The 126,655-nt window shown below is 45.7% G+C and overlaps 2 long non-coding RNA genes across 2 annotated transcripts; one reads left to right on the forward strand and one right to left on the reverse strand.

Annotated features, from left to right (window-relative positions):
• Positions 1–3,331: 3,331 nt before the first annotated feature.
• LOC134160569 (uncharacterized) lies at positions 3,332–48,966 on the forward strand. The gene is made up of 2 exons (XR_009963602.1): positions 3,332–3,446; positions 48,876–48,966. It is a non-coding gene; the product is annotated as an uncharacterized LOC134160569 (long non-coding RNA).
• A 64,038-nt stretch (positions 48,967–113,004) lies between these two features.
• LOC134160568 (uncharacterized) lies at positions 113,005–115,782 on the reverse strand. Its single transcript, XR_009963601.1, has 2 exons — positions 114,467–115,782; positions 113,005–114,149 (listed from the first exon to the last, which is right to left on the reverse strand). It is a non-coding gene; the product is annotated as an uncharacterized LOC134160568 (long non-coding RNA).
• Between the last annotated feature and the right edge of the window lie 10,873 nt (positions 115,783–126,655).

Raw genomic sequence — 126,655 nt, forward strand, 5'->3', positions numbered from 1 at the left:
GATGCTGGGTGCCAAGAGTGCAAAGGATCTACAGTAACTAACTAGGTCGCTCTTGAAATGTTGTCATATGTTAGGGTTTTGGCCTTTCTCTTTGGTGAGGCTGCAGAAAGTTCTTCGGGTGTAAGCTTTGACTGTACTTAAAGCATGTTATGAATATCTGCCTGCCTGCTTCCTTACTCTGCCTTCTCAGTCTTCCTATTTGTACAAAACACTTGTGTGCTTTCATGGGCTGGCAGTTCCAGTGAGCTAATGGATGGAGGAATTGCTTGTGCAGGGCTTTGACAAATGAGGGCTGCCTGCCTACTGCAGGGTATCACTCTTGTGACGCTCTTGGGGAAACTAAGGAACGTCCAGGCCCTGCTTTACAGCCCTCATCTCCTTGTAAATGCTTCTCTGCCAGTGGTATAGGCTAAAAAACTGAAGGGTGTGCGGTAGTTTAAGATGCAATAACTGAACCTTACGGGCAAGGAGCTGAGGGAGATTGGCTGGTGCAGCAGGAAAGGTCTGTACTGCTTTACTTACCTGTCATGTTCTGCAACTCCCACAGATTTATTAAAACAGGCAAGGCAAAGTTGTTCCAGGAACCAAGTTATGAGTATCTCATGTGGCTTTGTCTTGGCAGCATCTGTCAGGGGTCAGTCAGTGGTGAGAGGCACTGTTTTTGTCACTGCAAGATGCTCTGCAACTGCATCTTCAGGAGTTCATGTCCGCAGTCGTGACCCGCAGGTCTTCCTGTGGCTCTCTGAGCAGAATAACCTTGAAATTAGAAGACTGTGGGCACTGCTTTCAGCTATTGGTTTGGAGAAAAAACATTTTTGAAATGGTTTTCATCATGGTCCATTCCAACCCCAATCAATCACATTTAATTATCTGCCCAGGGCACAGGGTATCCATCAAACTGATCAATACAATGAACATGCAGATTGTATCATCTGTACCGTCTGTTCTTGGCACTCATGCTGTGGGGCTCGACTGTAGATATGTTGATTAGCAGATACGCTGATCACTCATGAAAATTCATTTCCAAAATGAATTTGGATTTGGAATGAATATGGGTTTTTTCCACTTCAGGCAAAGGGAGCCTGAAATCTTGATTACACATAATTATTTATACTCATATTTAGGCCATTTTATATACCCCCAAGGTACTGTAAACTGGTATGAGTTTAAATATGAGGTTAGGTCTGAAATGTTTAAGCATTTCACTCACTTATTGGGTACTTGGAAGAGGAGACAGGATGAGAGTTTTTCTTTCTTTTTTATTAGCTTTAACATATAAGCTGATTTAGATGTCCTTTTCTATTTTATTTTCTCTTTGGAGGTCTGACTTCATCTGAATCAGATATAACCCAGCTGTTTCTCCCAAGCTTTTCCTAGAAGGTGCACTTCTCAGTGGTGGTTAAGGAACATACTCTGAGGGGTGCCTGCTCTCCACAGTTCAAAGTTAATGGGAACTCTGCCTGTTATTTCCCAAAAGTCAGTTGTTGTTCTGTGCTTGAAATCCCAGTATGTGAGGCTGCCTTGTGTCTCAGATTGTGTGGCTGGGAATATCCCTTTCCATCCTTACTGCAGTATGTCAGAGGGAGGCACATCTCTTGTCCCCAGTTGTACTGTTATGTTGGAGGTAACAAGGGTCCTCGCTATGGGCTTTCAAAAGCCTTTGCAACACCAGTCACTTGGCATGCAAAGGACATTTTTGCAATGTTTAGGAATGTCAGACTGTAGCATGTGCCAGTGCAGCTCAGCCAAAACTGTCGCCTGGTGTTTCCACAACAACATGGCCTGCCCAGAGTTCAGTGTCTGCCATCAAAATGCCTTGGGACTACCGATGGCTCAGTGTTCCTTCAAGTCTCAGTTTTTCCATGTAAACCCAGACAGGCCTGGGTGCTAAACCCAGGTTTCTATTAGTGAAATTTAAGCAATAACAGTGTTTTAAACTACATCTTGAAAAACAAACAAACAAAATCCCCAAGCACTTGGCTTTCTACTGAGGCCAAATTTGCAGGATTTTACATACCATAGAAGAGAGATTGATTTATTTTTTTTACCCCCTAATGCATGTCTGGGAACCTCTTTTCCAGAAAATCCTGTTTGAAATTCCTTATATGTGTCTCCAGCTGTCATTCACACTGAATGGCAGCAGGGGCTGGCCTTGCTCCAGTTTTTAAGTGCATTTATTGTAGAGACCAGTAAGTGTTCAAGGGTGTATTGGCAACCTGGAAACATGCTGAGGTCCTGGACCTGATGGTGACCCCACTACAGGTTGACCCACCTGCAATCTCTTGATGTTTACTGTTTGCTTTAGACTGATCCTACCTTATGGTCAGACTCTGCCTCTCCACATACGTGATTCTCAAAGCACTCAAGTTCCAGCCCTGCCTTTAAGTCTGTGGGGAGCAGTGAAACTTGTTTGGGTGCAGCAGAGGCAGAAGGATCTGGCGGTGTGCTACATACTGGTGATAAGGACCTATTCTCCAATAGTCTGTATTCTTCTTTCCTTTTTAACAGATTAGTGTTTATTTGATCTTCCCTTGGGTGTGTTGTCCTCTTTTAATTGCAGGTTTTTTGAGTATTCATACCCCTTTGCTTAGCTCTTAGTTTTGCTAATAAGTTCCTGATGTATGCCAAGATAATGAAGATGATTAATGAAATTGTTACACTCCCAGATTCTTGTTCTAACTCGCTGTCTTTAACTGGTTTCAAACTTGGCTTCTGCACTGTTACCTGCACTCAGCCCTTGGGTTCTAGCCACAGAAGCAGGAAAATGGGAACATGGTTTGTTGTCTTCAGAGACTGTCATGCAAGAATCCCACTGGAAAGTTAAGCAGTGAGGAGGCTGGCAGCGAGCAGCTGGTGATTCAGTCATGAGCTTTACTGGGCCTCCCAGGGAGGTGACACAGGTACTAAGAGCTCACTTGCGCATTTGGCAAAAGGCATGTTCCTCCTGTGCCAGACTGCAGTTATCCCACATGCCATAAAACAGGATGGGCAAAGCTGGTGAAAGAATACATATTAGTACAAAGTGGTTCAGGGGGAATTAATAGATCTCATAATCTGTTATACTGCTTGTTTTTCTAAGTACTTGTACTCTTCCTTCAAGACTAACATACAGCAGTTAAGCTCATTAAAAACACTTTCAGTGGTAAACATTCACCATTTTTCATTTCCTTTGCAAACAGCACTGATCTGATAAGTGTGTTTCCTTTTCCAGAGCTGTGAATATTTCTTTGTAGAAGAAAGTTTGCTATCATAAAAGCAGGCTTAGTAGTGTGTGTGATTCTCTTCCCTCTGACAAGTATTTTGCTTCTCACTATTACTTTTTTTTTTCCAAAGATCTGCCCTGTACAGGAATTTCAGATGTGGAAAGAAAAGAGCTCCTCACGATGATACCATACCCACTGCGTGCCTTGAAAAACAATAAATAGTGCTGGGACACTGCTCAGATAGTATATGTACTGGGGACCACATGCAGTTTGCTTCTACTAGCTTTAACAAAAAAGTATGGCAATGTAAAGCAGATTCATCTTTTTCTGGAAATTTGCATGGATTGCAGTGAGGTTTTAAAATCCTGCCTCGGTTTGAGTTGGCTGTTTTCTCCTTGGGATCCTTTTTCAGGAATGGTCTGAAACAGCATGATGCGAAGCTGGGAATCATCAGAGTTTCACTTCTGTGTTTCCTTTCTGAGTCACTCTTTGCATTCTTTCATGCTTGTGTGGATCCTTCCTTGAGAAGAGCAAAAGACATGGTGAGGAGGAAGGGGCACACAGCAGATGATTTGGCCATAGGACAGTGGTGTCCAGCAGCTCTGGGAGCTGGTTAGTCGATGTAGGTGTAGCACAGTGCTGTGTGTGCCTCTGCCCACCCAGCCTTGTGCTGTCTGCAGTGTGGAGGCTGTTGCAGGATCTTTTCCTTACTGTTTTTCCCTTGGTTGATGCTTCTAGAAGACTTCAGGTGCCCTGGAAGTACAAATCTTAAAGGTTATGTCTCACTGTAAAGCTTGACATATTCCAGCCCCATACAAACTTTTCTTGCACACTGTTCAGTGACCCCACTTATTATCTGCTTTGTAACAGAGCTGGAGAAGAGTCCAGGCACTCAAACTGAAGGAGATTTATGTTTCTCTAGCTTCGAAACGTGCTGAGATCCCTTTGCCAGCAAGGATGTGTTGTGCTGCTGCCTGATCCAGAGCTGTTCCTGGGGCCAAATGCACCCTTAGAAACACCTTGTGTATGAATGATAAAACCAGAATTATTAGTTCTGCTCTTGTTTGAAGAAGCTAACTTTTTCTATAACAAAAACCATGCACTGTAGAGCTAAATGCTACTTTTATTTTCAACTCTGGAATGTTTGAAGCTTGTGATTGGAAATGCAATAAGCTCACCATGGTTTATGGGCGCATCTTGCATACGCATCATCCTTCTACAAACAAATCAGTTGTTATGATAAGGAAAGGATTTTGCAGCCACAGCCGAGACATATTTCCCAGAGTAGCTCTGAAGTACAAACTCTTGACATTGATCTGAAGTGTGAAGAACTTGTGTTCGGTTCCTGCTATTCTGCAGCTTTCTTCTATGACTTTTGGCAAGTCAATTAATCTCTTGATTCCTCCCTTTAATATCTGTAAAATTGCTATGAATGTATTTTCCACCTTACAACAGTATTGTGGGGATCAATGTGTCTGGAGGGTATTGCACCGCACAGTAGTGATTAGATGCTGTGTTAAGCAGGGTCAGGCACGTTGTTCAACTGCGGGCACACAGAGGAGCTCCCTGGATGCATGATCTGAATTCTGCTGTTTCCTCTTGAGAAGGGAGCAGCAGTGTGGGCTCTCTCCGTCTGTCTGCACTAGGTTGAACCTCTGTTTCTAGGACGTGTTATTTCTCAACTACTGTGCACTAAGTCTGCATGTAAGAGGGTATCCTCTCGCCTAATTGCAAAACTGCTTAAAAACACTCCAGACAGCTGGTTTCTAAACCATCCTGCTGGTGTGCTTGCAACATCCTCTTCTCTGTTTCCTCTGGAAACTCACTAACACTCAAATCAAAGAATTAATGCCAGTGATTTACCATTTAGTTATGTAAAGATTGCCCATGTCTGCAGGAGTAGCCTGCAGTTCATTAGCTGGGCCAAGTATATTTAATGCTGCCTCATATCACTGCTGATGTCACAGCTTAGCCTAACTATGTGCAATTTTTTATTTAGATTTTTTTTTTTTCCTAGCTAACATTGCTTTTAGTCCAAAATGTGTTGTTACTAACTCAGCACTAGCATTAGGGCTGAAAACCTCCCATGTATGTAGGGAGGACAAAAGGAGAAAGCTGTTTGTTGGGAAAAGTGGGGGGTGGCTGTTCCGTGGCTTTCCACACAGCTCATGTTTGTGTTAAGTACTGTGGGCAGAAAGAGATTCTGCTGAAAGCCTATAAATCCTGCATGCACAGGTGTTCAGGTGCCTTATCTCCCCCTTGAGGATTTAACCACAGGCTGTTGATGGTCTCCTTAAATGCAGACTCGGATAGGTTCAGTTTCAGCACTAACAGCAGGGATTTCAGCACGTGAAGAAATGTTCAGTATCTGTAGATCTTGCTTTAGAAATGAAATCTTTTGCTTCTTGGAGAAATAGAAACCTTATTGCTTCTGCAGCCAGAGTATGCTCAGACTGGGGAAAGGGTGCCTCATTTGGAGCTGATGGAGATGTGTAAATGAAATGTGAATCCAAATGATTACCAACCAAATTTGTTGGCTAATCCTGCCCTTTAGGGCTGGATAGGATGGGTCCTCTGGTGGGGTTAGTGACTTCCCAAGTGCAGCTCTTGCCTGCATTAGGAGAAAGGTGCCTCTGGTCCTTCTAGGTTTCAGCTAGGAAGGAGGACCAGTTCAGAAGCAGAGCAGGAGACTCCATAAATCTTGTTTGGCAAATTCTGCTTAGAGCATGTTCTGAATCTCCCTCCAAATACTCCTGTGTAAACCTATTGGCTAATTCCCTTCTGCAGCCATATGTAGTCTCTTACTTCTGATTCTAATAATGTATTTACTTTCTCAGTAACCGCGTAGGGATTTGAGAGTTCAAGACTCGTTTTCAGAAGAGATTCTTTAGGCCACATTTGGGTCTCCAAAGTGAGTTTTTTTTCAGTGATGTAGCAGCACTATGATTGCGTGAACACATTCAAGGTGCTCAGGTTGACTGTGACCCTGGTGGATTTGCCATGTTAAACGCTAAAAGTGTTTCTGGCTTTCAGCATGAGTCTCCAGGGAGTTACCTGCCTCTTACTGCACTAGGCACTGAATATGCAATCAAGTGAAGAAGTATGTCCTGTCCTGATGTGAAGGACATGCGGAGAAGGGCACAGGGTGTATGGGGGTGTTTGGAGTTAATGACAAGACTCTTACAGTTGTGAGATGCTCATGGCTGGGACTAACACATAATAGCGATAATTGTTTCTGCCCACATCTGCTGTTTTCTAGGCAGTGAGAAGCACTTCTTGCCATCCTGCCATGGTAATTTCTGGATCCCTAATAAAAAGCCTAAAGGAGCAAATTTGTAGCTTTTGCCAATCAGGAAATAATTGGTTGTGGTAAATAATAAATAATTTTGCATTTGTGAGTTTGGTTGCCAGCCAGGTAGACACACTCTTCCTCTTGCCTTACAGCCAGTCCTATGCTTGTCTTGCTCCTGAAAGGGCTTGGATCACTGGGGCTTGCAAGAGTAGCCTCTCCTTTCAGGCTGAGGCAGAGGGCTCTGGCTGGCTTCTTTCTTTGCATCTAACTGCATGTAAGTGCAAAGAGCTGATGTAAACCATCTTGCAGCCAGCCTTTCCCCTGCTCTTGCAAATGTTTAAATTGTTCTATTTGAATGTTGAAAAAGCTATCATACTGTTTCAGGGGCGCCTGGGCTTTGCTTTGTGTCCCCTGTGGCAGCCAGCTCTAGCTCAGGCTTCAGAACTTTCCTTACTCCAGGGCAAGATTCAAAATTCTTAGAGATGTGTGACCCTGTGTCCAAAGCCAGGAAACTGCAGTTGAGCCAAAACTGTTGGCATCACTGCTGAGAGTTAATAAATACATTCATTCCTGTAGTACATTTTTATTGGCATGAGCGAGGCTTAATACATACCACCTTGTTTTTCTTTTGCCTGAACAAGGAAAGTTGTGCAAGTTGGACTTAGCAGTGATTAAGAGACGTGAGTTGGACTGATAAGATCATAAATATTATGACCACCATGTGTCATTATATCATTGTATCCGAGCTCCTGTGCAGCACAGCCTGTAGAGCTTCATCCTTTATCCTACTTAAGCTAATACATTTTGTTAAGAGTGAGACTTTTCTGGAGACTACCAGTCACTCCTTTCTGGGTTTGAGTTCTTGTGGGCATGCTGCAGAATCACAAGCAGCTGGCCTGTATCAGAGTTTCTAGACAACTTCTGTTTAGTTCCAGAGGTGGTGTTTCTGACACTTCTGCAGAAAACATGCAGAAGTAGTTAAAATTGCCTATGAATTGTCCTGCAGGAATTCCTTGGGGTGTGCTGCTTGTGTATGGATTGCCTCCTTCCAAGAGCTCATCTCCAGCCCCTTATCTCCTCACCTATCTCTCCCTCTGTGTGCCTCCTCTGCCCTCTCTCAAATACGCCTGAGCTGAGCTACTGGGAGCTCTTTGGGTTGATGCTTTGGGGTATTTTGGGCGTTTCCATCAGTTTCACAGATGGCTGGGGCAGTGGCTGTGACCAGCACCTTGCAGAAGCACCACTGCAGCCCCAGCTACCAAAACATGCATGGATGTCCAACACAGTCCTCAAGGTGGGTCAATGGGGTGCTTGTGCACAAACTGACTGGGGCTCACCCATGGAATATTTGAGTCCTGAAGCATAAATTCCCTGGGCATTCATGCATGTACTAATTGGGTGCTCATGCATGAAATACGTCCCTCCAGCATAAGTTATTTGGGTGCTCATACATGAGACACTGGAGTGCTCAAGCATGACCTAATAGGGCATTCCAGCATATACTGGTTAGGCAGCTGTGTATAAACTGATTGGGTGCTCATGCATGTACCAGTTGGGCACCCATGCATGAACTGATCATGTGCTCATACATGAATTAACTATGCACATATGAATACATTAATGAGCAGTTCATGCACAGCCTGATCAGGCACTTGTGTGTTAATGGGGTGCTCATGCATGATGTACTGTAGCATTCCTGCATAAACTGCCTGGATGCGCATGGGTGAAGTCATTTGGCACTCATGCATGAGCTGATGTGTTGCTTGTGTGTATTCTTCTGGCACTCATGCATGAACTAATTGGGTGCTCTTGTGTAAATACTATAAACCCTGCAGTTTATGCCCGATACTCCCATTCTTGTGCCTTCCAAAACCTTCAGCAGTTTGGGTGGTTTGGAATAGAGTTTTAATTGCACAATTTAGCCCTAGAGCTGAGTGGGGCAGTAATTATAAACAGATGGCACAAAAGAAGAGCTCCTTCTCTTGCAGAAATTAATGACCATCAGTTATATATTCTGTGCCATCCTAGAACATCCTCCCAGCTCACACAGTTGCTGTTCCTGTCCTTGCCCTTTGTAAACACTAAATTCCCTAGTTTCAGGTCACTCTGCTGCTCTCCCCAAGCTTCTTTGCTTCCTTGATAGCCTGCAGTTTCAGAGCTCACATTCATTGCTCTCTTTACAGAGAGCAACTTCAATAACTGAGCTGTACCTGTTTCTTTCCCCTTGTGTCCTTGGGTCTTTCCTAGGTAGCGGATGTGCCTCTGTGCTGACTGAAAATTGCTTCTTTTAATCATGAACTGATGTTCAGCTGTTGAGGCCTCATCCCCTAAAGGAATACTCATCTATAAAGGGAATCAACACCCCTGAGACAAGTCAACCCAGCACTTATTTTTAGCATGAAACATCAACAACGAAAAATCGGTGGAATTAGATGATGTTCTTAGCAGTGCCCTGCCTCAGGACCACTGCCACAGCTAGGATGAAGTTGAAGTACTGGTTGCAATACAAGCTGTCACAGTAAATGCGTGCTAAATGTGTCATGTAAGTGCACGCATGCAATACGCATGACTATGGCTCAGGCTGCCATCACCAGATGGCACTGTTACACCCGCCCCGTTCTTCCATCCTTTGTGGTGTTGCTGTAGGATGGGATGCTCTTTAGGGAGAGCTAACGAACAGCAAAAGAGCTGCTGTTCCCTTAATTTCTCTAAGTGGATTCAGTTCATGTGATAGAGAGCTCCCTGGGGACAGGCAGTCGCGCTTGAGGTTTTCTGCAGCCTCTTTGTGATCATTTCTCTCTATAGACTGAGTTGTAGTGTAACCAAAATCAAGTCAGACTAAAAACCCAACCAGCCAGCCCCCCTCCCCAGACGTGATGGCACCACTTTCTTTCCTAAAGACAAACTGATCTGTGGATCACTGGGTGTGAGGGGGAGCTGGTTTGTCTACTTACTCATACAGGCCAGGCATGTGTACGTGCAGGTTGGTTACCAGGTGTATGTTACCTGCACAGCCACGTAACTGTAGTTCTGTTGCTGGACGCAAGGTTTTATTTTTGATTTCCAGGGGCTATAACTGAGGTTTTGCAACCACACATGAATACAATTCCTGCTGAAGTCAATAGGTAGGTTTTGTGTAGAAAACGTTGAAGAAATCAGCTTGGTGGGTGGCATACGTCCAACTTCGTATTTTATTGGCCTTAAACAAGCAGTGCTGCCCTGCTGGTCGCTATTGCCTATTTCCAAGTGGCTGATATTGTGGTTTTGAGGTTTCAGGCAGGAGCCTGTTTGGAAATAAAGCACAAATGAGATACAACAGCCGTCTACAGCCTCTTGTCCTGAGCTCGTGTGGTGCAATTTCAGCAGTCCAGACCTATAAAGGTTTTACAGAGGCATAAAGTAGGAAGTAATAGACCAGCTCCACCCAGGACCTTCCACACCAGAAACACAAGGGTTGGATGCTTCAAGCAGGCTCGTTGCTGCATTTGGAAAGTAGATGGGAAGGTGGCAGCTGCACTATAACTCTGTGCAGCAACTGGGTGAGACCTGGAGCCCAGTTTGGCTTCCTGGGGCTACTGGGGCTTGATACACTGCTGGCTGTGAGGGGCAAACTGCAGGGAGGATCTGGCTGCCTTGGTTAGCACAAGGATGGAGCCTTGGCTGTCCCATGTCTGAGATCTCCCCCTCTCTTTGGTTGTTCATTCTTGCCAGCTGCTTCAGGAAAGGCAGCGTCCATGTGCTGGCCTCTTTTATCAGCCGCATGTTCTTCCAGATTCAAGTGACATGTAATCGTGGCCTCTTAGTCTGTGCGATTCTCCTTGTCAAAATCAAAACCCTTGATTGTGTCCAAGGCAGAGCCTCATTACACTTCATCTTTTGGATGGATGCTGCACTGCAAGTATCAGTACATGACTTGTGTGTACGGTGAAGAACATGGAGTAAAATGTGTCAGGGCAAAGCTTCCTTGCTTTTTGTAAAGGGAATTCATGGAGTCCCTTCCAGGCTTCTGCAGTGACTCATTGGGAAACTTCAGGCAAGTGTGTTGGTTTATGCAGGTATAAACTGAACATGGAAACATGTATTTATGTGATGAACAAACTCTCACTAGAGAAGGACCCCGGCTTCTGTTTCTGACTCTGCCATTGATCACCACGTCATCTCAGCATGTCGGACCTCAGTTTATGGATTGATAAAAGGGAGATAAAAATATTACCCCCCAGCAGGTGCATTTTGGAATTAATTACTAGTTGTAAAGCACCTTTAGACTCATCACTGTGAGATAAGTTACCCTGGCAAGTGGGGTGATTCATTCTGGTCCTCTGCAGTGCCCTAAACTGTGGCCTGGATTCTGCACTGTGGAAGGGACTGTTGATGGAGCTGCAGTGTGAAGGTGGGCAGATGCCTTCACCTTGCCTCTCACCTTGGGAGGTGCTATCCCCTTCTCCAGCTGCATCGCCTGCTGTGTAGGACCAGACTCTTCAGTTATACATGGCATCGTGTGGAGGGGCAAACCTCTGAGCTCATCTGAGCAGCTGGTACCCTAGTACCAACAGAGGGCATCTGTGTGCTCTGCAGGGCTGGAGCCTCGGTGTCTACCAGCTTGCTGTCAGGTAACTGGAGAAATAGTTGAGCAAAGTCGTTGCTTTCATTAGGTAAATATAAAATATGGAGCAGCCCTTCCCACATTTGTTGCTCCCTGCTCAGATTATTCATTTCCACACCATTAAAACGCGAATGTAATTGCTGCCCTTTAAACTAATTCATGTAAAAACTTTTTCTCCAGCCACTGCGTAGTCTTTTAATGAAAGCTGGGGCTGAGCAGGCCAAGGGTGGAAATTAAAGCATTACCGAAGTGCTCCACTCAGAGCTGCATTCCTGAGGTATCTTATCTGATCCTGTACAATTGCCACAGGCCTTTCGGGCTGGATCCTGCTCTGCTCTATGCTGAGCTGAGGCAGCAGCTCCCTGAGCAGAGGTGGTGGCTTTCACCACTGTAAGGCTGGTGCAAGTGAGGAGACAGTTGGACCTGCTGCCTCCTTTCTGGCAGGAATGAACTGCACCACTTGAAGAGCAGCCTTAATTGCTGCTTGAATCAGTTAGGCCATCTTTAATCAAATCCTCCTCCCCCCTGCTTTGACATGTGATTTTTATCTTTTTGCCTGTCAACACTATTTAGTTATATTAATGGCTTTCCTGGCATGAGCCAACAAGGTTTTTAATCTGTTTGATTTTTGGTAATTCTTTCTCTTACACTAGGAATAACCCCATCGTATTTGCATACCAGAACTACCCCAATTTTGCCCCAAGCTTGCACAGTGAAAAGGAGTTATTCACACAAGTTATCCCTGGCGTGCCTGCAGGGACTGATGCTAAGCTTCAGCTGACTTACAGCAGTGTGAACTCTGAAAGCTGTGTCCCCAGGACTTGTCCCTGAGAGGATGTCTTATGGCCAGAGGGAAGTCAAAAGGGCAAGAACTAGTGGGTGGCCCCACTTCCTTCTTCACCGCTGAGCAGCAGGACAGTGATCATCCTTACTCAGAGCGAAGTGTAAAGTTACAACCAAGGCCAGAGTAAGTTATTACTCAGCACAAATAAGCCTATAATGATGTGTCCATCTGCATTTCCAAATAGGAATTTAACATGAAGCTAAACCAATTAAAGTAGCTGGAGCTCTGGAGCTGCTGTTGAGGAGTGACAGTAATGCCGTGTGGGAGCAGATGCTCCCAGGCCACTTGGGCACGAGTGAGAGGAGATAACAGAAACCAGAAGTGAAAAAAGACACAGTGTGGCTGATCCTTCTGCTGATGCGGCGTTGTTTTGCACCGTGTACTTTCTCGTGCTTTATGGAGTTTAATTTTAAGCATCTCGGTTGATGGGGCTTCTATAGTTTCCCTCGGGAACTTGTTCCTTAGCCTACCCTAAATTTCCCTTCATCTTTATCTTAGATCTTCCCTTTTTAAATCACACTAATGAAGTGAAATACTCCTTTCCCTTTTCTCTGTCTTTCTTATGATATTAAAATATATTCTTCCACACCTGGGTTGGCCGGGAAGGATTCAAATTCATCCCACAGCCATGCTGGAGCACTGAAGCAATGCTTAACTATGGGAAAGGCTTTGTAATAAAGCCCCTGCAACTGCGGCCAGTTGTAGACTCAGATATGGACTTGCCTTTGTAGGTCTCATCTTTGCTGTTAGCTTTCCTCTCATCTTTGTGTTTCAGTATATCCTGTGTATAGTAGAAGAGCAGGAAAATACGTATTCTCCAGAATTTAGAAGCATCACAGGAGCACTGAGAGCAGGGTGGGTTCTGCCAGGACTGTGCTGAGAGTGCACAAGCAGATAGGACTTCATAACCAACCAGCACAGGGAACCTCCAGAAATGGGGCTTAGAAAACAACATGCCAGTGGGTGTTAGCCTCTTCTAATGGACATCTGCTTCTCTGTTAGATATTGATTTTACTGGAACTCCACAGAAAAAGGGAGGTTTTCTTCTGATCTTCTGGGCTACCCAAAAAAAACTGAAACAAAAAGAAATCCAATTGATTGAAACCAAAGTGGTTTCTTCTGTGACAGCTTAAAGAGACTTTCCAAGCTTTTTAATATTTTTAGTAAAAATGAACTAAGTATTGACCTGGATAGTTTCTTTTCCTATACTTTCTACCACTCTGGAAATGCCTTATACAAGCATTTGCTGAAAAGTTACACACAGTGTTTCAGAATGAGCTGACCAGATTGAGAAAACAAAAAGCCACACTTCATTTGTCCTTCTCTGATTTTAATAAAAACTTAAATTGAGGTTTTTATTTGCATAGAGATAAAAGACTCAGAGGAATGTTGGTTTTAACATTGCATTTATGCATCTTTCTTTCAAAACATCTCAGAGTGGAAGGGAAACAATGTAGGGAATAAAAGAGAACAAAGGCTCGATGCAGAAATGAGCATGATGACAGTGCAGTGAGGCACTTTATGACCAGAATTGTTCAAACAGCTGGAGATTGTATTACACCGTTTATCATGTTTAAATCTGTGTCAAAATGACATATATTGTGGAAGTTTTTGTGTGAGATTGTGAAGTAGGTATTATATGAAGAAGTCAGCCATATGTTAGAATATCCTTCTGGGGACCAGAAATCTAGCTGAGACTAAAGGGAAGGGTGAGTTCAGTAAAGAAGTCATCTTCTCTTGAGACAGAGGTGGTGATATGGGCTGCATACAAAATACTTGTGTGGTTTCCAGAGCTCCAGGAATCCTATGCTTTATTTGACTTTTTCCCCCCAATTTTCATCTCTTTGTAGAATATCTTTGGGTTTGAGGTATGTTTTCCCTTAATATTTTATTTTATTCTATCTTAGGGGGTGCAAATCAGTTCCTTTTCCCATTTTCTTCAGCCTGTGCCAGTCCCGAGTGCACATTACCTGTGGCTGCCTGCCTGGGCCTCACATGTGGTGGTTCAGTTTTCCCTAACTCAGAGAGACTTAGTCTTGTCACCACGTTCTGCTTGTGAATGCTTCTAAAATCTGCAAGTCAGCAGTAGCGTGGGCCCGGCAGAGCCCCCCAGCAGATGGACAGATTGAGTTTCACCCACTAAATGTGTTTCAAACTGCGAGAATTCAAGCAGCTCTCAGTTTCTGTGGTCATTTGTGCTAATAAAGTTTGACAGACTGAATGGTAATGGAAAGTAAACAGGAGAGGGGGTGCTAACAAGGTCATAATGAAGCTCACATTTAAATTGAATTGAATCGACTATATGAACACTCATGAGAAACACTTTGTCTTTCTCCTCTAGGCTGTTGTGCAGCATGGGGTAGCAAATGGGCAGTTTGTGAGTGGCAGATAAAAGGAAGCTATAGCTATTCTGCAAGGACAAATTATAGCTAGCTTGTAAAGGAAACTGAAGCTAGAAAGGAGGGAAGCAGGGCAGGATGCCTCTTCACAGGAGGCCACCGGTGACAGCAGCTCACTCTTGCCCTCTCGTTGCTGTGACTCCCAGCTAACCACACTTAACGTCTCCAGTGTAATTCCCATTGATTTCAATGGCAGAAGCCTGCAGGGAAACGCTGATCTGGGGTCAGATTTTACCAGATGTGAACACTCTCAAGTCCTCTTAAATCCGATCTTGAGCTCGGGACTGCTTCACTTCTTGCAGGAGGGGGCTCATCCCAGAGCACGTTGACTCCAGATCCTTTAATGAAGTCTGTGAATTGCCGTGGTGGATCTTTTAATTTACTCTATTTTAAATAATGGCTGGGTACAGACAAACGAGTTACTTGCATTCTCCCGCGCGTGCATACAATGACTATGTCATAGCCGAGGAATTGGGCTGACTTATCCAGAGCTGTTGGCTCTTTCTTTCCAGGCGTGCTTTCCTAATTCCAGATGGATAAGAAAACAGTGGTGTGCAAGGAACCATCCCCCTCCTTCCCCTCCTCTCAACTTTGGCATAGTTGTGTTTATTGCCTGTGACTGAGGGAGTTTCAATATCCTTGCAAAGTTCTGTCTGAGGCGAGCAGAGCATTATTGGTGCAAAACCCTCTGTAACCATCAGATGCTTTTCCGTGACTCAAAACCATTTCAGGCTCTTTTGTAATAAATGTAAATGGCAAACCAGAGGTCAGGGATGGTCTCAAGGGCAAAGGCTTGTGTCTAATCTTTGTTTTCTCTTTATGAGCTGCTGTAACAACTTTGAAGGTATGAAAGAAATCAGCAGAAATGTGAGACGAGGCAGTCCTATTAGGAAACTGGTACATAGCTCCTCAGACTGTTCCTTGACCTCCTTTGAAACAGCTATGGGGCCAGGATCCTCAGATGGTGCAGAAGCATGAATGTTGCTGCGGGTTCACTTCAGCAGGGATTTAGTGTTTCTGTTCAGTGATAGCTTCCTTCCCCCTCCACAAGATGTTGCAGCAGACATTTTCAGCCATTTTAATCTTGATTTTAAGATAATGCTTTTCTTTATGTATTTTTCAAATGCCTGTAGAGATGACAAATTGCTTGAGCTTAGTGTTCCTGGATGTCTTCAGGAAATGGAGCCAGTTTGTAAGATAAAGGGTTTGGACTTGCAGGCATCTTTAAAGCCAATCCTCCTAAGTCTCCTTAGGAATCTGTGTAGATAAGGGCAATTTGGGGTTGAACTCTTGGTTTGGATTATGTTCTTACCTTTACAGAAACAGGGTCTTCACCATTTAAAGATGTTTTGATGCTGTTTGCAAGTGTGGAGGGGTAACAGTGCCAGTTTATTGGTCTGAATGCTCAAGTGGTTTTTAATAGTTTGCATATTTCACTAATGCCCCCTATACATGCTTGACTCTCTGGCTTGAAAGCCAAGAAAGGAAAGAAACCAACCTGAATTCCTTCTTTTCCAACAGGATGTTCCCTTTACCGCTCCACCCCACATAAGATGTTGCATTTTGGGGCTGTTACACTTGGGGCAGGAGAAGCAAGATTTGCAAAGCTGCCCAAGGCAGAGGAAGTCTTGGTGCTTGATCTGTTTGTGACTGGGTAGGAGGCTCAGGTATGGTCTGGGAGCCCCAGCTTTGGTCCCTTCCTGTTTAAAAGGCATCCTGATCTCCTCCTACCATACTGGAAGCTCTTTCAAGGTGGTGGACTTGCTTAGGCTCCCTGCAGTGCTCCACTTTGCAGGGATATGAAGAGGAAGGACTCACAGTCTGATGTAATGGCCAACCAAAGATGACTGCTGTCCCTGGTCCCCCAGGGGTCCAAACGAGGCAGCAGATTGATCCTGCAGCCAGATACTGTTTCCCAGCAAACAACGTTACCCAACAAGTTTGCTGTGTACCAGGAAGAGATGTCATCCCATTTCTCACTGAGGCGCTGCATGCCTGCTATAATTGATGCTGTTTCCCAAACCATCCCATGCTGTTCAACCACATTAAATATTGTGCTGAAGCTAGTTAAGATGACAGTTTGAGAATGTTTTCATTAACTTTGCTGAATTTCCTTCCCCTTGGGCTCTGGCTCTTGGAACTTTCAAAAACTGATTTAGAGCATTTTTCCTTTATTATGTTCACACCGGTGTTAGCGTGTAGGTTGACACTGGACTTACTGCATATAAGGGCCATGATGATGCTCTGCAGGCTGGAGCACCTCTCCTGTGAAGGCAGGCTGAGAGAGATGGGCTGGTTCCACCTGGAGAAGAGAAGGCTCTGGGAAGGCCTTATAAATGTCTTCCAATACCTAAAGGGGCTGACAAGAAAGCTGGAGAGGGACTTTTTACAAGGGCCTGTAGGGACAGGACAAGGAGGAATTGCTTTAAACTGACAGAGGGGAGATTTAGATGGGATAATAGGAAGAAGTTCTTCCCTGTGAAGGTGCTGAGGCGCTGGCACAGGGTGCCCAGAGAAGCTATGGCTGCCCCATCCCTGACAGTGTTCAAGGCCAGGCTGGACAGGGCTTGGAGCAAGCTGCTCTAGTGGAAGGTGTCCCTGCCCGTGGCAGGGGGCTGGAACTGGATGAGCTTTAGAGTCTCTTCCAACACAAACCAATCCATTATTCTGTGATATTAGCATAAAGATGAAGCATTTCTTTATTTTAATCCAGAGGGATGTGACTGACAGGCCTTTAGAACACTGAGTATGTGACACATTCAATCCTCCTTTACCTGCGGGTCCGTGCAGTGCTTCTGACACTGCTCAGCATCCCCCAAGCTGCAGTGTCAGAACAGCTGTGGTGGTTCCTGTGCTCTGCAGCTCAGGCCAGTCCCTGTACAGCACCTGAGGAGCCCCTGTGCATGGGGTTGCAGCACAAACATGCAGCCAGGGCAGGTTTTTGACTTGATGGTTTCTGACTTGAAATTTTCATTTGTAGGGTTATTTGATCGGAAAAACATCATTTGAGGAAAAGAGCGCTGCTGTCAGGCTTCAAGCTGCAGGGCTAAGAATTGAATCCTCAGAAACAAGTCAGAGTAGTTCCATAAATACATCTCAGCGACCTGCACCTCCCTTCAGGCTGGTTCCTAAACCAGGAAGAAAAATTGCTACAGGCCTGAAATCTGATGAAATTCTTCCGTTGCTTCTGTGTGAGAAGTGGTTGAAGTGGCAGAATCTGGTCGGTCTGTTCCAGTTGGTGATGAAGGGCCAGTCCTCGTGAAATCACTGAGAATTTTCTCTTTCGGTATGATAAATGGTCAAGTCCCTGAAAGAGATATCCCACCCTTTAAAAAATGCCCTCTGAGCATCAGAGCGAATGCAAGTGAGGGCACAGTGCTGTGAGTCCCCTGGGAGAGCAGAAAGGAGACAAACACATTGGTAAGGGATGGGAAGGGGATCTAAATATGGCATAGTAAGTCCATTTATTTTCTTGTCCCCCCCAGACATATTAAGCACTGGCACCTATAGCTGACAGATAAACAAACTGCACTCTCTTTTAGAAAATATGTGAACAGGGTTGCTCATTGTCAGTCTTGCAGGCAAAAAAATAATAAACACAGATGTATACTGGAGAGGGATGGAAATGCTCTGAATTCTCCCAGCTGAGATCCAGGCGCTGAGGGGAGCCAGAGGAGGGACTCTGGATGTCATCGGTCGAGGCAGCGCCTGGGCTGTGCTCCTCTTATTTAAGGGCTTCAGAAAGTCAGGAGGAGGATGTGGCTTCTTACTTCATTCACAGGCTTTTCTGTCCCATAAATGGTACTGATTTCTTTTCCTCTCTCCTCTTTCCTGATCCTTCTAGGGCTGTGGTAGTAGAGGACGCTGGTGGCGTGAGCTGCCAGCTCTATTTTGCTACCTTCTGTAGTGGTATAGAATTGAATTTGATCAGGAAGCTGGTCTGTGAGCTTGGCTGCTGGGAGACTGTGTGGCTGTTAAAGAAGAATATTGGATATAAATTTAGATTTGGTGAATGCTGTAGATGAAATAACAATTTTTTAAGTGACCAGAGTTTACTAATTATGAATTACTTCATTAAGCAGCAGTTTTAAGAGAACCCATAACACCACTTCAATATGTCTGGTAAAGAATGACCTAATTAGCAAAGCCTGCTGTCTGCGGAAACCCATCACTGGGAAGCGTTAGGGTATTTCAAGTTCAGCTGTTAACTTGGGCTATTTAACTATGTGTGCTCCATACACAGTTCATGGTGCCCCATCACAGTAACAGTGGAGGATCAGTTCTGCCCAGCCAAACGGGAAGGGGAGAGAAGCTGGATTTGGCCTGTTATTTCTGTCTCACAGTGAGCTGTGTCTAGGATGGCCAACACATTCCTTGGCCACAGCAGGACAGCTGGCTCTGGTGCCCTTCTGGGCATGGCCTCAGCCTCCAGTGCCTACTTCCCTTGTCTGTGCCAGAACTCTGTGCCTCCTTGTAGCCCAGCTCAAACCTGCTTACCTCTTCCTCCTCTAATGCCATCATCAGCTCTCCACCTACTGCACTATGCCAGCGAAGCTCTGTTACCTCATTACTGGGTTAATTGCTCTTGTGCTAATACTGAGAGGTCCCCATCACAAGTTAGATCCTATTTTATCTCCACTTTTTTGCCTGAAATGGGGAGAGGCTGTGCAAGAAGAGCCATAAACACCTAGAAAAAGATTTTTGCTTCAAGCATGTTTTTCTAGCTTGTTGCCTGTTAAATCCCAAATGAGAGAGATTGGTTTTGTTTGATCTGTTTGTTTGCAGTGCAAGAATCTTGTTTTGGCTGTTTGCTGATCAATCCCAAACCTCCAGAAAAAGAAAGCTTTTCCAATGAAAATAATCAAATGTGCACAATAACTCCTTGATAGTTCTCATCAGGGGACTTCCACCCAGATACAATTCCCTGCTCACTGGTATTTCTCGGTTTATGTCAATGTTTAGAAGTTTCCAACAGGTTCACTACCCTCATGTGCCAGATGTTGTATAAACAGCAGGGAAAGATTCAGCCCGAGCAAGTTTTCAATCTAAATACAATCTAAACAAACCAGGATTAAACAAATCTTGGGAGAAGTGAAGGATTCCCATTTAGGAGTGGGTGACATGCTCTAGTGTAGGGCATCCCTGCCCATGGTGTGGGTTTGGAGCTAGATGATCTTAAGGTCCTTTCCAACCCAAACCGTTCTGTGGTTCTATGCGTGACTTTTTTAGGTGAGGTATCCGAAGCCCCACATCTAGTTATAATCACACTAATGATTAATGTTGTTATTGTTTACCCTGCAAAAATTAAAGGATCAGTTCTCAGGATCTTACCGTGGGTGCTGCATTAATGAGCGTTATTTGGAAAGTCCCAGCACCTAGAGTTAATGTGTTGCTTAAGACTCAGCTCTCATGCAAAAAAAAACAGTAAGTTTCTGTGTGGTTTTTGAAGGAGCTTGAAAACATGACTGAGATACTGGAAAAATCTCATAATTTGTGATTTTAAGGAGCCCGACTCATGACTTTTTTAATGTCTAGTGACAGAAATAGTGGTAAAATGCTCATGAGAAATCCACCCTAGCACAAGGCTCATGAATCCTTGTTGCATAATATTTTCATTGTTCTGCCTTCGGGTTTATTTTGTACAGGGTCATGCAGAAATGGGAGTCTCCCATTTCAAACCTGGACAGCAGTGAAGTGCCAGCAAACAAAGCTGTACTTCGTTTCAGCTGCTTTGGGTTCTCGAAGCCTTGCTCGTAGAGGAGTGGGACTTCTTGGAGACGTATGTGTTGAGTTTGGAATCTGCTGAGTTCTGAGCCTGGGATGTGGGGAGCTCCTGAACATGGAGCCATGACACCAGAGGGTCAGGCTTTGCTGATCCCGCTGCTCCCATATGGCTCATCCAGCGCTCAGCAGCCGGGTATGTCCCTGCGGGAGGTTCTGACCCCTGGTCCGGACAGGAAGCTGGCAGACAGCTTGCTGCAAGGTGTTGAGGGGAAAATAGATTAGTCTGAGACAGAGCGAGTCTCAGAGCTGTCATGGGGCTTTAAAAACTAAAGCTTGAGGTAAACACAGCAACACGCCTGTTTCCATGCAGTCTGTGGGACCGCCGCCACCAGCCTTTCTGAGGGGCTCAGGAATTCCACCTATTTCCTACCCATCTCCACTCTGCCTCCCAGGGTTGACCAAGACTCCCAGGCACATGGGGCAAGTTAGCTCCTGCCAAGGAAGCAGGCAATGAAGCACGAAGCCTGGCAAAGCCTAGAGGAACACCTGCCACTGGGCCTCTGTCCCCCAGCAAGGCAGTGGCAGAGAGGGACACGGAGCACAGTATCATTAGGGTTGGGAGTGATCTCTGGAGATCGTCTAGTCCAGTCCCCTGTCAAGGCAGAGCTGCCTTGGTTTCTTGCCTTCATACTTGACCATGAATCCTTGGTTTATGCATTTTTAGTACCGTATGTTCTGTATTTCCAGTCCTTATATTCAAATTAATCAAACACCAGATGACTTAATACTTGCCCTGAGATAACCGAATGGCTTTTGTCTGTTTTGTTGGTGCTGAGATGCTGCCCTAGGCAGGACTCTGCTGCTGAGGAACTGGAAACAGCCACAGCTGCAAAAGACTGAGAAACTTCACCAAATGTATGACAAAAGGGAAGGAAAATGCCAAAGCTCCCGGGGAGCACCGGTGTGATCACATCAGTGCTTAGTCAGAGACTTCCATGCAGGATCATTTCCAACAGCGGTCTTTTCCACTTTGCTTTTTGAGTCAATATATAATGGGCACCCCTGGTGTGGAGCATGCGTGCGAGTGGCAGCGGGACTGCCCTGCCTGCCCCTCAGAGGTACTGCAAGGAAAGGAGGGTTTGCTGCCTGCTACTCCAGTTTTGCAGTTCTCCGTGAATTGGATTTGACTCAAGTGAAATGAAATTGGAGCTGCCACTCATCTCCCCGCTAAGCTCTCCAAACAAGGCAGACATGATAGGGATCTAATTTTTTTCACTCCTTTCTTGTTAAAAGGATGGATTTCACCTTGTGTGGCACCCCAAGGCTAATAAAAACCAACCCTCAAGCCTAGTCCTCCCGACAAGTTTTCGGGTTTGTGCCCTGTGCCTCTTGCAGGAAGATGTTCCATCCAGTGCTCACTTCCTCAGGTGGAGGAGAAGCAATTTCTGTCACAAGAACTGTACAAATTAGCATCCTCTTTAATCCCTGGCTCTGATTTCCATCACAAGTGACCATTGGCCATGAAAATACCAGTAAACTTAACTGGTAGTAAAAAAAAATGTGTATTATTTGAAAACCAAAAAAGGTAAGAAAACAATGTAATGGGACCATTAAAGGTCCATGAGGAATGCTCATTTCATGTTTGCTTTGGGAGTTTCAGCTGCTCTGATATGAATGCTGTCTTACTGAATGCCTTGTATGACTTTTTATAGAAGATGAAGCAGTTGCTTCTGGAAAAGTTATTCCTAGAGTCTCTTAAAATACTGTCATTTGGGTGACAGCAGCAATTCAGTAATCATTTTTGCCTTAAAATGGTCATATTCATTTGGTGCTTCTGTTAAAATGATAGGACTTTCTTGCTGGATTTAAGCACTTCATTAGAAGTTGCAGAGCTCCATAGCTAAGGTTATGTTTAAGGGTGAATTTCATGTCTTTAAGGTCACCACTATAAATTAGACTGGCTGGAGAACTTGAGATAAATTAATGAGAGTTTATAAAGGGGAGAGGGTCCATTTCCTGTCCAAACTCTTTTTCCTTTGTTCTTTCTTCTCTTGTTTCCAAAGTGTTTTTTAGAAGTTTGAAGTAATAACAAACACACGAAATAGACTTAATAATGTATTTACTTATATATATATATTTATATATATATATATATATTTCTGTAATATACCTTTTAAAAGGAGCAAAGACAAACTGAAAAATCCATCCATTTCATACACTGGACAACTTTGACAATTTTGATTAAATAGTCTTAGGGTTTTGCCCATCCTGACTGTGGTACATCCTGAGGCAGTTTAGGGAAAACCAGAACATAAAGTATGTAACAGAATGCTCCTTGATTTGTTAATTTAGCTCCAAAAAGATGTACAGTACTTCTGAATTCTTGTTTTTAATTAGCTCACACTGAGGCCTGGTTACTAGGAAAATAAATGACCTGAGCTCCTGCCTGCTTCATTTATGCAGCCAGATTCTTCCTTTGATCCTGAAGCTTTGCTCCAATCACATGTCACCTGCCCGTGTAACCAGAGAGGTAACTTAATACTTCATATTATGCTGTGATGAATCATAAGATGATTCAAAGATCTGTTTTGTTGGTATATACTATGTTTAAGAAGCTCAATTTAGTGCCTGCTTTCCCCTCTTATTACCAATTGATGGAGATGACATTCGCTTCTATTTGTTTCTTTCTTTTAGTACTGACTTGAGACCTGTGTGGGTCATTTTGGTCTTCACTGTTGCACCCACTGATGTTGCAGGGGTTTACATGAGGCACCTCTCTCTGGTTTCAGATGAGAATTCATCTTGGGGGCAAAGGCCAGGGCTGGGGGTGGTGGGAGGTAGTTAGTTTGCATGTGGGACACCACTCCACTTAGGAACCTTGGCAGGGAGCAGTTGCTATCCTCATCTTGAATACCTGTATTTTGTAGCAGCCTGCATCAGTTTTCCTTTGAATTTCCTGTGTGATCACTTTGTCTGATGGGAAGACAGCTGTCTAGACATCCATTGAAAAAAAAGGTCTCTATCCTGCAGTCTGAGAGAGCCCAGAGCACAAGTACAGATGGGTAAATATAGGCATATGAGATTGATCTGAAACCAATAACTGGGAATGTAAGTACTTGCACTCGACTCTGAAAGAGCTGCATCTGTGTGGCAGAGTCCTGCATAGCTTTTAGACCTCACTCCTACTCACCTGCTCACTGTTGATGGGACTGGAGTATTCCACTTCTCCAGAGCCTTAATGGATTTGTTTTCTGTAAACAGGCAGCAGTTCCTGGGAGGGCTGCAATATTTTGTTGATTTGATTTTCTTTTGTACTCATATGAAAGTATCATCTTAGCATCCTACAGTTCATTGCAGTCAGCTTAAGGAGGGAAGTAGAATGTGTATTAAGCTGGCTGTTTGCCTGATTATTTATAGTGTGCCTGGTTTTAGTGTTTCCCCTAAAACTTTATTCTCTTTTCTTCTAGCTTCACATTTCTTCTGCTGTCCTACAGGGCAGTAATCCTGGCTTTCATATCCATGCGTGCAAGAGCTTGTTTTGTCCCTGGAACTTGGTTAGTGTACAGCTGAAATTTCCCATGCTTCTCATGCAGCCCTTCCGTGATGAGAGTTTATTCTTCAAGGTCTCCATCTCCTCTGAAATATTATTCTCTAGCTCAGCAATGAAAAGTAAGTTCTAGGCAACATTTCCCTCTTGTTTTGGACTGAATGCAAACAGCCCCAACCTAATGCTCTGACAGAACATTGAGAGAATGTTAAAAACGTAAAGAGGGCTGTGACAGGGGAGAGGCAATGGTCTGGCTGTGTTACAGGTGAGTAGTGCGCAGGGGGAGGCAGCTTGCCCAAACTCACATGGGAAGTCTGCAGGAAGATTGGGAAATGAGCCCAGATCTGGTGCAGTCCCAAACCACCCTTCCTTTTGGTTATGATTTAGATTCCCCAGTTTCCTACAGTTCTCTTAAATTGAGTTTCAAAAGGACTTTGCCCGTCGAGGAGAGGATGGGGCATTGTGTAGACATTGCAGCATGGAAATATTTTGGTCTTCTTTTCACGGAAAACTCGCTATTTTCTTCAAGTGGATGCTGTTTTAAGAACCCTGAACTTTGAATAAACAAGTTGTTGAGCGGTTTAGGTAGGCAGGAGAAAACCTGTTGACCTTTCTAACGATGATCATTGTTTGGAATTGAGTAGTTCCTTGTGAAAATATCTGCTGTTGACTTATTAACCCTTTTGAGGAGCAGGTTTTGGAATTTTTCCGTTTGGCTTCAGTGGGTCTTGGATTGAGGCTCTGGCAGTGCGCTTTCCAACTGAAGTGGTTGCAGCCTTTTGAAAACCAGCTTACATTAGCAAAAGGGTTTTTCACGTTAAAGGCGTAGTCAGAAGAGTGAAATCAGTGTTTTTCTATTGCTTGGCCTGTACCTTTGAGAAGAATGAGTAAGGTGGAATCAGGGTTTAGATTAACATAAAACATTTTGCTGGAATTGCAGGTATTTTTTAGATACGACAGGAGAAATAATATCTAAAAAAAGAGGTTAGAATGAGTAATTGTTTCCATTAAAGGGACTTCGGTGTGGCTGTTGGGTAGTTCTGAGCTCCTTCCCATTAATGGTAATTTACCAGAAAAGAAAGGTACATTACATAAATATTTCAAAGTAACCTGGGCAGCAATTTGAGGATATTAAGCTTTCAACTTGACAGCCCCAAGCACCTTGATTCATCTTAACATCCAGTAAGATCTTAAATGCAAACAAACATTTCACTTGAATGGGACTGACTTCAGAACCAAAATGAGCTTAATTCTCTGGGACTGAATGAATATTAGTGACCAGTCGATATTTCCTCAGGAATATGAATTGTCTCAATTGGAAGAAGAGCACATAGGGATGGCCACGTGAAGTAAACCAGAGGTGTTTTTCTGGATGCACAGTCTGCACACAGCAAACCTGCATTTCATCTGTGCTGATCTCAGAGCAGCACTGTTTGGATCTGATTCTGCTACCGCAGGAGCTGGTGCGGCAGCAGGACTGCGCTGTGCGACAGGAAGGGTAGTGCCATGGGTGTACAAGCAGAGGCTCAAATAGGTTTCATAAATCATTAAGGCAAAGAGCTGCTTCTCTATGGCATGAACCAAAGCCTCAAAAAGGGAATGAAAGCTTTTTTGGTGACTCCATTGGCCTCTGGATAAGCAGCTGGTGGCTGGGTGTGCTGAAGCACTTGACATCCATAACCAGGGGACAGTTCCTGAGGAGAGGTCAGCTAGTGGCTGTGAGGAACCAAACTTCTTTAAAAACAGGGCTTGCAGTGTCCACAGTGCCACTTCTCCTGGAGAACGTACAGGATGCATACTTCTCAAGCCAGGGTTTTGTTGGTTAGAAAACACGTGTAACTACAGAATTCAGTTATTAATGCAGCTCTAGGACTATGCTAAAGGAATCTGTAGCAGATGAGGGTCTGGGTTTGCCTGGGCTGGGAGATGGTTCACTGCTCATTTCCTTTCCTCTGCATCCATTGACACTTCTTTTTGATGCTGCTGCTCAGAAAGGAAAAGCAAATGGAAGATGCAGCTCTGGGTTTAACAGATGTCAATCAGCAAGTCCCTCCCACTCCTGGCGCCTTGTTCTTTTCCTCCTGCCTTTCCTCCTATCACTTAAAGTCAGCAGCCCAGCCTTGGAGTTCCTGCTTGTACTTCAAAGCCGCCAGTTAAAAGAGGGTTCTGTCTTAGTTCCTCTGAAGTGCTGTTGAATTTCCCTCTGTTTCTGGTTGCAGGGGGGGTTTGTTTAGTTTTGGGATTTTTGGGTTTGGTTGGGTTTTATTGTTTTGGTTTTAATAGGGTATAAAGAGAAGTGACTTCTCTTAATTCTCTGTCAAGTGTGAGTCTGCTGGAGGAAAGACGCAGAGTTCCCAGTCACATGAAGGCTCATTTGCCAGGTCCTCTAGAAAGCAGGTTAAAGCCAAGAATACAGGGATTTGATTCCTAGCTGCATATACTGTACAGAAGCTGGCATGGGGAAATAGTGTAGTGTGTGTCACATACCTTGTAATAAGGAGCCTCTTTTTGAACACCTATTTGACATGCATGTCCTTAGAGGATTCATAAAACAGGGATCCCAGTGATTTGTGGTCATTAAAGATTATTCTAATCATTTCAGTAATCCCTAGGATTGATGCATAAACTCTGGGTAAACAAATACCAAGAGACTGTCTCTGTCTTTAAGATCTTACAATCTAAATAGAGAAAAAAGGCAAACAAAGGATTATTATCACCAGGGTTGGGTGGAGCCAGGAATAAAGCCCAAATCTCTTGCATTGCCTTTGCAACATGTCCCTTCTTGTTCACTCAGATCATCTTGACTTTTTTTTCCCCCAAGTAAAAGGGATTTCATGCCTGAGGTCTGGCTGGGTTCCAGGTTGGATAACTCTGGCTGTTTGCGCTCTGCATTGGAGTAGTGTTTCCTGAGTGATCAGAGGTTACAGCCAGTAAGTCCAGAGGGCACAAACCAGCATTGCTCAGGCCTCCCAGCTCATGCCCAGGGGGCATCTGGCTGCCCTGGCTTTGCCACCACACTGCTACAAGGGTAGCGTAGCTGCTTCCAGGCTCAGCTCCACTCACTTCTGGCCAGCACAATGCAGCAGTTGCAGCGCACCACATAGGTGGTGTTGCATTGTACTTCCACTTTCCAGGCTATGTAGGAAGACTGTGCTTTAGGCTTTAGGTACCCACCTGTGTAAGACATGCCCTGTGTTTCCTGGAGTGGGCTCCTATCCTCTATTTCCTAGGCTAAAATATAAGAAAATACTGCTGTTTGGTGTTACGTGCTTCAGCTCAGAAGTGACTGCAGTCACTGGTGAGCACAGTGAGCCTTTGCAGAGGCTGGGTGTCACTCTGTGTATGAACCAAAGGGTTTGGGGAGTTACAAAATACCAAGTTTGGCTGTTACATTATACTGTGATTATTCCTGAAACATGGAAACCTTCTCCAGTCCATTGTTATGGGGATAACAGGCTGTAGGAAGCCATCCCCTTTCCAAGGCATGCACGGGACTGATGCTGGTGTCTCTCACACCAAGCAAAGGCTTGAGCAGTCACATCGGCTCAGCTCCAGCATGGCTGTTCAGTGGGAGGGCATGTAGCAAAGCTCCCACAGAGAGCATGGGAGGAGGGCAAAGAGGGGGGTTTGCCTTGTAAGCAAAGGCTGTGTGGGGGACTGGTCTGTATTTCTTGCATCCTTCATGCTGTGGTGGGGCTAGACCCTGGTCATCAATCTGTCTTTTCAAATCTGTCTCTGCTAGAACAGGTGCAGGAGTTGGTAACTCCTCATTTGGCGGTGCTGAGCTCACTGGTTGTGTTTGTAAGATGTTGCAGGAAGGCTAGGTGGAACTCTTGAGCTGGATTTTGCCAGTGCTTACCCAAGGTGAAAAGTGCTGTGGAAATCAGTAGAGGCACTGGCTCTTCAGAGCCAGGTACTCTTATGCATGCTGGGAGGTGGCAGAAGGAGCTCTGTTGGCCCTCAGGCTGTGGTCCAGACTCAATCAGGAAAACACTGAAGCACATGGTTAATTTGAGGCATGGCTTATTAGTCTTACTGCCATTCAGTGCTTGTGTGTTTGCTTTGCTGAGTGGGGACAAACCGAACTGCGTGATGGGCTGACCCCAGAGCTGGGCGAGCAGGTCCTGAATTCATGATGTCTGCTCTGGATAAGGCATAAGTGCATTTGATAAAAGGGTTTTCTGTCAGGCTGAGCATCTTGTGCCATCAGTACAACCAGCATTTTTACACTGTGGGTCAGGGGAGCTGCAGAGTGCACAGCATCACCTGCATCGTTGCAAAGGACAAAACCACCTCTAACCCTTGTAGGCAAAGCCCCAGACACAGTACTTCTCCTCTGGGACCTTTCACACCACTGACACTGGTGGTGTCCACAGTCCTCTCAGTCATTCCTTCTTTTAAAAGTGACTTTATAAACAGTCAGTTTTACTGAGCAGCAGCTGGAGAGCAACTGATGGCCGATAGCTGGGACATCAGGGTTGGAGAACATCTAGTGATGATGAGATTCCGCAGCACACGACTCACCTGTAAATGTCCATAGCAGCTGACAAACATGTATAAACCCCTGTTAGCTGCTTATTAGATATCTTTTATTAAAGATAGGACCCTAAGGGAGAGAAAGAGGTTGGTGAGTGAGATTCTGGCAGCCCATTTCAGAGGACTTGGGACCATTGAAGCACAGCACCAGCCCAATGCTGGGAAGCAGAGTTGTCTCACTGAGTGCAGGTATTGGACTGGAGCTGTTTCAGAGGTCTCTGTGCCCTCCTCTCTCAGGCAGTATAAACACAGACTTTGGTTTTTAGCAGCCGAGGTTTGATGGATATATAGCCATGTAGGTTAAAACCTGGAACTGCTCTAAATTTTAGATGCCAATGCAGCTTTACAGTCTGGCCCTAGGTTACTGTTGAGAATGGGATTTAAGCTTCTTTGTCTTTAAAGTGTCCTTAAAAGGTTTACTCCTGGACAAGTTTATGCTCAGATTTAGCAAGTTTGCCATTCATCGTTTATTTGACCATACTAGGTATTTCACCAAGAAGGAATTAATGTAGGGAACAATGGGGGATGATTTTGAGGAGAAACAGCAAATAACATTGTTCGGAGAACAAACTTTTATGCAGTTAAACTGTAAATTTCTAGGAAAATGCTGTTTGTCACAGTGAAATGGAATGTTATAACAATTAAAAGGTATAGCTGAACTGTGCATTTTGCTTTTATTTACCTTGGCTCAGGAAGCATGGGAGCTTTCTTTCCAGATACTGAAGCTGTGTGCTGTAAGCTCCTATGGTCCCTGTTGTAGGTATTCCCAGTGCTGCTGTGGCATGGTGTGTACAGTGCCACAGGCACATCAGTCTAATGTCCTGTGAAAAGCATCACAGATCATTGATAATAGGATTAAGGTATCTGAGCACTTAATTCTGCGTTCATGTGTTTTCAGGTTGTTCCTAAATACAAGAAAATTTCAGTGTAAGAAAGAGTATACTTGAAAGAGTGAACTTCTCAACCCAGCATCAAGAGGGATAAACTGTATTTAAACAATATGTTTAAATAAAGCCTGAATTGATGCTGATTCATTCCAGATGAGAATTTGGGAAGTATAAGATGTGTGGGCTTTCTGTGCTATACTCTAAACGTATTATCAGAAAGAGTCACCCTCTGCACTAAAACAGATATCTGAAGACTTTGACACATGATCTCGATCTCAGCAAACAGTGGAGTCCCTGGCCCCAGCTCCTTATCGGCTTCAGTGACCTGGGTGTTGGCTTGGAAACAATTCCTCCCTCCGGTGCCAGTGCAGAGATCAGTGAGTCAGCCCCACAGGGCACCTTCCCAGAGCTGATACAGCCTTTTGCAAGTCATGTGGCTGTTCTGTGCCTCAGTTTCTCTCTCTGGGAGGTAAGGATACCAGTTTGTCACTGAATATTGGAGTGAGAAACGCATACAGAAGCAGCGTTACATTCCTTTGTACTTATTAGACTATCCAGTATCTCTTTTGTCCCTCGTTTCAGCACAGAGTTTTGTAAATCTCCATGCTCCACAGTCTTCTATCAGTGTGTTTTTTTAGTTTATGTTCACAGCATGACATTACTGTTTAATGATGTCTGGGGGTTTTTGGTCTTCTTTAAAAGACCTGGCAGGAGGACAAGCATATTCCTTTTCTCTTTGGCTCCACAGTATATTTCCAAGTACCCAACATAAGAAAGCTCTCAAGTATGTGCTTAAGACCTTCATTATTCAGGGTGGCATGTAAACACAGGGTAATTTTAAGCATGTTTCTGAGTGCTTTTATGAACAGAGATGTTTTCCCAAATCAGAACAATACTTTACAGGCTGCTGAGCAAAGCTTAATTTCTTTGGTCACTGGGGGTAATGCCCCATTCTGGTTTGAGTTGCTGGCTCATGTAATCCAGCTGATAGAATTCCTTGCCAGTAATCTCTGGAAGAGTCTGGAAGAAGGGATGCAGAATGCTCCCTGAGTCCTGGGTCTCAGTTTACTTGAATGGCAGTTTGTCTTTAGTTGTTACGTGGCTGCGAAGCTGAAGCTCTGACTTGACCATCACCTCAGAGCCTGGTATCAGTAGGTGACTGTGCCGTGGTACAGCTGCAAATGCTCCCCGAGATCTTCTTTATCTCTCTGATCCCTTTTCTCTTGTTTTGCTCCGTGGTGTCACATAAAAGGGGCATACGTATACATGTGTGTGTGTATATTTATATTGCACATATACGTCAGACTCTGCTCTGTCTTCATGCTTAGGTTGCCAAGCAGAACTTCAGAGTAAGAGGTGACCAGCTGCACACAGACTTTCAGCAAAGGAAACCAAAAGTCGTCTCCAATTGTGAGAGTGTTTAATTGCTCTCCTCACAGTTCAGTGATTTCAAGGCCCAAAGGGACCCCTGTGATTCTTTTGCCTGAACACCTGCACATTACAGCCTGTGGCGTTTCATCCAGTGTTTCTGCATTACAGCCATTAACATGGGGCTGAACAGGAACATATCTCTGGGAACACCATCCAGTCTCAGTTTAAGCTTCTTTTATCAAAAGGGGCCTCATAGAGTTAGGAGGAAATGAATTTCTAATATTCCAGATATGCACAGGACCCTTGGAGTACTTCAGCTTCAAAGACGAGGGATCAGCCGCCATGTCCCGCAGCATGCATACGCGATTGTTCGTTAGTGTGAAGAGCTGCTGCATTATTCCATGTCTCAATGGGTTTTGATTCAGTTTGTAATCTCTGAAGTTTTTAATGCCTGTTTCTACTCAATGAAGTAGCAGATTAAGGCACAGTGTAGCTTGTTCCATTTTGGGCCCTTGGATGGTGAACCCTTCCAGCATCATTCCAGCTGGAAGATGACCAGTTCAGGTCATGGGATGCAGAGCTACTTACGGCTTTCTGTGTGTGCATGGGGTGGAGGGTGTTGCTTTTCAGTGCTGTTGTCAAACTCACTCATTTAGACATCTTTCCTGGTTCTTTCAGATCTGGTTTCAGTCCTTCCTCTTGTATCTGGCATCATTCCCAAAAAGCTTATTTACTGTCTGCAGCAGCTGAGAAACTTTTGTATAGAATCTTGCCTTCCTTGCAGTTGAGTGAAGTCCAGGATTGCTGTTGTCTGGTCATGAGCATTGTTCCTGTAATGAGGATCTCAGGTAATGCTCTTATTCATGTGGGCTTTCTTTAGACTACTTTTCCAAGGATTTGCAAGCAAGACATTTCTTGTTTGCCTTTTTTGTTTATCATGTACGGCTTTGTATCTTGTAATCCTCATGTCGAAGTTGTACAAGTTTCAGTCAATTCCAGCACCTCAGGTTCCATCCATAGGTTTCCACGGTTCAGTCATAGTTTCTGATAACATGCTGTCTTGCTTTTTGCTTCCATTTTGTCCTATAGAACAAGTTGCTTGCAAGGTCCTGAGCCTGCCAGGGCCCACGTGCTCTGGCTGGAGCCCCTCAGATGAACAAAAGGTCTGTGGACAGGGCCGGGGGGGGGAACATCAGGGCTGTCTTTTGTATTCATCATGTGTTATGTGTAGTGCACAGGGACAGCAGCAACCATCAGGAGCTTGGTTTTCGTGGGGTAGGTGTGTGCACTATGAGCATTTGTAATGCACGAGTTCGGAAACATGAAAATCTTGTTAACTGTTAAACAGAAACTCTTCTGAACAGCAAAACCCTCCCTTGACTGGGAGGCAAGAGCTTGGGGACTGTGGGTCTGGGGAGCCCTGGGGACAGAGCCCACTGTCAGCATGAGTTTCTGAAAGCAGAAGAGGGAGAAGAACAGAGACCATCTGCTACCAGAGGTACCCAGTCAAGCTGACATTTCGTGGTAGCTGGAGCAAGACATCTCTATCATGTATTTTTCTCTGTATGTGTTTGCAACAGCACCAGTGCCCATTTGTAACTGAACTCATCCCTGTGCTCTCCTGGAATACATTTATTTCCTTCTGTGTTCGTGTCTCCTGTAAGAAAGCCCTTGGCTTGCTGTGACGAGCAAAAGAGTCATTACTTCTCCAGAAATATGAGGCCTTTTCAAAGTACCACAACCTGTGGTTGTTTTGTGAACAGTAGGATTTACATTGTGCTTCCCAATACAGTGAAGGACCACAGAAAGAGAGAAGTCTGTAAGAGACAAATGGCTGAGAGGCAACTCACAGACTTAAAAGCCTGCTGTGTTTTCACAGAGAGAAGAACCAGCTCAGTGTCTTCCCTTCTAGGGTACTATTAGGTCAAACCTTGAAACCTTGGTACCTCTGAGGCGGGCGGGTACATTTTGGGAAGTATCATCCTTTCATGCCCATCTCACAGAGGACCAGTTCAAACCCAAGTAATTGCAGTATAAGGGCTTGTGAAATCTCTGCTTTCCTTTGCAAGCTAAGCAACCTGCCATGCCTCCAGACCTTGCAAATAGTGCATGGACCTGTACTGACTATGTAATACTAGTCTGCTCCTTTGATCTCGCAGCACACTGGAAGCCTCCAAGCCTCAACAAGCCCTGCTGAAGCAGGGGAAATGTTCATATTCCTACACTGGCAGGTTTGAAAACTGAGGCATGGAGGTTTGCCTGCACTGTAGCCGCAGAGCAGTCAATGGCAAGCAGAGGAATTCCAGCGACCTCATGTGTGAGGCCAGGATTTCAGAGTAAATCCTTTGACTCCCAGTAACAAAACTCGCTTTGCTGCCTATGTCCTTATCACTGGAATTTAATGTTGGCCTCCCCACCTCTCTCACTCCTTCATTTTCTTCCATGTCAGAGCAGTAGGTGTTGCAAAGCAGATTTGTTTCTAATCTACAGTTGCGTGCAGCATGGGGTAGGATGCTGTGGCCCTCATCTCCTTTCCTCTTCCTTCTGCACACTGTAGTCACCCTCCTTGGACAGGTCCTTGGTTTATTTTTATGAAGGAAACAGGGAATTCCTCATAACCAAACAGAACAGGCACATGAAACCTGGATAAAGAAGAGGATATGGGCAAGGACATTTTCCACTTGACACTTTCCACTTTCCTGCTCTAGTGGAAGGTGTCCCTGCCCATGGCAGGGGGTTGGAACTGGATGAATTTTAAGGTCTCTTCCAACCCAAACCATTCTGTCATGATGTATTTTTAATCCCTCCCTCCTCTTCCCAATTTCTGGAGTGCCATCCTCCGCTCCAGCCCATATTGTGCTGTGTCCGTACCCATGGGCTGACATGAGCACTGCAGTGCTGTCCTTTGGGCCAGGATGGGGATAAGACACTTGTTGGGTGGTTGAAGGAGAATTTGTCTCCTGTCTGTTCTGTGTGATAACTTGTTTTGTGGCCAGGTGTGTAACTTCACCCAGCACAGTAACCTGACAGCAGAGCCATGCTGAAACAGGCTGTTCTTCCTGTGCATGTGTTCACAGTGGTTGTGAGCATGAAGCAGATTTGTGTTTGCATCACTGGCAGTGAGTGCAGAAAGCTTCAACAGGATTAGCACATGATTTCAGCAGCCCTTGGGAAGCATGAACAAAGGCTGGGTGGGATTTTGCCCTCCCTGTGCAGAGGATCTCTTGCAGTGAGGGTCTTCTGACAAAACTCATCCCATTTCTGCCTTTGGGAAGGTGTTTGCTGCTGGTGGAGCTGCTGCCCTGGCTGCAAGTGCTATTGTGCTGTGCCAGCAGCGCTGGGCTTTGTGGTGTCATATCAGACATGGCTGCCAGGTGCCCCCACTCCTCTCCTGTGCTTGTGGGACACCTTTACGAGGTGCTCTGAGCACTGCATTGTCCTCCAGAAGAGGAGGATTGCTCTTAAAAACTGGAGCAAGGGCCCTTCCACAGGCTGGTGGGTTGTCTTATTGATTTCTTTATTTTATCCCTCAGGTTATACTGGTCTTGGGACAGAACTGCAGCATGTCACCCAGTCCCCATAACTAGGCAGCGATGCTGGGTAGGTGGCAGGAGTCCCTGAGGAGTTTTCAGAGCCCTCTCTATGAAATGAAGATAGTCACCAGGTGATTTTCATAGGGCTGGATGTGAAGGTTGTGCCGATTCTTTGTTGTATAATAGTGACTGGGTCAACTTTTAATGTAATGACAGTGGCAGCTTTGATCTGCAAATGAAGTATGTTCACTGCACAGCTTGGAAATCCTGCTTCAGAAGATGCTACAGAAGAACTTTGATATTATTAGATATGAATCTATAGATTACAAAGATGTAACTGCAGGAACTGTAGATGCCATTTAAAGGGAGGAGACAAAGGACTTGGTAGTTAACTACTGCTTTTCGTGGGACAGGAGGGAAAGAGGACAGTGCAATGGAAGTGTCTCTGTCTGAGACCTGAGCTATATAGCCTAGTATGGGAAGAGGATGTAGAAAATATATTTTAAGATATTCCCTGTCTTCCTCAGCTTTTTGCCCTTCATTCTGTTTAGGAGAAACAAAGTTTGTTTTAGATTGGAAAAGCTCTTCGATTTTTGGAGATGGCTTCGTAGTTTGGTTCTGTGCTATTATTATGATAGATTTAAGAAACTACTCAAGTTCCATATAGGCACTTAGGATAAAATGGCCTGTCTCATTGCATGATCTACTCAAAAATGCACTTTCATCCTAAGATGGTAATTGCACAGATTTCCAAGCAATGGGTAAAAAAGGATAGATAGGCTCTATAAATATGCCATCATTTTTAAGGACAGGGCCAAACAATTCCCTTTTTAATGTAACAAACAAATTATGTCTTTCACAAAGGCACCACAAGGTAGGAGAAAGCTTTTGACTGTAGAGGAGCCCATTGAACATGGAATGCAGGAGCAGGAGGAGGTGGGATGGCAGATGGCATTCCAGTGCCCAGTGGGAAAGGTGTGCAAGGGCAGAGAAACAATACAGGATAAATGGAATTCTCTAAAGTCTCTTGTAATGGCTTCTTCTTCAAGGCACACAACACAAAATAGCTTTAAATAGTTACAGTCCTATTCACTGAAATGAAATTAAAATAGGATTTTGAAGAAATGAACACATTAAAGTTCGCTGATGGCTTCCAAACCAGGAAGCTGAGCGCATGGAGAAGGTCTGTGCAGCAGATTCATAGTCTGAGTATGTCTAGAGAGCAGTTCTCAGCCAAGAAATGCCAGTCTACCTGTATGACTTGTGATGGAAGCTGTCGTGTGAGGCTAGACCCTGTGAGAGGGAGGGTGATACAGATGCCAGGGAGGAAGGGCAGCTTAGCCTGGCACATACTGTGTATGTCAGGAATTCAACATTGCATGTCTGGGGGAGCTCCATACATTGTTGGGCACCTGCAGTGGCTGCTCCTCACTGTACATCTTCACGGAGCCTGAGGTTTGGCTGTGTAACTCACTGCGCAGGCAGTGTCTCAATACAGGATGGCCGCTCAGTGACCCAGCTGAGTATGAGGGTCTGTCCCACTGACGTCTGAAACTGGGGATGGCAGAGAAGGCCTGCAGAGAAACCGAGGGAGTTAGGAGTAAACCTCAGAGTAAGCCCTGTCAGCCTTGGATCTTGCTTTTAATCAGTTGCAATCTCCATTTTGCTTAAGAGCTGGCAAATTGAGAGAGGAAAAAGTGTCTCTAGACTAAAAAGAGTCCTGAGTTTTGTTCCCATTACCCAAGATACGGAGCATCTTCAGCAAGATGTTGGGGTTTGGGGGTTGTTTGCTATATTTTTTCACTGACTGGGTGTTAAATACTGTTCCCAGCTGTGCAAACTCCATGCTTTTGGGAGAGTTGCTGTACCTCTTTTTGTCTCTGTGCTTCCTGCCACACCTCGTGTGGGGGTTCTGGTTGTAAATTCTTCAGGACAGGGATTATCTCTCACTAGGGCAATGATTTGCAGCGTGGAGTTAATTCTCCTCCAGTGCGCTATACAGGGAAGTGATGGAGGGGTGGCTCAGTGATGATTCCACGTTCCTCCTCTGTAGGATAGCTAGCACCCTCCAAAGCTTGTCTGTATGAGTGGTGCTTCCAGTGAGGACAAGACTCAGGGTATTAGCGGAGATAACTCAGTGGTAGAAACAAGTCCTAAGTAACTGCAGCCCCTGACACATTGCATCTCCAGTCTAGTCTTGAAGTGAAAGTAGTGTTAATTTGAAGCTGTTCCCAGTGCTCAGGTCCCCTAAAGAGTGATGTTCTTATCTGAACAAACAGTTCAACTCTCACAATCTACAGCAGGATGTAATGGACCTTCCTGTCTTCTCTGAATTGAACTGAAATAGTATTTGTATATTCTGGGATGGGTTTTGGGGTAGGAGCAGGATAAATCCCTCTGATTGTGCCATTCAGTAGACACAGCTTTGTTTATTTTTTAAGCTGGCACAAAAATGCAGGATAAGCTTAGCTGACCACAGGCCATTAAATGTTATGACTTGAATTGAATACTGAACAGTATTGTTAGAGTATGAAGGGAAACTCTGGAATAAATTAACAGGTCATATAATACCTCACATTCCCAGAAACACAACAGTAGTCACTCATCTCTCTTCAACTACTTTCCCAGCTAAGAGTGAGACATTTCTGCTCAAACTCAGAGCATGCAGAAGTCAGACATTTGTATTTGAGCTGGTCCCAGCTGGAGCCGAGCTCCCTTTGCAGCTGATAAGGAGAAACAGGAACCTCCAGAGGGTGGTGATTCAGCTTATGCTAAGAGAGACATCTAAGATGGATCAGATGATGATGTGAGAAGGTGCCACCTTTTCCTCCCAGGTATGGGTGATTGTAGATAGCTTCACTGACGTAAATGCGTAAATGCTGGTGTGCAGCTCTGTACTGCTGTGACTGCAGCAGGATGCTGCTGATCACCATTTTCTTACACCATCAGGATATTTGGGAGGAAGAGCGTAATTGATACTTAGGGACTTCTGTTGCCATTGGCAGGGCTCATGCTGCACATGTCAGATCTGATTCATCCATGGTCCATTTTGTTAGTTTTCCTTGTGTGCGGAATTCTGCACTTTAAGAGGATTGACATTGTACACTGAGTGAACACAGGTATGTTCCTGTGAGAGGGCACACTCGTGCATCTTTTCTCTCTTAACAGGCTTCAGCAGATCTGAGAACAAAATAGCTGCTGTCTTTGCCCTCAGGGCTGATTATGGGACCTGGCTCCACATTGATGTGCAAAAGCTTGGGAGCTGCCAGAGCTGGCACTGGGGCTGAGCTCAGCCCAGGATACAAATCCAGCTCAAAGTGGAGTCAGCAGCACTTTCAGAGTGCTCGGCAGCATTGCCTCCTTCGTGTCATGTACACCCTTCAAAAGAGGGGTTGTCACTGCACTGGGATATCAGAGCTGCCTTCTGTAGCTGGACTGTCAAGTCGGTTGCTACAGGGCAATGGCCATGTCTTCTCATAGTTGCTATGTTTCTCTGAGGTGGCTTAGGGAAGGGTTTCACACTTGTGTTATGGAGGAGTTGCCTCCCATTTGTATTTCAGCTATTTCTAGGAGGTAGGAAGCAAACTGCATTGAGACTGAAACCTTTTTTTTTTGTCTGGACATTACCTGCTACAAATTCACGTTCACATGTGTGATCCCAGAAACTTTGATTGAAGTCTGGAGCACACTGGAGTAGGAACTTCCAGGATTAGACCCTAAAAATATATGTTGTTACACCAAATAATACATAGTACAGCTTAAAATAGCATAGCTATAAGGCAGTGGCTGGCATCCAAAGCTTGACATCCAGATTTCTGTTGCCAGAATATTTTCCCACTAAAATGAATTAAAAGCATAAAAATCAGTGTCTATTTAGACGGTTCATTATTATTGCTTGGTTAAGTATAAACAATTTGTCAACACATAACAGACACTTGGAGAGGATATTTCCTTGCAGTAACACCAATGTGAAGCTCTCCTGGCTGCTCCCTAACCTGGCACTCGCAACCTTGGATCCAACTGCACAGCTTAGAAGTTTTGAAACTAGCTTTCCAAGCTGGGCTTTGGGTAAGGTTTCTCAGCAGTATGTAATTATTCCCATTATACCTGTCGTCAGTGATTCACTGACCACTGAGGCGTACATACATAGGAGCTATTTTTCGCTTTATGACTTTTCAGGGGGATGATTCACTGGTTATAAGTATACATTATCATATGACTACAGGAGGAAAAAGAAAATACAAATGGAGTGAAGTGCCACTGAGATTTTCCACATTAAAACAAAAAAGAGTTTGTTCAATAAAATAGTGATGTTTCTCCCCCTAAGGACAGCAAACATCTGTAAAGCTTCAAACCAGCCAGAATCCATACAGCTTTACTTTGGTTTTACACTTGTAGAATTCAATACACTGAAATCAGTGGAGTAAAACAAAGTAAATACAGCTGGGGAAAGAGGGGGTGTTTTAGCTTTTCTTCTGAATGGCTTCACCATTCTCTGTTCACATGTTGGTCCTGGGGAGATGCTCTTTCCCCAGCTATGCAAGAGAGGAGAGCAGGATGGGTTGTTCCACATAGCCATGGTGGCAGGGATGCCACAGCTCATCTGTTCTGCTGTGTTTGACTGTAGGAGATTGGAAAGATCCTGGTCACTGACTCCAGGTGAATGACGTAACTCCTGAGAGACATTGGAGCAGCTCTTGGAGAAGAAATAATCAGTGGCAGGTGAAAACCCCAAGCAGTCACAGCACGACCTTGATTCAGTAGCTTCAAGTGAGTTTTGTAGCCTGCAGGTCGACATGAAGGTGGGCAGCAAGTACCATTTAAGTTGCTGACTTAGAAAATCTCTTCCATGTCGAAAGCTGGTCAGCAGTGAGATGGTCTGTTGAGCAACAGGGAAAAACAGATTTATGTGTCACTTAGCTTCTGCAAACAAGCCAGATTGTTCTGGCACAAAACACACAATATTTATTCACAAAAATGTGGAATTAATTGCTGTCATCCACATTTTTAATGGGAACATGTTTTGTTTTTCAGTTACAATGGTCCTGACCTCAGTCATTGTGAGGAGCGGGACGGCCCTGCCGTGTGAAGGGCCTGGCAGGAAGCGGTGGTGGGTCCGGTGGGGCAGGCAGGGAGTGCCATCACAATGTCCGTCCTACCCAGCTTCTCAGTGAAGGGAGTTCACTCACATATTTGTGGAAGTCACATTTATGTCCTAATACAAGGGTCTACTTCCATTAGCTTGTTACCAAGAAAATAGCCTCCCGGCTGTTTTACTTGTTTCACTGTCATTACATTCAGTTGATTTTCCTCTTCTCTGGCTTCTCTTTTAAAAGCAAAGGCAGCAAATTCTCCTCTGGGGTAGCAGGAAACATTCCTGCTCCCACCTGAACTGGGACTTGGGTTTTTTACAGTGCTTATTCGCACTGTTTGTCCACCACCAGCATGAGCTTTAGTTATCCATAGATGGATTATCCCCATCATAATTAACTGCTGGAGACACTGAGCTGGGCTCACTGTGCCATATCCACGTGCTGTGCTGCCTGGTGTAGACCAGCCAGTTTATGTTGATACATGGTCTCATCAGCAGCACTAAACTCTTCCCATTTCCATATTCTAATTGTACATTTTAGGGCGTAATTTACCCATGCTTTGCACTCTTGACAGTTCTGGGTTATCTGCTCCCTCTGTTTCCCTGGTTAATGAAGAATTGACTCTGTCCTCCCAGTGCTTTCCTACATGTGCAGAAGAAAGAGATTTTTATCTACAGAGACACAGATCGCAGATACATGAATTATGCGAGGGGTGAGCAGGTCATCCTGATGTAATTCCATGGAAACAAGCAATTACAGTTACAGGCACAGTTGAGTAAGGTAATTCGGAGCACAGCTGGCCAGTAGCAGGGCTTTTCTACTCTCTAATCATTGCCGTGGACCCACGGGCTGGAGGAAAGCCCAGGTTGAAAGGGTCACTCACAGGCCAATAAAGGAGTATCTGTTGGCTGGGAGCACCAGACTCAACAGTTTCAAAAACATGTTTTTCTTCATCTTGTTGAAACACAAGATTACACTTAGTCATCACTTATATGGTTGGACTCTTATGATCTCACAACTACAAACCTTTTCCTTTCTCCGTGCCTCCCCTTCTTTATTTTCTGTTGGGTTTTTTCCCCTGAAGAACCATTTATTAAACATATGCTTTATTCCTGGCTGGGGATTTCCACTTGGCTTTCTGTGGTTGATATCCCAGCGCCTAGAGAGTTCTTAGAGTAGGGTTGGGGGAGATCTTAGTCAACACAACCGGAAAGAAGTCCTGCCTATTCCCTTACATTAAATAGGTAGGTCAGATTTCCAGCTGGTGTAAATTATCCTGGCCCAGAGATCTGTTTAAATGGTGTTTGCAGCTTCTTTTGGAGATGTGGAGGAGGAAAGCTTTGCTAACAGAGATGCTGAGGGAAGCATTCAGTATTTGTGAGGACGTGTTCACATTGCCAGAGCCGTCTCTTGATGTTGTCTCTGGTTCGGCTCTGTTGGAAGGGATGATGCTCCAGTGCCTTGTCCATTCAAGTGAGTGCTGCATGAAAGTTTGTCAGAAATCTGGATGTGTCTGTCTGTGCTTTCCAAACGTTTTTCACCATCTCCTGGAGCTTTGACTCTTGACTACAATGTCACTGAGCTTTGTACTGCAGCGATTCACTGACTGGGTAAAGCTGTCCTGCATTGCTGCCGTTGTTTCTGGAGGGTTTCCTCAGTTTATCACAGTGGTCCACTTTTCCTCATCCCTTTCCAGGCAGAAAACTCTGTCAGCTTCTCTCTACTTCCCTTGTGCAATACTGCTACAAGTCATAGCTTCACCCTCTCGCCCCAAACTCATGATTTCAACCCATCCTCATTATACAATGTTATTATAACATTTACTGTAGCATCTGAAAGGCTTAAAACTCAGACACACAAAACAGAGTAAAACAATGTGTTCTGCCCCAGTGATCATCTTGGTTGCTAGAGACTACTTTAGCAACCTTCAGCTCCATTTGCTCACCAATTAAACCAAATCCTGTCATTTAATAGCACTATATAAATACTTGTTTGGAAGAAGTTTTGCTATCTGATGTCATACTGTGTTCTACAACTTTAATTGATACAGCTAAAATGCAGCCAAGCTTTGAATGATTTTTTCGTGTGACATGTGCTGTGCTAGGACGTTCAAACTGCTATTGTATAATGATGACTAATTCCTTAACTAAAGTCCATCAGTAAAATCTCAGCTTTATAAGAGCTATAAATATCATTATTTCATCTCCATAATGCTGCCTTTTGTCTCTGCTCAATCCTCCTGCACAATGACTTACCAGCATCTGTAGTATCATGATTTTTTAGTGTATATTTAACCAGAACTGGGCCCTAAGTATTGTAGTTGAATTTGAACTGTCAGCCTGTGGCTTGCCTGGTTACTGTGTCCTCAGCATAGTGCTGCTATAATGTTAAGGAAGAAGGTTTTTTTGATTTCTGGTGGGGAATCTCCCTGCTCTCAAGCTTCATGAACTTGAGAAGGTGGCCAGCAGCTGGCTCAGAGGTGTAGTGGTTGTCTCCCTGCTGTGATTTACACCTATTTAGAGTCCGTGAAGAGCCTGAGTGGCTGCAATGGTCATTCTTCCATGAAGCTATTCTGATCACATCCTTATAGCCCTCTGGTAGCCCTTATAAGTATCCAGTTTTAAAAGTTACCAGAGACAGCTTCTGCATCACAGAAGTGGAAAGGACTACAGAGGATGTATTAGCTGTACCCAGTACTTGTGCCCAGAGGTGGAACCATGCCCACATCAAATGAGACCACTGCAGCAGGGAACATGTCCCCTCCCCTCTCACATAACTGCACCTGGTTACAGTGAAGATTTGGAGCAAGGAAAACCATTGCACTTACAGGAATACTGCTGCGTTCCTAAGGCATTTTTCTAGGCTTGGTTCTCTTCCAGCATTGTTCTTTAGGTGTGACTTTAGCCTTTTGTTTCAGGTCAGCTCAGAAGCAAGCTGGATTCTCCATTTTCAGCTTGTTCTCTGGCTGGAATAATCCTTGTATTTGGTTTTGGCTTTTCATGAGACAGTCTTTACAATTGCTTTTCTCATTTATAATTCAACATACCACAGCACTGCTTCACCTCTGTCTATTGTAGAAGCCTTTTGTTTTTGTTGTCTCTCTGGCCTGAGCTGTGCTCTGTGATGTTCACATATGAGATGCTCATTAAAGGGATACCTTAGAAAAGCTGAACTGCACCTCTGAAGTTGTATATTCAATCTGCCTTTTTACACTTTGCACCACAACAGGTGAATCCATTAGGCTGCTCTGTTTCATTTCACTGGGATTAATTACAGAGTGAGGAGGTATGTGTTATGGCAGGGAAATGGAAGGGAAAAATCTTTGCTTTTAAACTCCCTGGTCTCGTGCTCTATAGGGAGAGCTCTGTCAGGAGAGACAGAGCCTCCTTTAACTTGGAGTGCATTAATTAGAACTTTTAAACTGGGGTCTGACACTTCAAAGGTTATTCAGTAAACAGCCTGTGCTGAAGGGAAACCCCAGGCTAGAACAGACCCTGCTTAACAAGACTGGTACCCCAGATGCCTCCTGGCTAGGACAGCTCATTTCATTAAAGCCATAGCTTGGACAGTGTCAGGAAGTATACAGCCTGGGCAGGAAAGTCAGTAAAAGTAGGATATGTTTTATTAACTTATTATTGATATCTGATGTATAGAAAAGAGCTAAAACATTGTAGCTGCTTCACCAAAGCAGATCATGCCTGAATGATGTGGAAATGGCAGATGCACTTGGTTCCAGTGCCATCACTGAGTACTGGACAGTGTAATATGGACTGTGAAATTGGTGCAGATGTGAAACAACAGGGTTCAGATCAGAGGATGAGGGTAGCAGGGATGGGATAACAATATCCAAGAGTGTGATTTAGGAAATAAACCAGAGAAATTGATAAAGCAAACTTCAGAAGCATACAATAATGATTACAGTGCCTGCAGGAAGCACCACAAAGTGCAGTTGCTGTGATGTACGGGCTTGTGAGCAGGACCTTGTTCAGTGCTGCCTCATTCCTCTGTGCCCCCTGATCCCTTAATCTTGTAATGCCTCTATTGTTCATCTGCAAAGCAAGGATCCAGTATCACCTTTAGAAGGATGTGGATTGTCTTAAATTATTAATGTCTGTAAAGCACTTTGAAATCTTTGGCTGGCTCTTGTTTCAGCAGTACAAGGTATTATCTGCGCTATCATTGCTGTGTTTGCTCAGGAAGTGTACAGTGGGGTTTATTTGCAGCTGTGATCCCAGTGGAACTCTGCAGTTGGATGCTGGGGAATAGGTGTTCCATTAAAACTGCATGTGGAGAGCTTGGCTGTCTCTAAATATGATCGCTGCAGGAGTAATGAGAAAGAAGGCTGCAGGACAGATAGATAAATGCTAGCTGCAGCTTTTGTTTTATTCTTCCCTTTTTCTTTGTCGTTAATCTGGCCAACTAGGAGTAAGAATTTATGTCTGTATCTATTAGAGAAGCATGGCTGGAATGTGAGATTTATTGGCACCAATATGAAGGAGCAATTTCAGAAAGAGCTCTGGAAATAAATTCGTGTGTTGGGGTTTAACTTACTCTGAACTCTTCCTCTACAAGAACTAATGAGCAGAACTGTGCCAATTCATCATCAGCTTTTGCCCTTCTGTGCCACCTTTAGCAAAGATTCTTAAACCTTCTTGAAGGTTGGCACTTGGTGCCAACTTGGCAGGAATCTTAATACTCTGTTCCGAGCTGGACTGGAGGAATGGAGTGATTGATTCCAAGCCTCACAAAGTCACTGAGAGCTTCAGTAAGACACAGGCATGAGTGACAACTCTGCCCACAGGGCTGGGGCTGAGATCCTACAACATGCAGTGCTGTGGAAAGGAGGAGTGGAGGGGTTCCAGGAGAACTCAGGCTGATGCCCGGGGGTGAAACAGGGGATATCAGTGTGTTTCACTTCACTGTGCAGTGGGAGCACACAGGAAGAGCACCCTGAGGTGAGCCTTTCTGTATCACACAGGGCAAGTGTATGTTGGTCTTTTTGACACCTTCCTGTACTGGATGAAGACCAGAACTCAGGTGATCTATTAGTGGTCCAGGAGTACCACATGGACAATGCCTTTGTGGTAGCATCTGCATTGTGGAATCATCCCATGGGATCAGATACAGCTGTGCTGTTGCATCTGGGAAAGGGCTGAGCAGTCTCATCACATGTGTGTATTTCAGCCAGCTGGAACAATCCTTGAGCCTGGGTAGGCAAGGTCTGCAAAAACCCTTCTTCTTTCTATGCTTTCTGATACCAATTCTGTGAGTACCCTTATGGGTTGTCAAGGTAGGATGTGGGAGGCAGAATGATCTGAAATGAGGAGAGAAGCAGCAGGAATCAGCATGGTTTTCACAGTAACCACACCTCGTGCTGTAAATTCCCATTCTGATGTCTGGATTGAGCTTTCTGATCACATTATCAAAATGTGATCTGTAGTGATGAGCAGTGATTTAACCAGGTTGTGAACTGAGGTGATTTTTTACCTCATTTGCTTTTCTTGATCCTCTGAATTTAGCAAACAGCCTGGCAGATGCTGTCCAAAGTTTCTTGCTCCCCACAGACCTGAGCTGCAGCCAGCAAGGCTCAGTCCTTTGTGTGTGAGGAGCCTTCGAGGCTGGACACCTTCTTCCCTAAACCTCCAGGATGCCCAGGAAGTCACAACTTGGAAATCATTATGAATGGATCATTAGATAAACCATGTTGATGTGTGAGATAGTCAACTTGGCACTGGCTTCTAATTCATGCACAGCTGAGGCTTAGCACAGCTCCAAGAGATCAGTGTGTAATGATGCGTTTCCACTTCGGTCCAAGGAATGTTTCTTCTGCCACTCCTGTTCCCTGCCTGTTTTAGCTCTGGTTAACTGCAGTGGCGAACGTTCACCCACAGAGCTTATTCTGCTTTCTTGCAGCTTTGCAGTTGGTTGCCCAAGGAAAGGCAACTCACTCTGGTTTTCAGAGGATTTTTGTAGGCCTGAGTGGAGTGTGAAGCTTAGTGGGGTACGTACAGTGTTACACAGAATGCAGCTCTCGTGCTGTGCACTGAAGATTTACAATTACTTTAATTTAACCCAAATGAAAATGCTGTGAGCCAAGTTATTTTGCAGACATCTTTTCTGGATGGTTATTTGATTCCTTACACTTCATATGGAAGATTTAAGTTGAGGTTTGGCCGCTGTATTCATGTGTCCAAATGTATTTTGGGGGTTGGTTTTTCAAAGCAGGCCTCCTCAGCTTTTTTTTTTTGTTTTTTTTTTGCAGGTGCAGTTTTTTTGTCCTTGCAACTAACTTTTGCCGACAAAGTGGCATTTAGAGGGGGTAAAGTGGGACTCTGCAGCATGCAGAATGGCACCTAGAAACGTGGAGTGGGTTTGAAATGCTCCTCCAAGTCTGTTTTCAGGGATGAGGAGAATCAGGCCAGTTGTGTTCTCTGGCTGAAGGTTTCAGTGTCAGGCGTTGTGGATTGAAGCAGGGAGTTTAGTGACATGGGCCTGAGCTGTAAGGTGGAAACCTATCTGTGCCATGCTTCATCCTCGGCAGCCGGGGACGCCAAAGCTGGTCGTGTGAAAGGCTGCCTTGGGACCACAGGGTGCTCTGGACACAAAAGCAAAGCTCATTTTGTCATTCATGGAGAGAAATAGTTGTTGCTTGGTCCCCCTGAGTGCCTTTGTGAGAGCTAACTGAAATGACCTCTAGAAAGCAAATCCTGAGGCTGTTCGGTGCACACAACATGAAGAAAGTGCTGTCATGTCTTTGGTTGCTCTGTGCTGGCACTCAGCTTCTGCATGGGGTGGCCAGAAAGTCAGTTGGAATCCTGGGTCTGTGTTACAAAGGTGATTACTGGGATACAGGAGAGCAAGAAAGGCCCAGTGGAGATTTTCTGTGTATTTGGTTTGTATTTGGTGTTTGTGTTGGTGTTTGCTTGGCTTTATGTGGAAAGTCTGGGGGATTGTTTGAATGGCCACATCTGCAGAGAGGGAAGGTTTCCAGCAGGCAAATGGGAGACACTTATCCTCCCTTCATTTCTGATGTTAATTGGGAGTTTGGAGCAAGTCACTCATGATTGAGCCAGGCACATTCTTGCTTGGACATGCCTCATTTTCTGTCCTACTCACATGAGCACTCAGGATTAGCACCAGAGAATAAAAGATCTAAAGAGGAGATCACCCTAGTGTGCTGAGGCTTGGAGCTGGACTGGCTGGGTCTAAATCCTGCTTACCTGAAGGGGAGCCTGAAGCAGCTTTGCACAACAGTTACGGAACTGTGGCTGGCGTGATATGGGTCAAAGCCGTATGGCTGCTGTATCAGGGCAGTGGGAGAGGAGAGGAGAGAGCCTTGGCTGGACAGAGAAATCCTGTTTGTTAGGTAACTTTCGGAAGTGTTCTCTCTTCATATTTTATATTCCAGCATCCTTTTGTGGCATTTAACAATGACTTGGAAATGGTCTAATTGCATAGAGCTTTGGTTGAGCTAGGATCAACATTTCCTTAATCCCTGTTAAACCCAACATAACGGTTTTGGTGTTTTGTTTGAGGTCATATTGTTAACATGATGTGCTTGGCTTCACCTCCTATGGAAGTGCTCAAAAGATACTAACACACACAGAATTGAAGGAAAGAATGAAGATGATGATATGAAGCCCAAGAATTTTAAGTCTGTTTAACTGTAAAACCTTGGTTGCTGAACCATCTGCTTTTAATCTTCCTATTGCTGTGCAGTCTTCTGGGGACTTGGCTTGGCAACAGATTTCCAAATCACTAAATTAATCCTGTCAGCTTCAGGAAGCACCAGAAAACTCTTGGGAGTATCCAGACACATTGATCTGCAAACTGAAATCTACCTGGGTTACTTGTCCAAAGCCTTTTGTGGCTAGGCAGTCCTGCAGTATTCAGAACAATGTGCATGATCATCACAGGCAGTCTCAACTATTCATGTGGATAGTGAATAAAAATGCTCAGCAACATTTTGATAGGAAGTCTCTTAGAGCAGTATTTTTCTGGTTGAGCCCCTGGTTTATGTGTGGTTGAGGTGTCCTCACAGCAGCCCCATTCCCTCAGCAAGGGCTGTCACTATGAACGTGGCCTGAGCAAAATAGCCACAGCAAAGCACAGAGTCTTTAAAAAAAACCCCAAAAGTTAAACCTGCTTCAAGTTCCTTACATTTGGATGGGAAGCAGAGCTGGAAGCTGGCTTTGGACACCTGTTAGCTTCAGGAAATAACCATGTAGAAACTATAATTTCTTAATGGGCATGTCCAACAGCATGACAAGTGCTCAGCAGCTGGCGCAGTGGAGACGGCTGTTGCTGCCGGAGGCTTTGCTGGTGTTGTGCTGTAACAAAAGGTGCCACCTCCACTTCTCTTTTAAAGGCCACACTCGGTGGATAGCGTGGAGCAGTGGGAAGAAGCAGTGGTAAAGGTCCAGGGGCTCTTGTGCCTGAGCAGCCGCCTGCTCTGTATTTCTGCTTTGTTTTGCTGCAGAGCATCTCCCCAGAGCATTGTCAGGCTCCACGTGTCTCATTAGATACAGCAGACCTGCACAACTCCCTTGTGCTGGGAATCTCCTGACACTTGCTGCAGGGCTGAGTCCCTTTGGAGCTTTGCCCTGGAGTAGCTGTAGTGGAGCCCCCGCAGCACAAAGGGGGAAGCAGAATATCCACGTTGTTTTTAATTCTCAGTGAAAAGCCTTTAGAAAATTCCTGTCAGTCTCAGTTGTGAAATCTGACGTACAGCCTAAAAATAGCATTTTGGTGAGAGCTGAGAGCATCTACAATGAATTGACGGGAGGAACAGAAGTTGGCAAATCCACACAGCTCAACATTTCCAAAACTAATTTTCCACATCAAGAGTCCTTTTCCTTTTCCCTGTGCTGTTTAAACAGGAATGTAAAAAGAAACTGTTAAGGAAACCCACACATGTAATTGTTAGGGGAGGAAAAAAGTTTTGTGGCTGAGAAACAGGAGAAGAGCCAGATGATCCTGCTCCTTCTCCTGCCACAGACTTACGTGACCTTGGCAAGCGGCATTTCCCAGATCGTTGACTAATGTTGGCTGGTTGTTGCTTGGACACTCGGTGTGGGACAGCTCGGGTGGGTGTTTGCAGAAGTGTTGAGCAGCCAGATTTCCACTAGGTTGCTCCAAATCAGAAGATTCATTTTTCAACTCTGCTCCTCAACTTTCCATTCCTGTATCTAACGTGATGAAAGTCACTTCCTCCGAGAAGGGAGGGACCAGGAGCTGGGACTGCAGTCAGGCACTGACCATGGAGCTGTGATCTTTCATACCAGCTGGGCATCTGTCCTTGTTGCCCCGTATTTCCTCATCTGTAGGATATTCATTCCTGAAGAGTCAACAGCGAGTTCCTGCCTTAAAGGACCCTCTGTGCCCAGAGGAGTGGGGAATAATGAGGCTCCTGGCCTGTACAGTCCCCTTGTGATACTCCTGTTTCTCGAGTTCTGTTTCTCAAGTGCTGTTTGCACTGGTGTTTGTATCTAGTTTCTACACGAGTGTTTGTATCTAGTTTCTACACGAGTAGATGGAGCCCAGTGCGGAACAACAAGGATATCTCTGCTTGGTAAAGACAAGCAATACAGGCACCGCTCCCTCGACGGGCAAAGAAGAGGTTGTTTGTATCCTGCACTTTCCCAAATTACGAGGAAAGACTTTGAAGTACAAAAATAGTTGCTGTATTATACACATATTGTAGGATGTTTACCACTGGAGACTAATGCCTAAACAATGAATTTCCAAGGCACTCCAAATGTGATCCAGCTTTATTCTAAACAGTCATGAAAAAAAGTCCTTATTACAACAAATGAAACGCTGCTATTTGTTTTCTTTTCACAGTTGGAGATTCTGTACACACAGAGAAGTTGCTTTGGGGTCTGAAAGTGTTTATCCTGCCAAAAATAAATGCTCTAAAAATGATCAGTTAGCATTCCCTGCATCCCTGCATATTTATTTACCATGAAGAATCTGCTTACAGAGCTTATATTGTATTTTCTTTACATTTTGACTTCAGTGAAACAACCCGAGCGTGCTTCTTCACCAACTCCCATTTCTGCTCAGAGTCGTAAAACTGTTTGGTAACTATTTTCTGTGGGCTGTGGTTAATCTCCAGGCAAGTTTATTTAGCAACCAAAGGTGATTCTAAGAGCCAGATTTTCAAAGCAGCCTTCTAAATACAGCACAGTGTTTGAAATGGCTTCTGTTTGGATGTGCGGGGGGTTGGGGACTTGCAGGTTTTCATGAATACAGATGGGTTTGTATCCAGTCAATTTAGAAATAAGAGTATTAGGCTGTTGAACAGCATCCACATCACAAGAGCAGTGTGTGTATCCGAACAGCCCATTCCCAGGAAACTGCGGGGTTACTGGGGGAGGCTTCAAATTTGGGATGTTTTCAGCCCCACCCGTGGTTTCTCCTCTCCTACAAATACTGGTTTATTTGTGGATTTGCATATTTACAGAGAACCTTTGCTGTTGTGTTTGAATGAATTGAGCTTCCTGTGAAGTTTTATCACCACTTTACAGGGAGGGAAACTGGGAAAGAGAAGTGACTTACCTGAGGTCTGGGGAGCTTTGGGAAATGCACAGCTCGTCCTTGGGAGATGCTGGCTTTTACTTGTGACCATCTTCACTCCCTGTGGCTGTGCCAGCTTTGGGGAGTGCAGTGGGCTATTGACCCTATTGCTCTGGGCTTAATGGTGGTCTCTTGGGGAAGTTTCTGCAGTTCCTCCCTCCATCTCTCCAAATATTAAAGGCTTGTCTGCCTGTTCCCTTTCAGACCTGTAGAAACCACTCCATGAATTGCTAATGTGCAGTGGGAGGAAAAAGCCTCCAGAAGCCTTGCAAGTGCAAGATCACAAAGCATTTAGAAAAACAGAAAGCAGTCTCCCCTTCGGCAAGGGGCTTGGAAACCTGGCTGTCTGCCTAAGGCTTATTTGGTGTTGGGAATCCTTTCCCATCTAACTCAGCGGAGCAGGAAGATCAGAGGACAGGAGCTTCCTCATGGGGGGGCAGAGGACACTGCAGGTACTGCATCCTGGAGGCGAGAGATGGGAGCAGCCCAGACATTCTCTTCTGCCGTGCAGCAGATTATGGTCTCTCGGTGTGGGCTATAGCCTCATGCATGCCTGTCTGGGCTAGCATCTGTGCTCAGTGGCACGCCGGAGCTCTCCCCTCGATCAGTGGGAGGTGGTTTTGCCATGAAGTGTAATACTCTCGCTGCTGCTCACTGTTCCGCTGTGTGCAAGCTCCTACCGCTCTATGCCTGTGGGTGAGGCTACCCCAAATGACAGTACAGGTACTGTGGGGTCATACCATGCATTTAGCATTTGTTCTGGTGCTGCTAAGCTGCTCACAGGGCTGAGGAGCAGTCACTCTGCCCACGTGTGAGATGGAGCTGTCTGACTAGGAGTCTCTGTGGCTGGGTAGCACATGCTCTTCCCCCAGGCAGCAGAAGCTTTCTGCTGATGCTGATGTCTGCAGAGGCTCCTCGCTGGAGCTGCTACTGTGGGTTTTTCTTAAAGTAATTTGGAAACAGTTGGATAACTTTCAACCCACTTTCCATAAAGCAATCAGAACTCTTATTTCTATTCTGATTGCAGGAGAATACAGATTGCATCCCTTAGTAAGAGAGAGAGATGGGGATATTTCGTCTCTTGCTAGCTTGGTGCTAGGCCATGAGATGTCAGAAACCGTCCAAACTGCTGCTGTGAGGGCCAGGATACATGGGGAACAACCTGATTTCCCCTCTGTCCAGGCTGTACAGATACTGCTATTCAGAGGGATGTGAATCAGAGATCAGAGTATGTTGTGCCGCTGGCTGTACAGCCTGTCGTTAGTTATGTTTAATTGTGATGGTCTAGCACGTGCTAGCTCTGGCATTACCTTGTTGGTTTAGAGTGGAGGGCACAAGGACAGTGAGGCAACTGTGGAGACAGGGGAGGAATATTGCTTTTGCAGTGGGATTCATGTGAGCAGCTTTGCTGAAGACCGCCAGAGACCTTGGTACCAGTGGCTGAGAAGAGCAGGTTGTCCGAAGCAGCGTTTCAGAGACCCTGCTCCTTAAAATGGTGCTTAAAATATGCACGAGAAATGAGCACCAATGATGTCAGAATAGAAAAATAGATGGCAACGCTCCCCAAAGTAGCAGCTGCCCTGTCCTGCTGTGGCTTGCCTGCCTCCCTGCAACAGAGCCTCTTAACCCCTATGGCTGTCAGTCAGGAATGAGCTGTTGGGAGGGTGGAGGCACTGTGACCCTGAGCAGGACCAAGGAGAGGTCTGACCTTGCACAATCCCTGTAGTTACTACTGCCAGTGTGTGCCCACATGTGTTGTGGATGTAGGTGCTCAGCAGTGTTGCATTTTGCCTTTGAATGCTGCAGCACATTCGCATTCCTCTGAGGACACCATAGTCTGTGCCACAACAAACTTTAAGGGCACTTTAATTTGCCGTACTTCCAAAGGGTTTGGCATCTTCCCAGCTGAGCAAGTTCATCTCTATTGCTGTGACTCTCTAGCATGAAGACAAGGGTCTCCCTTTACACATGTAGGGCATGCTGGTTAGTGGCTGTTAAATACATTAATACATTTTATTAGCTTGTCCATCTCAATGGGTGTATATTATTAAGCCAGTGTCATTGTAGCTACTGTTCAATATAGATGACATGGTCAACCATAAAGGTGAGGAAAAGCTCTCTGTGCTTGCAGTGAACACCAGTCTAGCAGCTAAACTCTTTACTGTGCCATTGTCAGATGTCCCTGTCCCTGTGGGATGTGGAAGGATGTAGTGCAATAAAGTGTTTCTGTTATCATGGCACTGACTGAGTGGAGCACATCCAAATAGAAGTCACTTGTCACTTAACATGAGTGACAGTTGCTATGTCATAGCTCACACAGATAACTGGTATTGGAGTGTTTAGCAGTTCTCCTGACCCAGTTGTTTTCCAGGCTCGCTGGAGACCACAGCTCCATGTGTTACACATGGCTTGGCATGAGCTGTGACTCCATTAAGGGTGCCCTTGTCTGTTGTCACTGTAACTTGTCTTCTGACAGCTTGTGTCTGAATTGGTGACTTGGTACAAATGGTCTCACATGCAACAGCCGTTTCACCTCCTGCAGCAGGGATGTTTGTTGCAGTTTGGATGCCATTACAGTTCCGTGACCTCAGGAGACGGCTCTGCATTCACACTGCCAGGCTGGGAATAGTTGGCATTGAGCAGAAATTGCTATTGTGTCAAGGATTTGGCCTGGCTCCCTACATGATGGGAAATAGGCGCAGAGCCCAGGCAGAATAATGCAGTTGGTTTCTTGCTGATTTTTACCTGCCAAATCCAGAGCAGAATAAGCAGTTATGGCTGATGTCATTCTTTTTTAGGTTCTTATTTATTTTTACAGGCATCTGACTGGCTAGATTAATGAGATCTAAACTCATCCTCCATAACTCTGTGCAAATACCTAACATGACTATTTTGACATTTCAGGTTCAGGGAATAAAGCTCGGCCTGACCTGCTTGCCTTATAAAATGCCTGTGGTCTAATTGAAGAGCTTGTAACTTTTAAATAAGCAGTTGAGATTTTTCTGTTTCCACTGCAAAGCAGCTTTTTCCAGCTTTTTCCTCTATTCAGCTAAAATGAACAACACAAATGCATCCAGAACTTGCTTTTAATGTGGTCTTGGCACCACTGCACACTAGGTTCAGTAATGAAGGCAGGGCAAAGTAATCCACATCCCATTTTGTAATAAAAGAAGGATTTCCCAGTGCTGGAAATACAATGAATTTCCCACGTATCGATATGCTTCTGAGCTCACATGTATTCTGGGTGACATCTTGCCATTTCTCAGGATAAGAAATACTCTGTGCTCCAGCCACAGAAGTAAAATTGAACAGCATTTGCTCCCTCCCTCAGCCTCTTCCCTTCATCCTCAGCAGCAGAGCTCATCTGTGCCCTCCTCCAGCACAGCAAATGTGCTTCAGCTGACGAGCAAAAAGCCTGGTTATTTTGGCATGGAAAGCTCTGTTTCAAGGCAAGGCTGCCTGTACAGGACTCTTTCCCTGCTGGCCCCCAGCCTTCCAAGGAAAACAGCACCTCTGGGCTTACGTGCTCCTTTGGGTTGCAGTGGCACCGGGGCGGCAGGCGGAGCTGAATGAGACTGGATCAGTCCCTTTGGTGTTTTGGAGCCCTAGAGACCAGATCCTGAAAGGAGATCCTTGATGAGAAACCTCTGAGCTCATGCAGATCAGTTTGCAGGACTGAGCCTTGAGAACCACAGTAATTAATAACAACTTGGCAAGACTGTCCTGGATTTCAATAGGAGTTTTGCACTAGCGCAGGATGAGAATACAGCATTAAAATAAGGCAGACAGTTCACAGCAGGCTGAGGAGGGAGGCCAAGATCAACAGGATAAAACTCTCCTTTTACAAAAACTGCCCTAAACCTTTTTGTCCACACACAGGGCCTTAATTCAAGGCTCATTGAAGTCAATGGGGAAAAAACCTCATTAATTTCAATGGGTTTGAATCAGTTTGAACCCCAGTTCTGGCCAGAACACAAGTATTTATAAACTAGCCACGGATGGGTTTAAGCTGGAAACCAGAGGACATTCTCCAAGTATGGAACAGAGAGGTTCTGGAGCCACCTTCAGCAAAAGGGGAGATGGCAGAAATGTCTTAATAATTAGTTTGATGGAGCTTGATAGAGGAGATAAGGTAATGCAGAGGGTGAGTGACAGCAGAGAAGAGGTCTCTGGTCCCTTCCCACCCAGTAGCCCCGCACTGGCCTGTCACATTCCTTCTTTTCCTGTAAGTGCTGTGCAGAAAACCCTATTTTAGGCAATTGCTGTGTTATGCTTCCAGCATAGCTTCATTTCAAGGGGATGGTATTTCTCCAAATTACTGAGTAGTGGGGGGATATTCTGTGACAACTGCTGCTGAGGGGTTTCACACAAGCACCACGTTGTCTGGTATTCCATCTAATGTGCATTTCTTGTTATCGTACTGATGACATGTGATTTCTAGTCATGCTACTCTTTGTTACAGAACAAATGCCTAAAATATCTTTTTCTTAAGCCACTTGTGTTTTAGCTGAGCTCTTGTTCCCTCCCCAACATGTGCTCTTCTTCCTGAAAGCCACAGTGGCATGAGTTTGTAGTGGTTGAGCTTCTGTGTTTGGTGTTTCTCAGAGTTTGTGACTGCCTTGCAAATGGCTTTAATGTGGCTGGGCTGGCACCCTCAGTGCTTTCCCCCATTGTCGTCTTCTTCCTCAAAGTTTCTGCTTCTTTGCTGTGTTTTACTTCACTCTTAAAGTAGGGGTATGTCTGTGTACTATCATGAAGCTGGATAAGGATTCACTGTGGGCTCTGCAGAGCACCACGGCATGCCAGATTGACAAACCCTCCGCCTCCATCCTTGCAAAGGATGCTCAGTTCTTGCATCTGAAGTGGGTGCAGTTTGCAGGCAGTGTATTGTTTGAAAGCATCTAAAGTATAGAGCATCCATTTCCTAAATGTTAACACAGTTAGTAGAAAACACATAATTAGATATTTTTAAGAGGTGTGTGTTGTTGAATGTTATCATGAGGCTGTAGCTGTTCTCTGTTCAGAGTTCCCTCTGCTGTGTAGTGCTGTCACTTAACTGGCTTGTGTAAAAGTGTAGTATTAGGCCTTTAATATTCAGTAAAATATATGTGACTCAAGTAGCATCCAATTCTCACTACTGAAATGAATCAGACTCTAAATAAAATTAAACCTACTTATTGGCTATTGAAGTTAGCCCACTTTAATGGAAGAATGGTAAATTGCCGACTCTAAACATGCCACAGGACTGAACAGAGCTTTGATCCAGGCTTGATTTGTCTTAAAATCCCTTACAGAACAAAACTACTTTGTACTGTCAGATACTTAACTTTTCTTTTATCTGACACTACAAAATATAACCAGTGAATTTCCAGTCTCTCTCTCCTTACAAAGCATAACCCATGTTTAAGACAGTGACGGCTTTTCACACATAGTGACTAATATTAAAATAAAATGAATAAAAAAAAAACAGAAAAAAACCCCAAACCACAAATCAAAAAGTAACTCTGGTCCTTGGATGTAAAGTAGAAAATTATCTCAGAGTTAAACCAGATCATGTTCGTTCTTGCTCATCTTTCCTTAATCTGGAGCGGAGCGTTGCCAGCAGCTGATGAGCTTTTAAAGCAAGATTGTTAAAATGTTCTGGTACAGAATTTAGCAAAATCAATAACTCTGCCTAAAAAGTTAATTTGTATGAATAAGGTTTTGATGCTGATGACATGGCAAAAAAAACCTTATCTTGCCTAATTTAATCATTGCTTCGGTCACATGGAGAGCCACGTTGGGATCAGATACAGACCAGCATAACCCTGGAAGAATCACAGCCAGTAGTGTTAATCTGGGTTTGCACCAAAGTAAATCAGAGCAGAATCTGTCTCTCCCCCCTTTTATTTTTTCCAAAACCCAAACAGAAATGTGAGTGCTCCGAAGCACGTTCATGATACAGATTTGTTTTTCTTAACAACTGTGAAACGAACTGGCTTAGAGCTTGTGCCAAATTGGGCTGAACTCCTGCCAAGTCTAGTGTGCTGATTTGTATGGCAACATTGGCAGCCGAAGCGAAGGTTTACATTGACTGCTGCGTTACACATTTATACAAGAGCGGGGAAGTGGTTCCAAATTACCTCCTGTTCTGCTGTGTGACCACAGCCACTCCGAGGGAACAGTCATCTTTTAATGAGCTCCTAATGAAATGCTTGAGCTGAGATTTAAAAGCCATTTACGGGACATACGGTGTACTGCGGCCCTTTATCAACGCTACTGTGAGCGGGACACGTCAGAGACCGTTTTGGTGGTGGGAATTAAGCTATTTGTTTTATGGATAAGTATAGTCCCAGCTATTTCCTGCGCATTCCAGGGATGGAGAAGTTGCCTTGCCAATTCGCTCTTGACATATTTACAGACAGAGAAGCCACCTTTGGACTAGTTTTAGCAAACATTGTGTTCCATTATGAAAACGTTCCCAAGGCTGAGGGTGAAGAGTCTGGCCCAGAATATCTCCAGCCCCAGACACTGTGGGCCAGTGTCTGATCTCAGCCATGCTGGGGAACGTCTGAAGTAATTCCATTAACTTTTTAGCATGTGTTGTGGACAAGCAGTAGAGCAGCTGAGGTTAGAGCCTGACCTTCAGTCTTCAATAGGTCTAAAGGGGACTAAATTGCTGAATTTTGATTTTGTCTATTTTCTAAGCAGGAAATAGCTCGACCAAGTCCTTTTATGGATTCTGCTCTCTCAACAGTGAGAGTCTGGAAGCTGCAAGGACATCCACATTCCACTGTTAATGATGCATTCGCAGATTGGAGGGAGATTGCTGTAGTGGAGCCATGAACAGTGAACAGAATGGATGCTGTTGATGGGACTAAAGCTCATGCATTGCACTGAGCAGAGCTGGCCTGCTAAGTTTGGGCTTAATTTAGGTAAAATCACGCTTAGCAAGAGAAAGTAAGGAAGTGTAAATTGGACAGAGATCTATGCTTTGATAGGGTCCTGGAAGGTGATGGGAAAATTCCTACTGGCCTTCAGTGAGCCTTAAGTGAGGCCGTTGTTCCTGCATGGACCTGTGTCTGGTAGAGCAGATGAGAGGAACAGAACCTCTCTGGGAACACGGTTACACTGGTATCACAGTCTGGCCACGCCAGTTTGTCAATGGAGGGTTTTTCAGTTTGCTACCAAAAGGTGTTTGCATTTGAGCCAAGACAGTGTCTGCTACGTGGTGTTCCAGAATAAAATTGTCATGGCCAAGTTCTAATCTCTTGGAAGAAGGCTGTGTAAGAGAGGTGCTAAACTGCTCACATGGGCCTAAATACAGACTACGTTGCTTTACTGAAATAGAACACGGAGAGGTTTTATTAAACATAGTCGTGAGTAGGCAGTGCAGGTGTTACAACGATGTGGTGTTTAGGTTGCGTTTTGCAACAGGTAGATTTCCTGGCACTGGAGCTTGACAGCCTGGATTGCAGAATTCCAAAGGTTCTGCCTGCTCTAACATGTCCATGACCACTGCTGGAATCACAGAATGGTTTGGGTTGGAAGGGACCTTAAGGTGATCCAGTTCCAACCCCCTGCCACAGGCAGGGACACCTTCCACTAGAGCAGGTTGCTTCAAGCCCCTGGGTCCAACCTGCCCTTGAACACTACTGGGGATGGGGCAGCCACAGCTTCTCTGAGCACCCTGGCCAGTGTCTCAGTAGCCTGATGTCTGTAGTCCCGTTAGCACTGTGATAAGCTTTGCTGAAACACATCTCCTGAAATTGTTGGATCTTTGCCACTGGCTTTGTGACAAGCCAGAATGGGTCCGGAATTAGGTTATCCTGGAAAAGGAAGAGTTTTTAAACAGACCTCAGCCAAAGCCGGTGGAAACTGTGGACTTTGTTGTGGCTTGGATGAAGCCTTTTCACAGAGTAACACTGGCAAGAATGTCCTCGGTGCGCATGGACTAGGTGTCTTCTGCAGGGTTTGTTATCTTCCATCATTGGTGCTCAGGGGTGGGATTCTGAAGCATCTTCTGGCCTTGTTGGAACACACCAACAGTATGGGTAGTGCTTGGAGGCAGAGGAGCTGCTTGCTGGGTCCCAGTGCCAGGATGGAGCTGCCTGGCTCCCCAGGAGGAGGCAGGGGCAGCCCAACCTGCCCTGTCAAATGGTGTCCTGCCTGCAGCCCTCAGCTTTGAAACCAGGAAGCAATGGGATATTGCCAGCCCTGGGAATGGCTTGTGGTCTAGGTGGTCAGAGCTGGCTTCCTTCTAACACCGAGTGCTAGGTGGGAGGGTTGTGTTCCCGTAGGTCAGAGACGGCAACAGATGTGGAACAAATGGACTTCAGTTAGGTGCTGAGTGCATCAGCCCCCTATAAGGAGATTTTTAGTAACAGACATTTTGATCCCAGTGGGTCTGTGCTGTCACCTGATGGAGCAAAATATTTGAAATGCAGCAAAACACCTAATTGTGGGATAGGAAACATGGGAACGAATTCATGACAGCTTGTGGTTGCAATGAATGGCAACCTCTGTATCATCGCCTAAGTGCATTGCACGGGGATTCCTCAGAGATCTTGAGCCTCTTGTTCCTCCATCTTATGGGTGACCTTCTCAAGCTCTATAGTATCATCTGGCTGGCTTCTGGAAGTTGGTAAGTGAAAAGCAGGAAGGCTGGAGATGTGACTCAGGTCATGAGTCAAAGAATCCTTGGGGTTTTTAATTAAATCTCTTTTTCTTTAAGGCTGACAATTCATCTGAGAACTTGACATTTATTTGTGAATGCATTCCAGATTTGCACACTGCACATCAAAACCCAGGACAAGCCTAGGGAAGGGTGAGGTACCGCGGCTAGATACTGTATCTGACTTGTCCTCCTGCCTGCAAGTGAAATTCTTTCCATCTGAATCCTCGTGAGGTGAATCTGGGTGAAACGGAGCCCTTGGCAGGAGATGGTCTTGTCCCTACTCCGGCCCCTGAGTCACGGAGAAGGTTCACTTTGTTTTCATCCTCTTCTGCCTCCTCTCTGGCATCCCATCTGCCTCTGAGGGTGGTGCCTTCCCATCTCCTGTTCTCACCAGGGTGGGGAACTTGTCATCTTGCCTGCCTGCTTTTTCTTTCCACTTGTGCTGTTGGAACAGGCCTCTGGGGTTAAACAGGACTCCTCTCCTTCCCAGGTGGCCCAGAGCCACAGTGTGTCCTGACACAACTCCTCTGCTTCCCAAAGGTATCTCTGTGATGTTCTCGGGGACAGCAGGGCAGGGAGGCAGTCCCCGCTCACAGCTTCCTGGAGCTCCCACTCCACAGGCTCAGTGTTCTACATCATGCAGGTACAACAGTGGCATCTCAGGGCAGAGCTTCTAACTAAAGTGTTGCTGATGCATAAGCAGAAAGCAGGGATGACTGCCTTCTCCCCAGGGCTGCGCTGACTCTGCGAGCTAACAGGAGTGGCAAGCAGTAAATTCATCCATGTGGTTACTGCATGGAGAGGCTTTGAGCCCTGCATTCATGTGGTGATCAGGTCTAGTGAGTAAGTAGGCAGTGTTTAAAGATGGCAATCACTTTGATGGCCTTATCTACTCTTTGAAGCCAAGGAGCCCCTCCCTGCCCTGTACACATGTGATAAGCTCCATCAGATTCTGTGTATCTTCTCAGCAAAACTAAGGGGCTGAGTTGACTCAGCTGGGATGGAGCCTGTGGCTCTGGGTGTGGGAGTACTGTGTTTTTCCCACATACATGCCGAGTGGCACAGGGTGACAGGGCTGGCATCCGTGCCAGGGGCTGCCCAGCACGCACAGGCTGAGATAAATGCCCAGAGTTGGCATCTTCCCCTCACGGCTGCTGCTGCCCCTTCCTGGCAGTGCAAAAACTGATGCCAGGTCCTCAGTGATCTCCATTCAGACCCAGAAGTGGTCAGTAAATCAGGAGCATGTTTGATCAGGATGGCTCCAGGTATCACACATGGCTTTCAGGAGCCCACCACTGTGGTAGGGCTCAGGGCTGCCAGAACTAGCCCGGATAACTCAGCATTGATCCATTGCTCATGGTGTTCCTGTGGGGAAGAGATCCAGAGGTGGGCTGCACGCAGGCAGACAAAGACATCAGAGGCTACAAAGCAAAGTTACTTACAAAACAATTGAATATTTTTCCTCCCTCCCCCTTGCATTTTTAACAAGCTTCTCTAACTACTAAAAGCTTCATCCTAGAGAAAATGCATAAATGTCTGACAGTCAGATGTACACATCCGCTACATTGTTTAATAACAGTGTCCTGATAACAGCAGATATCTTTTTCTGACCCAAAGAATGTACATTCCACCTTGAGGCAAAAAAGATGATGGAGGGGTGTGGGGGGAAAGGTTTTAAGGTTTTGTGATTGTAAATGCTGATTTGAAGCCAAAGGATTTTGTGTCAGAAGTTTCTCAGATCCCTACAGTAAGTGCAAGCAACACATAGAAGATCTGAACTCAAATAGCTCCCAGTGTTGAAATTCAGCCCATTTCAGGTCAAGAAGCCAGTGGGGAAATGTTGTCTTTGTCAGAAGACAGTTGAAGCCAGTTTAGAGCAGATACAGAGAATGACTTGAAGCTGCAAAGTGGAGCTGTCAGAAGCGATTCACTTCCCAGGCTCAAATGCAATTAGGGCCTGATTCAGCTCTTAGAAAAATTGCTGGAGGCGCTTCCATCGATTTCCGTGGGTGCTGAGTCACCAGCAGCTGCTGAGTCACCAGCCTCGGGTGCCAGTCAGGACTGTCAGAGCCCTGCTTTGAAGGCAGCTCTGATTCAGCTGGGGATATAAGCTTATTTTGCTGTACAGTATAGTACCGGTTGGTGTTCTCACCTTCCCTGCAGCACCGCTGTGCATAACAGAATTGCCTGACAACTGAAGTGAATATATCTTAAAAATAGCTTCTGAAATGACAACTGCTTTTTGTCCCTAAAATCTGTAGGAATTTTACAGTGTTTCCTCTTTGGCTTCCTCTCCTACTTTCTGTGGCAAAAACGGGAAAAGAAAGTAAAAGGAAAAATGTGGCTTCATAAGAACTAGAAGTGACCTTATTGCCAGTTGCTTTTATCAATACATAATCAAGTATTTCAGGAACCTGAAATTTACAATATTTTACACACGATGAAATAAAAGGAAATGAATTGTGCATAGGAAAGACATTCCTATGAACATGAGTCCACCAACAGCAGCTGTTCTGTGGAGGCTAATGCAGGTGGCATCAAAATAAGGAGAGGTCTGAAGCACCCCTGTGTGGTACCCGCAGTGGCCATACCCGGGTGGGTGAAGCAGTGTGAAATGTTAAGAAGTGGGAATCATTTTGTCTGGGGTTGGGTGACAGCACAGGGTGAAGAGCAGTACAGAGCAACGGCTCAGGTTTTGTCTGCTTTAATAACTCTTCTGTGAGTCAGGGCTTTGCTGTGCTTCCTCCTTATCCCTGTCAAAGCTTTCGGGGTATCTTTGAGCTGGTTGCTGGCTGAGGTGCTGTGAAGAGTGTGATGGTGGCTTTCCAGAGGTGGACAGTGCCAGGAGAGCTCTCAGACTCCTTCCCTCTTCACCCAAGCTGCTCCGCTTCCCCTGTGGCTGCTCTCTGAAGCTCTGGGGGATATAGTGAGGCTTCCATGATGATCCTTATCTCCCAGTCCTGTGCTTGTGCTTTGTCCCTACCGAGCTTTGATGGTGGCTAAAAAGCAGGCAGCCCCTGCCCCAGCTGGGTGCCAGAGGCAGACAGAGCGTACTTCTCTTCTTCTCTACCTCCCAATAAATGCACAAAGTTCATAGCACTTCTAAGGCCTTCCCTTTACCTGTTAAACTTCGTCAGCCAGGAGCCGGACATCTCGTGGTGGGGCAGGTTAGGGACAGGCTCACAGTCACTTCCAGTCTCTGGTCGAAAGCTCCTAACCGCAGGGCAGCTCTGGAGGACCAGCCTCTGTGTGGTCAGTCGTAGAGGAAGTGCCAAGGAAAACAAATAGTACTTGAGGTTAAAAAGCTCAGAGTGTTAGTATCACAAAACCCAATCTCTGCATCTGCCTCTGCCCTTCCAGAATCATGACAGAGCGCAGCAAGTACCAGGAGGTCATGGAGATAGGTGGGACCTAGCTGATGCAATGCCGTGTCTGGTGGAGAAGGCGCCAAGGGGACGTGCTTCCCTTCCCCTTTGCTTGTGCTGCTCCAGACAAAGTTGCTCAACAGCCTACTGACAATGAAAGAATTTTACTAGTAAAACCAATGGACCAGGACCCAGAGCAGCCTGGGTTGGGTGTTGGTATTAGATGGATGGTAGCACATGCTGTGAATGGTATAGTCTTGGGTCCCTATGGCAGACATGGCAAGAGGCCCTGCTGCCTATGGTAAGAGATGTGTGATACGTACACAGGCAGGAGGAAGCAGAAGGAAACGTTGGCAATCACAAGATCAAGCAATTACTGGGGCTGACAATAAGCTCAGTTTGAATTGCAAAGATGTATCTCATGTTCACCTACAAGGGCATGAAGTACATACACATGTCAGGGCTGGCTAGCAAGGGGCTGGGACTGAGCTGCAGATATGCCTCCCTTGAAGGAGTGGAAGGGGGGCATAAAAACATGTTTACACTCTCTGCTCTGGTACTTCTGGGTACTTGATGGTATTTTCAGTTGCTGTGGTACTTGTAGGTGTGAATGACAGATTCCACATGAAATCTGGGACCTTTTCCAGACGACGACATCAAGCCCAGGTGCAGACAGTGCCGCACAGCTGGAACATGCAGTAGTTGGTGATAGTAGATTTTGATCTATAACTCCTCACTTTGTCCTTTTCCACCTGTAGCACTTGTGCAGCTCATCCCTGGCATGCCCCGGGTTCTGGTATTCACAAGTACGTACACTGATCTTACCTGGAAATCACACCTTAACATCTGATGTGTTTTATCTCCATTCAGCTGATGCCTATCTTGTAATAAAATTTCCCATGGCTTATCAGCACTTGACAATTAGATGCTTGACATCCCACTTAATGCAAAACAGATTACATCCTGGGAATTAACAAAACAATCGAATGCTTTAAGGGGTAATGGAAGATTTTCTATAGAGGTGTATATGTATGTTTTTGTATCTATATATATGTTTAGACATCCACACACATGCATGCCTAGTTGTGAAACCTGGAGACGCTGATCGACCTTCACTGTGTGATTGGCTTTCATGACTAGTTCCTGTGGCTTTTCTATATTCGTGACACCTTTTTTTTGGTAGAAACTGTGTTGTCTACTGGAAATGCAGCGGGAGGAACTACTGGAGGTGTGATGAGAGGCTGGAGGGTGGCGGGGGGTCCCCGTCCCGGCGGTCCTCATCCCGGGGGTCCCCATCCCGGGGCTGAGCTCTCCCACCGTGCTCAGCCGGCAGCTTTGCTCCCTCTTGTGGCAAACGAGCTTGGTCTCTTCCCAAGCAGGAGGTGGCTTCTCCCACCCGGCACGTGTCGGTGGAAGTGGTCAGTGATGGAGGGTGCAGGAGAGGGCAGGCTGCAGGGATGATAAGCGTGGCCAGCCCCACGCCAGGGCTGTGGGTCCAGGCCCAAGTGCTGATCCTGGGCGAACCATGGCAGAGCCTTTGCCCACTGAGTTTAGATACAGCTGTTCGTGGTCGTTTTAACCCCAGTTCTTGTACATTGCTGAGGCGGAGCGGTTGGGAATAGCTGTGCTTCTGGAGGAAGCTGGGGAGTCATCTCCTTCCCGCTGCCAGGATTTCTCTGAGCAGAGTGTTTTGCATATGTTCTCCAGTCCTGACATCAGATCATAAAATCCTAGATTGGTTTGGGTTGGAAGAGACCTTGAAGCTCATCCAGTTCCAATCCCCTGCCATGGGCAGGGACACCTTCCACTAGAGCAGGTCGCTCCAAGCTCCATCCAGCCTGGCCTTGAGCACTGCCATAGATGGGGCAGCCACAGCTTCTCTGGGCAATCTGTGCCAGTGTCACAGTGCCTGATGTCTGTACTCTTCCAGTTAGCGTTGTGAAAAGCTTTGGACACTCTTACAAGGAATGGGGCCAAATCCTGGGCTCAGCAATTCCAGTGTGATCTTTGCAGCTCTGTGTCTCTGAGTGACCTGCATGGGCCCGTCCTGGCCTGCCCGTGCTCTGCGTGGTGCTGTGCTTGCCTCAGCACACACAGGCCGGAGCAGAGGCAGATGCTTGCCAGGAGGAATGCTTGGGATGCCCTGTCTGTGTGGTTTGGTAAAGGTTGATCTTTTGGCTGCCTGCTCTCAAAGAGGAAGACATTTCAGTTGCAGCCTGGTCACCCTTCAATAACTGAACAATGCAATGGGTCAGTCCGAATGCACATAGTGTTTATTCATTTAACTGGTGATTTCTGTTACAGTGGTGCTCTGCAGAGCACAGACACACAGAAAAAAAACATTCATGCCCTAAAGCATGTAAATAAATGCTAGACAGAGCACTGTTACCTCTCCTGAACTACGGGAACATCTCTGCCTGATAGAGCTTTACAAGGGTCAGTGCCATTAGCCCCATTTTACAGGGGGGGAAACTGAGGAATCAAGCTTTTATCCGTGGTTATCCAGCAGGCCAGGAATAAAAACCAGGTCCTGTGAGTCCTGGCCCTGCTCATCGAGTCCCGCATCTCAGATCAGTAACTTGTCCTGTCCACTCTCTTCCACCACAGAGGCACCTCTGTCAAGTCACTGAGTGTTCACCAGTGTTCGCAAGGCTGCTTCAGGCTGGGAAGAGGTGAGGAGCCCAGACTCATCCTGGCCTTAGCTCCACGAAACACAAGCACTCGGGGCACAAGGCAGCCTCTCATGGGCTCCGTGCTGCTGGAGAAAGTCGGGTCCTGGTGCTCCAGCTTCATGCTGCATTTCATTTGCAGTTTTTGAAGTAGTAAGTGGAATCTTAGAGCCTGGCATTTGGCTGTGCCTGTGTGTTCCTGTGGCCAGGATGACCTTTATGAACACTAGAGTCAGAGCTATGACAGGCAGCTTACTTCTGGGACCTGGGAGGGTTTTGTAACTGCTGGAAGAGCCCAAAAGTCTTTCTTCAGACCCTGATTTTTCCTTAGCAACCAACTTTCTTCCATGATTTCTCTTCTCTTCACCTTTCCCTTCCATGTAACACACAGCTGATACTTGTTCTTGAAACAATCCTTTTATTGATGCTGATGCAATCAGCAAAAATGCCGAGCAGTGGCAGAGTTCAGCCCAAGTCTATGAAATCACTCATAAATGTGCTTAACTTCACTAAAGCTCTTCTTGTGCTCAGTCTTAAGCATGTGCTTAAGCATGTGCTTAAGACTTTTGCAAGTCCTTGGCCCTCTCACAGTCACAACTGGGTCACACTGATTACCCAAGTAATCGCAGGATGAGGAAGAGGCTCTCACTGGCATCTCCACAAAAGCATTTTCCTGAGCCTATGGTCAGTGGTCTGCTCTGATGGCAGATGAGTGCAGTTTGTGGTTGTCCAATGAAGGAACAGACCGTGAAATCCCCTATTAAGCTTCTCTTAGGTATGTCTGCAAAGTGCTGAGTAGTGAGGAAAGTGCTCGGGGCATGGCTGCTGTGTGTTGTGCTGTCCTCGTCACTTGCAGTTACTTGTCTGTCTCTTGTTGGCTGTTTTCTCTAACTTGCTCAGGGTCTTACCAGGTTTCCATATTGCTCAGATGTTCAAAGAAAGAAAGAAACCAACCCCAAAGGTAGCATCATAAGGTCATGACACAGGGCTTTTAATTTCCGTCTTTATTGGGGTTTTGCTGTCTCTACTTTAGAGTGTGCTCAAGATATTTGCACTTTGCCTTGAAACCATAAGAGCTAAGATACCACATTCTTTTGCAGTGGATATAAGATGCTTGCCCAATGGATTAACTTGAGATATAAAACCAGAATTATATATTCTGTTGCTGCCATGTACTAAAGTCCTACAGAAACCGGGGTTAACGTGTGAGTTGCTAAATGACTGAGAAGCACATAGATCCACGTGTTAAAACTGTGACTTGACACATACTGCACACTTCAGTTGTGTGTATTCTTTGTGGTATGACTGTTCCTTGCCTGTCCTGATGGGCACCTAGCACTTGTGGTGTGGTTCTCAGCACCTGCTGAAAGCAAATAATGATAATTAGTCCTAATAGCTGCTGTGTTTCACACCTCTCCTAGCTAGCCAAGACAGATCCCGCGGAGATGTCACCAAAGCAAATACTTAATGCCAAACATCTTAGCACCTTTTCAGTACTTAGCAGGAGGGTTTGCCTGTGTGATCCGTGAAGAAGTGCTGAGGCTTTGTAGCTTTGCCTGCTCAATATTATATATTTCCGTTCCCAGCCTATGACCTGCGTTGGCCCTGGGTCTTGCCTGTGCTAAAGGCTTTGACATACAGGCGAGTTACCACAGTGGAACAAGCTCCTGCATGTCAGGTTCTTCACCACAATTGCCTTGTTCGTGCCCTTACCCAGTAACGGCAATGCAGCTATCCCCTTTTTGTGGAAGGGGAAAACTACTTTGGTTTATTTTGTATTTGCCGGGGGGAGAGAGCAAGCACAAAGATAATTATTACAGAATAGCTGATGCCTGTGAACTTATTACTCTTGTTCCTAAAGTTACTTTATATGTTGGGGTCATGTTCATCATCTAAGTTATAAACTTGGTACCAAGCAGGCAAACACTTTTTCATGGATCTCCTCATTACCTTCAGACCATAAGGAACTGCCTCCATTGGATGAGTGTAATAGATGTGCCTGGGGCTGTTCAAGCTAGGGCAAGATATCACAGGCAGAAAAGAATCAACATAGGAATATTAACAATACATTATTTTGCTGTTGCAGTTTTCCCATATGATTACAAGTGATGAGTGCTCCGTGGGAGTGAAGGAAAAAAAAGATCAGGCCAGTACTGATAGGCTGCTCTCAGTTGTTCAGAGTCATAGGCTGTTCTTTACTGTTAGTTCATTTGTTTGCTCTTATGCTGCTGTATTCTATCCTGAAGGCTAACCACATATCATATATATTTAAAAGAACAGTAGTGTATAACTGGTATAGATCTTAGGGTTTCTTTCTCAAAACATTATGATATTCCTGCTGAGAATATGAAGATAAAGGCTTTAATCCTTGGGAACAAAAGGGTGTGAGTAATTCCTTTTCATTGCATGACCTGGAATCTCCACCCATATAAATACATCAAAGAGTAGCTATGATTTCACTCTTTGACACCCATGGGTTGAGGTTCTCACCCTGGGAAGCAAACAGCTCCTATGGCTGGGCTGGAGAGTGCCCATAGGCTGGGTAACATGGATGTTTTCAGTGTTCTTTGATCTTCCTACTGGACCAGAATTTTTCACATCTCCCCAGTGTTGCTGAAAACTTATCCAAGCACTCAAGGCAATTATTTTTAAATGTATGTACGTTTTGGGCCAAGTCCATGAATCCTGACTCACGACTGACTCAGCCCTTACTTAAGCAAAACTCCACTTGATTTCATTACAGATGGAGGCAGGAGTTGGTGAGTTAGCCCCCTGTCAATGGGAGCTGGCTGCAGGAGCTCAGCACCAGCTCTAGGGCCGATGCTCCCTCAGACTGCCAGTGCACCGGAGCCCTCTGCACCTCTCAGCATCACTCACACAAGATTCAGCCTACTGAGCAAAATGACCTGTTCTGCTTGACCCACTGCCCATGTGGGTGCTGGAGAACCACGCTGTGTTGACTGATAGCTCAGAGCTAGTCCTGTCAACTAGCTGTAGGGAATTGTGACCCATGTTAATCAGGCCATCAGACTAGATGGTTGTGGTAGCCTGACCACCTGGCTGCAAACTTCCACTGCAGATTGGGTGTAACTCATCAGAGTATTTTAACTTTGTTATAAATTAATTGCAAACACAGCTCACCATTAGGTAAGCCCGGGGTAGTTAAGGTAAAGAAAGAAACTATAATGTGAGTACTGGGAAGAGTGGTGTAAAATAGTCAGGTGTGACTTCGAAAGTCCCTTCCAACCCAAACTCTTCCGTGACCCCATGACAGAAGTCTGGCTGGCGCTGCTAACCTCTGCTGGATCCGAGCTGCTCTCCGTGCCATGATTCCCAGTGCTCCTGGCTCACGGCGAGGATAGTGCTGTGGTGCAGCGCTGGACCTGACCTGGCTCCTTGCGCTCACAACCGCAGGAGTCAGCTCAGGTCTCACCAGCCTTATTAGCTCTGGCTCGGCGCCGGCAATTCCTATTCAGGCTGGCTCCACACAACGTGCCTGGGTGTCTGCGCCCTGCACATCCCGGCATGGGAGTGGTGTCCTGGTGTCAGGAATGTGGGACGGAGACGCTGCGGCTGCCTGCTGAGAGCAGCACGGTCACATTCACACAAACCAGGAGGCTCTGCTGAAGCAAGCTGTCCTGCCTGGAGGCAGCCCAAGTGTCTCTGTGCTGGCATGGCTAACCCAGAAGCTACCCAGGGGACTCTTGAGAGTGAGAAAATAGTACTAAATAGTACTAAACTGTCCTGAAGTGTCCCTGCTGTCCTGCACTCCCAGGAGAGCCTATTAAAAACCATCGGTTCTCTGCTTAGCAAATGTGGCTGAGAAGATGTGGCTAAAGCAAGCAAAAATCTGTAATGGAGATGTTATTTATTCACGTGTCGTTTAGGATAATGCCATTGTGCTTTGCATGGCTGCACCTTGACAAACGGCCTGATGGGTTTTATTCCTAACTAGAGCTAGAAATAACAGAGCTGCTGTGTTTATTGCTATCGTTAGTGCTATTTAGGTTTTTGGCCTCAGAAGAGGAAGCTTTGGCAGGATTGGGCTCAGTGCATTGGCCTGTCAGCTGTTGCTGCACCTTTTGTTGCCCTTAACCATTTCTCTCATCAAAGTAGACAGGTTTGATCTCCAGTTTGGGTAACTCACTGTTCTGTCTTCTGTAATGCTGCATTAATAGGCTTTGAAGAGATACATTTTCTGCCAACGTAAACACTTCGTTGAATGTAACAGAAATGAGTCCTTGCTTGCATTAGTTTGCTGTGAACGTTATGAAGTCTATAAAAGAATCATAAGTAGATATCCTAGTCTGAATCTCCTTTAGACTAATCCACAGGGCTTCCACAGTATTGACTAAACGGGGGTCTCGTTCAGGCAAGGTTTTTTGTTTCTTCATTTTTTCTCTGTCTGTTTGGAAAAGAGGACAACTAGAAGCTGCTTGGCCCGGGAATGGTCCCTGTCCCTCTGTCTCCCCATCCCACCCCAGACTTCTTGGGAAGACACATGAAAAGTGATTGTGCCTGACTCCATGGTCTGTGCGGCACTTTGCATCTCAGATGTTCTTGAGAGGTCAGTGAGTTGCACAGAGGGTTTAGTCCTTTGTCCCTGACCATCTCTTACTGAAGTCACAGCTCTGACTTACACTGCCACAGTACCTGCTTCGCTGCATAGACTTGAGATCTAAAACCCAATGTAGCCAAAAATGCTTCCTACTGACCCTACAGGTGTTAGGTCAGCCCTTTATTTTCTTAAAATACAGACGGAAAATGTTGAACTGTTGTTAATATCTTGAGCACATTCCCATCAAGCATGATTTTGGCTCTCCGTGAAGATACAGAAACTAGCAGAGTCACTAAGATCTAAGTCAAGTCTAAGGAAAGCTGGTGAGTAAGGAAGTTCTTCAACGTTAGCTCTTTTCACATTCTTATGACTTGAATTCAAATCTGCCCCACACTGAAGAGCCTGGAAACAAGATCTTCAGGTCTTTCCTAGTTGTAATGAGAACACACCCAGACAGAGAACATGAGGAGAATTAAAGGAAGGAGATTTGCAAAACCTCTTAAAACAGCAAGCGTCTTCATTTTCCCTCAGAATTCAAAGGAGCCCAGCAGCCAAAAATATGTAAGGGCTGAAGCAGCTAAGCCCCAGCAGAGTGCAAGGCTGGCTTGGTTTGCTCAGGCTTATCTGAATTTTGTCCTGTAAAAGCGTGAATTATTGACTCTTCTCTTTTCTCTGCTTTACAGTCCTCAGGTACCTGGAGGGCATCCCAGAAAAACAGGAGGTTGAGCCAGCCCTCCTAAATGCTGGTGTTTCCTAAGTGCTTTTCGAATCTGACTGGCTAAGCCCAAGTTTGGATATTTAAAGGTCTTCAGAATTCCCATGTAACACCCCAAAATTAAACCCAGCTAAGAGCAGTGCTCCCCTGTAAGCCTAGACTGGGGTAGGGACTGGCACAGCCATCGCCTCGGTGGTGCTGGGAGCCAGAAACTGCTGCAAAGACACGCTGTTACTGCAGCCTGGTGGTTTCCATAAGCTGGGCTTTTATTGCTGTGGGTGAAGCAGCAGGGCTGACAGTGTAGTGGGGCTGAATAATGTGGAGACCTTTGCTAGTCCTGTTGCACAGGAATGATTCCCACATCCTTCAGTCAGAGCAGAGCGAATTGGTTTTGAAGAGCCTCTGCAGGAGCACTGCAGCAAATTAGAGAAAGTATTGCAAAGCGGAAAAGACTTTTGGTGAAATGTTTTCTTTTGGTTGGTCACCTGGCTATTTCCATGCCTGAAGTTGCATATTTGTCCTTGCAGCAGCTGAAGTTAACATGCAGCACTCTCTGTCACAAGCTGAGTCCTGCACCATGCTGGACTTGGTGCGTGTTCCACTTGGTCTTCTGCTCTCCAGCCCTACACCATTTGCTGCTGTGTGCAGGACAGGGTTTAACACTCTCCCTTGTAAAACCTTGAATTGAAAAGCGGTGTCTTAGAAGGCTTAGATGGGATTAAGCAGCCCAAACCTCTTAAACACAGAGCTAATGCTAAAGAAGCTTTTCTAAATTACCAATATGTGATGTATAAAGATCTCCTATCACTCCCCATCTTTGCTGGGCTGTTCCAAAGGGTATAATGCAAACTGAGCTTATTGACTTCCACCAGGACATGGGCATTTAATACCTTTTTCGTCTTCTGGTGTTCTAGCCATTATTTCTAAAAGCATTTGCCACTTTCCAAGGCCAGAACCAGAACTGGTGTGGTCAGATGTAGTTTCAGTTGCTTCAGCAGATCTGTGCCAAACTACAGCGATTGCAGATCTGGAGGCAGCCTTTGTTGGCAGGTTTTTACCTGCAGAGGTCCTTGGCTAATTCTAGCCCTGTCACTGACTTACTATGGGACTTTATCTGCAGCTCTGCTATCCCCTCAACCCTATTCTTACATACTTAGTAGATAAGACCTCTGGATAAGGATTCCTTTATTACTCTTTTATGCAGAAGTTAATCTAAGGGGCTGCAGTCATGTGCCACTTCAGTAATGGACCCATAATATCACTTGCATTGCACAATTCAACATGTGAAAAGCCTTTCTGTCCAATGGAGAAGCAACCTGGAAATGAGAGGAAAGCACCTCTGTCTTCTGCTTCCTTGATGCCTTTCCCTCCCCCACAAACTCCCATTTGGAAGATATTTATTAGGTGGGGAAAGTACAGTAAAGTAGATCTCGGGTATCTGAAGCCACATTGCTCTGTGAAGCAGCACCTTCTTTTCAGACACGCGCACAGGGTTCTCATTACATCTTTAAAGAATCACAACAAAGGAGCTGACACAATGAATTTTGGTCTGGAAGATGAAATCTGACACAACCAGTAGTTACATTTTTTTCTTATTCCCTGGTACTTTGCCTAAAGGCAGCTTTTAAATAATTCCTGCTTTTCACCTCCTGAGAAATGATGTTTGCTTCTGAATTAATTAGGCAGCATCATAAAAACCTTCCAGACACTTTGAAAGCTGCTGATCTGACTTTTATAATATATAGTGGGCCTGATCCTTAGGCCAGCTGGTGGGAATTCTGCTCTTAGCTTTGATGGGAACAGTAGCAGGCATTTTATGTGTGATGCGACTGAAAAACAAGGGTTCCCAGTAAATAGTAATAGATGTTGCTTTTCTTAACTGCTTTACTGGCATCTCTTTCTATGACATCTTGAGTCTCACAGTATTGAGGGAGTTTGTTCTTTCTTATTTCATCCTCCTTTGGACAGTCAGTGTTGGTATTTCCATTGTTTGCTGCCCTGATGAGCAGACATCTACAGGATCATTAAATGCTCTCCCTCCACTTGCAGTGTCCAGAGCATGACTGATACACAGGAGCTGGGTGGTTGTGCAAGGCCAGGAAAATCAGTGGAGCTCTTATGGACGCAATAGATCATTTCAAACTTGCCTTTGAGACACCAGCTATGCTGGCACTTGCTAACTTAAATCAGCATCAATCTATTAAAGTAATTCTTTAGCAATAACTTAGTTTTCTGTTAATCTGAAAGATGAAAATACATTGATTTTTGTTTCATTGATATTACTTATTTTTTCTTTAACTGAAAAACCCCTTCCAAATGGACTTTCATTGACCAAATAGAAAATGTCTGTGTATGGGTTAATGTAAAAGCTTATTTGACAAGGTAGAAGAAGCACATAGAAGAAACAGGTAAGTTTTTTCCAGGCTCATGAGTTGTTCACGAAGTTGGGCTTTATGGCCTGGATGGTCTCTCTCTGTTCTGTGTTTCTTTGTTCTTACATTCCTGACTTTGCCTGTTGCCAGTGGCAATATCACCAATACAAGTCAGGACAAGGATTACATCAAAAGATGCACGAGGAACCAGAGATGGCTCTGAGTGAGATTCGGAGCTCAGATTAGGAGATCTAAACACCTGTATGTCTTTCAGGTGTAGGTTTGTGTACTGCTGGCAGTATGCTGAGGGGTTTGCTCATATAGCTTAAGGAGTTCGTGGTCAGCATGACATCTGCTAAACTTGTCTCGTGAAACCATCTCCTGAGTGACACAGGTTAGAAACGCAGGATTTAGTATGGCCAAGAGAAGAAAGGCTCATTTCAGGGATCACCATTTCAAATCTCATTATTGTGCAGGACTTTCTGCTAGCTTTTAGAAGTGTCAATACAAAGTCCTTCCTCATATTCCTGTTTAAAACATGAAACTTTCCTAAACAGAAACGCTGGACCCGTTCTTCTCTTTTTCACCTGACTTGAGAGTGCAGCGGTGACTTTCACCATCCCTTCCCCAGGTCAGCACCCAGGCTTGGCCTCACCCAGCTGCTGGGTGGTTCTGACAGTGCTGCTTTGGGAAATGAAATGAGAAGAATTTGTCCCAAGAAAGCCAGATTGTGAGTGAGAGCAGGAAGGTAGAGCCAGCTTTATAATTATCAGTCTGAGCATCCTCAGCTCTCCCTTGCAAAGCAGGAGATGTGCTGCTGTCTCTGTAAGGGTGTTGGGTATTTGGAAGGTTTCTGGAAAGTCCATCAGTCTGGGAGGTGTGGGCTCAGGAACCAACTCTAAAACCAAGTCAACTCATCCCTAGCAAGATCTCTATGGAAAGCAATGAAAAGCTCTAGGCCCAGGGAGCTGTTGTTATCTGGCATGTTCTTTTTTCCAGCTTATGTCAGAAATTGTATTTCTTTGTTGGGTTTGTGTTGATTTGTGTTTTCTGGAGGCTTTTTTTCTGATCTGCTCATATACATTTTATACACAGGAGCTTTGCAGAGCACAAGTAACTTCTAAGATGGAGAGATCAATTACTTGTGTTCCTGGCATCAGCTTGGTCTTCCATGTCAGGATGCCCTGGGAGATTTTAAAAGTCAGTGTGTTCTCCCTGCTCTGTATCAAGCCCGAATTTCTAGTCAGAACAAACATTGTTGTGGGCAAAGTCCAAAGAGTTACAGCTTTATTTACAGTTTAGCTACCACCTATAGCAACGTGGCTCATCACTTGCAGTGCCTTGGGCATGTTTCCACTTTATGACTTAGTGAGGAGGCTCTTTACAGTGTTGTCAGCACAAGAAATAAAGGACCAGGGTGGAACTATTGTCCCAGTAAAATCAATGTCAAAACTCCCATGGACTCCAAGGGACCAGCATTTCCCTTAGTGCTGGATGTGAGAAGCACAGATTTTATTGTCTCCTTGATGTCCGCTTGTTCAGCTGCTTTTTTCAAAGCATATTCAGTTTGTGAGCAGCCTCATGGACCCTGGCAGTACCTGAGGTACCTTTTATGTGCTGATAAATTGCAGGTTGTGTTTTTCTGTCACATCCATCACTTCCTTTTCTGTTTTCTGATCACGGCTCTTTCCCTCTGGCTCTTGGAAATTATTTTGCTTCTTTTTGTGTCGTACCTCTAGATCTGAATCCATGTAATATGGGGAAGAGAGAACAGAAAGGATGTTTATGGGCTTTCCCATGGCTACAGAAGAGGATCAAGAGTTGAATACATGGGTTGGGTCAGTAGGTCAGCACTCAGGTAGGGCGAGCATGTCAGTGAGAATTCCCTAGATTAACAAATCATCTGGTTTGTAGAAGAAAGGGATAAAGGGATAGAACATCCTTCTGTTCCCTCCCCACAGCCACCTGTGCCCTCCACCCAGTTCATTTAAGTTGTGAAATTCCAGGCAGATTGTAGGTACATACAGCCAGCAAGCCTGCTATGTAAAGATACACCCATAGGCACACATAAACCCCCTGTGCAAGTATGCACTTCACATGCTATACAGGTTTGGTGATATTATTTCCAGCTATTAATCTCCCTGTTTCTGAGTTTGAATGGATTCCTGTCTAATCTCCGGAAAGATAATTTCTTTCTATATCCTGAGTGCCAGTGATATGCAAAGGCCAAACTGCACTGCACTTCCCAAAGTGCCCTTTGGGAAGAGCCTCCTGCTTAAAAGCCTTCCAGACCTTGGCTGTCGCAGAAGACTATATTTGGAAGGATGGGAAAGCAACACGAGAGGCACATGGAGCAAAAGCTCTGAGCATCAGCAGTTTAGTACAAGTAAACAGTTTCACTTCTTAGCTGTTGTGTTCATCAGCCTTGTAAACAGGATCTGACTACAGTTTGATAACAACGCTGTCAGCCTAAACCTGTCCTCATCCTTTGCAGTTTGAGCTATAAAATGCAACACTCATGTCAGTCATTCATCCCTCTGTGCTCCACCATTGCAACGTTTAAGTCCATCATTGCATTATTTAAGTCCACCATTGCAGTGTTTAACTTGTCCCTGCAGAGTCCTTTGCTTTGCTGCAAGCAAAAAATCACCCACTTTGCTCCCTGTGCTTGCAGGGATTTACAAAAGGACACAGTTAACTGTCTGGGATCAGGCAGCTCCCCAGATCACTCCAAAACTGTCCTCTTCAGTTTGGAGAATAGGATATTCCTGTCCAGTTTTTATCTGGTCAGGCAGTGCTGGCAGCTGTTTCTGCTGTCCTCTTCAGAAGAGAGCTGTGTGATCTAGGAGCTGATGGTGCAGTCTTGTCTGATAGCATCTGCTTTCCCTGAATAATTGTGGACCTTCCCACCTCTCCCGTCATCCCTCCAAGCACCTTAGAGTCATAAATTGCAATGCTAGAGCAAATGGAGTAATGCTTAGGGAATGATCTTCCCGTTAAAGGTGAATCCTGATACCTGATGTATGAAAAGACCAAGCACATGCTACAAATTCCTTGCTAATTCGGGTTGCTAGTTCATCAAAAACATCCTCCCAAACATGCACAGGATGTATTAAGTTATGGTATAGTAAGGGATCAGCTTGTCATACTGACATTTCTGCTCCTTGCCAGTGAGTCCTGGGCTTGGTTCTCTCTCTCAGGAAATCAGATCTGTTAGTGTCACCCTGCAATAAATTTGTGTAACTGGAAACCTCTCTCCAAGGCACACAGACACAGAGGACAACTGAGCATTGCTCTTCTCTGAAGACTGATATATAAATACATACTGGGCTGGCTAACGCCAGGTCCAGTGGAGTCTTAGCCTCCAGATCTTTAGCTTGCTGTTTTGAGTCCAGTAGCACTTTGGCACAGGCACATAGCATGTTACGAGGTGGGGCTTAGCTTTTAGGGCTAAATGAGGGGATTTACTTACATGTAAGTAACTTTTTGGAGTTACCTTCCCAATTACTCTTCTACTTGGAAATGCCACCTGTGCTGCAGTGCAGGGAGGTTGGCATGAGTGAGGACACAGCCCCCATGTATGCTGTCACCTTGGTGACTTACAGACCAGAAAGGAGTACTTCTAAATGAACTTCCTCAGTGTCCTGATCCTGTGAGTAATGTAGTAGATGGCCAGAAAATCTGGAACCCTCAAGCCCTGTCCCTGTGCGTGATCTCTGACCTCTTCTGTTCATTGAGCTCTGCCTCAGTTTCGGTATCTGAGAGGACCTGAGAGATGGGATCCTTTCCCCCACTTCTGTAAAGAAGAGCTCCAGGTTAAATACTGTTTGTTTCTTCTCAAAAATAATCATTGTCATGTCTAAGAAGAAAGCAGAAAGCCTGTTTTCCTTTAGAAATCCTGCAATGGCACATTTTACCTTTACTCCAGTTTGTAAACACGCTGCCCGTTTCACCAGCTGTTGTCAAGGTGGTGGTTGAATGGTTTGAATTAATGAAAATCTAGGTTTCAATTAACAAAAGATTTCTATTATGTAATGAAGTAAAAATTGCCCTTTATAATAAAGTGTTGAGACAGCTGCTTGAAAAAGCTGCAGCAGAAGCACAGAGGACTATTTTTTGCTCTGTCAATGTAGTATTTGCACCAAGGGAGAAAAACTGAGTATAGGCTTGAGCCTGCACAGCAGTTACAAAAGCACCAGTTTCCCAACTGGTGTAAGTAGTTACAAGTATTATTATTGAGAATCATCATTAAATGCAAGTGATGGTAAAACCTTCATGCTCTTTAAAGCACGTCCTCAAGTTCTTGTGGGCTGGGAGTGCCTTTAGTCTGTGTCTGTGCTGCTCAGAGCAGCCGAGTCCACCACTGCAGCTCCCTGGTGCAGTGTGAGTAGAAATGAGGAGCAGTGTTAGACCATGGGCGTGTGGTTGGAAATCGTTCCAGAGGGGGTAGGAAAGAGCATCCAGGCTGATCTCTGCAGATGATGAAACTAGTAGTAAGGACTCTCATGGTGTAATAATTTTCCACATTAGCTTTCAGATGCAATGCGGCAGGTGATAGTTTACCAGGTGCTCTGTGGCTTCCTTGTGAGGCTGATTTTTGGGATACTTTCTCAATTTCAACATTTTTTGTTGCTGCTCTTAAGGAGAATCACTATAAACAGCCTGCTGTGTTCTGAGAGATCGTGCCAGTCCATATTCTGTTTTATCTGGTTCTGTACCAAGGCACAAACCCACATGATTATCTTTTCCTTGCAATCTTGGCTCATTAAGGTGATAACTTGATAAAGCAGGTTGTTGTCTTTACCTTGGGGGATCTCTTCTGGGTTGATGTATTGATACCGTGGACAGACCTGTCAATATGCTCCTCTTTGTTCTCAGCAAGTGCCGCGCACGTCCCGCACGGTGATTTATGGGCACCCGCCTCGTGCATCCTGCCAGCCCCAGCACAGAGCCTGCGCTTGGCAGAGGCCTCCAGGGTGTGTCTTGGGAAAAAGCTGGAGATGGGGCATGGGGAAAAGGCTGGGGGAGGTTTCTGAGGAGATGTTACAAGGCTGTGTCTCTCCCTGATTGCTCTTAGGTGCTGATAGGACCTCAGGGAGGAGTTCATTCAGCTCCTCAGAGGGACAGCCCGTTTCTTCAGTCAGATGTTGCAGTGGGTTGAGGTGGACACAAAGGTCCGTAAGGATGTCCCTGATAAGTTTCCCTCAGGGAGAAGTCAAGACAACACCCAGTGGAGAGGGGTTGTTTCACCTGAGCAGCAGGGTAGGGGGTTGGCTGACACCAACCTGCTGCTTCAAGTCTCAGTTTATCACTCAGGTGCCTTGAAGGGTAGAAAAAGCTTCGTCCCAGCAGCCGTGTGCTGGGATGAAGCCTTGCAGGGACAAGGCAAGTGTCAGAGACATCCCGAAGGGAGTGGATGGGGATGGTAAAGCTGGTCCCGTGCACGTGGTGGTGATGCAAAGTGCACAGGACTGAGCAATCTGGGAGCACCTGCAGGGCAGGTATCTGCAGTGGAGCTCCTGTCCCATCATGTTCTCTTGCCTGCTTGAGAAACATGCATATAATCCTGCTCAGCACCCAGAGCAGTCGTTTCCACACAGGGCCAGCTTGGAGATTAGTTATTAGCATGAAGTGTATATTATTATATACCACTGTTAAAAGTATTTTTGGAGTGCTGATAAAGAGCTATTTCTGGGGGGAGGAGCAGACATTCGGCATTATCACGGTGCACCAGGTCTGGAGCCTGCCCACCTGTGGGAAAAAGCAGAAATACACCAACACAGCCCATTGCTTTTCCTCCTACTGAAACTTGTTGCCAAAACATTGCCCGTTTCCTCCCCGGTGATAAAAGGACAAGTTAAATAAATAATAATCCGAGTCTCAATGTGACTATTAAATAATTTTCACTTAGACATTATGTAAATTTGAAGTAATTTTTTTTACTGGTCATGCATAATAAAATAAGTGCTGTGATTAATTTTTCACCCTCAGAGTTTAATTAAGATCATTCAAGAGGTTTGGGCTGATACATCATGTTATAAATCACAGTCCAAGCCACTGAAAAATAACTGCCTAGCTTTTAGATTAGATAATGGTATTTTGGGGGTGGAAATCTTGCTGACAGATAATCACCCATGTTGTCCTAATCAGCAGGGTCATTTGGTCTTCTGAGCACTGAAATGATACATGCTGGTTATTAATATATGCAATTCAGTGTGTGCTTTTCTGGGTTTAATGTTAGGGATGGACTCATTTCATCATCTGTACTCCTGCATAACTCATTGCAGAATAGATAGTGTTGTCCTATGTTAGCCTAATTAGCTTTTAAAGCCAGTGCAACTAAACTGCCCGAAGAGATAAAGTGGATAGTTATCAGTTCACATTTTAGTCCAGAATAAATGTGTCCAGGTGTGGCTTTTTGTAGGAGCAGCCACTGTGCTTTGAATGCACAACCTGAGTTTGAATTACTGCTCAGGCTTCAACAAGCCTGTGTTTCCCAGTCTCAGCAGGAGCCTTGTGAGATCCATAGGGCAGTGTTGATGGTGGTTATTACAACTGCAGCCGCTGCAGGCACGTCAGAGCTCCTCCACAACGTCCCCAGTCCAACACCAAGGAGCTGCTTTCTAGCACAGTGCAGGTTTCATGGTGTGAGCAGCATGCTGATACCCTGCGAAACAAATTCTGGGGAAGCTGTGTCCTAGCTGCAGCTCCTGGGACTCAGTTTCCTTTCCAGTTTCTCTTGAGTGTCTTCCATGGGACTGGGCTGTGTGCACCTACGGCTTTGCCCCACAAGTTCATGCAAGTCTGCAGGACATGTCAGTGCACAGGATGGACCCTGACTCACGGGGAAAGCACGTATGGAAAACATTGCCATACTCCTTCCTGCAAGTGCCTGGGTTTCTTCTCTGGGTGATTTTTTCCTTTTTCCATTTTAAGTAAGTCAGTTCAGCAAGAAAATCGAATGCTGCAAGAAGTGGTGCAGGTGAGCCCTGTAGGGTTTCACCCTGTGCTGGTGGACAGAAACTCGTCTCAGGAGAGGCAACTGGCTTTGAAAAGAAATAAGGTGGAGGGTGGTTTCTCTGATGCCCAGAAGTGAAAGCGTAAGTGTCCGTCTTGCTAAACCTTCACTGCTATACTTGTTATTCCAGTGTTATGAAATAACAAGAAGATACTACTGTGGAGTACCTATTTCTAAATCCTACTGTTTTGTTCCAGAACGAAGGGTATCTTTGTTCTAATTCAGCTGTGCTCTGAGGAGCAATTCAGTAATAACTATTGTGCTTTAAATTCCCACCCTGTATTACTCCTACTTAATTCTCAAGCATAGGCAAATTCTAACTTTCCATTTAGTTTCACTGCTGTAAATCCAGAATAACCCTGTTGAAATAAGCCAAGGGTTTTCAGTCGTACCTATGAAACGTGTCATTTCAAAGGAGTGCCTCCGGATTTTACCACACAGATCTGGCCCATGGTGTGTGAAAAGACACCGTCTGTGTTAATCACCCCAAACCCCTCCCTCGACTGAAGCGGCTCCAAGCAGCACCGCAGCAATGCAACAGGCAGCAGTTCTCACTGCGGCATCGGGAAGAGCAGAACATCAAGGGAGTAATTAGCATCTAATTTAGCAGTTAGACCGTGACCTAGGCGGGTTCCTGCATTAAGTAGTTGCCTCCAGAAGCAGGCAAGGTTCGGGCTGCTCTCTCTGCTCTGCCCCATGAGGCTGCCAGGCACCCATCCATCTCTCTGCAGCTCCTCCACGGCCGGGGGAGAGCAGCTCCCATAATGATGCGTTTGAGGCTTGTATCTGTGAATGTTAAAAGGAGCCTGTCTCTTCGACATTAAAGGAAGCGCAGGGATAGAAGCACGCCCTTACACTCAGGCATCTTGCTTAAACTTAGGCAGTGTAAATGGCTTTAGGCACGTCTTAACTTCCCTTGAAGCTGAGGCTCTCGGTGTATTCCTCCTTAAATATCTGTCAAAGGCTTGTGGTTTGTGTTGGAGACAATGGCCAACGTGTGACAGGTCTCATCTGGAGGAATGTGATTTGCTCTGTTATATTCTTGGTGACTAATTTCTGCATTCTGAAAGTTTGGGTATCCATGCATAGCAGAGCACTGGCACCTTCCCTGCCCAGGAGCTGCCTTCAGTGTTCCCATCACTGGCTGTCAGCTCGTGGTGACATAGCGAGATCTTGGGAGAAGTTCAGGATTTTACATTCCCACCCTGTACCTTGTGGGATTAAAGCTGGTTGGGATGGTTAAACCATAGGAAGAATAAAGTCTGCATCCTCCTGTTTGGAAAGACTTATGATGAAGCTATGTAACCTTTCCTGTTCCCAAAGGCGGGGACAAGCGGGGTCTCAAGCTCCCTCCTGTGCTCTCTGTTGCCTTCATAGCCACCTCGCCTGAGGTCCCCTTTGTGCTTCTCTTCGGCTCAGACCCCAACAGCTTCAGCTTTCCGTGGCGTTTGGCTCCTCCCCAAGGAGAGTGCAGAGCTTCAACACTTCTGTCTTTGAATCCTGGACGCAGATTCAGGCTTTGATCATTTATTGCTTGAATTTTTTGAAACATCTTAAGTCCTGCAGCCTCTTGCTGCTTCTCTTTGCTCAGCACCAGGCAGGTGAAGTCAGCTGGCCGGGAGCACGGAGGCTGCACAGCCTCTGCTGCCTGCTTACAGGCTGCTGTTTCTGAGAGTTCAGTTCTGCCACTGACTTTCCAGTCTCTTTGTTCAGCCTTTTAAATTTCCCTTTATTGTTTTAGCCTGTCTGCAAATCTATTTGTTTTTCTTCCAGAAAAGCCTTTGCTTGCTCAATTAGCAAGAGAGCTCTTTGTGGAGAGTGCCATAGCTCTATTTCTACCACGGCTAAGTGCTTCTGGAGCATCTGGCTCCTCCCGAGAGAGGATTTACCCCTGCCACCCTCACACTGGGTACTGCTTGACGTCTTACTGCGCATATTGCTGTATGGTGCCTGCAGAGAATGAGCTTTTGTGACAGAGGAGTTTGAATGTGTTGCTGCAGATCAGGCCAGTCCGTGCTGTCCCAAGCATGATTTTAGCTGCAATTTCTGCTCCCTGCCCTATTGGGTACATCCTGTGTTTTCTCCACACATGGGCTCTTTCACCATCCAGATTTTTATACTCGCTTTTGTCTTACTTAATGGTTTTGCCACTTTGTTTAGAGCAGAGGTTCTGAGGGTACAAGCTGAACCTCTCACATACTGGGAGAGGAAGGCGAGTGCTGGCTGGTGTGATGCTGGAAATACCTTTGGAGGTTTGTGTCTTGCCCACCCTTATTCTGGCTAGAGACACCCCCTGGACATGTCCCCAGCAGCTCAAGAGGGGCTTCTAGAAAGAAGCCTTGATGTGGAAGGCACCTCCCTGCCTGTTCCCAGGGCAGATCCAGAGGCTGTCCCCAACCCCATCCCAGCCAGGACAGGCTCTCACGGAGGGCTGACCTCCTGCCGCTGGGGAGCCTGGTGGGAAACCTTGCAGAAGAGGCTGCAGAAGCCTCTGCCACTCCATGTGCCTTCAGTGTTTGCCCAGACACAGGATGAAGAATTTCTCCCCTTCAGGGGTTTGTGGCACTTTGTGTTGCTGTTTTCCCTGGTTTTGCAGTCTGTCTGAATCGTGGGTTTGCCCTTGCAAGCTGGGCATTAAAGCCTCATAGGAAACTGTTTACAGTGCTGCTTACACAATCTTCATAGAGTTCAGGGGCTATTTCAGCAGGACATTCCTGAACAGTTCTTCACTTCATACTGGCCCCAATCTATTTCCCACTTTACGTGCTGTAGCAGGATAGCTCAGACTATGCCGACAGACCCACAGGCTTTTCAGGCTCTTTAGGCACCACGTACAAGTTAATGTCATGACTTTGTGACCACAGGTAAATACTGGGACAGCTTCTGGAGCTTTGCAACCTCGCCGTGGACATCAGAGCTGCTTCGGTCTGAAACTGTGGCAGAATTTAGTGTGGTTTTCAGGACAGAAATCATTCCTGCTTAGGACACCTGCTGTCTGGGGATGTGGCATTGGGATGATGTGCACCAGGCCCATCTCTCATAGGATTCTATGATCCCTTTGAAGACCCTGCCTTATGTGAGTGGGAAGGCTCTGAGCTCACCGCTGGCACAGGGGTGACATTTGCCCTTGCTGGAACCAAGTAGTTGTTGGAGCTGGTTATTTGCTTTGTGTGATTGATGACATCTGTATGGCACATAACATTGCTTTGCGAAATGGCCCTTTTATGTGTCAAACTGACTCACAGTGTGACCTGATGGAGATGGAAGGGGGTATTTAGGGAACAACTGAAATTCAGTTGATTTTTTTTCTTCTATTTTTTCATTCCCCTGGAGCAAAATGCCTTTGTCTGCGGATGGGAACAGGGCACAGTGCCCTGCAGGACCAGCCGGGTCCTTGTGATGGCCGTGTGGGATGTGGGAGCTGCGCCACTACCTGCTGCAACTCTCCACCTCAACCTCTGCCTCACCAAAGGGGGCCTCTGCAGCTCAGTATAATCTATCTGATGTAGAGGGTGAGGGAGCAGACCTGTGTTTCCCTGCTGTGTTGCACCCTGCTGTGTGATCTCAGGTTAGCATGAGCCACTCCACAAAGGCATTGAGGCCCTGAGTTCGCAGTGAATATGCATCTGAAGGAAATCCAGGTGGTTTGTCAGTAGGAATTGGGCATCTAAGATGGATCTGACCCTGCATCTCTTGCTCCAACTGCTTTTTGCTGGTTAGCTTGCACATAAGGTATGCATTTTACTTTATGAACAGCACCCAGCATACAGTGAGGTCCTTGCAGTCCCACTGTGGTCTTTAGTTACTTGCTTATTGTTAATGCTGGGACTGTGGAACAGAGAAAACTAATGCCTGGCTGGCTCACAGCCTGCTATGATTACAGAGATGGAGTTACTGGAAGGGTGAGCTTTATCCCATCAACACCTTCCTATCACTGCTGAAGTGATGCTACCCATACATGTCAACACTGAAAGCATATCTCTGCTGCACACAGCTTGTCTACTGGCAACAACTGCTGCAGTGAAAGATGCCCTTTAATTAATGTACTTCCTAACAAGTCATCTGAAAATGGATCTGTGCTTGGAGCCAGGTGCTCCTGCATGCGCTGCAGGGCTGCCTGTGTGAGGAGGGGCTCCCTGTGTGCATGACTGGGTCTTGAGCATTTGACACGTGCCTGGGTATATGTATGATACACACGTGCTGGTGTGTGGGTGCCGTGATGGACATGCCAGGCCGTGTGAAGGTGCACCCCTGGCTGCATTCCTGTGCACAGCAGGAAAACCAACAGCAGCAACATACTTAAGTGAAAGGGATAGAGAGGCCTGAAATGAGTTTGGAGCTGGCCCTTTTGTGTGCATTAGGATAAATGTACAGACCTGCCTTCCCTTCCTCTTCAGAAAGCCTTTCCAAAACCCAGCACCAAAGGGTGGAAGGACTGCAGGTTTGGATCTCCCCATCCCTTTCCTTTGTGTTGGCGCTGGAAGTAACGGGAGAGTGAGATGTACCAGAGTGCATTTCCTATCCCTGGTAAATCATGAAAGAGAGAAGGGAAAAAGGATTTTGTGCTGAAAACTTGGTGTTAAAATTAATTCACAAGTGTCTCAGGAAACTGAAACCAGACTTGCCTGGCGTGGTGAGCAATGTGCTTTGCACATGTAGTGTTTCTCCTGGTGCCTGTGAGAACTGACTGCCGGTATCTCGGGCAGAGCCAGGGAAAGGTACTTGGCACCAGGAGTTGTTACTTTAAGTCCTGCCTGAGGTTGGGCTGAACAAGACATGATCCATCATTTAATGCTTGTTTGTCTGTCTTATTGATTACAATGAAATGCTTTTGTTTTACCAGGGAAGCCCGAGCATTGCATACACAAGCCCATCCCATGAACTTTAAGGATTTGGGCTCAGATGGTGGATGGGAATCCAGCCCAGGCCTCCACAAGCTGCCGTCCCTGCAGGAGCCAGTGCTGTGCCGCTGCAGAGGGTATGTTGCCTCTTTCTACCCTTTAACAAACACAATAAGTAAGAAGTCTCCTGTAGAGGTGTGGTAACTCCATGTGATTCTTGAATATAAACCCACAACAGCACAAAATCCCCTTGTGCAGCTCCGACCCCTTGGTGAGTCCCAGCCATGCAGTGTGACTTAATTGAACACTCACTGATATCAGGCCGTTGCCTTTCCTTTATGCAAGTGATATTTGTCCATGAGAGCTGAATCAGCACATGGATCTGCGGGGTGAGACTTGCTATCAGGCACTAGAAGCACCATAGAGCAGTGAGAACAGCACCTTTCAGAGTAAGAATTGTGCAGAAAAGCTGGGGGGAAGCAATGCTGCTTTGGACTGTTCAATAATGCCTGGTTTTCAATGCTTCCTGGAAAATCAAAAGCTGCTAAAGGAAATTGTATTTTAGGTTGAAGCAAACACTTGATGTTATTTTGAAATACTCTTTTCAGCCTGGGGATGCAATTCGGTTTAGTAGGAGAAAGCCTGTCAAGTAGTGAGCTGAAAAGTTGGCATTTTCAAAGGGAAGTAGAGACAAACAACTGCTGCACATGTTCACAGCAGTTCCTGCTTATTTCTCTGAGGGTTAATAGGGATGAGGATGTGTCAGCCCTATGCCAGGTAGTGGATTTCAGCCTGCAGCAGCACCAGCTTTTGCAGTTTTACCGCAAATTCTGTTACAGATGTTTTTCAAAGCTCTGGCTCCTCCTATCCTGTAATTACGTGAGAGTTTCAGAGTTCTCTAAAGCTGAAGGTAAATTGACAACTTTGGTGATTGTACAGAGCGGCTTGAAAACAGGCAGAAAGGTTTCAAAGGAAGAAGGGCAAATAGGGGAAACCCAAAATTACATTTCTTTGAAATCTCAAGATTTGTAAGGCAAGCGCATGATTTTGTGGCCTAGGACAGACTGCTAAGTGCTGGCTGCTGGCAGTGCTGTGTTTATTTTCCGTGCTTGGATTTCTGCAGGGCTTTAGACACGTTATGAAAAATGCAGTATTTCATGTTGTTTTTTAAAAGGCAGCAGAACACTTGGTTGGATGATCTCCAAACCAGACTGTAACATACAATAAAAACTATAGCGCACTGTAACAAACTACAAAAGGCTGAGATGTTACTTCACCAGCACAAACCCTAGGCACATAATGCAGGAAGAGAATTGTATCACTTGTATTTATGGCCAAAAGAGAAAGAAAAAATGCACACTCTGTGGGTATAGTGCACATTGAAATTACAGAACAAAATTCAATTAGATCTTTATAAATAAAATCCACATATGCTGATTTGTGATAGATTTATTTCTCAGCCTTTGAAAGGATGGCTGCCCTCACTTTGGAAACCAGTCATTTGCAGACATCAGGTCTGTAATTCACAAACTGGCACGACCAGAAGTTTGTGGACTTGAGTCTGGCAAATGCCAGTCCTGGTGTATCTGTTTCAGGGGCACATGTTGGGATTCCCAGTGATGGAGGCAGGGGAAGCAGCAGTGCAAAAGTCGTCTGTAACAGGGTGTTTATTTCCAAATGTGTGGCTATAAAGATTAGGTTGTTAGTTTTGGTCATTAAAAACAGCACTAATTATAACTGAAGAGAAAATGTAGGATCCTTGCAGGCTGCATCTAAATGAGCCCTTCCCGAGCAGGAATACTTCCTGCAGTATTTGCAAAAAGTGTGGGACTAGTACCCAAGTCATGAGTGAGAACTACAAGCATATGGAACACAGGCCTTTCTTGTGTGAGACAGAGCGCTAGGACTAGATCAAGACCTCTTTAAACATTCATGTGAGAGGCTTTTACTGCAGCTAACTAAGCGTCAGTTTTCCTGAATTGCATTCCCATGCCATGGACTTCCACTTCTTTGCTTCCAGTACTGACAGCAAGTTAGACACCTGGTTTCCTCTCCACCCCTGAGCAGGTTTGGTGGTTAGTGCCTAAATGACTCCTGAGAACAGCAATTCAAGTGTGATTTCTTGATGTGGTTTGAACCATACTATAGCTTGCTGCTCCTGAAAGAGGGAGATCCTGTTCTTCCATCTGCCTCCCAGCTTCTGGCCACATATTCCTGCTAGTTGAGCTCTGTCATTTAAAGCGGTGGATGGGCACAGGGTCCCAGCGTGAAGTCCTCAGCTTCTGCATGGCCCCCTTGGCTGACAAGCACACCCTTTCCCAAGTACCACTGCTTCCTTTTGCACTGTCCCAGAGTTGCCTACAGCTGGCACAGAGGTCTGCAGGGAATAAATGCATAAGGACTTGCCACCAGCTAACCAGGAGTGTTACCTGGAAGGTTTTGATCAAAGCCCTGGAGAAAGGTGGTGGCTCGGGGTGAGCCTGAGTGCCAGGCTCTCCTTTCAGCCCTCTAAAACTGCATTAACTTCAAAAGAACACATCTGTTGCAGTTGTAGAAAGAGGAGCTCAGCTGGAGACAAAACAAGAGCCACTTCTAACTGAAGGTAAAATTGTATTTAAAACTTCAAAGTAGAATCCGTAAGGGACTGAGCTGTGCAGCAGGAAACCCACTGGAGGATGCATTTTGCTGCTGACCACAAGGAGCCTTCAGCAGCTGATTCTGACTTCACGGAAAGAAATCTGTGGCTGTAACCACTTTAGCCTCTGCTACAGGGTATGTAAAAGGCTGTGATGGGTCACTTGTTTAGTTTTACCTCCAATCCTAAAGGCAGGTTTATTTCATCTCTTGAGATTGGTTTGTGTCTTTTACCACGGAGCCTTCATGTCACGGGGCCCAGCTTTCCTCTCTGAGTGACTAAGTAGAGGTTGAATGAGGCTGCTCTCCAAAAGTGGGACTGTCAGTAGATGATGGCTCTGTCTCTGCGATGCTGAAAACAGACATGAAGGCACCTTTCACTAACACATTCCATCAATGCTAGAGACTTGTCACACAGGGAGCAAACACCGAGTGAAGCAAAGGAAGCATTTACAATTTGCTGCCATGAAAGGAGACAAGATAAATCAATAGGAACTAAATTAGCACAGCCAGCGGCCCTCACACCTACTTTGGAAACTCTATTAAAATCCATGGCCTAGAATTTGCAGGAGGGATTATATGCGTGAGTCAAGATTTGAGAGTGAGCTAATGTAAGTGACACCCACTTCTCAAACTGCCTAAAACACTGACTGCCAGGATGCACTGCCAAAGACAAGAGTTCTGGTAGGTATTTGCTGGCTGTCATTGGCCTCAGATAAGTATGTTGGGAGGAGAATAGTGGAGAAGTCAATCAAGAGATAACACTGAGTAAAGCTCAGTTGCATAACACAACAAGAAGTCAGATTTAACCGAAGCTGAACATATGTCTGAGTACCAAGGGCATAGTGAGGACTGTGATGGCCCAATCAGAATCCAGAGACTCAGATTTGAGAACAACACACAGGAACAAGATCTGGCAAATAGCTCATGTGATTGAGCTGGTTGTGCTCTTGTGCTGCTCTTGGGTGACCTTTTTAATTCAACTAAAACGGTATCTGTCCTAGGCGTTTGCAGAAGCGGTCGATGGATGACAGCATCCCACTGACACCCCGAGGCACAAGAAGACTTGCTGGAAGTCAACCTGAGGTAAATATTTTCTTGCAGAAATCTGATTATTGTCACAGTGAATGTGGCATTTACAGGAAGCATCCGGTGTGTGTGATCTGTGCAGTTGATCTCTACATCCATGGTAATACCAGACACGGGGATTATTGCAGAAGCACAGAGCAGCTCTCCAGGGCCTCATGTGTGTTGTAGAGCTGATCCCTGTGTGCGTGAGAAATCAAGGATTGCCAGAAGTCCAGCAATTGCTACCCCTAACGTCGCTGCTGGGTATCTAGGAATCCTAGGCCAGTGTTAAAGTCACTGCTTCTGCCAGGCAGAATTTGTATGAGGAAAAAAAGGATCCAGAAAAACCAGAGCACATGGCAGCTCTGTGCAAAGAAAAGGTCTTTGTCCTGGCTCCCAGCCTCTTACTGTTTCACAGCACCTTGAGGAGAATTTCCTTTCCCTCTGGTACTGACAGTAGTGTGCTGGTAAAGCCCTCTGGACTTGCAGGGGTAGAAGAGCTGGATTGGGGCTGGCTGCACAGCTGGATTTTTCAGCTCTGCCTGTTTCCAGAGCTTCCCAAGGAAACTGATACATTCAGGCCCTGGCTCTGTGTTATGAAAAGGGTAGAAACCTCAGAGTCCCTTACCCTGTGTCTGCCAGTGGAACTGCAGGGATAAACTCGTCCTGTCCTGCACTGGTTTGGCAGCCTTTGCAGAAGAGCATGGGCTTCATGCAAGAGCAGAAAGACACCACTCAGTAGTTACAAGACAGCTTAAAGTTGTCCAGGTAGTTACAGAATGGAGGTTCTGCCAGTCTTGGTTTTACAGCTTCCTTTACATTTCTAACGTGCATTGGGCCCTTCACCTGGGAGATGCTATAGAAACACAAGGCATTAATAGCATGGAATATACAGTAAAAACTCAACAGTGTAAAACACATGCAATATAAGTGGGAAGAGAATTCTCTGCGTGTTCTGCCTCGATTTTAAGCATGAATTACATTGCAGCAGCTAAAGGCTATGGAGTATGAATCATAAAGTTGAATTCCACTGCAAAACTGACAGGACAGAGATCTGACCAACATTATGAAGTATGAGAAGTGATTTTAGGACCCTCTGTTTTGATGAGAAGGATTCTGGAATTGCTTTTCAAAGGTTGGCTGCACAGCGTTGTCAGAACATCAGGCGCCAGGACTGCTCTTCTCTTTTATAAACCCCCTGATGTGTCTTGTGCATTGGCACTGCACCTCGCTGGGGGAGACTTCGTTTCACAATGGGATATTTGGGCACTGTGGTAATGGGAACTAGGAAAAACTCGGAAGGACTTTCATGCTGAATAACAGTTTATCTTCTGCAATAGCAGAAGGGAGAATTCCAGATCTTTTCTTCTGCTTTTTACCTTTTGAGAGATTTATAGCAAACATCTTTAGAAAAGATCACAGGGAAAGAAATGTCCATCTTCCCTATCTTCTCTGTCTTTCCTACCACAAACCACTGGGTGATAATTCACTCCTAAGTGGTCAGGTTAGCTGTGCTGGCTTTGGTGGTGTGTGCGCACTGGTGATGAGACTGTTCTGATGTGCAGAGTCCCTCTGATCCATTTTGGGGGACCTTGGGGCTGCATGGGAGGTGAAGATGAGGAAGGCAGCTCAGGCAAAGCCTATACAGTTGTGTTTAAAGGTGATTGATAGATGCATTTAGTGTGAAGCAGATTGTCTCTTCTGCCCCTCTGCAGTTTGGTGGGGCCAGGAGAGCCCGTGGTGCTGGCAGTCTGCCTTGGATGAGTGGAAGGGACCTTGTGGGGCTTCACTCAATGGCTCAGTGTCCTACAGGCTTGGACCTTATTCCCACTCCAGGACACTTCTACAACCACATCTGGACCAGACGCTGCATAAACTGAGAGCAGCTGATTTCCCATCCCAGCAGAAAAATGCTTTTGGGGAGGTGTGAGCCATAGCAGGACCACAGGGCACTGCAGAGGAATGCCCAGGAGAGAGGCACGGCAGAAGGTACAAGAATGTCCAGGAGAGATGCTGGTGGTCGTGAGAAGTGCCCAGGTGCCTGTCCCTGAGCCCAGCCCTGGGGAGCACCAGGGCTAGTGTCTGTGGGCTCCAGGGCATGAGGTGCCAGGGAGCTCCATTGCAGGGCCAGCTCGGGCAGCTCTGCAGCACTTGGCTTCCTCCTGCGCATCTTGGGTGCTGAGCACAGCCCAGAGGTGGACAAGGACTTCAGTGTGGGCTTATAGAAATGCACGTGGTGCCCTTGCTGAGGAAAAGGTGATCTGAGGAGCCTTGTGCCTTGTTTCATACAGGACACAAACCATCAAAAATGGAGGGGACTTCATTAGGGCTGGAAAACACTTGGGAAATTTTGGATTCCCGGGGGTATTAGCTGGCTTTTCACATGGATCCAGCACAGGCTTACAAGCATTCAGAGAGGAAGGAGCTGGGAAGGGAGGTGAGGTAGATCTCCAAGCTCCTGTCCCTGCAGGTGACCCAGTGAATGGAAGCACAAGCTCTGCTCTGTCCTGCTGCACACAGACGTGGCACAGCTCCAGCGCTCCGCGCTTCTCCTTGGCCTCTGAGCTAGGTCATTCCTACAGCTCCCCTGCATCCCCAGTTGTTATTAATGGCACACCTGGTGCCAAATAGGATCTTTTCCATTCCTATCTGTGAGTAACAAGGTTGTTAAAGTCACTCTCAGCTCTGCTGAAACCAAACAGAATTTTATATGACATACTGGGCAAAGGCTCTGTTTGAAGTAGTCTTTAATCTAGTTCTAGGATTAAATCATATGTAAACAGTCACATTTTATCAGCTCAGCTACAAAGTAATTTATTTGTTGGTTTAATTTTAGTAACTTGTAGGTAATTCAGTATTATTTGAAAGGTTATATAGTAAGCTGATCTAATTCTCCACCAATAGAGCAAGTAGAGGAGTCTCCTGATCCCACAGAAGGCAGATAGCTTCCTTGATTTTTGGAAAGCTGTTCCAAATGTGTGGAAATGCAGAGTGACTGGATGTGGGGCTTTGCAGGACCAAGGCCTGCCATTGTGTTTTTTTGGCAGTGTTGTTTGACATTGCAGTGCAGTTTTTGTAAGTGTTGCATCTGTTTTTACTGCGTTGTGCAATTAGACTTTCAAGACACAGCTATAACTATGGAGCATTTTGCTGGATGTTGCTGTATCCCAATGGAAAAGATAAGCTGTATTTTCCTTAGAGCTAGAGGAGAATGTAACTGTGGTATCGCAGTCTCTGTGGCAAAGAGTTTTAGTGCCATTGCTGTATGTCAGCTCTTCATGCAGTTAGACTGCGTAATCTTTTATCAGCCTTATTTATTTAAGGAGCATTCAAAGGTGGGGAGTGATTCTTATGAACTTCAGTATTAGATTAGCCTTTACTGTAGGACTTGATTTTTTGTGTTGGAAAAATGATTCTACACTGGCAGTCTGAAAGATGTTCCTGTGTGAAATCTGATGTGCAGGATGTGAAACCATTTCCCTTTGCATAAAGGGATTTCAAGATGATTTCTGAGTGAACATGGATATAGTTTTATTGCCGCTTGGCACTAATAGCTGGAGCAGGTTACAGGAGTTGATAGGCAGTGATCTCAAGTAAAACTGAACTCTGTCCAGTATTTTACACATTGAAACTCTCCCCTCCTTACAGCACCTGGGATTTCCAGGTGATTTTGATGGGGACTCTCAACAGCCTTCTGTGAAGGAGTAGGGCTCTATTTCCTATCCCTGCTTCTAGCTAGACTTTGTAGAGTCTACTTCCAAATGGCCTGACTGTGCATGCCGTAACTTCTATTTAACAGGCAGGCCTCATTGTGTCATGGGGGAATTTCACCCCTAAGTGCCGATCTTTTGTTTTCCTATTGGGAAATTCAGGCTGAATAAATGCCAAAGAAAGCATAAGATTTTCCCCTGATTTTCTGCCCAGCGTCTTGCATGCTTGAGTATTGGTCGTATCCAGATCAGTATTAACACACACTGGTAACTGAAATTCCCCCTGAAGGCATCAAAGTTGTGTGATCTAAAGTGGGAATGCCTTAATTTGGGGAAAATTGATCTAATCCAGGATTCTGCAGCATTTATAGCAGCTGGCCTGAGCTCTTGGCCGTACACATCCCAGTTCTTTACAGAGGCAATGTGTACAGACAACATTTCCCCCCTTGTTTGCATTTCAGCTAACTAAAGACGTTCCATTTTCTGCCTGACTTGTGTGTCTGTATCTGGGGAGGATTTGAGTTTAAAACACTTTAAAGAATACTCTGAAATCATAATCTGCAGGGCTCTGACTTGGTTCATGTGGTTGGGAAATCTGGATACCAGGGCAGGAAAAGCCAATATGAAAAGAATAATGTGACTCAATTGACTGTGAAATTCTTCTAGGAACAGGTGTAATTGTGATCGTAAACATTTGTGAGACATTTTACTACCAGCTTTAATCCCTGCAGAGGGGATATTTAGGAGTAGGAGAATAAATGTGAAAGTAACTTCAAAGGCTGAGTTAAAAGATCAGGAACACGAACCTCAGGTCTGGCCAGCGAGCAGCTGGGCTTTCTTTGATCCATCATTTTCCTCCAGATCAGTGCATGTGTGACTCTAGGAGACCCCAGTGGGGATCTTTTGAGTGGTGGTCACCCAGCCAGAGTCCTCTCCAGCATGACCTTGCCTTTTTCCATTAGTCCCATTTCTTTAATGGGGTAGCACAAGCTGTAACAGATTGATCACAAACACCAGGAGGGGAAAACACAAAGAGCAAAGTCTTGAAGTTGTGGCACTGTCTCTGCTGGAGAAAGTGGTGCTGGGTTGGGGTAGCTCTTTGTGAAGGCAGGCACCAAGAAAATAGGTGAAAAAAGTCATATTTCCACATGGCTTGTGGAGGGCACAAAGCTTTCCTTTAGTGAATGCACAGGAAATGTAAAAGCAGGGAAGGGTCTGAGAACTGCGTAAGGAAGTTTGATAGGGGTTGAAAGTCCTTCCTGTGCTTAGGGCCAGCGTCAGAAGCAAAATGCCATTCACGTTCCACCGCAGCTCAGGTTCCTTGCAAAGGCCTCTCTCCCACTGCCATTAAGGAAACACAACTCATTGGTAATTTCAAAGAGGGAAAATGAGAAGCCATAAAGACAAACACGTAGGAAGTGCTATAGAGTGATAAGGAAGCCAGGATGGTAAATCAAAGCCTAAGGAGGAAGGATATGGAGGGGCACAAAAGTATAAATCTTTCTAAACCGCTCAAGGAGTTGGTGGGGCCTTTAGAGGGATGTGAATGGAGAGTCAGTGGTTGGAGCTGCTGAGAAGCTGAATGAATTCCTTGACTCGATAAGAGCAGCTAAAGGTCACATACTGTAAGGAGGACAGGGAAACACAGTGGTTTTCTATGTGGGGAGAGAGAGAAGGCATATTATTTAGAAGTTTTATGTGTGTAACCCAAGCAGACAGTTGGGAAATTAAAAGCTATTAAAATTGACAAGTCACCAATTTTAGATTCATTGCAACCTACAATTCCTGGACTTGGTTTCTGGTGGTGGTGTTTGAGAGGTCCCTGAGAGAGCGGTGGTGTCTGAGGAAGGAGACACAGAAAGCCTGTGTCCTGATTTTGTTCTGGGGGGAAAAAAAGGAACATAAAACAATTGAAAAAAAAAAAAGAAAATAGGCAAGTTGTAGAGAAAATAGAGTAGATATTACTAGAGAGCAAGCAGCAGGCAGTGTTTGAGAGCCATTTTGGCAGACAGTGAAGTGGCCTCAGCACCCAGTGGTCTTACATGTCTGAAATCAGTACTTTAAATAAGGCTGAACGTGCAGTAAAAGTACTCTGTACTTGTAGAGCATTAGCTACCACAAAAGTCTCACTTTGGAGAGAGGTGTTCCTGCAGTACAAACTGTATCACAGGGTAACGCAGTGCCTGGGGCTGCACAGGTCACTGAGAGCAGCTCACACACCAACATCTTCCTGAGTCCCCATTCAGCTCCAATGGAAATGGCAAACACGTTCCCACCTTAATGTCATGGTTTTTTAAAGCCCTGCAAGTCCGAGCGCAGTAACCTGCAGTAACCAGCCATAGCCGTGGCAGCTGACAAGGTTGGTCAAATCAGTGCTTCCAGCTGCCCTCATCTCTTGAGGCTAATGCTCCCACCCCTCAGATCATGGGGGGTAGTCAGGGTGCAGCTCTGTGCTCACATGTCTCGTTATGGTCAGAACCATTGCACTGTGGATTTGATTGAATTATGGGTCTGAGCCCTCAGACAGACACACTTTCTACCACTTTTCATCCTATAGACGCTGTGCTGATGGCAGAAGACCTTTGACTGGCTAAGCCAGTGTTTTCCAACCTTATTTTCAGTTTATGGAGCTCTAAACATTTGACACTGCAGGTTTGAACCCTTTTATAGCAAACCTAAGCCTATTTACTATCTCCTTCCTCATGTAAATTAGGAGCTTTTCACAGGCCTATAGAAATAGCCTGTGTGCCTGAAGGGACCACAGCTCAGCCCCCCTGGTTTAATGAAGCTATTGCTGCTCAGAGCCTTTTATTTTCATAAGCTATGTGAAGACGGAGAGAAACAAAGAGAGAAGGGTGCAGGACCACAAGCTCTTCTCACCTTCAAGAAATTAGGAATACTCTTTATTTAGAGGAGAATTTCAATAGGGTTCCCAAGACTCATGTCCCACTAAAGAGAGGAGGCACAAGGCTCCTCTTGTGAGGTGTAAAGTTTCCCAGGAGACAGACTGAGCAACTGAGATATGTTGCAAGTTTTTGGGAGAGAGATTTATATATAAATGTGTTACGGGAAAAAATACCTCTGCTCATACACATGGTAATTCTTCTGCCTTACTTTGTTTGGTATCGTCCTTTCTTTATTGTTGTCAAAGATTTAAAGGAATTTAATTAAAAAGGCAGTTTAACTACCCTTTTCTTTCCAGATAACAAACACTAAAATAAAATGAAGTGAAATATTGGAGAGCCTGCTTTATACCCCTTTTAAAACTTAGCACAAAAGCCAAATGAGATCATAGGGTTTATCGGGCAAGACATTGCCAGAAAAGATGAGGAAGTGCTCCTGCCACTGCACAGGGAATGGCCAAAGCTTTATCTGGAAAGGCATGGTCAGTTCTCATCATCATCTTTGGGAGGATAAATTCAAGGTGGGACTCAGAAGGTGACTGGGACAACAGGTGATACTTACAAGGACTAACCAAAGGAGCATGGGTTGTTCAGCATGAGCTGAAGTGAGAGCGCTGCTTCTTGTGGATGCAACAGGAGGAAGAACGTTGTGTAAATGCAAGGAAATCCTTAGTCGACAGAATGACTGTAAGCTATCATGGAATACCCTTATACTGTAAATGAGGAGGACTCTGGGCCTTAGAGCAACTGGGTTCTGCAAAAGCTTGCATTGGGACAGCAGGACCAGGGTCCCATGTGGAACCCACTGACAAAAGGGATTGCATGTGAAGCTGTGAAAGGGGAGTCTGGCTGCAGTGATCATCTCCAGTCCTCTATGCTGCCAGCATACCATTAATTTCTTCCATTAGCCTGGTATTCCATAGGCAACTGTCTAGCTGTGATCTTCCAGAGAGCCAAAAGTAGGCTCTATTATTTAGGTTTTAGCTCAGCTGTAATACATCATTTAGAAAAGATCCTGCTGTGTTAAGATGCATCCAGTAACGTGGCAACCTCCAGCATATTAGTCTGCACTCTGCTTTGTCAGCTTCCACGTCAGCAGGTGAGTGATCAGCGGGGCTGAGACTTGTCCGTGGTGGTGTGTGGTGCTGAAGGTCTGTCTGGGTTCCACATCTTCTGCAAGCCTGGTGCTGCCACATTCCTCACCAGCACCCCACACACCAGTGTCAATGCGTCCCTGCTGGAATGAGCAGAGACTGCTTTGCTCCTGACCCGAGTGTATCCATGCTCCCTCCTTTTCCTCTGTGGCTGTTTGGGCTCCTCTCCTCAAACCACAGCTCCCCCCACCCACCCCTGCACACCCTTCCCTTTCCAAAATGCATTTTGAGGCTTTGGTTGTAGTAATCAGGGGGTGGAAATATCCTGACCCCACACCCTGTAATGGAGCTCTCAGAGCTGGCTTGGGGATGAGCTCCTGGAGCTGCAGCAGTGGTGCTTAATGGCCAGTAGTGACAGGTTTATAAAACAACATCTGTTGCCTCCAATACAAGCTTGTAGCCTGGCTTTTCTCCTGGTGGCTGTTCTACAACATAATCGTGTGTCTGCAGCTTTCTCCAGTGTACACTGCCATCCATTTCTCTTGAAGCAGTTGCATACCTGATCCTCAGCACCCTGCCATTGCTGTGGGAGCACTTACAGCACCTCCTGGGCTTGTGGTAGCTGCAGTTCATCCCACTTGTTAGCAATAGCTGCAGGGGGAGTCTGGAAATGGGGATGCAGGAAGGGAAGGGACCTGTGAGGCTGCTTTCATCCTGTCGTTTACTCTGCCCATCGGTACCAAGAGAGGTATGGAGCAGGGCTTTGCCCACTGTGGGTTTTACCCTGCACACAGGGTCTCTGCTGGTCCCTCCTTGGGCAGAGGCCAGAGGCAGAGCAGCACCAGGGTGTCAGCTCTGTGTCAGCCTCTGACCAGCAGGAAGGTCTCCATCTAAATCAACAAGAGCTCTCTAGACTTCGAACCATGGCGGGTGGGTATTTTTAGAAGCCAATCAATCAGCGGTGACTGTTCAAGTTCAGACAAGTCAAACACAGCCTGCAAAGTTACACAGAAGCACTGTGTGTCGTGGAAAGGTTGGTGGGGCGGCTCATTCGACAAGTTGTGCCAAATCCATGAGCTACCAGAGCTGAGCTCTTTGTAGAGAGATAGCTGTAAGAAGCAGAAGTGTACACAGACTGTGGATTGTAAAACATACTCTTTTTTAATTGAAGCAATAAATTACAGTTTGGGCTTCCACAGAAACCTTCTTTCAAGGTGCTAAAAGTGTTTCCCAAACCTGAACATAGCCCTCGGTTGAGGGTTTTCATCTTGGCCTTTTTTGCAGGTGAGGAAATTGAAGCGCAGAAGCATTCAGGGGCTACCAAGGTACCAGAGAGTCTCTGAAGAATCCAGCTTGTCTCCAGAAGTGCTGCACTGCAGCAGTGCTGGGAGAAGAAGAAAAGAAATGCCCTGGCATTCCCCTTCACAGTCTGAGAGCTGAAGTAGCAGTGATGGGGTTTAGGTTATCCTCGGGGCTCTGAGTGCGGTGGTGGTTCTGCTACAAGGTAGGAGCGTCTGAAGCCCTGGTAGCTCCTTCCTCAGAAACATGAGCTGGAGTTTGCTATCACTGAGCACAGAGAAGAACTGATTCTTGCAGGAACCTCCAGATGCTGTTCTAGTGTGTAGGGATGAAATAGGTTAATGCATCGTCTCACTCCATGAAAAATGCCAGCACAGCTGGGCTCAGACTGGACCTCTCAACCCAGACACTGGTCAGTAGCCAGCTCAGAAAACATTAGTGCTCTGATTTCCAGAACCTGAGCTTGAAAATGGGCCCAATGCTTCCCACTGTTGTTAAGTATTGAGGGAAGAACCTGTGGCTGCTCCTGCCTGCTTCCCTGCTACTTCTTGTCCTTCCTCAGACACCACAAGGCATCTGCACCAGAGCTCCTCGCCGGAGTCTTGGCACAGCTGCACAAAATGTAGTGCATGATCTGATTCTCAAATTGGGCTTAACTCCTATGTTCAGTGCCAGCTGGAGGGGCCTGCTGAGTTCTGCTGATGCACCAGAAATGTATTTTTAGGAAGGTTTCTCTATAATTATTACATTATAGCTACTGCAGGATTGCTCAGAGGCTGGTAAACAATTGCTATACTTGTTAGAGGTCATGAATACAGAAAAACATTCCTCTGTGTGAGGTCTGCTGTTAAATAATAACTTGTCGTCTCATGGTGTAGGGGGAGTGAATGCCCTCAAAGGGACATGCTGACATTGTTGAAGCCAGTGATCCAGTTCCTGTAATTTACACCACTTTCTTGAAGCTGCTTCTCTGAACAGGAACAATGGATGCACTGAGGGACAGCAGTTGCCCGCTGCAGCTCTCGTCACCCTGCGCCTTGATCCTCTCGTTCTCTCTGTTACTGATTTTGTGGTAACACTTGGGGACCCTCATGGCCAGGGACTGAGGCCTCAGGGTGATGGGCAGGTTGAGAGGAAGCCTGTTAGTGTAATAGGAGTGCAGGGTCCTGCTCCAGACAGGAGCAGTGGCAGGAGAAGGTGATCAGGCACACAGAGATTATTAACGAGTAATTTCATGATCCACGGGTCTAATTGGCAGTGTTCACCCTTGTGGCGTCTCTGCTGTCTGATGTGGAGGGAGCATTCCCTGCTGCCTTCTCCTCAGGGGATACTAATGGTGTCTGCATCCTCCATCTGTCATCTCCAGTGCACCTCTGGGAGCTTCTGAGCTTTGAGAAATCCTCTGTCTCGCTCAAATTGTCTGACATGTTCAGGAACTACTCACACACACGCTGTGATCCCATGTAAAGCTTTGTTTCCTTAGGAAGTCCAGGCTTCCCAATAATCACCTTGCCTTTTGCCCAGACATAGCATGCAGTTGTGGTTTCCATGGTGCAGAAGAAACACAAGGATACAGCTGTTGCTCAAGTCAGTTACAAAACGGGCAAATTAATGATCCCAGGATCCCTCTCTGGAGGCCAGAGCAGAGACCACGAAATGTGACTGAGCTGCAAAAGCTGGGGTAGAGCAGTGAGCACTGGCCTGGGCAGGTGATAGATGTCTCATTCTCAGTCCCTCCCTGTGGTTGTGGGGATTTGCCCCTTATTTCTATGGTCAAAACAAGATGATGTCTTGGCAAAAGCGTGGCAAGTGAAGGATTCTGTGTGGGAGGAGCTCAGTGGGATTGTGTAGGAGCTGAGCTGCTGTCAGTCTGCACCGTGGGCGGGTGGCTGCTGGGGCATGTCATTGTCCAGGGTGTGATGAGCTGCAAGTGGAGGAAAGGCACTTGTGTGGAACAAGCCTTGAGGTTTGCAGAGGACTGCAGAGATGATCAAGAAGCCATAAGCAAGCGGTGGAAGAGCTAAAATGTATCTAATGAGCCATAGCAGTGGATGAACATGTGTTGCTGAGCTGAATTAGGATTTGAAGATGATGAATTAAGTTCAACATCTGTGACAATCCAGTCAGTACTTGCAGCCTAACACAGGTTGCATACAGCACACAATCCACAGACCTGGAGAGGAAGAACACTTTCGGTGATCAGTGGAGCACAGACTTCTCTTAATGATGGTTTACATAGATTGAAGGGACAAACAGCTGAGGATGGACACGTGTTTCTCTGGGGAGATTGCACTAAAGCAAAATCTGACAGAGCCTTCAGTTTTGGGAACTCAGTACTTTGGAACTGTCAACTTGCATCAGAGCTAGATAATGCCCCCACTTTGGACCTCAGCAGCCACGCTGGCACTGGGGGAAGGAGCCAACCTCGGATACAGATCTGACACTGCCCAGCCATGTGGTGACCACCAGCCCTCCACCCCTCCAGAATAACACTCTCCATATTCATATACAGGAGGATGATTGAAGGAGGGAATGGCAGCTTCCATACTCAGCCCCCTTGCTTTTCTTGGTTTGCACTGCATGCTTCATGTTGTTTTAATGTAGTTTCCTAGTATTTAATGCGTTCTTACTGCTTTCTCTCATAACACCGACTGAGCACTAAGAGCCAAATCAAACAAGCCATGCCAATAAGCCAAACATTTCACTTCAACCAGCAAAGCGGATGCCTCTTACCCAGCTCAAGCTTAGATATGTAAATCAAGGAGCTCAGAGCTCATCAGGGAGCACAAAGCCAAAGCCAGTCCAATGCCAGCAGAGCCCGGCAGTGGCTATTGGCCCAGGGGCTGCCGTGTGCCCCTCCCCATGTGCTGGTGTTACCATGCCACGTCTTGAGGTGGAAGTCAGACAGGGTGACAGGCTGGTTGTTCTCAAGGTTGTAATGTGGCATCTTGTCTCGTGGGCTTTATCAGGCTGGGTCTTGTTTTTCTGCGGCTGTAAGCACCTCTGAAGCCCTTTAACTTCAGTGGAAGCTGGAGTTCATGTTCTGTGCTGCTGAAAGCCTTTCCATGCAATTAGAAAACAGCCCCAAACCTCCTCCCGTGGTGCTGATCAGTGGTGTGGTGTTGACTGAAGTGTGCTGGAGTTTCATTTACAGCAGCTGGGTAGCTGGCACTTTCATAGGGCTTTTTCATATTATTCTGTGTCTTTTACACAATATTCCTGAAGTTTTTTTTCCCTTTGCTTTTTCCCCCAAAAGCCCCAGCCTTCATCTCTGTCCCCTTAGCACTGCTTCCTGTTGTTCTCTGTGACCTCCCTTGTTCCATCTTTCTTCTCTTCTCTGGTTTCCTCCCTTTCATTGTAGCCCGTTTTTGTTCAGACTGGCTCGGCCCATCCTCCCAAAGGGGAAGCGTATCTGTTTCATTCCCCTGTCTCCATTTCCCTCCCACCCCACAGCTGTTCCCTCTCTTTCCCGTTCCTACAGGCCCCTCTCCTGCTCACAGCACCATCCACTGCCTTCTCTTTTTCCTCTCCACCTCCAGCCCCTTTCCTCCATCACTGGAGGTCAGCAACAGAGAAAGCAGAAAACAAACCAGGAGGGGGATGTTGCAGTGAAGAGTGATTGTGCCTGTGAGATGCCAAGAATTGTCTCACCAGCGTTGGTCTGGACTGCTTTCATCTGGCTGGACGAGTTGGACCCACCAGCTCGAGCACTGACATCCAGTTTTCAGTGTTTCATGCCACACAATCTGTCTTTACACCTGGGAAATTTCAGCCTTTGGCTCTGCCCAAGCCTGCAAGCCACAAACTCTGCAGCAGGGATGCAGTGGGGTGAGAATGCACACTTCATTCCTAACTTCTTCCCCTCACATGTGCTGCACTTCACCAGGTAAGCACCAGGCAGCTGTAGCTGCAGATCTCTGTGCTCTGGCCCATGTACTTACATGTTTTCTAGTTGTGCTCAGTCAGGGGTCTCACCTGGGACTGAAAACACTCTACAAATTGGCTTGCGTGTGACTACACAAGATACATTCTGCCACTGATTTATTCTGCCACTGTTTCACCCTCCTACGTGAAACCCAACAAATGAACAGGTTCACCTGTGCTACAGGTCTATTGCCCTGGGGTGAATTAAGCGTAGAGCTTAAAGGTGCAAAGAACTTTTCACTCTAGAGATTGGACTGCATTTGGGCTGCTCTGTGTGTGCCTCAGAAACCATCTGACCCTGCCTTAGCATCTTTTAATAGATTTAGGGAATATCAAATCTGAGAGGAGAACCTGCATAGGCTGATCTGTCAGCAAGTAAGCAAACCCCTAATGCAGCCCACAAAGTGGACTGAGACCCCAGAGCTGCTGTTTCACTCCTTCCTGCTGCGACTGCATCTCCTGCCCCTTTCCCCTCGCTTCTCCCTGTAATCCCCAACTTGGGCTGTGCCTTCTGCAGCAACAAAGAGAATGTCATCAAAACCCTCCTTATGCTGCTGCAGCGGGAGGCTGTGATGGATACAGTCACGGCTAGGGAATGAGCACGGAGCAGTGCCGAGCTCTCTGTGCCATTATTGTTCTCTGCTGCAAACTGGAAGCAACTGAGAGAAGGACAACGCAGTCAGCCCATCTGTAACAACCCTCTGGGACCCGAACGAACCTTCCGTGGCGCAGGAACAACTGGCCATGTGTTGTGTAAGGATTGACAGAACCCCTACCTGAATTTAGTCTCAGTACCTAGTGCTTCCATAGTGATCTCTCAACAGTGATTGGCATTTAAACTGAGCTTTAAAAACACAAGTGAAGAAATGAAAGAGGGGAATATGTGAACTTGCAGGGGAAAGGGGGGTGTGCTGAAAGGGAAAACAGCGGCTCCCAGGTCAGTCTTGAGAAGTCTGACCCTCATGGGGGTAGTTAAACAGCTTCTTAAAGGGCTTTTCTTATTAGGGTTTGTTGCAGCGAGGCAGGGCTTCCTCTGCGAGCAGTGATCTGCTCACAGGTTCCCTCTCTCTGATCCCCATTCAGAGCAGCAGCCTGGTACCTCAGAGCAGATGCTGCAGGTGATGACTTTGAAATGACCACCAGCATTTTTAGGGGTGAGTGCATACGGAAGTGAGATGAAGAAGATCTCTAAGAATACTATTAGCTTGCATGGCCCCTTGCTAATGTTAGGTGGTGGAATGAAAGAAAAAGTGGAGTTACGCCATGCAAACAGTCCATTTCTGAATATATCATAGCAGCCTCTGGCAAGCTTCTCAGCCCATAAAAATGCCCACTCTGCTTATAGTATGTAATTGTTTTAGCTTTTGATAAATCATCAGTTACAGCCTGTTGAACATTTTAAAGCATTTCTTGCTAATGGAGTTTCACAGTGTGGTTTAAGGGATGTTGTTATTAATAAATGTAACTGCATTGAAGAGTAATTTGATAAAGATGAAAGAGGCATTTATGAATTCCACTTCCCTTTCAACTGTTGCTAGGAATTTTCACTCCTTCAGAGCATACTGAATTGAATCTTGATTTCTTATTGTTAAAACTGGGCTATTATATTCTGATGCTATAAAGAGAATATTAGTGGAGTTGGACCAGTTGTGAAGTCCCACGCGGTGGTGAAACCCAGTTCTGTGCATGTCAGAGGTTTCCTTGCTGTGAGGGAAGGCAGGGAAGGGTGGCCCAGTTATCCCATGTAGTACAAGTGGGAAAGTGTAAAGGCAGTTTGTGGTCAGGATAGGGGTTTTTTAAAGATGATTAATGGATCTTAATACTGAGGGAAACATGAAAAGAAAATCATTTGTCCCTGTTAGGTATAGTCAGGTTTTGCTAATGGGCTGTTCTCCATTACATTATCATTGCAATGACTGAAGTACTTCGCTGTGTATAAATTAATCAGGGACTTGCATTTCAGTACTGAGCAGCGTGTGATAGGCTCCAGTGAAACAGGAAATGTGGAATGTCTAAAGGCTGGTGCCTACCACAAAAATGGCTCTGTAAACACTTCTGGCACACAATAATGGGAAGTACTGTGAGTTATGTTGGGACTGGATCATAAAATTATCATAGGGCTAAACAAGGGCAATTGTGAGGAGGAATGTTAGCAGGAGAAATGGAAAACGTGTTCTGTTCTAAGAAGAGAGCTTTGCTGTATTAGGATTTGATCCATGAGAGACGGATGTCTTCAGCACAGGAGACAGGTACTAATCACGGGAAAGAATTTGTTGGCAGAACTAACAGAAAGCTGCTGCTCTTGACAAATAAGAAAAGAAATACTTAACTGAGCTTTTGTCTAAGGTGCGTCACATCCACATGCAGAAACAGGAAGGACCAACAGGTAGCATGGAGCGGGAGAGGGCTGAGAGACAGGGATCTGCTCCTGCCCCTGCTATGTGAAGTTGTACAGCTACTTGTCTTTTCTGTGGCTCTTCCTTACCTCCCACCCTCTGTGTATTATTTCCTTTGTTAGCTTTTTCAAGAGCTCATACTTGTGTTAGTACTGCATGTAACTTCTCCAGATGCTCTGGTAATATCATGAAGACTAACAGCTACCCTGCCACTCAGCTCATTCTGTCAAGTCATTCTTTTGCTAAGCTGCACATCCTTGTGAATAGGCAGCTGAGAGATTTATATATAAAGCAGGAATATGGGTCTGCCTCTCAGCTTAAGTATAAATCTGATAACTTCAGTGAAATTCAGCAGGAATAAAATGGGTATTTGCTGCCGAGGAACCGAGACATTGTGTAAGAGATACATGAACAGGAACAATGGGGTTTATAATTCAAAAGACAAGAAGATGGTGTGAGATCTTGGCTGCCTGCGCCTTGCACTAGACTTCTCCCTTGGAATGACTGTATTACATTCTAATCATTCAGCTTTTCTGGATGCTTTCCTTGCATAGTAGGCTATAAATACTCATTATTGGTATTGCAGGGATGCTGTGGGTTCTTCAACAGCCCTGACTGAATTCTTAATTTGTCAGTTACCGATACAATGCATCTGGTTTTCTTATTAATGATGTTTTATATGCAAAGGAAAGAATACAAAATCCTTTTTTCTCTTTCTTTCTAGATTCATGGGCTATTTGGAGGACATCCTACATGTGGGTGTCTCTGTGCTTGCAAATCCTGGGTCTGGACTGTGATATTCAGGGGTGTTTGGCATATACAGTTTAGCAGTGTAAGACGCTTGCCCCTTGCTGCTCTCTGCAAACACTACCAGGATGTTACCAGCATCCCATGGGGCACATCTTAGTACTGGAGGAAGAGTTCAGCAATGAAAATGCAGTTTCATCCTTCTCAAAGTGCCCCTTGCCAAAGTCAGCCACGCATCCAGAGGCACTTACTCTGAGTGATGTATCATTAATATTCTGCTAACTTGCTATGTGTGCAAGGCAGACCCAGACTTTCCCAAGGTTTCAGTTTCCGTCATGTCCAAGTGTTGCTGCTCTATTTCTTTTGACCCAGCCATGGACTTGTGGACATCCAAGGCCTGACAGCTGTAATTTCGTGGTAGCCGATAGACCTAAAAGATAGGTATTGATGTAGGAAGGAGAGGGATCAGGCCTGTGGCCAGAGTCCCATTGACTTCAGTGAACAGGGCTGTGTTGCTGTCACTAGGTCTTGAGAGCAGGGTAGTTTAATAACTTTGTTCTCCGGTGCCCAGCTCAGTCACTGTGTTACAGAAAGGGAGCACAGCTACCTGGCATGGGATGCTGAATGCTGATGGGTGGCCCAAAATGCAGTTGTTGCTAAATTGAGCTTGTTTCCTCTTGCAGATCCAGTCTGAAGAGCTCCTGATGCAGTCCAGCTCTCCTCCTCTGCCTCTCCCCAAAGGAATGCAGGTCTTGACCACACACACTCTCAGCACAGGACCTCTGCCTTGAACTTTATGCCTCAGACTGCAGCGTCATGAACCCCTCGATGGCCCCTCTGCAGCTGCACTGGGCCACACACAGTTGCAGTTCTCTGCTGGGAGGTGACAGGCATGGAGGTGGCACTGGACTGTGAGCACTTCTCTGCAATGTCAAACAGGTGAGGGGTAATCCACTGGTAGCCTAAATGCTTTTGTTTGGCTTAGCACTAGCCTTGAGCAGGGAAAGGAGTGTGTGCACAGCTGGCACTGGTCTCAGGAGGCAGCCATCACCTGCAGCCCCTCCTAAGCTCTTTCCCACAGCGTAAGAAGCCTTGTCCTCTCTCCAGTAGCCAAAAGGGCTGCTGGATCAGTGTAGAGGGGCTCAAAAGGGTGTCTTTCTGATTTGCTGTCATTGATAGGTGATGTTGTAAAGTCTGGGATTGCCAAAGAGTTAGACCCACCACAGAGTGTGACATTATGGAACATGCTGTCTTGCTCCCCTGAGCAATCCTAAATGGAAGGGCTTTCCAGTACATATGGAAATGTGGCCCGTGGACTTGTTACTGCGAGCACAGTAAAGCCTCAGGCATGCAGGATCTGGCCTGTTTAACCAGTTGCTCTGAAGATGCTCTGCTGCCTTCTCACTAGAAAGCAAAAGCAGTTTTGTGCCCAACAGGCAGTAGATTTTTCTCTTGTATTTTCTGTTGGTCTCCTCCATTGCCTTCCCCTGCAAAGGGGGTGGTGCAGCCTGTGGGTTTAACTGGACACCATCCCTTTAATGTGGAGTTGGTTTTTTCTTTCAGGGCCAAAAATAAATGCTAGTGAAGGAATAAACAGACGTGAAAAGGAGGCTTGGACACTTGGAAGACAAGCCTGCCTTGTGCTTCCCAAAGCAAAGAGCCTGTTCACAAGGAGGTTACTCTTCAGAAAAACATGAGTCCTGTGACACTGTCAAGGTCAGTAGGTGCCCAGCAGAGCAGTGGGCATTCAAGGCAGATGTGCTTTGGGAGAGGGGCACATTTTTCTCCCATTCCAAAGTATTTTCAAGTATATTAATGGAGCTGAGAGGAGAGAAATGTGCTTTGCTCTTCATTCACAGGGTTTGAGCATGCACCAGTATGCCAGTGGAAGGCAGCTTCTACCTGCCCGGGATGGCAGCATGGCCTTAGTGCTGTGGGAATGTCACACTGGTCTGGGAGGCAAGGGCCATGCAGCTGAGAAAGCAGGTGAGGCACCGATGTGTCCTGGGCAGGATCCCAGAGTGACTCCAAGGGAGTGGGGAAAACTGGTGAGTCTGTCAGTGGCCCACTGCTGAGGTTCGAATCCCACTTTGAATACAGACACCTGAGTGGCAGTAAGTGCTGGGGCTTTGGGTGTTTAAATGGGCTTAGGTGAGTAGTATGTTTTAGCAGAGTCTTTTTGAGGGCACAGCTCCTCTTGTCTGGTATTGGCCTTGTACAGTCTCAGCTGAGCCTCTGCTGCCTGTCTGGGCTGTGTGTCTGGGTTATGGCAGTCTGCAGCCTGGATGTGCTTTGCTTTCTTCAAGAGGTAGACAGAATTCAAAGCAAATAGCGTGGCACAGATGCCTGCTTTTCAAGTGAGCAAGGTTGGACTGCTGCAGTGATCTCAGTGGGGTTAGGAAGCTTTGTACTTCACCTTAGGCACTTGGCTAATTCCTTGTACAATGCAGTATCTTCTGAATTGTGATCTTCAAGCTCTTTATGTCTCAGTTGTCTATAAAATGAAAATGCTGGTTAATACTGAGAAGTGTTATGGTCACATGGAGTCTCACACACACAGAAAGGCAAGTGCAGTTCTTTTATTGTCTCTAAAGCACCAAGCTGTGAGTCACCCAGTGCCTCTGAAGACTCTGGTAAGGAAACAGGAGCTTTTAAAGGTACCTCATTAGGGCTGAATCTCCAGCACTGTCTGTAGTCACACACCAGATATATTCATCTTAAAAAGGGCAAATGCTGAGAAATTAAGGGAACTAATTAATGGAATCAACTGCACTGAAGGGCTGAGGAGTTACATGTGTTGGAAACTGGATTCCAAAACTAGCTGGAACATGCAAGAGGATGAACCCTGAAGGGAAACACTGCAAGATTGGTGGGATAAATAACCAGTCCCAAAGCCATGGGGGGAGTTAACTGAGAGCAGGCAAGGAATGGGCAGAAGGTCTGATCAGCAAGAGGGTGTTCAGTTCACAGGGGTTGAAATCAGATGTGGAGGGGAACTACTGCAGGGAACCACCACCTGCTTTGATCTCTGCTGGAGCCCATCACCCTGACACAGGGCTGACTAAGCAGCTTAGGCAGCAGGTCCTGAGCACTGCAGTGACGTGTTCAGCCTAGCAGTTCTGGACCTGGTTTATGGGCTCTTCTGTCATCTTTGCCACAAGGGCAGCATCAGAGAAGAGTGGTGGGGCACGAGACTGGAGGCAGTTATTTGCCTCAGTCATACAGCTTCAGTTGGCTGAGGTCAGGAGATGCAGGGGTACAATGAGAAATGTCAAAGTTGTGAATCAGACTTTGAAAAGGAAATGAAACAGATGGCAGAAGATTCAGGTAGATAAATACTACAGAGAAAAAGAAGAAACGTGGTCATTATGTAGTGAGAATGGGGTTGAGCCTAGCCCATTCTACATATGGTCTAGCAATGAATTAAAACCACTTTGCCTGCATTTTCAATAGAGTTGATCATATTGAACAGTGGGGCAAAGACAGGATTTCTAGTAAGAACATACGTAAGGGAATAAAAATTATCACATGTAAGATGGAAAGAAAAGCTTAAAGAATTCAGTGTGCTCAGATCAAGGTGCACTGGCAGATTTCCATCCTGGGATTTGGAAAGAACTGGCACATTAAAGGAGCTCAGCTTAACCTCATATTTCTCTTTGATGACTGATTTTTTTTCCTAGACAAATGAAATACAGGTGATTTACTCTATCCAGACTTGAGTCGAGAATCTGATATTACACCACATGGGAAATTACTAGCTGAAGTTGAGAAGATGGGGATTAGTGTGCATGGCAAATGCAGAACTGAAAGCAAATGACAATGAGCTCTGTGGAAAGGAGAAAAGCCGGACAGAGGCAGTTCCTAAGTGGAACTCCTCAAGGGTCAGTCTTGAGCCAGGCTTACTTGTTTCGTTAATGACTCTGGCTCAGCAGTAGGAATGCAGTGAAGAACCTTGCCGAGGACACAGGCTTTGTTAATACAGAGGAGGATCAGAACATCAATCAGCAGTAACTGAAGGACAGAATTTGTCTGAGGTTGAGTAGACAAAGTAGAAAGACGTGCAGTTAGAAATGAATAACGAGAATATCACATTACTCACTTGAGAATGACAAAAGCAGGGTGGTGGAAAAAAGAGAATTACTTGCTCCGAGGGATAACTGTGAGCCACTGATCTGATATGGAAAGGCAAACACAATCCTAGAAGATACAGGTTCACTCATGTTCAAGGAAGATTAGCGGGTACAGAGAAGGGCACTGAGGATGATCAGAGGGTTTAGAACAAGAGGAGACTAGAAGAGCTTCATTTGTTTGGTTTCTCAAAACAAAGACTAGAGGAGATAGATAGGATTGTTTTCAGTAAATACATCTGATAGGTAAAGATCAGAGAAAAAAAGAGTATTGTTTAAACTAAATTACGATGCTGGCACAAGAACAAATGATATTAAGGCTGGAAATTTAAGATGAAGTGCTGGAATAGCCTGCCAAAAAGCGTGATATGATGTAATGGACTGTAATAGTGAGAGACTGGATCGGTAATCCAGAGCCATGTGTTCCTAGATAACTTCTTTACGGGTAGGGTGTCAGCCATGGTGATGGTTACATGCAGGGTCGTGTCACCGGGTTTGGAAATGGGGGGAAAAAGGATGCCCATACCGAGGCTTTTATTTCCACAGCTGAAGTGAGGTCCTTCCCTCCTCCTCCCCTTATGGGAACTGGCAAACTCAGCTCTTTAATGGTACAAGCTCATCTCAGCCTTGCCTATAAATAGATAAATGAGATTCCTCCTGTCCCAGTGAGTAATTCTGACATCCTCCCGCTGCCTCGCAGAGAGCTGAGTCACAGGCACTCTGCACTCCAGTCCCTGCATTACTTACACGGTCTCAAAGGAAATTTTAACACATCCAATGAATCATCAGGGATTGGATCATGTTTAAAGTTATTCCATTGGCATTTCCCTTCTATTGTAGCAAGTCTGCCAACACCTAAAACTTTAGCTAATCTGGACTCAAAATGCATTGAGGAAATAGCATGTAGACATCCACAGCTTCTAATAAAAATAATAGAAAAGGTCGTTTTAAATCTGCATCAATAAAGAAATGACCTGTGGTGGATTCCTTTAGCATTTGGACCTGCTAATTTTGTCAGACTCCCTCCTTGTTTTGTAGCTGCTTATTTAAAGGAACTCAGAGTTTGAAATGTTTTAATATTCAGTCACTAGGCCCCTAATTTAATCTCCTGCAGGTTTCCTGCCAAAATATTATTTGCAGTGAGATGAAGCCTGCAGCCCCATGCTCATTCTCTCACAGACACACACATTCCTGCTCTTACCCATGATAAAAATAAAATGCCTGCAAAGCAGAGACAAAAGCAGAGCAGTGTTAAGTACAGAACACAGGGCAGTAATACGCTGCTGTACAAGGCATTGAGCTCCAGCCTGAGGCAATATCTCCTGGTGGGGCATTTTCACTTATTACCTTCCCTTCTCCCAGATGGTGCAGTGTGGTCTGATCAGCTTAGAAGCAGCACAGCATTTGAAATCACAGCATCTCTCTCCCTCTCCCCCAGAAAACATCTGGAAGAGTGGAAAATTTTCCAGCAGAATTTGGGAGCTGTGAAACCAATATAAAACCAGCTCTCTCTGTTGGCTTTCTGGCTTGCCTTTCCTATCTTAGAACTGGTTGGGACATTTCACTCATTATTACCAGGCTCTCCATTTCAATGAGTGAGAAATGCTAACATTTGCTGCTTTGCTGCTGCAGTTTAGTATTCATAGACATAAACCCTGGCTTGTTCTTTTGATAACCCGAGGAAATCTGTGTCTTATTTAAATGACATTTTTCCAGCACCTTTTCATCAAGCAATTCTCTGCCTGTGCACAGATTGTTAACAAGCGTTTGTTCAACACATTCCATCATGAGCTGCAGTTGCTCCATGAGATACTGTGCCTTCTGCTCCGAGGCTCATGGGTTTATTCATCCAGCACAGCCTCAGTTGCCAGTTTTCTGCCAGCTGCTTACTATACAATAGTATTGGGGAAAAAAATCAGTTCTGTCTCTGCCAGCACAATTGGATGGAATTCAGCTACCTGTTGATAAATGATGATTTGTTTAACAGCAAAAGCTATAATATTTTTATAGCTGACAATTTTCACCCTCCTCTGCAGATGGAAAAACCTGAGGAATTCCCAGAAGTTCCTCACTTGTGTCATTTTCAAGTTTTCTTATAGTAATGCCTTGTACTGTTTATGCAGGAAAAGAAACACCGTTAATGGGCACATCAGTGGTGTTGGCACGATGCTGGAACAGGGCAGCTGCACTGATGGTGCCACTCAGCTTCTCAGTTGGCCTCCTTCCTGCAGCGAAACCCCACTGGCCTGGCAGGCCATAGGGATGCTCGAGGACAAGGCAGAGGTACTGAACACCAGCCAGTGTGTCTGTAAGGCATTAATCACCCCGCGCAGGGTGAGGAGCAGGGCTGGGGAGAGTGCGTGCTCTCAGCACGCACGTGTTTTCTATCCAAGCTTTGTTTCAGCGGGATCTTTCCCACTAACGCATCCTTCTTTAACACCTTGTACTCATTTATGGTGAGGCTGTTCAGCAGCACAGAGCAATTAAGAGCTGCAGAAGTCCCCTGGGCCAGATGGAGGCTCCTCTCTCTGGTGCAGCCTGGGGTGGGGGGCACACAGAGGTTAACCCTGGACATTTTTTGCCACACTGCGAGCACGGGTAGAGCGTGAAGCAGCCCCCAGCTCACCTCCTCTTGGGTTCCAGCCTTCCCCAGCACCCACAGGGCCCTGTGGAGCTTTCTCTGGCAACAGGTCATCAGGCAGCCAGAGTGCCAGCCTTGCTGCAGCGCTGCAGGCTCTCCTTACCCTACCGAGACTGGCCTGTGGGGAGTAGGGTTAAAGAATAACCCCCACTTGCAAGATTCTCCATCAGGAGACTGCCTGCTCCTGCTGAGGAAAGGCACTGCTCAGTGGCCACTGGCCAGAGGGACAGGCAGGGGATTAGGAAGCAGCACAGTTACAGACTGGGGGCAAGGAGAGTCACAAAAACTGAATGGGTTTAACACAGTTGTTGGGCTGGTTTGTCCCAGCTGCAGCACCAGGGTTAATGTATGGTGCAAGTTCTTACTGCAGTGTCTTTGGGCTGCTGGCTGTGGGGATACACCACTGCTCACTGGGTCAGGCTGGGTTAGAGCTACTCGTGTACATCACACACTACAGAAACAGGAGCTGACAATTCAAGGCACATGACATAGCTGATCCACAACGTAAAGGAAAATAACCAACCAGTTTGTGCCTTTAAAATGTGCTGGGCCAAACTGTACTTCAGGAGGGCCAGATTCTGTAGGACGTGTCCTCAGCTCACAGAAAGAGACCATTAATCATTAGTGTGCCTTAGTCTCTGGCTATTTTAATCCCTTTTGAAATACACATGCAGTCCCCACTCCTAAAAATGGTATTTGACTCCTATGCACATGATTTCCTTTGGCTTCCTTTCGCCAATTAAGAGCAAGCTGTAACTGCTTGGAAGTCCACATGCTAGAATCCATAGACTTGCTTCTCATCTTGGAGCAAAACACTTGGTACTACGTGTACCATAGATCTGTGCTGCTAGACATAAATACCAGACTATATTGTAACCTGTAGCGTGGCATGAATGTGTAATAGCTGTGACCAAAACCTGTCCTATGTACTGGAGCACTGGAGATGTCATTAGACCCTATTTACTTATCATTAGTCCTTTTCTGTTCCACTTTGTTATGTAATGATTAGAAATGCCTCTTGTATATGCTGGCACTATTGGGGGATGTCAGCCTGTTGTGGGAGAATGAATCATCAGCAGTGGATCAGCTCAGAACTGGGAGTATATTTGTAAACCATAGACTATAGAAACCATAAATCTGTCTTGATTTTTTCCTTTAAAATGCTGAACAAAAGTCACAGGAAGTTGAAGGAGACAGTAAGTGACCTTTAGAGGAATATGAACTTACTTAGAAGGCAGGGAATGTTTTGCAGGTACAGGAGTCATCAAGGATCCTTCCCGTGTTTGTCACACAGGTGACTGATGGGCACCATGACAAACAGGCAAGAGGACGACTGACAATTACAAGGTGGGATTTAACTCATTACACCCGACATTATTTCCCTGGAATACCACAGTGTTTTCTCTTACTAGGCAGAAAAGAGCATGGTTTGGGGTTTTCTTTTTAAAAAACAAATAGCTGCACGTAAGCAGCATCAGCCTCAGTGACAAGAGGCCTTTGTGCCTGCCAGGCTCTAGGTTAGGAACAGCAGTCCTGCTCCAGGGACAGAACAAAGTTTCCAGGCTTGACGTTGCAGAGAAAGGCACACATCAGCTCTCCTAAATCGGCTGATGAGTTTGTGTGCTTAAGGTGAGGCTCAGGGAAGTCTCTGGTCACTGTGCAGGGGAGATGTCTGTGTGTGTTTTGGTTTTCCTTTTCAAAAAGTACCAGATATCAAGCTCTGAACCCCAGGCAATACAAGCAGAACAGGGCCCAGGTCTTGTGAAGGCTGGCCCAGCCATCCCACTGGAGAAGGGGCTGCTTCTTTCTTGCAAATGTTCCCTTAGTTAAATAGGGCGATTCTGGTCAAACTAAAAAGATAAAGCCCAATAGGGACCTGCTAAAGCTAAAGGTTCCTTGAGCTTGGATTTCTTCAGGCTTGCTGGAAACAAAATGTTTAAATTGTGACCAAAGTTTGCCTAAATAACTGTATTTTCTCTGTGAAGCAGCTATTCATCAGGAACCAAAGTAAGTACCAAGGGGCTTCAGTAAAAGAAAGCAACAAATTTGTCTCCAAAATGTATTTCCTGCACTGGCTTTATTCCATTTATGTGGCTGACATACGATTTCTCTTTGATTGAGCATACCCCATTAAACTATTCTGGACAGGAGTTGTGTACTGAAAGCAGCTGATAGTATTACCAGGCAGGACAGAAAGTGTCCCCCGCAGTGAGAGGCTCCTTGCAGCCCAGAACACTGGTGCCTGAATTGACATTCATAGAATTGCTTGTACTTGAAGGGAAATTTGACTTTTTTCTTTTCCCTGTTGGGATCTCACCCTAAACCCTTTGTTCTTTGCTGCTTCAGGTCTAGTTTTTGTGGACTCTTGTAACACTATTGCCAGGCTAAAAGCTGTGCGCCTTCCAAGGGATGTGCAAAGTAACATGAATGGTGGCTCAAGTTTAGTTCATCTGCTGTTACCCATTTTTCAGGGAAGGAATTCTGTGCATGTGAGTACCAGGGTGTTTTATTTCAATAGGGTCTATTTTAATGTTCATACTGCTTAGCCTAGACTAGGGATGGCAACATCACGGAAGGCTGGGTCAGAGGTTAACTGCAGTAGAAGCTGATGGCATCACCTGAGACCGAGTCTGAAAAATACCATGAATGCCTGCGTGTACTTTTTAGAACACCTTTATTTTAGATATTCTTGCATTTTTCCAGGCCAAATTGGAGGTGTTAATTGACACTGAACTTATAAAAACCAAACCTTAACTTGTTCTTGCAATCTTAGTGCAAGGCTAAGCCTGGGCACTGAGAAACACATCATGGGTCTGCTGGAAATGCCCTGAAGTGTTAAAGAGCTACACTGTGTTATCTCACAGTGTGTACCTGTGGGATATGCGCAAGGGATCCTGCAGATCAGCCCCTGGCCACGTCCCCAGTGTCCTGCAGAGCTCTGCTCACCCACCCTCTGCTCTGACAGGCAGTGTGGCAACTGGATGGGGTGCGTGTGACCTGCCTGGCTGCGAGAGCTGTTTTGGGAACAGCTGGGATAAAAATAGCACCAACCCCCTGTGCTGCGCTCTCCTGTTCACCACACGCAGTCACATACATGAAGGGTTTCATCCGCAGGCTGTACGAGAAACAGCCGGAAACTTGCAGCTTGCTGTGAGGTGCAGGGCATAAGGATACAAAGCAGTACAACAGCCTGTCAGACACTTGTACAGGCAGAGTTCCCATAGCACGTTAGGAAAAGATCCATTCATCAGGGTCCTGGCTTTGGGATGAGCTGCGGGAGTTATTCTGTGCGCGTCCAGTGGCAGAGGTTCAGATTCATCCTTCTGGCTTTAAAATCCATGAGCAGGTTCTCTTCACAGGGGCAGAGCTGAGATAGGAAGAAGCTGGGGAGGAGTATTCCAGTATTTCAAAGCAAAAACGTGTTTATTTTTACATATATTCTTATTTTGAGTAAGGTGGTGATACTAAAGATAAAAATTGAGCCATAGAAACACATCCAAAAAAGTTACAAACCCTCATTCCCAATCTTCCTGTTTTCAGCACAAAATATTCCACTGTAGTAGGTTGTTGCTCTGCAGCCCATTAGCAGTTGAGGTGATTGGCAGGTATCAGGATCAGAACAGAAGGAATTAATTCCATCCACCCATCTTGTCAAGGAACATTGAAGCTCTTCAGTCTCGTTTCAGTATCCGATGGACATGAGAGCTGCTAGATGAAGGAATCCTTGTGGAGAAGAGCAGAGGGTCTGGGGCTTCCTGTAATAGGGCAGCCTCAGAAATCAAAGGTCTCAAAGCAGTCATTCCTGAAAGAAACAATTCCAAAAGTTCCAAAATGTTCCTGGAATCAGCCACAGGGAAGAGCACTTCAGGGCAGTCCTGTGGGCCCTTGAGCAGCCCAAGTTTCTTTGTTCCCAGCTGGTTGATCAGTACCCATCCTCAGCTGATAGTGCCTTTCTTGCACCCATTGTCTCGTCTTATCTAGTCACAGTCACTGAGATAAGGATTGTCCTTTAGGGCTTGCTTACACAGGGGAGCTGGGAATTCTGCAACAGCTATGGCAGGATGACTTAATGTGAGCACATTGCACAGCAGCTGGTACAGCTCCTGGTTCATACCATACCTTAACTGGAGCAGTGTCACTATGGCAGCATCCTCACAACGTTCAGGGAGACCTGGGACTCACTGCAGGGTTTCTCATCACTTCTCCTTTATAAAGAATTCAGCTTTAAGGAAAGCAGATGAAATGCTCCTAAGAATAACAAATAACAAATGAGTAAATCTTGCTCCAGAGCCATATAACCCAATTAAAAATAGGCAAGTGCTACGTAAAAGCAAGTCTATGTAGTCACTACAGACAAAACCATGCATTTCTAACCCACTGGCATAGGCTTATAAAGCAGAATTAATTGATAATCATATTGATTAATTTATAAACTTTATAAAAGTCTTAAACAAAACCTTGCCAAAAAAGTAACAAGTAATCCAACCAGACTGTTGGTGCTGTGAAGCCAGACTGGCTATGGATAGGTAACTCCAGGTGGAGCTCCTAAAAGAGAAAAGCTTTGAACATTGTTCCAGAGTTAGTGAAAATAACAACTTTTACTCAACATATAGAAGCTCTCAGAAATAAAGCATTAAGAGTGCATAAAGATGCCAAATAATTTAATATTATGGTTCTATTTAACAGATTGCTTCTTTGCAGGCCATTACTGAATTCTGGGCTGATCTGGAAAATTAAGAGTAGAAAATAAAGCTCAGAGAGGGGTGTTAGGGATGAGCAAAGACCTAGAGCAGTTAGCTGAAAGAGGAGTACAACTGTGACTGGAGGTAGGGGTAGCTTGGGCTCTCTTGGGGGTTGGGTTGTGCCTCTCTCCAGTTGCATTTCACGCAGCTGGGCAGGGAATGAAAGACAGAGCAGGGAGAAAAGCACTTGGCTTTTTCATTTCCCCCACTTTGTGTTGCAGCTCCTGTGCCCTGAGCTTCATGCACAGTACGTGCTCCATAACCACAATTGACAACCATGCATCCTTCCAGCTCCACTCCAGTAGAACCTCTTTCTCCCGCCTGAAACGCTGCTCCCACTTGCCATCGTGCCTTCCCGAGGGCAGACCTGCCCCACCACGCTTGCCCTGCCCCACGTGCTTTCCTTTGCAGGCCTTCCCGCACTGAAGGGCACAGTTGACCATTGCAAGAACAATAAGGATTTTTAGGGGCATTATGACTGGGTTAGTAAAACACAGCTGCCCCTGAAAGTCCCTCATTTTTCTTGCTGCCGCTCAGTCTGTCCCTAGGAGGGCAGAGTCTCACAGGGTCCCTTCTCTGCAGCATGCCTGTGCCGGCTCATGCTGGCACACACGGCTGCTGATGTGCCCAGCGCCAGCCCCGGTGCCAGCTGTGACACAGTGGAACTGCTTTGTCATCCCCGCAGGCTCCTCCTAAGCAAACGCCATGCTCTGTTTGAGTGCAACGCCAGCTGGTTCGTCTGCCACTGCAGAGATGCCATCAAACACAGCCTGGCACACAGCTCGCTGCAGGCAGCCCTGAAATACCCCAGAGCAGGGACAAAAGGCAGCAGCAACACCTCGACCTGCAAATCCACGTGGTGCCGGCAGTCAGGTGAGCACTGGCGAAGGGGACTGTCCAGGGGAAGTGGAGATCCCAGGGCTGACCAGCTCAATGCAAAGGCAGCGCTGCACGTCCTGCTCTTCCGCATCATAACCTGCAATGCCCAGGGTGCTCAGGGCAGCAGCCGGCTCGAGCAGGTCACACACATCTGCCCAGTCTTGCAGCAACTGTTGCTTTTAATTTAGTAAGCAAGCTGGTTTGTTCATTAGGGAATTACTACTGACTTCACCACTTGAACCTGAAGTAGTATCTAAAAAAGATCTGCAAGTTCCCTGCTACAAGGTGCCAAGAAGTTGGCTGGGAATTTTCAACCCTCATTCACACGTCTTCCTGGAGAGCCCAGCCCTGCCTGGCACATCCTTAGGCAGGGAGCAACGCTTTCCTATTAATTCATCAATAGTTTGGATTTTGATGGAGGTGGGCTCAACAAAAACCATAGGCAGATTCCCACAGTTCTGCTCTGAATTTCTTCCCATAAACTCTCCACAGGATGCTGGGATGGATCCAGTCTCACCTGTCCTAACAGGGGGTGACCCTCTGCAGCAGCAGGCAAACTGGCATCCAGAAACCCCCAAGAGCCTGTCCTTACTGTACAAAGCCACACCTTACCTCCATTTAGGATTTCTTCTGAGGCTTGCAAGTCAAATGAAAGCAAACCCTATGCCCTGATTTGGTAATAAAACATGAGCCCTGATTCTGATCCAAATATTATTTGCATCTTTGAAAAAAATTACAACAGCACTATAATAATAATAAGGAAAAGCAGCAGCCCTCTGAATGCTAATGACGTTGGTGTCCTAAATGAAGCATAAAAGCCAGAGCCTGAAAGAAGCAAAGCATGACTCAGAGCATCAGCAGTCCCACACTGAACGCAGCACTCATGACTGCTTCATTCATTTAAGGAATCAATTCCTTTGTAGTGAGCATCAAGTAGTTTTTAGGACTCAGATTAAAATGAGATACATGCTGGTATTATTTTCATAAGTTCTTTTTTTCTCCCCTCCTTTTCCTTAGATTGACATTAAACAACTCTTTGTAGTTGGAAGGAGCCCCAGGCAAGGACTAGATCCCCTCAGCACTTATTGTTATACCAACGCCCCAAGGAGACCACAAGCTCCGGACCCCACCGCAGCAGACAGAGCACACCCAGCGCACAGCAAAGCAGGTAATCAGAGTCGCTGCAGGTTTCAGCCTGGGGAGGGTATTTCACCCCGATTTTATTTTACTGGCGTTGTGTCCTTGGCAAATCCAGCAAGGATGGGAATGTGCTGCTCCAGGGAATCCCCTTCATGGAGGCTTTATATGGTCTATGTGTTCCTTCTCAAAGCTGGTGCTACAAGATGGGATTCCTGCCCAAGCTGCCCTCAGCTCCCTGCTGCCCCAACTCCACTGCTAGATAAAGCACAACCAGATTTTAATCATCAGAGCACAGATCTATCTCTAAGTTTACACCAATGCTGTTGGGGTGATTTGGGATTGAAGTCTTTTGGTGCCTTGAATTTGAAACTCAGAAAATGCAAGAACAGCACAAAACTGAAGGTAAAAAATGATTGCAGTTTCTAGAATTCTTCCAGCTTTAGTCATGGAAGGGGATTGTTAGAAACAGACAAAGGGCTGCTTCCCTTCATTTTTTTAAGTGTGAATTTTGTCTTGACAGTTTCCTTTCAGAAACAAAAATTGAAAACAAATTGTCCTGTACACAAAACAAAGGGACGGATCCTCGGCTGGAATGGACTGGTATAACCAAATGAATAACACCCACTCACAGGAGAGACTGGCACATTTAACAGCAGCTGCCATCCAGCTCTGCCCGGACAAGAGCTTCAGCCTCTGGTTTTAGATGGCAGCAGCATTTGCTCTTGGTAGCTCGAAAAAGATGAAGGGCTGCTTTCAGAGCAGCCAAAACCACACCACAGCTCTATGGACTCTGCACTGTACACTTCCCAGAGCTGCAGTTGACTCCAGGACATGATGGCAAGACAATAACTGATACCAGCGTGGCCCTGAAATTAATGAGCTGCTGTGGAGAAATGCTGGCAAAGGCGGCTCCCAGAGACCACTTACATGGGGGTTGCCTTCTTAAAGATGCTTGTTTCAGTTTCTTTCTCTCAAAACCAAGATCGGGCTGATCACCATGTTGAAAATTACAGGAGAGGTCCCTAAGAAAGTATTAACTGTGAAGTACAGGAGAACAAATCTGTGACTGCCAGGATCCATCCCAGCCATCCTGCCCACAAGAGACTCTGTGCCATAGCACAGCTGCACCAGGCGTTTGGGAGATGCCATCAGCCATGAACAGGTTGGGAAGAACAGCAGTTCCTGGCTTTACATTTCCACTTGTTTGCACTCCTCAGCTGAGAGCATCACTTTGCCTCCCTCCCACCCCCAACATCAGCAGAGGAGCTGGTAAGACAGAGTTATTTTTAGGAGATGGTACATTCAGGTCCTGTTCATCTTGACTGGGTCCCTTTGAAAATTACAAGGTTTTATAAGCAAACACATTATGTAGACTTTCCAGGGAGGCTGCTTTGAAAATGAGCTTCCCACTATTCAGAGAGCTAATAGTAGCTTAATAGTTGGAGTAGTAACATTTGATGCTGCACTGACTTGCCTCATTATGGTGACCTCACTAGCATTTATATGCAGAGGCCTTGGAGAACAAGGAAATTAAAGCAGCTAACTGACTTCAAATATATAAAATAAAACAATTAGTCATTAAAAAGTCTTCTAGAGGCTGCCACATCTCACCCATCTCGAGTGGCAGGAGACCATTCCCTGGCTCAAGCTGGCAGTGAGGAGGATGGCAGTGCTGCCTGGTCAAATCACACAGCCAGGCAAGCACGTTGGGAAAACACCCCCAGAGCAACCCAGAAGGGAGCTGGCTGGTGTGACAACTAACAGTAACCTGGTTGGCACAAGGAAGGGAGAACACCAGGAGAAAAACACCAGGAGAGGGACTCTGCCTGGAAGAGACTACATGGCTCCTAGTAAATGAATGATGACATGGCCAACCAGGCTGTCTGGCCACAGCTGTCCTATTAAAAGTCTCTTAGCCACCTGAAGAATGGGTCTTGCAACCAAACAGCCTATTGATAGTGGTCTCCCACTCATGCTGACTTTCAGACCATAGCCAGGAAGAGTCCGAGACCAGTTCTGCCCAGCACAGAGGGCTGGGGAAACTGGAGCAGTTGGTAGGTGCAGGGATGGGGAGCAGCAGCGCACAGGGACCAGCAGTCCCAAGGAGTGTATTACTGCAGCGCTGTGCCCAGACCGATCCCAAGACAGGAAAAGCAGCAGCCGTGCTGCTGGCATCACCCTGCCAGTGCTGCCTCCGGTTCTGCACGTACCTGAACTTCCACCAGCGAGTTAGGAGAGAAGCTGCCAGCCAGAAGCTGCCTGGCTTGGGCTTTCCTGGGACAGAGTCTGGTCTGTCCGGCACGAAGGGAAGCAGAGTTACAGGAGAGCAGCAGGAAATTGCCAAGCAAAGGGATTTTAAAATCATTTCACTTCAAACAAAACTACAGCATTCCCATAAGGTAAATGGCCACACCTTGCTCCTTACGCACTTCTGCTAACAAGACTGGCTTTTCCATAGCTGTTCAAATCTAATGAGTCCTGGGTGCCTAACGAACTCTTTTAAGCTCATTTCCAAACTCCAGCCAAAAATCACTTTCTGATTCACCACTTTCTCAGGCACACCAGTATTTAGAGAACGCCTGCAGGCTGGTACAGCGCTGTACAAAGTACATAGGCACATGTTTAATTACTCCATGGACCAGGGATGTGATTAATCATATGCTCCAAGTTAAGCATGTGCTTAAGCATGCTATTGACCTGAAGCTTTAAGTAGATCTATCAGGTGTTCTGGTGCTCCTCATTTTCCAGTTCTCTGAGGCTCAGTAAGTACAAAGAATATAAGAATACTCCTGTGCTCACACACTCCAAAGGATTCACCCAAAGTTTGGTTTCTGACTTTTTAATTACAACTTTTGTACCTATTCTTCTCATATTTCACACCAAAACTGGTAATGGGTATTAATATAGCCTGTATAGTATAGGAATACATTAGCATTAAAACATCAGCTAATTATTATCATTCAGAAGCTTTTTAAAAAGCTTTGGGCTTAGTTTTCACTTTGCCTGAATATGCCTTCAGGTAAGAACTTAATTTGCACACTTTGGGATTAGGTCCCTTATGTCTGAGAAGTGTACAAAGTCCTAACAAAAATATGAAGCATATTATTAAAACTGTTGCTGCTGCTAGCAGTGGACTCATCACATGGAAGCACTCAAGCATGAAATGTGCATCAGCTATGGGTGGTCACGTAAATTCACATTTCATTAGCCACAGTGTGCATGATCCGGGCATTTTTTCACTGCGCTTTTCCACCTTTCCAGCAATGGCTTATTCCCCGTTCATAATTTCAGGAAGGCCAGACTGCACCCACGCCACAGAGAGGAGCAAGCGAAGGAGACTGGGACCTGAAAGCTCCATTTCTTGTTTTAAGACACAACTGCCTCTGATGACTGAGGAGATCCTTGCTCGGGGATGCTGGATGGTCAGGACAAGAGCTGCTCCTCAGGGCAGGTGTGTGACCCATGTGCGCTGCCAGCCTGAGCATCGCCATCAGGGAACACCCACGGCCAAGCTCACCCACTGGAATCACTGAATATTGACAAGCCAAGAGTCTTCAGTTAGAGCAAAGCATGTGCAAAGCAATGGGTGCACAGGATGTGATTACAGGAGGAGGCACATGTCTGAAGGAAGCCGCCTTTGAGGAAGAAAACAGATACAATGATTGATAAATGTTTTGTCTGCGCCTCCCAACTAATCCCATCACATGCCTTGCCAGTACATTGATGAAAAGCACCCATTTTGGATACCAGGATGCAACAGAGATAAAACCACAGTCCCCACAGAGAGGTTGGCCAAGTCCAGGTGCCTTTACGCTTCTCACAGAACTAATATGGGGACCTTGAGCTTTTAAACTACGTCTCTCTGTGCTTAAGATGTTGGTCTTTTGCTGTAAGTTTATATGCTTGCTATTTTATAAAATGCAGTAAAATACCCCACAGAACAATGAAGTCTGTAGTAGCAGGAGCCCAGCATCAATGCTGTAGGTTTGGGAGGGTTTCCATGCCTTTTTCTTTCCTGTCAATATTACTTCACAGTGGTAACTCCTGAAATGTTTTTCTAAGGGGACCAGATTGCCAGATACAGGTTCTGTAACCACTGGAAAAGCCACTGGTTTTGGGTCCAACCCGATAGATCCAAAAGCTCCTTACAGCAGTAAAAGTCACAGGACCACCCCCCTCATTTGCTGAATGTAATTAATTAACCAAAAGTTGATTGTTCAAACTTGTTCTGATGAGCACACTGAAAGCTGCACTTCAGAGGGTGCTGCCTCCCACCCTCATGGGTCTGAGCCTGGAGCCATCTCCCCTTCCCTCTGCCTTGAGAGGGAGAGCAGACCAAGGCCCCACTTTAGGCTGATGGAGTTAACTGAACTCCACTGTAGATGATTTAGGAATCATTTTGCCAGATACTCTTAATGACACACTTTAATTAGAATGAGGCGTCAGTTAAAGCTCTACCACTGTCCAGGTTTGTGATTGCAATTCAATACTGCGTAGGGTGCACAAGAAATTCTTGGGAAAGGGGGCAATCTCTCTGAAAGTGCTGTTAATGAACAAGAGGCTGGGCTCCTACCCCTGCTGTGGTTAGTAAGGTTTCAGTTCATCAGAGTACTTTTCTGTGAGCATATGCAGGTCACTTTCCTTTGGTCTAACATACTACAGACATCACAGACCATAAGCAGCAGGACTGGCTGGCAGGAGTGTGCAGAGTGTGGAAACCCTTTTCTGCCCACTCCCTGGTACTCTTGTTCACTTGACTTCAGGGCTGCCACCATCATCAGTGTGTACTCAGTTTCACTGTTACTTTCAGCTCTTTACCTTCCTGGCTGCCAGGTAACCCCAGCACAGCTCAGCACTGCTTACATTCAAAGCCATGGAATAGCGAAGCTGTAGCAAATTTCATTTAAGGGGAAAAATGTATTTGGCCATATTTTTAGTTGCTGTGGAAATTACTCTTGTGGGCGATGATTTCTGGAAGCTGTATTGGGATGTTACTACCTTTTTGCACCCGGACTAACCTGTTTCCTTCCAGGTATGGATTAACTCAAAGGGGAAAGCAGAGGGGAGAGGAAGATCTCAGTCACAGCATCAGTCCCGTTCATCTCCTGCACAGGCCGCATGAAAGAGGCACAGGAACGCTGATGGAATCCTCAGTGGAGATCCTGGCTGCATGAGCAGGGTTCCTAAAGAAACACTGCTATGTTTGGAGCCCAGCAGGTCGGGGGATAAATTGGTGCAACTCCACTGCAGTCAACACCAACTTATAGCACAACTACTGTGCTTTGCAACAGCCTCATTAGATATATTTTTAAGCACTTAAACCTGTGCTTGCTGCCTGCAAACAACTGACCATCATTCAGCATTAATGTAACGCTGCTAGCAAGCTAGTTATGAAATATTTCCACTTGGAAAACACACTTCAAAGTTAGAAAAGGATTGAAAGCTGCAGAATTCCACGTTTCTGAATGTACTGCTCTAAAATAATAGATGTGCTCATGGCTGTTCATCCAAAACCATCACCAGTCCCCAGAAATGGAGTTCAGGACAAATCCTGAGCTGGTGCAGATCAGGATATCTCCACTGGCTTACAGGAGCTGTTTTATTTAGCAACAGGCACACCTGCTGTTTCTCTGGAGAGCTCTAAAGTCACTCCCTGATGCAGACAATCTACAAGCCCAGTTTATACTCTTAAGATTAAATTCGTATCAGATGTTTTGAAATTAAAGTACAGTTTGTGTTCTTTGTGAAGGCAAGAATCTCTTAAAAGTATAGAGACATCCAAAACTTTATATAACCAGTATTACATAACACCTTAAACTGGCTCATAAAGCGTTTTCCTTACTCTGGATTTATTTCGTTTTTATTTGGGGCATGTGAAATAACTCCACACAAGTGCAGTTACTCACATGGGGCTGCGCTGGGAGCAGAGGAAGGGTTCACTTCAGTGGAAATTGTAAAGTGGGAAGCTTGTTACTGTGTTTGCAAAGGTGTCTGCAAAGAAACGCCGTCAGGAAGATGCTGTTTCATTGTGTCTCACTGCCCTTAATGGCCATCCATACAGACATCAAATAAAGCCCTGGCAGGAAGGTAGAGATAGTGTTAGTTTAAAGGCTGAATGCCTGCAGAACCTCCGACTGCACACGGCATTAATGTCATAAATGTGTGTGAATGTTCTCATTCAGGCTGTAATTTATTCCCCAGGGAGATGCAAAACTAGCTCAAATATGCTACAAGCAAACCAAACTCTTCCAGTGAAACGAGTGCAGTATGTGAATCCCAGAGCTAAATTTAGGCTGGGGCTTGGAGTAATTCTAATCTCAGTGTAGCACTTTGAGCTGCAGCTAACAAATACTGTGAAATGACTCAGTGAAGTTCTGCTCCTTTGCTACAGTCTAGTTTGGATGAGGTTGTGGAAGCTCTTTATTAACTCAGATTTAAAGGAACTCAGCTTATGTTACTCAGTTGAATTTTGTTGTTCAGTGCAGTTGGTTAGAACAATATCATTTGGTTTTAAAATGTAAATTAGCTGGTTTTGGGGTGTGTGTGATAGTTCACGTGAAACACACACTCCTAATGTACTGAAAGCTCTTTATAAAACACCATTAACTGTGCTGCTGAATAATGCACAGCACTGGAAAAGAAAGGATGCTGTAAATATCTACATTTTTTCACAAATTACATTATCTGGGTTTATGGTCCAAGGTAAATTAAAATGGGCCAAAGCTCTCTTGTGATTATGCCTCTTCCTGTTTCTTGTTCTGTACAACTGTTGTATTTGCATGGAATGCTGTCCTCCTCCAGAAGTATTTCCTTCAAACTGAACAGATGAAGTCACAATTATCCAAAATATCTTTGTAGTCAAAGCAGATTTTGTAATAGAAAACATTTTAAATGTAGCTGAGACCTCAGGACTGCTTTTATGGTGTGTAAAAAGCACCCGTCATGCTGGAACTGAGGAAACTTTTCTCTTTCATAAACTATCCAAATGGCCTTTCCAGTTTTAAATTGGGCACATTTTAACAAAACTACATTCAAATTCTTCTTTAGGAAACAATCTCTCTTTTCATACAAGATTCTTCATGCATGTTCTGGCTCCCAAGCTCCAGATCAGTTTGCCACAACTTGTTTCACTGGAATTCATCAGAAGACTCAAAAGCCAAGCGCCAAGGAGCCGAGCTCCCGGGCCCGGCAGAAACTGTCCCACCAATCCCTGCAGCCTGGAAAGTCCCAGTTCTCCGAACTAGCCGCTGCTTTAAACAGGAGATCCTAACCGGAGTCATGGTTCCTGACACAGTTTCACTATTTCACTCTCTAAACTCTTGATTCATTTTCCAGCCCTGGTAGGTTGCCCTTGGCTCCTCCCGCTCGAGTATCAGCGATCGCTGCTGCGCTTCAAGAGAATTCCGCTCTGGGGAAATGGGATATTATTCCAGATGTTTCAGCACGCAGCAGTTCTGCCTATCCCAACCTGAGCATCGCTCTGCAACGAAGCTGAGTGATACACAGCTTCTGGAATTTATTCCTTGAACTGCAGCACTTGCATACTTGAATTTAACCCTGTTGACAGCATCGCGCTCAAAAGCCCTGTTCTCTGTGTAACAACAGAGCGCCTCCCAAAGAGGGGTTTTCTTCCCCAAAACATAAAACCATGACTAATTTTAGCAGCCCTTTGGGCCACTTGTATGTCAGTTCCTACAGGGTGCTGACTGAATTAAATTGAAGTGTTTTAAATGGTGTTCCTCACCATATTTTAAAAGCTCTCAATCACACAAAGCCATCTCACTGAGTGAAATCTGCTTTCTAATTTTATAGTGTGAGGAAATTCCATACTTAGATCTGAAAAAAAAGGGCATTTGTAGAGATTCGAACCAGCTGTAAGCACTGGAATGTCACTATTCCATTTCATCAAGAGGTCACCAGGAAAAGGATGGGAAGAATTCCTGCCCTGGACAGGACTGACCCTTCCATCAAATCAGACAGTTTGGGATAACATTCACTCCTTAACGTAACACCCGAAGCAGAGTGCATTCCTCATGGGCTGTCATCGGCACTGCAACTTTCTGAGTGCTGCACTGCAACTGGCAGAGCAAGGCTCTAAAGCTGTGCTCAGATGGGATGCTTTGTAATTAGAATAGTACTAATGAATGACAATAGTAGCAGGCACAATCTCGGAGTCTAGAGTCCAGGCCTGGACCTATAAATGGTGTCACTAACAAATCTGTATTGGGAAAATACCGAGATCCTGCACGATGATGCCATGGAATGTGGGCACATCATCCACCCACATGGGCGTTCAGGACACCCTGAAGGAATTTCTGCCAAAGGAGAGGAAAAACAAAGGCCCATTGCCTGCTGCCACAAAAGGGAAAAACCCAAGAGCCTAACCCTGCTAAACCAATAGGGCACTACGATCCAGATAAAATCCATACAAAATCACATCCACCAAGCAATGCCTTGGAAATATTTTGATTATTCAGCGCTAAAGAAATATGCCCTGAATCCGCAGTCCATCAGGGGGAAGAGGAAGCTGCCTCCAGACCAGCATCACCCTGGCTCACTTCCTTCAGTCTGCAGCCACATGATTTCTTTTCCACACTGTTGCTGGCTCACACTAAGGTTTGTGTGAATGCACAGGCTGGCGATGGGATTTAAAAGACCAATTCTGCCCTCAGCAAGGAAGGGTTTCCCTCCCCCAGCATCAGACACTCCCCACTTTGGGATCCTAGCAGTTGTAATCCTGCTGTTAGTACCACCGCATTCACACACCCCCTTCTCAGTTGCTTCCCCAAAGCACATGAACCCAAGCAGAAAGCAGAAACCCCTCTACTAAAGGATTTCTGCCTTACTAAGCAAAGCTCATACCTGGCTCAGGGGACAGCACTGTGCCTTGTGAAAGCCACGCAGATGCCACCAGTGTGTCTCATTTTACAGGGATGTCACCGACCTGCAGGAAGGGGCTGAGGCCTCAGAGAGGCGGGCACAAGCCACCCTGCAGCCTCCTGTAGGTTCCCCAGCCCTCCTCCTCGCCCCTCTGGGAGCCACCACTTCTGGCTCCTCAGGAAGGGAAGTGATGAAATCAGCAGGAGCTGGAAGGATTTCCTCAAGCAGGCCCACAGTGGGAAAGGAAAAGCACATTCTCCTCCATGCCTGGTTTGCCTGTGTGTGTTTAAGAGCTGGCACAGCTACAGATGGACCCAGGAATGGTGGGGAAAGTGTCCCAAGCTGGGGGCACGCTGGATGTTTCACTCTTAGGGAATTCACGCCTCACTAGGAGTGCACAGCTCTACCATGCACATGTCCAGGCTCCCGTGAAAGGGGTGTATGAACAACAGAGCTGACACCAGGCACGGTCTCAGTCTAACCTGCCTCTCATTACATGGGTCTGTAACCCAGCCACTGCAGCCACTGTGCTCCGTGCCCTCCTGCAACTTAAAATACAACCCTGGCTTGAAGGTCTCAGTCTGCAAACACAGAGGAACAGCGGTTCCTAAACTGCAGGCAAACATTTGACCTCACTCAGTGCAATTCAAAGAATATCCTGCACAAA

This window comes from Pezoporus occidentalis, unplaced genomic scaffold, assembly GCF_034315485.1.
Source record: "Pezoporus occidentalis ecotype Australia unplaced genomic scaffold, CSIRO_AGI_Poc_V1 ctg160, whole genome shotgun sequence".
NCBI classification, from domain to species: domain Eukaryota; kingdom Metazoa; phylum Chordata; class Aves; order Psittaciformes; family Psittacidae; genus Pezoporus; species Pezoporus occidentalis.